General features: G+C 42.3%; 6 protein-coding genes and 3 pseudogenes across 10 annotated transcripts; 3 read left to right on the top strand and 6 right to left on the bottom strand.

Annotated features, from left to right (window-relative positions):
* Nucleotides 1–5,739: 5,739 nt before the first annotated feature.
* CCKBR (cholecystokinin B receptor) lies at nt 5,740–17,134 on the bottom strand. The gene is made up of 5 exons (XM_044753019.2): nt 16,792–17,134; nt 8,310–8,561; nt 7,876–8,125; nt 7,403–7,575; nt 5,740–7,233 (listed from the first exon to the last, which is right to left on the bottom strand). The coding sequence occupies exons 1-5, from the start codon at nt 16,940–16,942 to the stop codon at nt 6,695–6,697; spliced, it is 1,365 nt and encodes a 454-aa protein (XP_044608954.1). The 5' UTR covers nt 16,943–17,134; the 3' UTR covers nt 5,740–6,694.
* Nucleotides 17,135–30,434: 13,300 nt separating this feature from the next.
* On the bottom strand, nt 30,435–39,455 carry CNGA4 (cyclic nucleotide gated channel subunit alpha 4). Its single transcript, XM_070491558.1, has 7 exons — nt 38,581–39,455; nt 35,762–38,076; nt 35,527–35,628; nt 35,218–35,324; nt 34,269–34,914; nt 33,135–33,484; nt 30,435–31,396 (listed from the first exon to the last, which is right to left on the bottom strand). The coding sequence occupies exons 2-7, from the start codon at nt 35,821–35,823 to the stop codon at nt 30,936–30,938; spliced, it is 1,728 nt and encodes a 575-aa protein (XP_070347659.1). The 5' UTR covers nt 35,824–38,076; nt 38,581–39,455; the 3' UTR covers nt 30,435–30,935.
* Nucleotides 39,456–39,810: 355 nt separating this feature from the next.
* FHIP1B (FHF complex subunit HOOK interacting protein 1B) lies at nt 39,811–63,705 on the top strand. Of its 5 annotated transcripts, none has more exons than XM_014837826.3 (12): nt 39,811–39,970; nt 50,241–50,568; nt 50,686–51,324; nt 51,681–51,839; nt 52,033–52,119; nt 52,326–52,493; nt 56,062–56,141; nt 56,359–56,522; nt 56,962–57,159; nt 60,215–60,393; nt 60,554–60,716; nt 63,172–63,705. In XM_014837826.3, the coding sequence occupies exons 2-12, from the start codon at nt 50,431–50,433 to the stop codon at nt 63,531–63,533; spliced, it is 2,337 nt and encodes a 778-aa protein (XP_014693312.1). In that variant the 5' UTR covers nt 39,811–39,970; nt 50,241–50,430; the 3' UTR covers nt 63,534–63,705. The 5 variants fall into 5 exon arrangements, 4 of the variants coding, with proteins under 4 accessions (XP_014693312.1, XP_014693309.1, XP_070347022.1 ...); XM_014837823.3 differs by having other exon boundaries at nt 56,962–57,741; XR_011495845.1 differs by having other exon boundaries at nt 39,833–39,970; nt 56,962–57,741; nt 60,215–60,416.
* A 179-nt stretch (nt 63,706–63,884) lies between these two features.
* C20H11orf42 (chromosome 20 C11orf42 homolog) lies at nt 63,885–69,170 on the bottom strand. The gene is made up of 3 exons (XM_014837828.3): nt 68,959–69,170; nt 64,413–65,208; nt 63,885–64,152 (listed from the first exon to the last, which is right to left on the bottom strand). The coding sequence occupies exons 1-3, from the start codon at nt 69,028–69,030 to the stop codon at nt 64,022–64,024; spliced, it is 999 nt and encodes a 332-aa protein (XP_014693314.1). The 5' UTR covers nt 69,031–69,170; the 3' UTR covers nt 63,885–64,021.
* Nucleotides 69,171–74,086: 4,916 nt separating this feature from the next.
* On the bottom strand, nt 74,087–75,364 carry OR52W1 (olfactory receptor family 52 subfamily W member 1). The gene has a single exon (XM_044751740.2). The coding sequence runs from the start codon at nt 75,220–75,222 to the stop codon at nt 74,221–74,223; it is 1,002 nt and encodes a 333-aa protein (XP_044607675.1). The 5' UTR covers nt 75,223–75,364; the 3' UTR covers nt 74,087–74,220.
* Nucleotides 75,365–110,144: 34,780 nt separating this feature from the next.
* On the top strand, nt 110,145–111,113 carry OR52B2 (olfactory receptor family 52 subfamily B member 2). The gene has a single exon (XM_014837832.3). It carries the CDS (start codon nt 110,145–110,147, stop codon nt 111,111–111,113), a length of 969 nt encoding a protein of 322 aa, XP_014693318.3.
* A 10,272-nt stretch (nt 111,114–121,385) lies between these two features.
* LOC106828906 (olfactory receptor 52B2-like) lies at nt 121,386–122,149 on the top strand (annotated as a pseudogene).
* A 5,849-nt stretch (nt 122,150–127,998) lies between these two features.
* Nucleotides 127,999–128,954, bottom strand: LOC106828981 (olfactory receptor 56B4-like; annotated as a pseudogene).
* Nucleotides 128,955–140,618: 11,664 nt separating this feature from the next.
* Nucleotides 140,619–141,558, bottom strand: LOC106828907 (olfactory receptor 56B34-like; annotated as a pseudogene).
* Between the last annotated feature and the right edge of the window lie 1,290 nt (nt 141,559–142,848).

Below are 142,848 nucleotides of genomic sequence, written 5' to 3'. Positions count from 1 at the left end.
GGCTGGGATTAAGGGGAGGTGAATGAGGCCAAATATGCAAGCACAGGGTTGGAGCTCCTCTTCATTAAATATTTTGTGAGTTTGTTGGTCATACATGTCAGCCCTACTTAAAGTCGGTCATAGGGTCATGAATACAAAAAGGTGAGTATCATTGGGCATCACTTTGGAGCCTGGTTATCACATAACAAAAGTTATGTTATGATTTTGTTGGGCAGAAAGAGGGTGTAGGAGTGTATGTGTCTGGTGGGCTGGTGGGGGAAATGAGAGTTGTACCCTTGTCTTCCATGGTGGGTAGTCAATAGATAATGCTGCCAAACAGAAGGACCGAGAAGTAATAACAACATGCTATTAAAAGATATGGGGATAAATACTAAAGAAAAAAGATAAAAAATTTGAAAGTGATTTCTTCTGGGAAAAGAGAAATGAAGAAGAACAAGGCAGGGGGCTGAGGACTGCTATTTGTCTTAATGTATAGAACTAGTTGACTCTTTAAACTATGTGCATATATGACTAATAAAAAAATTGAAATAAGTAAATCAATGTTTGACATTTCAAATAAAAGTTTCTGAAGTACTCATCTTGGGAAAGTCAGAAGTTTATTGGACTTCATTATATGAATGTTATGATTCAGTATTATTTTTACTTTGAGTTACATATGGAGGTGGGTGCTAGAATTGTCTCAGTGGTAGGGCATCTAACAATCTTCCTGAGCTTGTACATTTTCCAGGGGAGAGAGATGCTCCATTTTATGGAACCCTCATAACTAGATAGCAAGGCATGAGATATTCCCAGGTGAGGGATATTGACAGATGAGGGAAACTGAGACTCAGAAAGGGAAAGTAACCAGTCAGAGCTAGTCACTCCATAGTTAGTAAATGGCATTGGGGTAGACTGGGTATCAGATCCTTCCAGTGAGACCAGTATTCGTATCAGCAACTGGTTTTAGCTCCCTCTACTGTCGCTGCATATTCGTCTCCTCTAGTCAGATCCCCACTTTTGCTGTCTAGTTCTGTTTGACCTGCATCACCATTCTAAATGGTGCGTGCAGTTGTTCCCTGACATATGTGAGGGCCCTCTATCTCTCTAGCTGCAGTTACTAAAAATTCTGTGCTTAAAGCCAGACTTTTCCTGCCTCAAACAGCCATTGCTCTTGCTCTTGCCTTTTCTAGGCTGAGCTGCAGGTCCGCACATCTAGGCAGCCTGGGGGCTGGCCTTCAAGTGCCCTGAAATGCTGTCTATTACTTCAGGGAGGGCTAATACTGATAAATTTAGAAGGATAAAGGAGTTATGCCTGGTTGGAGGCAAGAAAGGGATTTTTCCCTCTGCCCACAAACTGAGTTCCGCCTGGAAGGCTCTGCCCCTGTCTGAGTGGGGCCTTTGCACCTGCCCCTCCAAGACCACAGGCAGTGTTGTAGCCCTGTTTCTTGAAACATCCATGGGATCGTGTATCCTGGCTGGGAATATCTTGGGTTTCTGCCTTTCTCATGTTGCTCAAAGCCCACTTATTTGGCCCTGGGAAATTGGACAGCCTTAGCCCTCAAACCAGCCTTATCGTTCAAACGTACATTCCTCAAGAACTCTTCCATGTCTTATCTCTCAGTACGTATATGCCTAGTTAGATCTTTGGGACCCGAAAGTGTTTGATTAAGACAAAGTGCTACTTCAATGGGCCTACTTGGTTAACTATTTCCTTTCCTCAAGAAGAGGCTACATGGTTGGGCTAGAATTCTGTTTCCAAAAGACTGGACCCTACCAAGAGAGAGGTGCTGATCTGTGTGCATGGTGCCAGTGGTGGACCAAGTTTCTGGCTGATCAAGTACCCTTAAAGTTGGGTGAGAGTGAATAAGGCTCAGAGAACAAGAAAACAGCCAAAGGACCATGGCTAGAATCTGCAAGAAGGGCTGCCATTTCCAGGCATTATATCCCAGCATCAAATCTGTGACCTGAGATGGGGCCTGCTTTCCTTCCCTCATACCTCTCCTCTCCCAGAGATAACTCAAGGGATTAAGTGTTTCCATCAACATCCCTTGCTTCCCACTAGACCTGACTAATTAGAGTGTATGGGCATCCAAGACTCTGGCTTGAGTTGTCTGTGAGAGAGGCCACTTCTGGCCTAAGGTCCTCATCTTTGCATGCTCTTTGTGATACCTCCTATTCTCTAGTTTGTCCCCGTATCTGAGACTTAGCCAGGAAACCTGATTTCCTGGAAGGTTTGAGGCAGTGAGATTTCCATGATATCTGCCCTTCTCTTGTTTTGTGGAGATGACTTTCCAGGGGCCTTCCCTCCAGGGATGGGGATGCTAGATATGGGGCTTGCTGCAGGATCCAGGTCTGCAGAGCTATAGACTTACCTGTTTTTCTACTTCAAGCCCTGAAAAGAGTCCTGAGTGGTTCCAAATTGCTCTCAACTCCTCAGCCCTGAATGACCTCTCCGGGAGATCATAGTCTGGATGTGTAGTGAAAAGAGCATGGGCTTGAGTCAGGAAGACCTGGGTTCAAATTCTGACTCCACCACTTTTTCTTTTTTAAAGATTTTATTTTTTTCCTTTTTCTCTCCAAAGCCCCCTGGTACATAGTTGTATATTCTTAGTTGTGGGTCCTTCTAGTTGTGGCATGTGGGATGCCGCCTCAGCGTGGCTTGATGAGTGGTGCCATGTCCGTGCCCAGGATTCGAATTGACAAAACACTGGGCTGCCGCAGCGGAGTTCGCGAACTTAACCACTCGGCTGCAGGGCCAGCCCCTCCACCACTTTCTAATACCATCTCCTAGCAGGGTCCAAGTTTCCCCTTGGACCCAGAGTTCTGCCCTCCTCAGTTAGGGGTGGCTTTCTGTTTGCAGAGGGGCTTGTTTCCTGGTACTATTCCTTTATGTAAGTCTTGAAGCAATCTCAAGTCTGACCTTTCTTATGCTATGTCCTTGGTACAATGATAAGCCATGTTGAGCATTGTTTTACTTAATTTTCAAAATGGCAATGTGAATTATGGTTCTGACACCAATTACAGTGTGTGTTTTTTCCACACCACCAAGCAGTGCTCTGACACCAGCTGGGTGTTCTGCAATTCAACTCAATTCTGACACTATCTACCTGGAGATAGTATCAGATCTGACAGCTTAAGATCTCAGTCCTACAAGACTATCTCTCCCTCCCCTTCAGATGCCAATTTCAAGTCCAAGTTGTGGCTTGTGCTTCTGACTGACTGGCTATAAATCAGAGGTTCCAATGACCCCTTCCTTGGGTTCGATCCATTTGCTGCAGTGGCTCACAGAACTCTGAGAAGCAGTTTACTTACTAGATTTCCAGTTTACTGTAAAACAATGTAACTCAAGAACAGCTGGATAGAAAAGATGCATAGGGCAAGGTGTGGGGAAACAGCTCGGAGATCCCATGCTGTCTCCAGGCACACCATTCTCCCCCAAATCTCTGCTTGTTCATCAACCTGGCGGCTCTCCAAATCTTGTCCTTTGGGGTTCTTATGGAGACTTCATTTTATAGGCAAATTGATTAAATCATTGAGATTGGTGATTGGACTCAATCTCTGGCTCCTCTCCCCTCCTTGGAGGTCAGGGGTAGGACTGAAAGTTCTAACCCTATAATCACAGGGTTGGTTCCTGTGGCAACCAGCCCTCATCCTTAGGTGACCTAGGGGCATCCCAAAAGTCACCTCATTAACATAACAAAAGACACCTAAGGTCTCTCGTCACTGAGGAAATTCCGAAGGTTTTAGGAGCTCTGTGCCAGGAATGGGGACAAAGACTGAAAATATATTTCTTATTATAAATCATAATATCATAGAAGTTAATGTAATTATTCCCGTTTTATAGCTGAGACTGAGACTCACTGAGATAACTTGCACGAAATCACACGATTTAAAAAGGCAGGACCACTGGAACCCAGGTCTTCAAGGCTCGAAAGAAGCCAACACAGCGTAATAGAAAGAGGAAAAACTTTGGAGGCAGAGACCTGAGCTCCATTCTGTTCTTGCCTCCATTCTAGCTGCAGGACCTCGTGTAACTCCCTATGCTTTCTCAGCTTCACTTTCCTCTTCTGTCAAATGAAGAGAAATGTTCTGTAGAAGAGTTCTGAGAATGAAATGAATTGGTGTATATAAAACTCCTGTCACCTAGCACCGAGAAGCATTAGATTTCACTACCACCTCCGCCACCACCCCGCCTTCTCAGCCCAGGCTCACTTGTCTTTCCACTAAATCGTACTGTTCTCAGTCCAACATGGGAAATCAGGCAGGAACACAAATACCTATGATATAAGATAGAAAGCAGTAAGTACTGTAAGAGCAGACAAGCTTTGCTAGGATGACCAAGCAGGACTTCATGGAGACAGTGATATTGAATCTGGACCTGAAATGTTTTGTTGGATTTCAAGAGATGGAAAATAGATGGGAGGATCCCTGGATTCCACATCTGGTAACTAGATAGTGCATAGATAGGGGTGGTGGATGTGTAAATATTCTGTAGACTAAAGGGCTCACAGTGTGCAAAATGGCATTATTAAGGCCAAGCCTTGTGCCAGGTTCTAGGCTAGCCCTCCGCCACGGTACTTAAGCTCAAAATCCAGGCTGAGAGGCTGGACCAGCCCTCCCCCTCTGAGCTCCCCACTGCCATCTGGTGGTCATCAGGAGCCCAGGCCCCAGCTGGAGGGGCTGACAGTGGGGCAACCTCATCAAGGCTGTAACTCCTTCACAAGGGACAGTGGGGATGGTTGAGGGAAGTGCTGTGAAGCCTATGGGCGACCCTATTTCCACCCCCTGGAGAAGTTGGCACGAGAAAGAAAGGCCCAATATCTTGCCTTCAGCAACTCAGACCAGCTGGGATTCTATTTTTAACCAGCACTGTCATAGTTGACAGCTTGGAACGCCTTCTCCCTTCTTTTCTTCCTTCTTCTTGCCTCTTGCAGCCCAGAGCCTTGTAGAAAGGATGGATGGGAGCAGCCTTGGTGCTGGTAAACAGAAGATCATTCTCCTTTTTCACTGTACTCCACTCCATCCAGCCTTGGTCCAGCCAGTTAGTGGGTGAATTTTAGAGGTATTATTGGCTGTGAAGCTAATGAGGCTTAAATTTCAGGACTCCTCACTGGCACAAGCTTCTTCCGAGGCTAGGACACTTGTTTGTGTCCTAGTAATTCTGTACCTTTAATTTTTTTTTCTTAACAAAGGGCACCCAATTTTATAATCTCTAGGCCCCACAAAACTTGGGTCCGCCCTCTGATGGGTATGGTTTCTTTCCCATCTTCAGCTCAGTGTCTACTTCAACAGGATTATTTCTATCTTGCTTTAATTTATTGTATGACCTTGAGCAGCTTTTTTCTTGCTCTGGGTCTCAGTTTCCCCAACTGTTACAAGATGAAGTGTCAAGGAAGCCCTCTCCCAACATACCATGCCTCTGATCATCCATGTATGTCTCCTTGGTGAGGTCATCTATTCTTCCCTCTTTGTCATTGTGTGTGTGGAGGGGTGTACTTGCTGTCCCTGCCTTTCTCTGGCACCAGATCAGTCTTATAACCAAAAGGGAGGCTGCTCTGGAAGTCCTATTCAGGTCCAGTCCCCTCGCCCTGCCTCATTATTGCTGGCCAGTAAGGGTGCCTCCAACGGGCAGAAGCTTGGCCAGGTTCTGACACCAGAGAAGGGTGCATTAAAAAGGCCCTACTCTTTAATTTCTGTGCACCTGTTATGGTCTGACTCGTGGTGTTTCAAACACACATTGAATAAAATGAGTCTTACTATACAGTGCTTCCTCTTTTATCTTTTCATTAAAATTTTAATAAGCATCTATTAATATAGTACCTTAACAATGACACAACTTTAGGAGAATGTGCTCAAGAATCATGACGTGTCATGGATATCCCACCTCCCACCCCCATTCCCAGCTATTACATATAACACTGGAGTGTGGGTGAATCCAGGATGACAACCAGAGAGAATACACACAGCCTCATCTAGCCTCAGACAACGGGCTTTGTGGCAGGGGGTCATGCACAGGAGTGAGAAGCAGGGGGAGGGACCTGACAGGAAGGACTCCACAAAATCTGATGTCTCATCACCTGCCCCCAAAAAGTCCAGAAAGGAAGTTTAGGAGGAAGCCAAGTCATTTATTATCTTTTGAAGAGACTGGGTGAGGGAGGAGGGGGCAAAGTCACAGTATTTAACTTGAAAGGAATGACAGGACTTTTTAGTGCAAAACAGTCTGTTGGTTAGGGAAGTGTGAGAATAGGCCAGCTGGTGTTTCCAACACTGATTGGGGAAGGGCACTGTGAGGTCAAACTGGGGGCAGCCTGGAGCATCTCAGGAGTCAGTCCCATGCCAGGCTCCAGAGCCCTAGAAGAATCAATGCCATTGCCATATGTGTGTGTGAGAGGCAGGTCAGCCTCTGTCAGACTTCCTGCTGTGTAGGGATAGTCCACTGCTAGGGACCCTGTTTCTGTGTACGTCCAAGATCAGTGCCATGTTACTATGTGCCCAGCTCAGTCCCATATTAACAATGTGCCTCATTTCCCGTGTGGGGATCTGGTTTGTTTCCTTTGTGTCAGGTAAGCCATCTTTTCCTGTGCATTGGGGTTAGTCCATGCTGTTGTGTGTCAATCTCCTATGTCAGTTAGTCTGTGTCTCTTGTGTGTCTGGATGGGGCTGTGCTTGTAGGAATCAGTCTGTCCTGCCTTAGCCCCCACTCCCCCTCCACCCCTCAGCCAGGCCCCAGCGTGCTGATGGTGGTGTAGCTCAGCCTAGACAGCGAAGCAATGGAGGGGGTGGGAGGGTCCTCATCTGGAAGAGGCCTGGGGCGTGCTCGTGGAGGCCGGGGGCAGCAGCGGGCGCACGTGTCGAGGCAGGCCTGGCGAAAGCGACGGTGCATGAAGCAGTAGACCAGGGGGTTAACACAGGCCGAGGTATAGCTCAGCAAGTGGATGAAAGAGATGGGTGCACCCGAAAGTGCGCGGTGTGCACCAGGGCCGTCGAAGGCGCGCCACGTGTTGGCGCTGTACACTGGCAGCCAACACAGGAAAAAAAGGACGACAATCACCAGCAACATCCGCACCACGCGCTTCTTCGCTAGCAGTTTGGCCTGGGTGGGCCGGGGGCCGGATCCTGGCCCAGGAGTGGGCGCAGTCAGCGCGGACAGCTCCAGTGCAGGCCGGGAGCGCGGAAGCTGCACGTAACAGCCATCGCCGTCCTCACCAGCCAGCCCGAGCTCTGGCCGGCAACGTCCGTTCTGGTGGGCAGCGCCTGAGCACAGAACGTGGGTTGTCAGAGTAGTAGGCTGAGTGTCAATCTTCAGCCTAACCTTCACCTGACCCCCCCATTTACAGCCTCGCTGCCGACGCACTCCTTTCTGCCCCACCCCCTCTAGGCCCCGCCCCTTTCTAAAGCCCTGCCCATCCTGGATTTCACCCACCTGGTCCCGCCCCACCCGGCGGCCCTCCTTGGCTTCGGAGTCGGTTCTGGTTCTCGTTGTCACTGTCACCATCAAAGCGGAGCCCTAAGTAGAGCTCGCGGGAGATAAGCCCGTAGGCCACCGCCATAACCACACCCGGGACGAAGAACAAGAGTAGGAGCAGCAGCACGGACCTGGAGGCAGAGCACAGACTATAACGCGGGTCTCTGTCTAGCTACGATAACAGATGGAGGAAGAGCAAAGGATTTTCCAGGGCTGGCGGCCAAGCCCCAGAGGTAGATTTGGGAGTGCTCCTGCGAAGGGTTAGAGAACTGGGAGGGGCCTCAAATGGGAATCCCAGAGTGGTGAGTGCAGAAAGGGAACTGAAGCGGTAATTCTGGGAGCAGCTGGAGGAAGATTCTGGGGAAAGGTTGTAAACATCTAATGGAGATGGAGAAGGGAATTCCCAGAAATAGGTTAATGGGCTCTCTCACCAGGTTTGGCGAACTCGCGCACTGGGCCAGCGATGCACACACTGCAGCACACGGGGTCCCGCTGGCTGCAAGGTAGTGTACACGGGGTAGGGCACCATGAGCAGTCCGGACAGCATCCACGTGGCTACAATCACACGAGCTGCGTGGGAGCGCGTCTGCCACACGCGCGCCTGCAGTGGTCGGCAGATGGCGCTGTACCGCTCCAGGGCGATGGCCACGAGGCTTAGCGTGGACACACTCACAGATACCCCTAAGGAAGGGAAGAGGAAGTAGTCTCTAGGAAGCTTGCACTACATATTCACCAGTGGGACTTCCCCAACCTGCACTGGAAACATCCTGACATCCAGCAAGGACTTTAGGAGAGGAGAGAGGCAACAGGGTGGGGGGTGGGGGTGGGGGTGGGGGGTGTCGAGCAGGTTAGTTCTCTCACTTACCCATGAGATAGGAAACTGCCTTGCAGACGACTGTGCCAAAGATGAATCTACCCATGAGATTCGGCAGGAGGGTGAAGGGCATGCAGGCCACAGCCAGCAAGAGGTCGCTGACTGCCAATGATAGCAGGAAGGCGTTGGTGACTGTCCTCAGGCGGCGGCTCAGTCCCAGGACGACGATGATAAGCACATTTCCTCCAACACTCATCAGAAAAATCACTGCGTAAAGGGTGACCCTAATGGCCAGCTCCAATTCTGGGTAGGAAAAGGTAGAGATGGCAGTAGGGGTCTGGCCCCCACTCAGCGAAACCCTCCAATCTGACTTATCCCCAAACCCCAGTACACAGCCAGGCCCCTCTGCATCCCAAGACACCCTACCCACTACCCGATTGGACCCACTCAGTAAATGGTGAACTTGAATCCTTTACCCTTCTAACTCCTTGAGGCTTAGTTAAGTTGGCCTAACTCTACCCTTCCTTAAGAAAGCCCATCTCTTCTCAAGCTTTGCTCCAAATTCTTCCTTCTTTTTGCAGACAAACTTCTTGAAAGGATTATTTGCATCCCCTCATTCACTCTTCAGTCCATTACAATCCAGTGCCCTGTCCCCGCATCACTGTTTGGACACTTCTTCCCAAGGTCACTAAGCTTTAACTGCCTTAGTTAAAGGTCTCTTCGCAATCTGTTCTGCTTGACCTCCCCGTAGCATTTGACACTGTTGACCATGCACTACCTTTTGAAATACAGGTCAGATCATGTCCTTATATTGCCTAAAAACAACCCTTTACCTACTCTCTACTGTCTGCAACACTTGAGCATGTCATCCAGATTCTCTGAGAACTGCCCTCTCCCTCCCCCCACCTCCTCCCTGCAATGCACCCACTTAAGCCACTGGATGACTCAGTTTCTTGAAGGCATCATGCACACCCATGACTCCCTCCCTCCAGGCTCACATTGGTTTCTCAGCTTGCAATGCTCTTCTACCAACCCCCCACTAATACCCCTCCATCACAAACTTATTTTCTGTATCTGGTGAGTTCCTATTCACCATCATCCTTCAAGACTCAGGTCCACTGTCCCCTCTTCTGTAAGGCCTTTCTGGACACCTCATTTGGAGTTAATCTCTCCTTCCTCTGACCCATGCATGTTTCTTACACATCTGTTAGAACCCTTTTTACTTTCTTCCTTGTATTTTAATTATCTCCAAACATTCATTCTCACTCAACAGACATTTACAGAGGACTCCCTTTATGCCAGGCACTGGGGACAAAGAGGTGAACATGACAAATTCCCTGCCACTTGAGATCTCACAGTCTAGAGGGAAACTCAGACATATAAACAGATAATTGCCACACAGTGTAATAAAGAGTGAGGTTGAGGAAGATACAAAGTGCTGTGGGAGCTCAGAGGAGGGACACCAGTGTTGCTGGGCTAGACAGAGGGCTGACCCCATTCATTTGTGTTATTGTCTATTGGGAGATGGATTCATCTTTGGGCCTCCATGTCACAGCCAAGCAGACCCAGACAAAATTGAATTGAATTAAACTGGACCCAGTCACCCATGCCCATGGCCTCAGCACGAGAGAGACTGGAGCTTGAAGGGAGAGAGGGCAGGGGCAGAGCCTTCCGGGTTGGGAAGAGGGAAGGGCCTAGAGCTGCAGCTCCCTCTTCTGCAGCCCCATACTTTGGCTGCCTTTTGCCATAGCCTGCGAATTAATAAACTATTTTCTCATAACAATAACCAACTTATTCAGAAGCTATTGTAGGCATCGTCAGTAATATTTACAAGAAAGCCCCAACATTACTTGCTCAGAGTACATAGCAAGTAAGGGGCCAAATCAGAATAGAAGTCAAGTCTCCAGATCCCTAAAATGCTGCCTCCTACTACTCCCTAGCTCCTCTGTCATTCATCATGCTGCCTCCTTCTCCCAATCAAATCTCAATCTCCGTGCCTCATTCTCCCTCTGCACTCTCTCATGGTGTTTCTCACTGTATTATTATGTTTAATTCTCTATCTCCACCAATAGACTTTGAGCTTCTTGAGGACAGGGGCAATGTCCATCTTGGTCTTCAGCATATCCCTAACACTTGGCATAATGTCCTGCATGTAGGAGGTTTTAACACGTGCTTGTTAATGAATCTTGACTGAATCTCTGTCACTCTCCACACAAATGCATCTTCTTTGTCCTCCCTCACCCATCCTTCACCTCTGTGCCTCTAGATTCCAGCATACCCTCTCCTCTCTGCCTTTGTCTCTTTGGAGACACACTTGGAGGTTTCTTGGGGGGGGGGGGCGTGTCATTCACAGGCTGTGATTTTGTATATGTTACTTTTACTATTATATGCAAACCATCTGTGTCTCATTTAGAAGCTGGGCGCCTCTCTTCCATAGGCAGGGAAGGCTATGGAAGGCTTATGTGTGGTGAATTTGAGGGGGTGTGTGTGAGTGTACAGGGGGCAAAAAGGAAACTTTGGGAGAGAGATTTCTGTCAGAGAGGTCCTTGGACCCAGAAAAATAGAGCTGGTGATCTATCTTGCACTCTTTGTGTCTCCTCCCAGTCCACTGCCCTTCCCCCCTCTCCATATCACCCCTTAATCTCTCTAGTCCTATCATCTCTCTCAGATCCTCCTCTGGATGCCTCTTTTCAAGTAGTTCTTGATTCAATAATCACACCTCACTTTGGTTCAGCACTCTTAAGTATGAGAAGCACATTTCTCATTCATTCATCCAGTTCATGTGTCTCGTGTGTGTCAGAAAGATGAGAATATGCCCACCCTTATGAATTTCCCAATCTGCATGGGACTCCTAAAAACTAGAGGACAAAGTCCCAGTAAAAATGACCAGCAATTGTACAGCACTTTGCTGTTTTACTGGGCATTCTCAGCTATTACCTTATTTCTAGCCACCACTCTCTCTCCAAGTCTTTGCTATTAAACAGTTCGGAGATGTGAAAAAGACCAATTAAAAGCAATCTTAGAGCTAGGAGTCTGGGCAGAGGGAGGGATGAATAGGTGGAGCAAAGAGGACTTTTAAGGCAGTGAAACTGTTCTGCATGGTACTATAACGGGTGGGCAGATGTCATTATACATTTGTCAAAACCCATAGAACATACAACACAAAGAGTGAATCCTAATGTAAACTATGGAATTTAGTTAATAATGTATCGGTATTGGCTATCAACTGTAATAAATGTACCACACTAATGCAAGATGTTAAGATAAGAATAGGGGAAACTGTGTGGTGTGTGTGTGTGTGAATGGAAACTCCCTGTATGCCTGTTCAATTTTTCTGTAAACCTAAAACTGCTGTAAAAATAGTCTCTTAATTTTTAAAAAAGTCATAAAAGAAGCAATCAGAATGAAGACGTCTGTGTGTGTGTGCGTACATACATGTTTGTATGAATCCATGTGTGTTTGTGTGGTGGAATATGAGTGACTACAGTGGCTTCACAGCGACTAGGAACCTAAAGCATAGTGGAAGAATGGGAGATGGCACCTCTAAGGGTACAGCCACTAGTGCCTTGACAGTCTACCTGTGGGCATCATTCTGCTGGGGATGAGAGGAGAGCAGAAATCAGATCATGGCACTCAGAAGACTGGGACAGTTCAATTCTGTTTCTGGGGTCTAGAGGATCTGCATTTGTTCTGTCCAGATGATGGCAGAGAAGTATGGGCACAAAAATCCAGATAATGTGACACAAAACAAAAACCAGGCTTTTCTAAGAAATGACTCCACAGAATACTGAAGCTGCTGATGCCTCAAATCCTGCCTTCCATTGGTGTGTTGCATCTGGTCACTCATGTACACAGACATCAAAGTAACACCCATGTCTCTGTGGTGACTATGGATAGCATCCACCTGATTGTGAGTAACAGCTGGACAAATGGGGACATCCAAATGTCAATGAGTACTAACTGAGGGAGCAAAAGTAATATGCAAGGGTGTGTAGGTAATATCAGAGTAAGCATTGGGTAATACTTTAGTCTGTGAGATCATATCTGGGTGGGTGAAAGTAACACATATTTTTGTGGGCAATATCTGGAGAAGGGTAACAGCTACACGTCTATGGGTAATATCTGATTGAGTGTGGTTTACATGTAGGTTTAGGTAATATCTGAGTTAGTATTGTAAAATTTGTTCCAATTTTAGTATATGTGCTATTGAGGGAGCATTTGTTGTAACATTTGAATGAGCAGGGGTAATATCTGTAGATAGCATCTCATTTGTAGGTAACATCTTCAGGAAGCACGGGTTGCATTCAGAGGTCTGAATGTGAATGGAGGATTATCCAGTGATGATGGTAATAGCTAAGTGAGTAGAAGTAATATCCAAGTATGTGTGGACAATATTTAAGTGAGTATGGATGTGAGATGTTAACATTTTAAGATGTAGAGTGATATGTTAATCTGATTGATTAAAATAACTGAGCACCTGAGTGAACATAGCTACTCTGAGTTTTTGTGGGTAATAGCTTAATGTGTGAGAGGAATATCTGTGATTTTATGGGTAATATCTGGAGAAGAGTTACTTAAATGAGTATGGGTAATATCTGATTGTGTGTGGTTAATAAAATGAAAGTGAGTCTGTTTGATGGATGAGTAACATCTAAATGACTGTGGGCAATATTAAAACGACTATGGGTGACACCTACTTTTCTGTGGTTAGCATCTGAGTGAACATGGGTAACACTCTAGTCTGTGTGGATTATATCAGAATAATGTAGGTAACATCCAAATTCCTACTGGTGACACTGGAGTGAGCCTGGGTAATATGCCTCTGTGGAAGTAATATCTGAGTGAGTGTGGCTAACAGAGTCTGTGGGTAACTTCTGACTGCCTGTGTAACATCCGACTGTGTGTGGGTAACAACATCCAAATGGGTGAGGCCAATTCTTACACCTGATTCACTTCACATTCTGCTTTCTCAGCGTCCCTTGCTTTATTGACTATCCCTGCTATCTTCTGCACTTTCAACCTTCCTCTCTCTTGGATCATTGCCCATCAACATTTAAAAGATGCTCTTGTCTTAACTACACACACATAGCCACAAGACGAAACTAAACATGCACACACATACCCTTCCTCAACCCCATGCTATTTCTAGCACTATCTTGTTTTTTCTTTTGTCTCCCTCCCTGCCAAACGTCTTGAAAGTTTTGTCTACACACCCTGGTTCACTTCTCATAACTCCCTTCCCCACTGGCCCAAACTACAACATGCTGTAGTCAGGCCTGAAGACCCACAACTCCTCCTAAGTACTTTCTTGTTATTGAATCCAAAGGATGCTGTTCTGTTCTTATCCAACTTAAATCAGCAGCATTTGATATCACTTATCCCACCCTGCTTGAAATTTTCTTTTTCCTTGCCTTCATGTCTCTCTGATGGTTTCGTCTGGATCTCATTCATGGACTTTCCTTCCCTTGCCTGGCTTTTAAATATTGGTTTTCTTCAGGGTCTTGTCCCAGGACCTCTTTTCTTTTCATCCTACACAATCTTTGTATGATTTTATCTATTCCTATGGCTTCTGTTACCTCCCCTAGGAAGACCTTTCAAGTCTGTATTTCCAGCTTATACCTCTCCCCAATGTTCCAGCCCCCTGGATTTGACAGCTTACTGGGCAACCCCACCTGGATAGCTCACCAGTATGTAAACTCAGTGGGTTCCAAACTGAATTTATACTCTCCTCTTTCAAACCTGTCTCTGTCCCTTTGTTATCCTTCTCATTATATGGCACTAACATCCATCCAATTGTCCAAGCCAGAAACCTAGATGTCATCCCTTGACCTCTTCCTCCTCTCCATTTCTAATAAATCGCCAAGTTCTGTTGATTCCACTTCCTGAAGTGCCTCTCAAATCCATCCACTTCTCTCCATTCCCACTGCTAGTACCTTAGTCTAAGCCTGCATCATTTTTCACAGAGAGCAGTCTAATATAATAGCCTTTGGAAGTATCCCCCTGCCTCCCGTCTTTCATGTCTTGTCCTCCAATCCATGCTGTACACTACAGAACTAATCCTGACTGTACTACTGAACCTTTCAGTAGTTCTCAGTGCTTTCAAGATAAAATCGACATTACTCAGATAAGTCTATAAGGCTCTCCGTAAAACCTCTGGGCTGGTCTTCATCCTGGGGGTTCATTGTGCCTCTCTTATGGTACATGTCTCAGGCACTCAGAAACTACAACACACTGAACAAAAGTGCCATGGATTTAAACTTTGGGCGTTTATACATATTGTTCCTCTCCTTGGGTTGTTTTTTGCCCTTTCTGCCCCTTCACTTGGCTGGCTCTCCTTCAGGTTTTTATTTTCATTCAATTCATACTTCACCTCCCCAGGAGGCCAACTTTGATTCCCAAGGCTAGGCTAGGCTAGAGGTGCTCCTCTTCTGTGTCCCTACAGCCCTCTCAGGGCACTTTCCACTCCGCTACAATTCCCTGCTGACTTGTCTGTCTCCCCCACTAACCTGTGAGCTCCATGAAACAGGAGCTCTGTCAGTTTTGTTCTTCTCACATCTCTGGTGCCTAGCACAATCTCTGGTTCGATAAATATTTGTTGAAGGAAAGGATATGACAAATAGAAATGGCAAGCAATAGGATATATTGGAGTATATGAGGAAGCCATCTGGGGTAAGCCTAATTTGGCCTGACTTTGTTTTTTCCAAAAGGGCCTGACATGGCCATCAAGCATGCCTTGTATATCTGCCTTAAACATTTCCTGTGGCAAGAACAAATGCCCTTAAGATAAAGGTGCAACTCCCCCAGCCCATATTGGCCTTTCCTTAAGGATAAGCATCTTTCCTTAGGCTGGGAACTGATTGCTGCACTCACCTTTGACCACCCAGCTCCCCTATGACCATCCAACTCGAGACAACAGACCTGCCACCCTGCTGTGTCCACCGAGACAGCTGACCTACCTGCTGTGTCCATCGATGGCTGTGCCGACAGAGCAGTCTTGCGACTATTGTAAAAGGGACATTTCAATCATATGTGAAACATCCTGTTTGGGGGGATAGAACCACTCTGTGCTCCCCACTTCTTCAGTGCCCTTTCTTCTTTCAGGAGGAAAGGCCCTGGGCCACGGTCCTCACATTTTAGCTCAGAATAAACTCTCCCAAATTTTCATTAATAGATTGGTTATGGATTATTTTCGTCGACAGATCTAAGTGAGAGCGTTTAACAACTGGTCTGAGAAAGCATGCATTGTTTTGCGGGGTAAATTAATACTTGAATTACAATTTATTCCCACTTTCCCTTCTTGAGCTTGGAATAATTTCCTTCTGCTTAACACTGTTCCTTCTCCTAGAATCCTGCTTCTTCCTTTTCTGCCTACTGAACTTCAACTTCAAGACTCAGCTCCCAGGCTCCCTCTGTGAAGTTCTCAGACCTCATCTCCTTTGGGTGCCCACAATTCAGACCCTCTCGTGGGACTTCCCGTGCTGACTGTGACTTCTCCCTTGGTTTTCTCTGCCCTCTGTACTAACTATGGATAAGGGTCCAGATTGGATCTAGTATATCCCTGTGTCCCCAGCACCTCGCCCAGGGACTACAATAGCAGGTATCCAGTAAACATTTAAGGAAAGAAATGATGCAGGAAGGGGAAAAATATATTTTGAGCTGGGTCATCAAGAAAATGTGGATACTGGCAGATGGGAGGAGTGAAAGTCATTTTGGGGACTGGATGAATGGAAGCAGTCTGGGAGTGTGAGGAAAAGTTGGTGGCACAAAGGGATGGGGTGATGAATGGGGCAGTCAGGCTCCAGGAGGGTGAAACCTAAGGAAGGGCAGCTTGGAGGGACTTGGAAGGGACTTGGAGACATTACTCAGAGACAGAGAAAGGGAGAGGGTACAGAGCCTTCAGAAGAACTCCGACTTGGGAGGCATGGGGATTAGAGGATGAGTGAAATGGAGACAGGCAGCTCTAGGGAGCAGCCCCCAATACCCAGCCTAATTCAGGTTAGAAGATCTCTTTTAGGAAGCCTGGTGGGTTAAGCTGGGGGAGCACAGGAGATTCTAACTCTAACTTCCCATTCAGGCCTTCCAGAGCACTCCCTCCCCCAACCAGCACCCTTCTTTTTCCCAGTCTTGCCTTCCTTTCTTTCCTTCCCCGTTATGGCTTTGTAAACTGGGTGTAAAAGGAAAAGAGAGACCTGGAAATTTGGCAAGAGGAGGTCCTTGCCTCCCCACCATCTGCATCTAGGAGGGGGCTGTGTGTTGGGGAGGATGCTGTGTTTTGGGGGTGACCAGGAGCTCTGGGTGTGATCAGGGGACCAGGGTGTGAAGGGGCTCTGACTGGATAGTGTGAAGCTGTGATGGAGTTTTATGAGCTGTGGGGGACAAATGTGTCAGGAGGAGCTGTTTGGGGACTGAAGGAGTTCTATGAAGGGTGGTGTGGGCATCCGAGGAGGCAGTGTTGAGGCTGTGGGGGGCCTTGTTTTGTGCTGTTTGGTGCAGTGAGAAGGAGCTTGTGGAGGGGGCTTAGGGAGGCACCCACCTCGTGTCCCGGCTCCGCGGATGCGAGGGGGCTCGCAGCTGAGGTTGCCAGTACCGCTGCTGTTGAGGAGGGGGCCCCCTGGGCGGCACAAGGAAGCCCCCGGCCCGGGTCCGGATCCCTGCACGCTCTGGTTCAGCTTTAGCAGCTCCATGGCCCTGGCCCAGCCGCCGCCTCCCTCCGCTCGCCGGGCGGGCTCCCGCTGCGGCTCCACCTGCTCACGCTGCGATTCCGGCTGAGACTCCTGCCCCGCCTGGTCCCCGCCCCCAACCTTGGCCCCTGCCCCGCCACTCCTCCTCCCCTCGCCTCGCCTAGGCTCGCGGCCTTCCCAGGCTCGGGTCCGCTCTGTCCCACCAGGTGACTCTCCGCCCCCTCTCCTGCTCAGGGCTTACTCGCCCCCCTGTGTTACTGTCCTCCAGGCTCGCCCCTCCCTAGATCTCTCCGGTCTTCTCTTGGAGATTTTCTTCCCGCCCACTCTCCTTCACCACGGGTTCCGGGGATTCTCGAGCGTGTGTGTGTGTGTGTGTGTGTGTGTGTGTGTGTGTTGGCTGGGGTGGGGGCTGGGGGTTAGGGGCGGATGGAGAGGTTGCGAGGAAGGAGGTTGCGGGGGAGGTAAGGTAAGAGTGGTATGGTAGGGCGCGGCTGCGGTGGGGTCTAACATCTTTCCCTGGTGGGTCAGAGGACATGGAGGTGGCAACTGAGACAGGGGCGGCATGGGGGTCCCTAGCTGCGGCATAGATGCTTTAGCGCGCGACGAGCGCCGCGGTTACTGTACTGTGCGGCAGCGGCCACAGCGACCGCAACACTATCGCTCCCGTAGTTCCCTGCAGCTCCTCGTCCCGGGGCCGGAGTAGCCCATGTATCTGCCTCCGCACTCTCCATCTCCTACTTCAGGCCCAACACCCAGGCTTCCATCCAAAGCTCCCAAGGAACCTCCCGCAGCGGACGAGGATCGGGGGGCGGGGGGGGGGAGTCAGCATTTGTCCCTGGGGAGCCCTGGCAGGGGAAAGGGCTGCCTGAAGGAAGAGTCTGCTTCTTGTTGAGGTGGGCCGCGGTGGTGGGGAGAACTGCCTAAGATAAAGGGAGTGGGGAGGGGAGGGTGGGGTATGGTTCCAATCCTGGCCCAGCGCAGGCTTATGAGAGAGGAGGCAGCCGGCTTTCTCCGTGGTCTCCAGGCAGCGCCCACTCTCATCCAACACACTGACGCTCCCTGTTTGCTCTCAGCGCAGGTCGAGCAGCCTCTACAGGGCGTCAGGTTCCCACGGGAGGGGGCCAGGAGCCGGAAGGGGGCTGCATCACTGGGGTGCAGCGGGAACAAATCTGAAAAGGGCATGCGCAGGACCGAGGTGGGTTCAGCTCCCTGGGCAGGACTTGAGTCCTCTATCAGACCTGCTCACTATCCATTCTCCTCCATTCCAAAGAAACTCCAGTATGACCTGAAATTCTTCTCTGGCCCCCAGCAGTAGCTGTCAAAGACGGGAGCATTAGTCAAAGAGCAGATTAGACTGGGATGAGGTCTGAGTTGATGGGGAACTGAGAGCCCTATCCAATCAGTCTTTTGGAGATGATCTGGTCCAACCAGCACTGAGTTTATAGGCACTGGGGCATTGAAGGAAGATTTAAGCCTGAGCTATGTGGGGATGTTGTCACCTGCTTCCCCTCACCTGCCTCCTGGCATTGCCTGCCTTCCCCTTCAGAAAGCCCTGGACCAGAGTAGCCTCATTTGCTGTTTGTTCAGCTCCAGCACAGGTGGGGCCTCAGATAACCTGCTGGACTTTTCCCACATTGGATAACCGTAGGATGTGGGTACCGGGGAGCAAAGGAAATGTAGAGGAGAGAGGAGTGGAAAGAGGAGAAGTAGACGGGCATCCACTTGTTCAGCAAAGTATGTGCCAGGTAGCCAAATATAGGGCTGTGCACTAGCTGTCCCATACAGTTTGCGCCCAAGTAGCTCCCACTCTAGTGGGAGAAAATGACAGGTCAGCCAATGATTACACCAAGATGCACAAATCAGAAATTTAGGAATCATCCTGGATGCCTTACTCCCTTATGCTCCTTCATCCCTGTAGCGGAGACTATGACGAAAAGCCCAGACTAACGCTTCAAAAATGAAGGATTTATTCTCCAGCTGCTGAGAGTGCTGTTGGAAGACAGCCCTCAACTGTCAGCACCTTTGGCTCTTGCCTGAGCTGAAGAAAGCTCGCTTATCCAAGGTCATGGTTCTTTTCTGGGGCATCCTGCATCCAATGACTGATCCACATAGAGGCACAAAGGTTCAGCCCCCTGCCACAACTGAGGACGATTTTGAAAGACGTTCACAGCTCCTCATGGGGTTGACCCAGGCCTTTGTTGGGACTGAATTACTGCTCAGCTTCTCCCTTCACTCAAACCTACTTTCATCCTCTCTCTTACACAGGTGTTGACTCCAAGAGCACGCCTTAGTAAACATCCTCCACAATAATCCCTGTCTTAGAGTCTGCTTCCTGGGGAACATAGCTGCTTCAGTCTCGTATTCAATTAATCATGAAGTCCTGTTGATTTTAGCTACTCAGTGTTCCTTGAATTGGTCTGCTTGCATCTAAACTGCCATTGCCCTGCTGTTTCTTGTACTACTCTTCTAGCCTCCTAAATCGTCCACCACATTTTACTGATGCCTCTTTTCATTCATCTTCTACCTCAAAGCCAGAGTGATATGTTCAGCATACAGATCTGATTATGCTACTCTTCTGACCTTTGTTTAGGGATAGAGAAAACCTTTTAACAGAGTCTATGAAGCCTGTAAGGCTTGGGTTCTACTGACCTCTCTAACCACCTTATTTTAAGTCACTCTGTTTCTTGTTCTCTCCACTATAGACACATTGGCCTTTATTTAGTGCATTTTTTGCATATAAGTTCTCCAGTTATATGGCTTTTCACATGCTCTCTGGAAGCTTTCCTTCCTTATCTAATTAGCTCCTACTCATCTGTCTTATCTCAGCTCAAGATCTCAGCATTTCTCGCAGATATTTTTCCTGACTTCCTCTCTTGCAATAAGTAGAGTTATAAGAGGACCCCCCATGACTCTCACTCTAGTATAATCTCCTTCCCTTTAGTGTGGGTGGAAACCGTAAATATGATGAAATACTACTTCTATCGTTATATTATATGGCAAAAGGGATTTTGCAGATGTAATTAATGTTACTAATCAGTTGACCTCAAGATAGAGAGATTATCCAACTAGCCCTAACCAAATCACATGAGTCCTTTCAAAGCTGAAAGTTTTTTCTGGTTGGCAGCGGAAGAGGAAGTCAGAGAGATTTGAAGGAGGATTCAACACGCTGTTGCTGGTACTGTTGCAGGCTTGAAGATGGAGGGGGCCCTCAGGCAAGGAATGCAGGTGGCTGTGGTTGGCTTGAGGATGGAGGAGGGCACAGAGCAAGTACCTGAGAGTGGCCTCTAGTTGACAGCAGTCTCTGGCTGATAGCCAGCAAGACAATAGGGACTTCAGTCCTACCACTGTGAGTAACTGGATCCTGCTAATGACAGGAATGAGCTTGGAAGCAGATTCTTCCCCAGAACCTCCAGAAGAGAATTTAGTTTGTCTGACACTCTGACTTCAGCCTGGTGATACCCTGAGCAGAGAACCCAGCCATACTGTACCAGACTTCTAGCTGACATATCTGTGAGCTAATAAATGGATGTTGTTTTAAGCCACCAAATTCGTGATAATTTGTTACAGTAGCAGTAGAAAATAACACATCTCTCATCTCAGGTGATAGCAAACGCAGACCCTTACAAACCATGCAAAGAAGTGGGAGCATTGAATATTTGTTAAGATTTAGAAAGATTTGGAGAGACTGCAGTGGCAGCTGGTGTGGAGAGCAACTTGAGGGGTGGGACCAACTGAGAGTCCATGACAGTTATTCAGGTGACAGATAATAGTGGCATGAACTATAGTCGTGGGGGTAGCAGAGAAGATGGACCCAAGAGCTATTTAGGAGGTAGAGAGACAGAATTTAGAGACCATTTGCATGTGGAAGGTGAGGGAGAAGGATGAGATTAAAATGAACTAGGTTTCGGGTAACTTAGGATAGGAACTATTGAACAATCACCTCCTATGTTCCAAGCAAATCCTCGCAAAGAACTACAGATTTAGGTCCAAGATTATTGATGACTATTTTAGATGAAAAAAACTAGCTCAGAGAGAGTTTTAGTAACTTTCCCAAAGCCACAAAGCTGAAAAGGCCACAATTCAAAGCCAGGGATTTTGGAAATCAGAATTCATGTGCTCATACTACACTGTTTCCCAGAATGTGTATGTTTTACTGAATTTCTCTGATCACTTTCTTTCTTTCATTTTACATAATATTTTTTTCAAACTTTGTTGACTCATAAAATCTCTAATTTCATCACACACACACACACACACACCATCCTTCACTCACAATAAATAAGCCAGCCTCACACATGATAGAGAAAATGGAAACTATCAGACAGCAACTTCCACCAGTGAGTCTGTTCCATTTTGGACGCATTAAGTTTCAGATGCCTATTAAACACCTAAGTAGGAATTCCAGTAGGAAGCTGAATATACAGGTTGCATAGGAAGTACTATAAACCATAGAATTAATGAGAGTGTGTTGAATAAGAAGAAATGAGGAACCAGGTCAGAAATCTGGAAAAGACCATTATTTAAAGGCTGGGTAGAGAAAGACCAGCCTGCAAAAGGTGCTGAACTGAGCCAAATGCTCCTCCTGGATCAAAAAAAAAAAAAAAAAATGAGGACTGAAAACTGTGCTTTGAATTCAGTGACCTGGAGAGCCTCAGCATGCTTGGAAAGAGCCGTTTTGGTGAGGTCGTAGAGGCAGAAGACAGATCGGGTGTGCGGAAAACTGAATGTGATGGGAGAAAGAGCAGCGAGTAACTTTAGGCAAGGCTTTTAGAAGAATAGTTATTAAGGAAAGGAAAGTGGGTAGTAACAAGAGGGGGCTGTGGAATAAAAGATGTTTTTTAAGATGGAAGAACTAGAAGAATACATTTTTGCTGATGGAATTACCCCAACATATAGAAAAGACTGAAGATGGGGAGGGGCAGCAAAGTTAATTGTTAATGCAAAGAAAAAGAGAGGCAGGGAGAGGGGGTGAGAGAGAGAGAGAGAGAGAGAGAGAGAGAGAGAGAGAGAGAGAGAGACACGTCAGTTAATTACTAATGCAAGATTCCTGAGCAGGAAGGGAGGTATGGAACCCACAGCACGTGTGGAGTGTTCTAGCTTTTGATAGTAGAGACTCAATTGTATGAGGAAGTTATTAGAAGAGAATAATTATAGGTGAAAATAAGTCATGGCCCACCAGATAACAACTATATTTCACAGACTCTTTTGCAGCCAAATGAGGCTTTATGACTACATTCTGACAGTGGTTATGGGTAGAAGTGATAAGTGCAGCTCCCAGATCAAGCCCTTGAAAGAGAGGAGTGGACTCCCTTTTCCTCATTATCCTTTCCTGCAGGTTGAATATGGATGTAAAGGTAAGTCACTTTCATTTACACAGTGAGGGTAATACACTAGGGATGGCAGAGTGACAAGATGGAAGGAGCGTGGGTCTCCTATACTCTAAAGCCATTTTGCCCCCTCTGGTTCTCCTGTATGAAAAAGAAAGAAACTGCAATCTTAAGGCTCTACAGTTTTTTCTCTCACTTGTCACAGCAACTTGATCTGTATCTTACTGAAGACAGTAGATGTGTAGCTTTAATGGGGAGCTGCTGGCTGATAGTTCCTACTTTCTCTATGAATTTGGGGATCTGGTCACAGTAAGTGGTGTGAGTGTGTGTCTGTGTCTGAGTGTGTGTGTGTGCGTGGATAGGATTGAAATTTTAGGAGTCAAGATTGTTCAAGAAAACTGTATAGATTACGAAAGGGAAAGTGGAGACAAAAGGAATGTAGTAAGATAGTTACAAAAGAATTGAGGACTCATTTAAGAGTTAGTAATCAAGAATTTCTACTGGTATCAGTTTCTCCAGCAGAGCTCAGGTAGTTGGATGCAAGCAGGGAGAATGTAGACACTTTAGTTCATTCAAAGTTAAGATTTTATCAGATGGCTGGGATGGAAAAACAAAGGGTCAAGGGTGAAATAATGGGCCATGGAATCTCAGCTGGAGAAGACAGAACCATGAGGTAGGTGACAAAGTCTAAAGTGAGTAAAGTAGGCTCCAGAAGATTGGGAGTTGTCAGCAATGAAAAAGGGAAGACAGTAGCACAATGAATGTATGAGTGCCAAGGAGCAGGGGTTTATTGAGAATGGGGAAGAAGCATTGGTGAATGCAGAGGACCCCAAATCAAGTATGGGGGTTGTGAGAGAATGAGAAGTCACCCTTTTCTGCAGACGATGTACCATCCTTATGGGAGTGCTGGTTTTAGTTAACACAGGAGTTAGGAGAGTGTTCAAAGAAGTTTAGGATTTAAGAGTTTGCAGATGTTGGAAAGGAGTTACAGAGGACAAAACTCCTCTGAGAAGCTTTCCTTAACTCCACAAGTCTGGGTTAGGTGCCTCTCCTGTGGACTTCTGTAACTCCTTGTACTTCTCATAGCAGTTCTTACAGTTACATGTCTTGCAATTGCCCTTTGTCTATATTTCAAGGGTCTGGCTCCTGCCCTTTTCCTCAACAGTTTCTCAAACCACTCTTCACACTCCTTTTATTACTTATTTTTTAGCTTTTCTTTTTGCCCAGAGAACCTTGAATTTCTTATAGCTTCAGGGTGCATTCCACATTACTCATCACCCTTGTCCCTTGCTCATATTTTCTCCTCTGACTAAATATAGATGGGTGATGGGAGGTGAGGGCCAGGAGATTGTGGGCATAGATTGTTTCAAGGAGATGGTTTGTAAAGAGGAAAACACCAAGTGATAGGTGCAGTGGATAAGGGGGTGTGTACCACGAGCAGAGGAGGGGATGAAAATGCGGTGCTAAGACGGTCGAAGCTTATTTCTCAAAATCAGGAAATTCCATCTATGCCAGGGAGTAAGCCAGCATTTGGGAGGAATGGGATTGCTCAGAGCCAGGAAACAGGGGGACTTTAGATCAGAGCAAGGAGGAACTGGAAAGTCAGTGTGGGTAGCAAGAGGAAAGAGACCTGGACCCTTGTCCCAGAATAAACCAGAAACCTAAGAGGTCAAGGAAGCAAGGGTAAGGTGTCCCAAAGTAGGGCCAAGCTCAGTCCTGAGGGCAGCTGCCTTTCTGACTCAAAAAGGTTGTCAGGTTTTTGTTTTCTGTGTGTGTGTATTTGTGTGTGTGTGTGTGTGTGTGTGTTTTGAAGGAGGATGCAGGCCCACCCAGCTTGACTCTTGTAGCTCTAAAAATTTTCCCTTAGAGAAGTCTCAATCACCCAGCTACTGCCCCACAGGCCCAAATGTGGGCACATGATCCTTCTTTCAATATTCTATATCAGAGTTGAGATAAGAGGGGAAAGTTTAAACAACACTTCAGTAAATGTTCAGGGGAAACAACTAAGGGAGGAGAATGTAGTGCCTAATGCATAGCCAGACGACCTGCTGTATAAGGTAACACTTATTCTAGGTAGGTTGCAGGGCCACACCATGTCAGCACTTTACTCAGGACACACAGTGTTCACACACACAGTGGTATGAGGGTTGTGGAATAGGCTCTGCCTCCAGCACCCCTGGCTCTGACACACACATGCAGCTGGAATCCAGTCTAGGGGAGAAACTAGTCACAATTTAGTCTTTGGGGTGCCCACTTGCCCATTGGCTCAGCCCCTCCCTCTGTGTCTGATTAGGCTGCCTTCTTCCCACATCTCCCCACATCTTTCAAGGCCTTCTCTTCTCTGCATTTCTGCGATGTGCAGATATGCTTCTGTGCTGAGCTCCTGCCCACACACTCCCTGCCCACGTAGGAGGCCCTTCTCTTGGGACAATTAAACAAAGAGGGAGGGCACTGAGAAGACAGAAAGGCTGGAGCTGGAGCACCAGAGATGTTGCGCAGAGGAAAGAAACCAAGGAAAGGACTAGCTTTCCAGATCCTGGAGCTTGTGCTGGGGAGAGCAGAGGCACAAATCTTCGGGCTAGCTCCCAATGGGTGGTTATACATGACTTCAGATGTGGGCTCTCATGTCTGAGAGGTAGGTCAACAGGGGCCTGGATCCCCCAGGTCAGGGCATGACTTGAGGTCTAACAAAGCCACAGGAAGGCTCACGAGGGAAGTCACCCAGAGAGAAGGCTTCCATGAACACATCCAAGTTATCAGTCTCTGGGGACCTGTGGGACCTGCTGGTGAAGGGCAAGGGTGCGGACAACAGGCCAAGGTACTGAAACTGGAAAGGCAATGACAGACCTTAAGAGGGCCCATGCGTTCTGGGGTGAAAAGCACAAGGATTTTTCAAGGTGTTGGGGGAGACACTCCTGAATGTTTCCAGCCATTTGATGGCACTGCCCCCAACAGTGCTGTCTCTGATTTGGCACAACTTCCTCTGTAATGTCTCTCAGCATCATCACTGCTGCATTTTAGTCTTTGTTAAAAAATCTGAAGAAAGGTTTTCACAAATCAGTAGAGACCACAATTCTGTCCCTGAGATTCCATTTCTCCCTGGATGAGTCTCCCAGCTTTAAAAGGCAATGCCATCCTGAGGCCTGGGAGGGAGCCAGACAAGGGGAGGGACGGAGTGCCCTAGGCCCTCTGCTGGCCAGACCTGGTATTGCCAGCACAGCCCGGAGGCCCAGGGCCAAACAGAGCACCACAACCTGTGCTCCAGGGCCCTCAAAGGCACAACTGCTCCTAGAGAAATAGGAACAATGGTCATAGCTACCATTCATTATTAAGCAGGTACTGTCTGTCAGGCTCTAGTAGGCAGTTTGCACTCATTATCTCATTTACATTTTAATTCTCCAAGCATTTCTTTCAACAACCCTGAAAGATTTTGTAAGAGGCTGAGTCCCCCAGTTAGTAAGAGATGTTTCGGAACTAAAATCCTACTCCGATTGGCTCCAAGCATCTGACTGGCTCCAAGCTCTTTCCCCTCTCTTGTGCTTATAAGTCAGCCTAATACTTGCCCTGACTGGGCTGTGACTCTGACCCTGGCTCTAACCCAGCTAGATTATCCACTTTTGATCTGAGCCTCAAGCCAAACCCTCGCTTCAGCCTCAAACTAGAATCCACCCACCTTGCCTCCTGCTCCTGGCTCTTGATTCCTGGCTTCCAGTGTTTGCACTAGATCTTCCCTGGGGTTGGATGGCCCTTCTCCCTACCAATTTGATTTCCTTCCAAGCTCGATACTTTATTTCCATCTGTCTTCAGGGCTAGCAGCCAAATCCTCAGAAAGAAAAGGGTGAAGTGTGGAGGACCAAACAAGCTGTGAACACTGAGGAAGAGTGTATATCCCAAGTGTTAGCCGGGCGAGGTGTCCTGAGGTTAGTGACCCAAGGTGGGAAGTGGGTGAGGCCCTAGGTCCTGTGGGAGGGAAAAGAGCTAAGCCAGAGCAGCTGGGCTCTCAGCAGGAGGTCCCTTTGACATTCTTGACACCCATGTAGGAATCTAGCAGTGACTCCAAAACTCCTGCCCTCCTCTCACTGTATGTGTGCAGAAGGGAGAGCTGGAATTGGCAGCTCTTCTCCAGAGCAGTGGGTGGTCCCTTGTCTCTGGCTGCAGCCTTGAGATCACACTTCAGCACGATGGGCAGGCTTGCTGGTGACTGGCTCCTTCTCCCCTGATTACCAGTGTTACTGCTTGCAACAGTCATTCTCAAGAAAGGAAGGAACTTGCCTGGCCTCAGCCTCAAGCTGAGGTAATCTCTTTCCTTATCTCTCTAGAGAAGCAGTAAGACAGACCTAGGTTTTATGCCATCTGACTGAGGAGCGCTGTGATATTGGCCAAGTTATCTAACCTCCCAGAGCCTGGGTTTTCTCATTTCAAAATGGGGTAATAATAGAACTTTCACATTTGGTTGTAAGGGTTAATTGAGAGAATGCACTTAGCTCAAGGCCTGGCATGAAACAGCTTCTTAATAAATTGTATCTAATACTTTTAATTATTTATGGGCTTCAGTTTCCTGATCTGGAAAAATGAGCATAATAATAATAATTTAAACTTCTTAATGTTTTTCTAAGAACCCAATGAGATAATGGATATAGAGCAGTTATGAATGATTCCATAACAGTGTAAAAAATTGGATATTTCCTTGATTCTCTAAATCAGACAATTCTCAGCTAACCTTTTAACCACCTACCTTATGGAAAATTTTATCTCACTTGTGTTTTGTGGCTTTCTTTCCAATCTGTTTTCCCCTAGTTGAGCATCTTGCAAAAGTCTCTGGGGGTTTTATGTTGGACAGAATAACTGGAGGCGGGGAGGGCCTCGGCCTTCAGACCATGCCTGTTATGCTGGTGTGCACCTTGTTCAGGCCTGTCCTCCCCCTTGAGGGTGCTGCTTTGAGGCTTCAGTGCCAGCTTGGACATGGTGATCTTTCCTGTTTCCATTCAATTCTTAATGTTCTCTATTCTGGGCCCCCTGTGAAAGTGGGGTCCAGGCTACTTTTCTCCCCAGAAACATTGTGATACGTAGAATTTTGGCTCCCATTACCTTTGTCCTCTGGTGTTATTCCTGGGATTTTGGCAAAAGGGGCTGCAGATTTAATTAAGATTAATAATCATCTGACCTTAAAATAGATTATCCTGGATTATCTCAATGGACCTAATCTAATCATATGAGCTTAAAAAACAGAGATCTTCCTTAGCCTTGTAATAGAAGGGAAAGTAAGAGATTTGAGGAATGAGGAAGATTTAACTTGACTTTGTTGGCTCGAAGATGAAGGGCCCATATGTCAAGGAAATAAGGACCTCAGTCCTACAACCAAAAGGAATGGAATTCTTTCAATAACCTGAATGATCTTGGAATCAGATTCTTCCCCAGAGCTTCCAGAAAAGAGCCCTGTTGACACCTTGATTTTGGCCTTGGGAGGCCCTGAACAGAGGGCCCAGTTGAGCCACACTGTGCCTGGATTTCTGACTCACAGAACTGTAAGATAATAACGGGGTACTGTTTTAAGCTGTTAAATTTGTGGTAATATGTTACAGCAGCAAAAGAACACTAATACAGTGCTCAAGAATCCCATTCCTTTTCTTAGTCTTGGGGACTCTCCTCTCCTCAGGTCCTGAAGATTCTGTTTCTTCAACTCTAAGCCCTCACAGACGGTTGGGCACAATTCACCCCCTAGGTGAAGTGTTTGTAAAAGTCTAGGAGCCTTGCTTTTCACAAACAAAACCTAGGGCAGAGAGTTTCTGAAAATTTCTATTTTTGATGCTGCTATTTAAAAAGGTTTAAGTCTAGGGGATACAAAGATTTATGTAGTTTCTTATGATGGGAGGAGGGACAAAATGAACAAATTGGAAATGAACATCTCAATAAAAGTTCCTGACACGTATATAAGTACCCAGCCTAGTACTTAACATACAGTAACGAATATGCTTTGGAATTAAAAAAATTTGGATTTTTGTTGTTCCAGGAATTTAAAATTTGGGTTGCCTTCTGCCTATCCTGACCTAACTCTATCCAGTTTTACCCAAAATTATTAAAACATTATCTTCTGTGCCATGATGAAAAGCACTCCACAACTAAAGGACCCCAGCATGTGGAATTGCTGATCTTCAAGGTGACTTCAGGTGTGGTGGCTCCACCATAAGGAATTTGATCTCTTCATCCTGGAACATCAGAAGCTGAGCAAGATGCACAGCTGACCCCAGAAGAGTTTTGTTTCTGCATCCAAGATGAGCCAGATGGCCACTTATCACCCTCCTTGTGCTGTAGACCAGGATTCTATGGAGTGGCAGGGATCACCTGTTCTAAGAGACCTTTCTCTTGGGACAGGTGTGCATACTGTATTGTGTCAATGAAAAGCATATTCTCACCTCTCTAAATCCATCAGGTACTACTAAGATGGCCTTCATAACATACCCACCCATTCTAGCTCAACCTGATTTGAGGGCAGATATGGTAGGAAAACCTCTTGAGAAGCTGAACATATCTTCCTCCAACTTTAGGCCTCTATCTGCTTCAACTCTCATCTCTTTGGTTGCCAAATATATATTTGAGTACCTGCTATGTGCCAGGTAAAGTTTTGGCCCTGAGGATACAGTGATGAACAAGACAGACTTTGGGCCAGCCCTATGGATCCCATATTTTGTAAGAAAGATAATCACAAAATAATCACATACTTTTAAGTGATTTAACATGCAATGACTCTGATAGTCTCTCCTGACACCTTGACTCCAGCCACAGCCTTAGTTTCTCTTAAAGAAAGTTTTGTTCCAAGTCCTTAATGTCTGAATGCATCTATGTCTCCTGCACCTACCATATGCAAAAGGTTGGTCAGCTTTGAGGAACCAACAGTTCTAGGGGAATGTCTCCATGACCACACATCAGCCGATGCTCCCACACATCCCGCCCTCACAGCACTGAGGGCCCTACCCTACATTCTCTCATACCACCTATAATAGTCATTTTTGATATTCTATAATTGCTGATTTGGCATCCTGAATTTATGGGCCAAGCTGATGACCAGAGTTGTTTACATCACCCCTGTGGTCTGGCTTTTGAAGGTGCTTGAAAATGATATTATGTACCTTCTAACCATAAGCTCCTAAAATGGTTTCACTTCCTGCCCAATAGGGGACATCCCCACCTAAAAACTTCCCACCACTATAGTAATAAAGGCTTTTTGTCCATGTTTTCCCCTTGCGTCTTCTGCCTCCTGATTAACCCTGGTGCGTTCCCATGTGGCCCTGTGTGGCGCAGTATGCCCCTCCTCTTGGGGACTATAAGTAATAAATTATTCTTTCAGTGGCATTGACCTGTGTCTTCACTCAGTCCTATTGATAAAGGAAATCCCAGGTACATTTTAAAACACCACCTGGCACAGCTCAGACCCAAGACTGGCTAGGCCCTGGAGGAGCTAACTTTGTGATCAAGGTGAATATGATTCAGAGATGACATCAGACTCCTCCCCACAGACCCCACAACACCTTCCCTGCCCCAGACCTGCAGACCTCTTTCCAAGTATGCCAAAGTTACTCCAAAACTCCACAAATACTAATCTTCAGTTCTCTTTAACCATGATATTCCACTCCACCCAATCTCTATTCTTTGGAATACCATATAGAGAAGGAGGGCTGGATTTCTGCTAGCATCAAGGCCAGCTTAAACAACTGGCATGGTAGGACAGGATCAGGTCAGTGGTTCTGGGAACTATTCTCCCCTTGGAATCAGTACTGAATGTGGCATAGCCCTGGTCCCAGGCTCCAGGGCTGGGCCAGAGGAAGGAAAAAGGAGTAGAGGTATCTGCTCTGGCTCACTAAGCTAGATCAAACCCCTCAGAGCTCACGAAGTTGGGGACACACACTTTGGTATGAGATGCAGTGGTCAGTGTGTGTACGTAAATAAGTCTATAAAAGCAGGTGCCCAATTACAGCAGTATGATGCATAAGCCTGTTTTGCCTTTGCTAAGTACTGATCCTCGATTCATCACGTACCCCATCCTCTTTGAATCCTACCCACCAGCTACTACACAGCCCATGCCCCTTGCCCGTGTGACCCAGAATTCAGACAGAATTCATCCTGGTCCACCAGGGCTTTGCCTTTTCCCATCAGGCCAATAAATGCTTAGTGAGGAGGCAAATACTTTATTGAAGTGCAACTTGCAGGGTATACTTGTGGACCTCCCATACGAGGGGCATTTAAAGATTGTCTTGGAAGAAGAGGGCTCTGGGTGTGGTTTTGTGTGTTCACAAGTGTGTGCAAACCTGTGGAGGGCATCTGTGTGTCTATTGGTGTATGATGCTCAGAATGTGTGTATTTATGAGGTGCACGACTGAATGTGTATATGTTACGAGGGTATAAGACATATCTATGTGTGTGAGAAAGCAAGTGTGCTCTGAGGAGAACTCCACAGCATTTTATATGGAATGCACAGTCTTGGGGCCAGAGTGTGTATGCTGGTGAGTGGGGAATGAATGTGTGCTATCCTCCTACACCCCTACGTGGGCAACTACAGACACAGTTTACTCCCATGTCTGTAACAGCAGACATGATGGCAGAGTTTCTGCAGGCAGGATTTCCTCTAACTCTGGATTTACTTGTAGGTGGGGGGCCTGAGGATAGAGATGGGGTCACTCTGGGCCTGGGGGACCCTCCTGGCCAGCCCTGCCCTCTCTACTCTTGGACGTTCCCTCCTCAGTTTCACCCTCGTCATCAGCCTCGGCCAGTTCCTCAGGCATTGGCCACTCTCGAGTCTGCCACTCCAGCCGTTCGATGCGATAAGCAATCTTGAGTGCGCTGGACTCCAGCTCAGCCAGGAGGCGTGCAAACTTGGTCTGCAGATCATCCAGTTGCTGGTCGAGGCCTTGCAGACGGGACTCTGTGGCCTCCTGTAGGGCAATTTCAGCTGCTTCGGCATTTACGTCCAACTTGTTCATTTTGAGCAGGATCTCACGGCCCTTTTCCTCCATGACGGTCTGGGCCTGTGGATACTCGCTCAGTACTTCCCGCAGGTCCTCCTTGCTCAGGCAAAACAGGTCTGAATAACCTAGACTCTTGATGTTGGCTGTGCGGCGGTTCCCAGACATGTTCCCTGTGGCATATAGGCAGACATGTGAGAAGAATAATTAGTCAGGTTGGGTGTGAGGGGGCATTTCACTCCTGAACCAGGACCCCCACCTTCATATTTGCCCTTCTGAGTCTCTTTTTCTGCTTCATTAACTCTTTCATTCAGTAAAGAACTGGGGACTAGGCCATGTGCTGGGTGGATATCTGACTTGCCTCTAAGAATTCACAGTCTAGAGGAGGTAGACATTTAATCGGATAGTTACATAACAATATAGCTGGTGCAGTATAGACATATGCATCCGGTACTGTGGGAAGATAGGCAAAGAGCCCCTAACAAGCTGCAGGGTAGAGAATTTAGGGAAGCCTGGAGGAAGTGATGCCTGACTGAGTAGGAGGTAACTAGGGGAATAGAGGGAGGGAGGGAGGTATCTAGGCAGAGGGAGGAGCATGAGCAGAGGGATGGAGGTAGGAAAGTTAGGTGGATGCAGATAATAGTAAGTAGTCCAGAGTGGCTGAAGTGCAGGGTGTGAGGAGCGTGGAAAGAGGAGGAGAGAACCAAATCATGCCGAGTCTCATAAGGCATGGTAAAGAGTTCAGACCTTATGCTGAGGGCAGTGAGAAACTACTGAAATATTTTAATCAGGGGAGCTGTATGGTATCATTTGCATTTTAGAAAGATACTGGTGGGGGGTGGATGGGAAGAGAGGTTAGGCCAAATGCTGCAAAGTCTCATAGCTAGAAGGACCTTAGAAGGGGCAAGGGAGCCACTGTTTGTTGAACGCTTGCTGTGCACCAGGCACTGTGCTGGGTGCCTCACCCATACAGCTTATTTAATCCTCACAAATAACTCTTTGGGTTTTTAATATCAGCCCCATTGGATAGGTGAGGAAATGGAGGCCTAAAAAAGGGAAGTGACTTGTCTGAAGTCAGGTAGACAGTGGCCAACTCCATATAGGATGTGGAGCCTGAGGAGTCCTTAGGGGACAGATGTGAGGCCTTTAGAACAACTAGACAGTGGGATTCCCAGGCTGAGAGTGTATCCAGCCTCAGTCAGTGACAGTGCACTCACCCCCTTTCATCTCCTGTAGCATCGGTTGAACAACTCCTACTGCACAGGGCTGATGAGAGGAAAAAATGAGCCAGTGTAGAGTACCTGGCCTGACCTAGCCTGGAGTTGATGGAGTACCTGGGGATTCCTTCCTTTCCACTTGGCTGTGAGAAAGTTGTTCCTTGTACTGACCCCAAGTGTGTGTACTTATTACCCATATGACCTAATTACCTGTGGACAAGTTCCCAAACTTCTCTGTGCTCCAATTTCCTTACCTTTAAAGTGCAGATAATAGTACGTACCTTATAGAGTTGCTGTGGGAATTTAATGATTTGGTACATGTGAAGCACTTTGAACAGGGCAGGTACTAAGCACACAATAAATATTAGCTGCTATTATTATTATTATTATTATTATTATTATTATTATCTCTGCTACCTTCCACCGGTCTGTTGGTGCTTCAGGTTGACACCTACAGAGCATGTGTCCTCTCTCTTCCAAGGACCCACCCTCCTCACTGACCTTGGATCAGCTTCTTCTCAGGGAAAAGACCCTCCATGTCCTGCCTTTCTCCTGAGCCCTCTGGTGACTCAGGCAAGTGCCAAGTTTCCTTAATCTGTAGGCCCTGATGTACCATCTGGTCTCAGTACTGGGGTCTGCTGTCCCCATACACCTCCCCTGGCCCTGTTCCCAGAACAAATGCTGGGGTACCCACCTTTGATGTTGATGATGCTGATCTCCCCAAAGTAGAGCCCTGCACCAAGCACAGCGTACTGTGTGATTCCATCATCTGCCACCACGGCAAGTTGACCTTCGCGGATGATGTACATCTCTCGGCCAATGTCCCCCTTGCGGCAGACATATTCACCTGGTGAGTAGGTCTGGGGCTGCAGCTTCAGCACCAGCTCCTCTAACAGGCTGGCCTCACAGTTCTGGAATATCTGCACCCGGCTCAGAGTAGACAGGTGTACAGACACGGCCACTTCTGCCCGCAACCGCTCGGGCAAGTGCTGTAAGATAGCTACCTCATTGGTCATCTTCTTGTTGATCTGCAGGTGCTGGTACCTGGGGGCAAGGGCAGCACCAGTTCCTCACCAGCCCCCTACATGCCTGCCTCCACACCTTCCATCAGTGCTCAAGTTAGTTTCAACCAAGAGCCCAACCACACTGAGATCTCACAGGGGCATGAGAATACTTGACAGTTGGCTGATGAATACTTTCAGTCCGCAATTTCCTTTGCTGGTCACAGATAGGTTTTGACCTTTTCTTCCTCAGCCAGGGCCTGGAAGCCTCTACCAGCTGACAATGAATAAGATACTCTTTACCTCCTGTCAGGCTCTCCCCACCCACCAGTGAGTGATGTTTTGTGCCATCCCACTGACACCTACTTCAATCACCAAGCCCTGTCTTCTCTAGAGGCCCTCTGCTCTAGTCCCCAACTTGGTGTCGCTTCCTATTGTTCAGCCTACAGTATGGACTACCATAACATAGTCAACCATTTTGTTGTTGGCCATCCCCAGGGTGGGGAGGGATTGCCCTTCCCTGTTTACTGCTTCCAGGCCCTCTGAGCCCTACAGGCAGTGCCAGTTCCCATTCCCTGGTCTCCAGGTTATCCTTTCTCATGCATGAGTTCCTCTTCCTGTCAGTCTCTTACCCAACCCCTCCCTCTAAGGCCAGATCCAATTAGTGGAGGACATTCTTTTTCAAGCCTCACCCAGTGAACCCCCCAATGAATGCAACATCCTGACTGCCCTGCCTGGCCCCTCAGACAATAAGAAACCAGCCATCTTCCTCAGATTCTATCACATACACCTCTCCCTGTCCTGGGCTGGATCCCCAGCATCCTCACCAGTCAATAACTCGCCGCTCCAACCGGCGGTTGACATGCTGCAGCTTCATGTACTTCTTCACAAGTGCATGGTCTGGGTAGAAAGCTGCATCTGCAGTGTTCATGTTGTAGATGACAGAGCTCATGCTACCCATGATGGTGGCAAAACCCATGACGGCCAGCAGGAAGTCTCCCACCATGAAGAGGTACTCCTCCTCCCGGGCTGGCAGCGGCGTATCGCCCACGGTGGTTAGGATCAGTGTGGAGAAGTAAAAGCTGTAGAGGTACTGGCGCCGCAGGCGCTCAAAGCCAGGCTGTGCGGGATCAGGGTACACCCAGGAGTCACGCCCGAAGCCCAGGTACCTGGACAGGGCAAAGTACAGGCAGCTGTTCCAATGGATGACAACAAAAATGTAAAGCATCAGCTTGGCAATGCGAAAGGCGTTTGGGTAAGCTGTGCGGGTCTCTGTGCGGTCAAAGGCCTCAAAGAGGCGGGGTGCCCTCAGAAAGCGGTTCAGCCTCAGTGTGGGTGTGTGCAGGCCCAGCTGCAAGTAGGCCACGTCTGTGGGCACTAGGGAAGCCAGGTCCACGAGGAAGCTCCAGGTGCGAGCATAGCGACTGGCGATCCTACTCTTGTCCACCACAAGGATGCCCTGTTCCAAGAAGCCTGGGGAGGAAGAGGGGAGGTCAGGCTGGGGTCAGCTGTAAGATGGAGTCAGGTATGTGGCTCAGTCAGGGTGCCTGCCTACTCCTGTAATAAGGGTGAGGGTGGGCAGGCCAGGCTGGGACAGAGGGACAGTCACGGGGACAGGGTAGTGGTGGGCATAACCTGTTCTAGGGTTTCTGTGGTGAGCATAAGGGTGTTGACAAGCATAGAGGCATGTGAAAGTGCCGTCAGGGAGGGGGTCACTTTCTTGTTACTAAGAGGAAGGGAAGACAGAACAAAGGGTCAGTCCTGGGACTCACTGACCTGTGTGGAAGCGCACCACGATGTCCAGTAGGTACAGCAGGTCACTTATGTAGTCCAGCACTAACCAGGCTACCAGATAACCATGCTGCAAGTCAGGAAAGCAGGCTCTGCGTGGTGGGGAGAGAACGGATTTGTTTAAGGGCACTCTCCGAGTGTGAGGTCATCTGCCCAAGCCACACAGCACTCTGCCCTGGGCCCTCGCATAGGCCCTGCCCCTCCCCGGGGTCCCACCCAAAGGCCCGCCCTTCTCCTGGGTCTCAGTTTTTAGCTCTTGTCTCTGCTTAAGGCCCTCCCGTGGCCCCACCAAACCTGCTGACGATGATGAGGAGGTTATACATTACTGGGAAGACCATTGTGTTCAGCCACCAGTAGTAGTAATCCCCAGATGGGTCCAGGACAGGCAGCGACTTCCTGGGGACAACAGAGGAAGTCTGTTTCATTTATTCACCAGACATTCAATGTTGAGGGTCTGGGGGCACCAAGAGGAATTAGGCTTTATCTAGTGCAGTGGACAGATCTGACACCAGGGACCAGGATCTCTCACCTGGCCTTGGACGGAGCAGGGGGCCTGGACTCTGTTGTCTTCACTTTGCTGTCCTGGTTCATGGTTCTGTGACCTGGTGCCTGGGTGTGAGATATCCAGGGCCTCTGCCTGTAGGTGGCTTCAGAAGGTGGGGGCTAGCGTCTGCCTGCCTGGAGGAGGCTGCCTTTGGTCTCCAGCTGCGACTTCTCTGTCTTTGGTGTCTGAAGCTCTTAGCAACACAACCAGGGCAAGCTGGTACTGAGGGGGTGGAGGCAGTGTGGCTCCAGCTCCCTGCCCTGTCTCCCAGGGCCTAGGCTTACACCTGCCCAGCTAAACATCACTAATGAGGTCCCTGGAGAAGGTGAGGGTGCATGCCTCAGGGGTAAGCCTGGGCAGTGTGTCACCTTCCCTGCCAACAAGGTGTAGTACATAGGGGCCCTCTAGGTCAGGAGATCTGGGTGCCAGTGTAGGCTCAGTCATTCATTCAGTTTTACATTGTGCAAGTTCCCTGCTTGGGCCTTATTCTTTATTCACTTAACAACTATTTACTGAATGGGTCTTTTGTGTCAGGTGCTGAACTAGTCTCTGGGGACGAAGAATGCGTGTCACATCAGATGTGAACTCTGCTTTTATTATATGCACCCTTATCTACATCCACATTAACCTTGCCTCTTTCCTGCTGGATGAGTGTGACAGGGGCCATCCTGTGGGGTTTTGCCCCTATTCCTTCCTGTTACCTCTAGGGCCTGATCCCACCAGCTATTCCACATGTTTCCTAGATCCTCAACCTCTTTCAATTTCCCTTTCTGTGAACATGCCTAAATCTCTCCCATACTAAAACAAACAAAAAATCTAAAAATTCTCCCTCAGCTTGATGTCCCTTTAACTACTATCATCTTTCTCAGTCAACAAGTCATAATCAGAACACCTGCTATGTGCCAGGTCAATATTGTGCTAAGCACTGGGGATAAAAGAAGAATGAAAAACATTCCCTGCCCTCCAGAAACTCACAGTCCTGTAGGGGAAATAGTCAGGTGTGCAGGCAATTACACGCCAGACTGGTGGGTACTCCTTTAGGTGGATACACAGAGGGCTATGACAGTACACAGGAAGGGAAAGGAAGGGTCCCAACTGAGCCTGGATTCTGTAGGAAGAATAGGAGTTAGTCAGGTATAGAGATGAGATGGTGAAGAGCACTAGAGGCAACATGCGTAGAATGTGCAAAGGAATAAAGATTTCCAAAAGCATGGGTGACAGGGGGAACATTAAGTGGTTTTTGTAGAGAACCTGAGGGGCCAGTGGTGAGAGATGAAGCTGAATGTTGGACAGACACCAGCTCAGGGAGAGTTTTGTCAGCCATGTTATAAATCTTGGATTTTATCTAAAGGCAATGGACAACTTGTGAAGTGTTTTGCACAGTTAAGTGATATGGTCAGATTTGTGTTTTTGGAGAGTTTCTTGGAAGAAACGTCTATAGTCCCCAACATTTTATCGAAATCCCCTTTTGCCATGGTTTCTGTGATACCATAATTTCTTGGTTTTCTGTTTATTTTTTCTTAGTGTCTTTCATAAGCTCCTCTGCCCATCCCTTCCATGCTGATGTTTTTTAGGACTCTGTCCTAGGCCTTTTCTTTCCATCCTCCCAACTCTCTCTGGCCAATCTCAGTCACCCACAGGATTTCCTTTCCCATCTAATGACTCCCAAGAACTCTTTCTGAGCTGCAGACCTTTGTATACCACTAATTTCTCACTGGATGTCCCCACTTGGATACCCCACAGTCACCTTCAGCCCATTGGGTCTATAACTGAGCTCATTATCTTCCCCCATCTGCTCTTTCTTTTATAATATCTATCTTTGGCATTTCAGCCAAAATACCCAACACCAGTATTTATTATTATCGCTATCATTATTATTATTGTATGACATTTTGGCGGTTTTTAAAAATGGTCACAAATTCTTTGACGCTCCTCCCTTATGACTATTTCAACTAATAGAGTACAGCAGGAGTGATGTTGTGTGACTTCTGAGGCTAGATCATAGAAGGCCATGCAGCTTCCTTCTGGTTCTCTTGGAATGCCAGTTGTTTGGAAGCTCCCTCTCAGGATGCTCCCTCTTGGAATCTAGCTGCCACATTGTGAGAAGCCATAGCCACAAGCAGCAGTTGTGTGTCTGTACTCTGTTTGACAGCCCCACCTGAGCTCAGCCTTTGAGTTGTCCCAGCTCAGGCATCAGACATGTGAGTGAAGAAGCTTTCAGATGATTCCAGTCATCAGCCTCAAGTCACCCCCAGGTGTTCGAGCTTCTCAGATGAGTGTCTTGCTTGAATTTGCAGAATCTGTGAGCATAATAAAATGGCCATTGTTTTATACCACTAAGTTTGGGATGGTTTGTTACACAGCATAATAACCAGAACAAACATACATATAGAAAAGTGCACATTTTCTTAGTATACAGCTTGATAAATTTCACAGAGTGAACACACCTATGTAACCAGCACTCATGTAGAGAACCCCACTTTGCCTGCTTCCAGTCAATGCTTTTCCAAGGGTAATCACTCTCCTGACTTCTAATAGCATAGTTTAGTTTTGCCTGTGTTTGAACTTATATAAGCTAAGCATCAGTTTTTAGTCCTTCCTCTTTTTTCCCTCTTATATTCATCCAGTCATCAAGCCCAGTGACCTACCTTCTAATGTTCACATATCTATTTCTCTGCATCCGTACTACTCTAATTTTGGCCCTATCAATCTGGCCATGTATAAAATTCTTTATAGTTCCCTATTATCCCAAGGATAAAATCTAAACTCTTTAACTTGACCTACAAAGCTCTCTAGTGTCTCACCTCTGTCCTTGTCTTCAGCCTTATCTCAGAATGTTTCCTCTGCATGTTCCCTAGGGTCCAGACATGCTGTACTGATTGTTGTTCCCAGCGCACCCCCTAGGAGTTGTCCATTCTTCCTTGCCTTGGTATGTGCTGATCCTTTGGGCCGAAACTTCTATTTCTTTTTCTTTCTAAATACTTTTTGTTTTGAACTAATTTTAGGCTTACAGAAAAGTGGCAAAAATAGTACAGAAAGTTCTTGTAAATTCCTTACCCATGTTCCCCTGTTATCATCTTATAGAACCAGAGTACAATGATCAAAACCAGGGGATTAACATTGGTACAACACTTCCAACTAAACTACAGACCTTATCTGAAACTTCCATTTCTCTTAGTGTATCTTACTCTTGTTTGTTTCTTAAGACTCTGCTCAGACATCATCTCCTCCTGGAATGCTTCCCTAAGCCCCTTCCCTCTCTTTCCCCTCACCCTCTGAACACACGTATGTTAAATCCTGCTCCTTAATGGTCCTGGAGGGCAGAGACCGGTTCTAATTCACCTGGAATCCCGCCTGACAAGGAGGCATTTATTCCGTGATCATTGAGTGACTGAATAAGACAGTATCCAAGAGATCACGGGGCAGCAGGTGTTGGGGGAAGGAAAGGGGGCAATCATCGCCCGGGTACTATGCAAGCTGTGCGGGCTGAGAAGGCAAAAATGAATTAGACTGTTGTCAATCAGCCCTCGCTAGAGCGCTTTTCCCCAGGCCCCGCCCACCTACTGACTCCGCCCTCAGGCCTACAGTTTCGTACTAGCCACGCCCCTTCCACGCCCAGTCTTCCACTCTAAGCACCTCCCAGGGTCCGTGGTCTCGTCTCTTCCCCTCTTGTCTCTTGCAGGCCCATCTTTCCCTAAGCCCCGCCCTCTAGTCTTTCCCTGTATCTTAATATCGCATCCCTCCTTAGAGCCCTCCTTCTGCCCTCTGGTTCGACCTTTCCTCTCCAGGCTCCGCCCCCCGCCCCGCGGGCCTCCGCCTCCCCAGAGGTCTTCCCCTATGACTCGCCTGAGTTCTTCTGGGGGGCGGGGTTTACAGCACGAAGGGGCGGAACCTTGGGAAGAGGCGGTACTCCGTGCTCCGAATACCGTCGGTGACACCGCCCCTGCGCCCGGCCGTTGCCAGGAAACAAGCATCGACGCTCCGTCTTTGGCCGGGCCCAGCCAATGAGCTGGCACGCTAGTGCCCAGTCGTGCGTCGCTGGGCGGTTACGTGTGGTGCGCGGGGGCGCGGGTTGCGTGTGGCGCGGGGAGGGGCGCGGCTGGTGCGCCTGAGGAGCGATGGCGGCGGCCTGAACTCACCTAGCCCGGCAGCAGTGTTCAGGCCTCGTCAGGGTCGGGGTCCTGGGAGTGAACAGTAAGCTTGGGTCGGAGGGCCCGGAAAGGCGCGTGAGGGGATGAGGACAGGGGAATGACGGCACCGGTTTTGGTGACTGTACTGGATGTGAGGGGACAGGGTGAGGGGCTGGCGTGTGGTGAGGGGCCGAGTGTGAGTGTCTCAGGTGGCGGAGCGGAGTGAGAGCCTGGGGTGAGTGAGCAAGTAAGGAGCTGGGTTGTATGAGGGGCCGGGGCGCCTTCTGAGGGGCCAGGTGGAAGGGACTTGTGAACGCGATTTACTGAGGGGCTGGGGCTCCTGAGGGCAGGGCTGAGGAGCAGCCCTGGGACCAGACTGAGGGGGGAAGGCCTGTGCGGGGAGGGGGAGAGTGAAGGGCGAAGGCGGGAGCCTGCGGGCCGGTGGTGAATTGGTGAGGGAGTTGAGGGCAGAGCAGGGGAGGAAGGGATGAGGGTTATGAGACTGGGATAAGAGTGAGAGTTGCTCCTGAAGCCTCTTTCAGTGGACTGTCCTGCCCAGTGAGAGCAATAGTTCTAGACTGAGTAGGACAGCTTGGGTGGGAATGTCGTGCACTTGGCTCTTCTGCTCCCTTGGGCTCTACATATTTTGGAAGACAGAAAAATGAAGGCGTCATGAGAAATAGTAACTATGATAATGAAAATTATTTTCGAGGCTTAGTCTTCAACAGAATAGTCACTGGGACCTCTGTTCCCTCAAGTTCCTCCTTGGGACCGCAAACTCGAAGGTAGTCTCTCTCATGGAGGTTTTCTGGCTATGATTGCCTTTGCTTGTTTGCTCTCTGCCAGCTTCTGGGTAACCTTTCTCTGCTGCTGCTCCTCACCTGTGCTGAGCTGTGGGCCTTTGATGGTTGTCACCTAGTTGCTAATTCTACTTTCATGGAAGTCACATGGTTTGTTACATACAACGCTATATTTAGGCTCCCAAACAGGATGGGTTTGCTCTCATTTTCTTACAGTTAAGCCTTTTCAAAAACTACTTTATTGAGGTAAATTTGTGTACAATAAACTCATATTTAAAATGTACATTTGATTAATTTTGCCATGTTTACATCTCTGAAACCATCACCACTTCCAAGATACTGAACATTTCTACCTCCCTCAAAAGTTTTACCCATCCCTTTGTAATTTATTCCTTCCTCTATGACATGTTGTTGGGTTCACTTTATCAGTATTATGGAGGTGCCCTTTTCCCTGCCAACCCATATGCACATGAAAATTTTGAAAGTTCTGGAAAGCTGGGTTGGCACTCAGTGATAATGGCCACTTTCACACCACTAAATTTTCCTCTGTACTAACAGTCTGCCACAGAGCCTAGATAACTTCCCCAACCTCAGGAAAAGTTAGGCCTTTCCTATCTGGACCATTCTCTGAGAATTAGGGGCAGCTCAAGTCCCCATTCTGTTCCAGAGTCTAAGCCTTAGAATCAACTATTCTATCCCATGGTATTTTCTCTTTGCTTCTCTCTGGGGGCCAAACAGGTTTCCATCCTGATGGAACCCTTGGCAACCTGCCCAGATTATCAGAACTCCATAGAACTTAGATGTATAATAACACAGTTTAGAGCAGTGATTCCTAAACACTGGGGTGAGGACCGTGTCAGTGCATGATAGTTTTCATTCATCCAAGGTGGAAGGAGAGAAAGACAACATATGAAACAAGAGTTTTCATAAAGATAAATTTATTCTAAGATCATCATTCCTATTCATTTTTTTGGCTGAGGAAGGTTCACCCTGAGCAACATCTGTGCCAGTCTTCCTTTATTTTACATGTGGGTTGCCCCCACAGCATGGCTGATGAGTGGTGTAGGTCTGTGCCCGAGATCTGAACCCGTGAACGTGGGACACTGAAGGGGAGTGCGTTAAACCCAATCACTATGCTATGGGGCAGGCCCCATCATTCCTATTCTTTTGGTGTTACAGTGCTCTCTCAGCGATGAAATAATGGTGATGGTAGATGATGGGTTTTAAAAAAACGGTTTATTTGCAAAAATAAAAAGTAATAATCCTTTTTTTTAATTTTTAAGAAATTATTTGTACTGGTTCATGAAATCCTGAAATTTAGAGTGATGGTGGTGTGGCTGCTGTATTATCTTGAGAAAGCATGCATTTGTACAGTAATTCTATATAATTTCTGACATCTGAACAGCATTCATGCATTACATAGCAATTTCAAATTCTACTGGATTTACAAGGATACCTTGTGAAGTAGGCAAGAGCAAGAATTCTTATTTTATAGATGAAGAATCAAATTCAGAAGCCAGGGGTCACATGATAACGTGGCAAAACTGGACCCAAAATTTGGTCTCCTGAGAGTGAGAGTGACTTGGGAAAAGAAAGTTTGTAATAGAGAGTGAAGGTGATGTAGAGTAAAAAGCATATGATGTGTGGGAAGGGTTGTGATGACATGGAGGACATCATACTGGCAAAAAGCATCTTTTACGATTTGTAATTGTTATATTTCCAAAAGAGAATAAAGAGACTTTCAGGGGCCGGCCCCGTGGCTGAGTGGTTAAGTTCGCGTGCTCCGCTGTGGCGGCCCAGGGTCTTGCTGGTTTGGATCCTGGGCGCAGACATGGCACCACTCATCAGGCCACATTGAGGTGGCATCCCATGTGCCACAACTAGAAGGACCCACAACTAAAAAAAGTATATACAACTACATACTTGGGGGATTTGGGAAGAAAAAGCAGAAAGAAAAGAAAAAAAATGATTTGCAACAGTTGCTAAAAAAAAAAAAGAGACTTTCAGAGTGACAGGGATAAGGGTTCTGTTTAATAATGTGGCAATGACATAGGAACAGGTATACATAATACCTGGGTCACATTGTGTTAGTGATAGGATGAGTCAAGTCATCAGAGGATTCTTAGGGACTGTCCAGTTCTTGGTTATTCTGGAGAAAGCACTGGGTTTGGTAAGCTTCATGTTGCTGTATTGAACACTTTGTTGAAATAGTAGTACATTAAATGTAATGGATTTTGACTTATGACTTATAGCTGAGTGGTAGATCTGAGAAGATGAAACATAGATGAGGATGATGATGTAGAGATGGAAACATGTTTGGGTTGCTGTGTGTTTATTTTTTCCATATCTGCCATGCGCCAGGCACTCTGCTAAGAGCTGGGAGAACAAATTCATTCATTCATTTATTAATTAATTTATTTATTCAGCAAATACTTCTTTAGCATATAGTCTGTGCTTGTGATGCTCACATTTTATGAGATAACAAGATAAATAAGACATGGTCCTCTGAGGTCTCAAGGAATTCTCAGTCTGATTGGGAGAGAGAGACACACATGAAAAGATAATTTTAATTTAGTGAAATAATATAAAATATAAAAATATATCATAAGAGGTGATTACTTTTCTAGTCTCACTCTCTTCCTATGTTCCAATCATGTATAGTGTTCAGTGATCTACTATATATCACTAGCAGTATCTCAAAATTAGCCAGTCCTGGTGGGCTAGTGGTTAAGATTTCGTGCTGTCACTACTGCAGCCCGGGTTTGTTTCCTGGTCAGGGAACCATACCACCCATCTGTCGGTTGTTATACTGTGGTAGCTACATGTTACCATGATGCTGAAAGCTATGCCACCTGTATTTCAAATACCAGTAGGGACACCCATGGTTGGCAGGTTTCACACAGCTTCCAGACTAGACGCTAGGAAGAAGGACCTGGTCCCCCACTTCTGAAAAAACTGGCAATGGAGACCCTGTGAATAGCAGCGGAGCATTGTGTGATATAGCACTGGACAGTGAGAGGATGGTGAAAAAAGACTGCTTAGGGTTCAGCTCTTCTGTATATGGTTCCGACTCATTGCACTAACAACAAATCTCAAAATTAACATGTCCAAAACGGAACTCATTGTCCTTGCTCTGAAAGCCTGCTTTTGCACCATATGCTGTATCTTAATCCAGGCAAGGATTTCAGTTTCATCTTCCATTCTTTTCATTTCTTCACCTCCTGCTTTTAACCAGTCACTAAAATCTTAATACATTTCCCTCTCTATTGTCTCTCTTCTCTTCATCTCTACTGCTACATCTTCTCTGTTAAAGCTTTAGTTTACTTCCTCCTCATCTCTCATCTGGATTTTTTTTTCCCGACAGTCTTCTGCCTTCAAACTTACTCTTTTCTAGTCTGTCCCTAGAATGATTTTTCTAAAAATACAAATCTGGTCATGGAACTCCTCTGCTTAAATACTCTTGGCTCTTTGTGTTCCGTAGGACAACATCCAAATTCCTTAATATAGCATCGTTTGGCCTCAACTCACCTCTCCAACCTCATCTCCTGCCCTGCCACTCCCTATTCTGTATTCTAGCTTGGATAAATCGGTCAGTTCCCTAACAAACATGTTACTTTTTTGAGCCTTGAAATCTTTGTAGTAGCTGCTTCCTCTTCCAGGAATACCTTTTGTTCTCTGTCCTGTGAACTTTCCTCATCCTTTAGAATCTAGTTCATTCTCACTTTTTCTTTGACATTTTCTTTGTCACCTTCACCCAACGGGTTGAGATAACCATGTGTGACAGGGGGATTCACTGTTGTAAAGGGGAGTCACCATGTGATTGAGGTTCATGTTGTGAATTATAAGGGCTCTGCTGGAGTTAAGTGAGGAGCTCTCTGAAAGAAACAGAGGTGGTGCTGGGGGGAGAGGAGGGAGTGAGTTGAGACCATACACTGATATCCCACTTATCTTATACTTAGAGGCTGAGGAATAGATAAGCGGGGAGGATATGCGTAAGCTGAACTCTAGATTCATAGGCTCCTATGAGGTGGTTTTTCTTTTTTTTCCCTTTTGTATTCCTTTGAGGTTTTAATCAGATCTTTTTACTTTCAGTATTTAGGATAACAGTCCACCCATACATGTTAGTAATCAGGCATCTTGTCTAGGTAGAGCCATTGTAGGGAGAGAGAAGCCTCAGGACTTTACTAACCAGTTCTTGGAAGGTCATTTTGCTGTCTCCCTGTCTGCTGTAGGTCTTGCAGGTGTATCCCTGCCCCCAGCTCCCTCCCTATCTTTGCCTCTCCTAGGGCAAAGGTTCATAAGGAGGCTGAGTCACTTCCTGCCCTGTGCCTGCTGTTCTGAGGTTAGTGGACACCCTTGCTGAGTGTACCTATAAGGTGTATTTTGGGCCCTAAGGTGAGTGCCTGAGCTTGGGCTTTAGAGGGTCTGAAAGATCAGCTCCTTCTTCCCCATTTTGCCCTGTAGCTGAGCCTGAAGTTAAATCTGGGAAGAGGAGTCTGCTTTTTTCTAGACTTTGCTATGGGAGGAAAGGGCAGAGTAATAGTGTGGTGATTCCATTCTCTTTGTCTTGTTCTGAACTCTGCAGGGTTAACAGGAAATGGGGGAGTCTAAGGTGAAAGGAACACCAAATTATAGCCACCTTTTATGTTTTTGCAGTATCTGAAGAGGTCCCAGGTTAAGTCTTGGCTTTTGAGTTCTGAGACACTGATTCCAATGTGGCCCTTGTCTTTGAGGTCTTTGAAAAGAGATGGGGTGGGTGTGAAGAAAGGCCCTGGAGGCCAGTCCCCTCTTGGGTCTGTGAGCAGGGCTGGTTGTTGGTCAAGCAGTGGAGCAGAAGTGGGCACTCCAGGTATATTGCAAGGTAAGAGCTGTTTGTTAATCTTTGGAATTGAGTTTTAGAAGCTGGAGGCAGTTTAGTTTTGGATATGTTAAGGCTTTGCTTTGCTGAGACTGTATGTTTGGCCCTTCAGCTCACCGGGGTATGTATGTGAGTTGGTAAAAATGGACATGTCAGAGCAGGTTAGATGTCTCCTCAGCAAGGGGTGAGGGCGCCTTGGTCAAACAGGATCAGGAGAGGGAAGGGGGAAAGGAAAATGTCATTTACAGAGCACCTGCTTTATGCTTGGAGTGCTACATAGGTTATCTTATTTAGTTCTTAAAACAGTAACAGTAGTTATTTTGTCAGGAATTTCTAGATGAGGAAACTGAGGCTCTGACGTGTGAAGTGATTTTTTTAAGGTCAGATCGCTGGAAGAAAATGGTGGACTGAGATTCAAACCTTTGTTTGAGGGACTGCAGAGCTCATGCTTTACCAACTGCTTTGTGTTACTCTTGCTTGACCTTAGGCCTCTGTTTGTTTTCAGTCCTCAAATAAGATATGATTGAGAATGTGTCTATAATCAGTAAGACTCTTGTATCATTCAGGGTCCTTGCAGGTAGCAGATGGCACAAATTAGGTTTGGGAAGAATTTGATAAAGGGACTGCATGCACAAAGGTATGGGCAGAGTTTAAGCAAACCAGCAAGGGATGATGCAGTATCCCAGGGCCAATAACAGTGAGAGGGGCTAGTAACAGGGAAGACTTCTTACCAGTATTCTCAGCTGTTGGCTTTGTCTTCCTGAGCCCATGCCTACTTGGGACCATAAGTACTTGGGCAGACAGGTAAGTAGCTTTTCCAATGCATCCTTGCTGCTGATAGCTATTAGTTTGTGTGACTGTGTTTGATGGTTTATAGGAAACTGTATGAAAGACTCAGCATCCATTCTGTGGCTCTAGCACCTTGTCATCTCCACACCTACTCTCTTGGGCGAGTGAGGGAGGGAAGGTTGAGTGGGGATGGGGTGGTAGATATGAACTTCCCTCTTTCAGATTTACCTGAAGAGGCACCCATCCTTTATCTATTACTGTTTTCCTCCTTTCTCAGAGAAAATGGTATACCTCTTTTTCTGAGACTGATCTTATACCTGATTTTTCTGTCAGTTATCCCCATCTTTTTATCCGTAATATTACTTTCTTTAGACTTCTTTTCATCACTTGACAAACACCCTTGAAGCTCCGCATCTTAAAACTAACCCAAACAATAAAAACTTTCTCTTGACTATGCTGTCCCCATAGTTCTTTAAGCTATTGCCCTATTTTCATCCTTCCCCTTATTACTGAATTTCTTGAAAGTCTTAGACTTCTTTGGTTTCTAGTCATTCTTTAACAAGTGACTTCCTAAGTTTATCTAAAACTTAATTGCTAAAACTGACTGATCATTTTCAGTCTTCATTCTACTTAATCTCTCTGTAGACTATACACAATGAGCAACGTCCAGTTTCTTGAAACTAACTTTCCTTGGTTTCTTGATTATCATTATTCATTGGATTTCTTCTTCCATTTCTGGCTACCTTCACAGTCTTTAAAGACGCCTCCTCCTTTGCTTTTCTACATCCTGGTTTTCCTCAGGATGTCACCCTTGGCTCCTTTCATGATCTGCTGATCTCTTTGGTTAATTCCATCTACTTCCATAGCTTTATCTACCACCTATAAACTGGTGACTCCTGGATTTATATCTCTAGTCATGATTTTTCTCTTGAGCTCAAGTATAATATTTCTACTTGCTTTCTGGACATCATGGATATCCTATAGGTGTCTGAAGACTTAACATTTCCCAAACTGTTCTCATCCTCTTTTCTAAAACACCATTCCTTTTGTTTTGTGTTCCTAGTCAGTCTGTTAATGGCATTATCTTTTACTGAGTCTCCTATACTTCATATCTGGGTCTTCTCTTATCCTCCTTTCATTTGCCAGGTCTTGTTGCTTCTACTTTGCAATTAAGGTAAATCTAGAGATAGATTATCTGTGTTTGCAATCCAGTCCTGCCACTTACTAGTTGGCTAACTTTAGCAGTTTATTTAACCTTTCTAGGTTTTGATTTGCTCATGTGTAAAATGGAGATAATAGTACAGGTAGGGTTTTTATGAGATTTAAATGAGCTAGTACGTGAAGTTCTTAGAGCCCGGGCACATAGTAAGTGCTCAAGATATGTTAGCTGTTGTAATTATTTTAAATTGAGCATTCAGTTCCAAAAGCATTCTTTAATGCTGGGCAATATGTTGGCACTGGGATTTCAAAGAAGATTGAATGATATGGTCCCTTTTGTTAAGGAGCTTGCTGTTATTGGCAGAGATATCACAGGTATAAGTAATTCCAATATCATATGGGACATGCTAAGATAGAGGTGAATCTCAGATTGATCTTTTCTAATCCGGCTCTTACCTCCTTAGTTCACGCCATCTTTTTTTTTTTAAATGGACTGTTGAAGTAGATTCTTATAAATTGTCTACTGCTGTCTGTCTCTCTGCTCCACCTTGTACTGTTATCTGACCTATATTTGAAGATAAGTTTGATCTTGCCATTTCCTTGTTTAAAAACCTCCTTTGTCTCCAGTATGTCAATGGATAAAATCCAAACTCCTTACCGTGATAGTCAGTGATGTTTATAACCTTCACCCGTATTTACCCTTCAACTCAGTATCATATCCCTCTTCTCTAAATAGTCTGTGATTAAGCCACACTGAACTTGCAACTTCTTCAAATTTGTCATGCTCTTTTACAGTGCCATATTTTTGTACATACTGTGTTTAATATGAAAAAGGCCTTTCCCTCTGCTCTCTACGTGGCCAGTATCTCATTGTTAAAGATTTAAGTCAGATATCACCTCCTTTCTGGAATTCTCTTAGAGTCTACCAGGCAGAAAGTTACTTTCCTTTGTGCCCCTGTGACACTTTTGTGAAGACCTCTGTTTATATGTTTATTGGAGTTTTTGTTTATGCTCCCCCCTCCCAACTGTTTTTATCCATCTTCATATTTCCAATGCTTACTTAGCCCAATACTTTATTAGTATGGATGTACATTGAGTTAATCATTGACTGAGCCCTGCCTGCTCTTTAGGACTGGCCCCATGCTGTATAAGATTGTCTCCTGTTCTACAGAAGATTTCCTTAAGCATAGTTGCTATCTTTCTTTAGCTGTGAACTGGTAATGGTGAGAGAGATTATCTGGGTGGAAGGGGGTGGTGGTTAATATAACCCGAGGGCAAAGTGTGGGACTGTTGCCAGGTCTCTGGGTTCCTTTAGCCCTTGTTGAGAATAAAGAGGAAGGACAACTGAACCACACCTTTCCTCTGAAATTTTGACACTCGTGATAGACAATACTGCTGAGTGGGTGGTGTGTGTGTTGGAGAAGGAACTGTGAGCCATGGCCTACCTAGGCCAACAGCTATTTTGGTACTTTTTCCCTTTCTTTAGTGAGGGTGTCATGTCATGTCCCTGGGGGTGAGTGTTGGATGTATCTGATAGGAGTGGAGTATATGTGTGTTATATGGGAGTGTGTCTAGGTGTTCTTTGCTAGAAGGAAAATTGATCTGCTTTTTTGGTTGGCTCTGGATTTCCACCTCTTAAGAGTGTTTATCCAGTTAAAAGTCTCTTAGCTCATTTCTTACTGGGTGGGCTCCTGGGGAGGGACCTGTGATAGGTAGAAAAAAAATTCTTCCTCAATAGTCCCAGAGGTCTGGAGTCAGATCAAGACTTGGTTTCTTATTTGTTTTTTTGTTTGATCATTCATTCTTTCATTCACTTAAGCATTCACACATTCAGCAAATATTTATTGAGTCCCTAGGCACTGTTCTGGGTACTAGGGATACAACAGTAAATAAAACAGACAAACCCTGCCCTCAATGAGCTTACATTCTAGTGAGGAAGATAGACAAATAATTTCATGTAGTGACTGCTAAGAAGAAAGTAGGATTAGGAAGCTAGAGAGTGAAGGTGGGAAGATGTGCTATTTAGATAGAATGTTAAGTAAGGCCTCTGAGGCGATGGCATTTGAGGAGAACTGAGTGATGCAAGCAATGTGAAGATCAGGAGAAGAGCGTTATAGGCAGAGGGAACCGAAAGTATTCAAGAAGGCCTGTGTGAGTAAAGTGTGAATGAGAAGGGGGATGGTAGGAGGTTTTATAGATTACATTATATGGGCCATATAGGCCAAAGTAAGGGATTTGGATTATTGCTGTGATGGGAAATCATTGCAGGGTATTCAGCAGAGGAGAGCTGTAATATAATTTGGGTTTTAAAAATATCACTCTGGGTGTTGTGTGGAGAATAGACTCTCGGGGGCAAGACTAGAAACATGGAGATTAGATTGAAAGCTATTGCGATAGCAAGACATGTTTTGAGGGTAGAGGTGATAGAGTTTGCTAATGAACTGGATATTAGAAATAAGGAAAGAAGAAACAAGGATGTTGCCCAGGTTTTTGGCTTGAGCACGTAGGTGAATGTTATATCATTTATTGAGATGGAGAAGTCTGAGGGAGTAACAGGTTTGATGGTAGAAATGAGTTCTGTTTTAGACGTGTTAGGTTTAAGATGCTGACTCTGTGTGTGCTTGTGTATGTGGAATTTTCAGTGGAGTGGTGTTTCTGAGTTCTTCTTGCTGGGGAGTGGAGAGAGGCAAACTTTTGTTGATCTTTTCCATTCTCTCTCTTTGAATTAGATTGCAAATCTGGACTGAACAGTGACCTCTGGGCTTGCTATTCCAGCCTGGTGTATCTTCTGGCTCCATGGCCAGCTACTGGCTCCTACAGACCAGATGAAGCAGACTAGAGACACAAGTGGAGAAAGCCTCCAGCTGGCAAATTCTCAGAGTTTGGCCCTTTGGCCGCTGGCTCTGCCCAGCATTCCTCATGGAGAGGATGAACTGGCTGAGCAGACTGGCCTCCCGGGGCCCTGGGCACCGTGTACCTCAAGGGGCCAGTCCTCAGACCCCTGTCATGGCTGACCCTGAGACCTGCCTCATGGTCTTCAAGAATCACTGGTCCCAGGTAGAAGGCCTAGTCTACTGGCTGCCCAAGTCCTCCTAACTTTCTGTGTTCTCTCACCATCCTATTTAGTCACCTTATCATCTTAGATTATTTCTGTCTTTTGTCTTATTTCCCTAGGTTGTGCGAATCCTGGAGCGGCAAGGCCCTCGGGCAGCTCCTGGGGGTGCTGATGATCTCAGTGCTGTGCGCAACCACACTTACCAGATGTTGACATTGCTGGCAGAGGACCGTGCAGTCCCCTCAGCCCCCACAGCCCCTGGGCCTCTGCTGGAGTTTGCTCTGCGCGAGGATCTGCTAACCCGTGTGTTGGCATGGCAGCTTCAGTGGGATGAGCTTGGGGATGGGGTTGAGGAAAGGCGGGCTGAGCAACTGAAACTATTTGAGATGCTAGTGAGTGAAGCTCGTCAGCCACTGTTGCGGCATGGTCCAGTTCGTGAGGCTCTGCTGACCTTGCTGGATGCCTGTGGCCGTCGTGTGCCCAGTAGCCCAGCACTGGATGAAGGCCTGGTGCTACTTCTCAGCCAGCTGTGTGTGTGTCTGGCCCGGGAGCCTTCATTGCTCGAATTCTTCCTGCAGCCACCTCCTGAGCCTGGAGCTGCCCCCCGTCTTCTCCTCTTTTCTCGCCTTGTCCCCTTCGTCCATCGAGAGGGTGCTCTGGGCCAGCAGGCCCGTGATGCCCTACTCCTGCTCATGGCTCTGTCAGCGGGGAGCCCCACTGTGGGCCGCTACATCGCAGATCACTCTTATTTCTGCCCGGTCAGCACCTCCTGGGGTGGGGGGTAGGGTGTGGTGTGTAGGTACTGGACGACATTTTCTATCCAAGAGATGTGGAAGGGCTGTGTAATAGGGCCCTCTCCTTCAGGAAGTAGTGTGCTGGGTTTGAAAGCGGCACCTTGAGTTGTATGGGGACAAAACATAGGCTTAGCTGGATAGAGCAGGTACTAAGGCTCTTCATGGGCCAGTGTTCCACCATCACACTGGCTAACTAAATGCCTGCTCTGGTAATAGCTCTTCCCCCTACTCCCATCAAAACTCTGGGTTAATAACTCCCCTGTTCCCCCTTTTTATATTGTCTGAGCTTTTGGTAACCTATCCTTGGGGATGGCCCCTAGGTGCTGGCCACAGGGCTGAGTGCCCTGTACTCCTCACTGCCCCGAAAGATTGAGGTTCCAGGGGATGATTGGCACTGCCTGCGACGAGAGGACTGGCTGGGAGTGCCAGCCCTTGCGCTCTTCATGAGTTCCCTAGAGTTCTGCAATGCAGTCATTCAGGTGGGACTGGAGTTCCCAGGAGGCCTGGCCCTTGGTCATTCCGGGGACATGGGGTGGGAAGGGGTGCATTCCCTGGAGTTCTGCTATTGTGCCATCTTGGGGGTAGTGTGCCTACTTATATTCTACCATTGTATTCCCTTCTAGACAGTGGTCCCCCTCACAATCCACCTTCCTCTTTCTTATGCCCCTACAGGTGGCGCACCCTCTGGTGCAGAAGCAGCTGGTTGATTATATCCATAATGGATTCCTGGTGCCTGTCATGGGCCCTGCCCTGCACAAGGTGAGAGTTATGGGTGGCAAGACAGATTAGGGGCTAGGCTGAGGGGTGCTAATCTCAATGCCAGGACCAATGTGGGAGGCAGTGGACTGGGTACTCCTCCCTTCTTCCCTGTCTGCTCCTGGTTCCTCCTTAGAACTCAGGGAAAATGATGCAGTGTATGTACAGGGAAGCCCTAAATTTCCAAACTTTCCCTTCCCTTCGTCCAGACCTCTGTGGAGGAGATGATCGCCAGTACCGCCTATCTGGAACTTTTCCTACGGAGTATCTCAGAGCCTGCCTTGCTCCGTACCTTCCTGAGATTCCTGCTGTTACACCGGCATGACACCCACACCATCCTTGACACCCTCGTTGCCCGTATTGGCAGCAACTCCCGGGTATGGCCCCTATGTCTGTCCTGGCTTACCTGGGTGAGCCATCTTCTCTCTCTGACCTTTGTTCTGGGAGGGTGTTTCTGCCCTCCTTTAGTCTTTGTCTCCAGCAATCACTTAAAGTTAGGTTGCATTTACTTTCTAGCGTTAAATTTTTAACCACTTTGCATTTTAATCTATTCCCCTGCTTTGTAATATATGAATCTGGAGCATAGTTACCTTTTCTGGATGACGTTGGGTGTTCATGATGACTATAGGTTTTGCTATTGTGCTATACTCGTAATGTCGCATAGGCTTGAGGTTCTCTTCAACTGTATATCGCTCTGTGGCCTGCCTTGGATGACTCGAGATCACTTCTTCAGGTTTTGTGTATGCTTTGATAGGTGATCCAGCTGCTATGGGTGTGCTTATCTTTTCTGCCCTTTGGATTTGCCACATTTGAACTGCTATAACTTGGGGCACCCATTTTCCCATCTGCCTACTTTCATTCCTTCCTCCTGAACATTTTATTGAATGTTTACTCTGTGCCGTACTTTTTTCTTGTAACTGGGTATATACTGGTAAACAAGATAGACATGGTTGCTGACTTCATGGAGCTTCCTTTATAGAGGAGGTAGACAAGCACACACATTAATAAAAATTGAAAATTGTGGTTATTTTTATGAAAACCCAAACAGAGTGCTTAGACAATAATAGGGTGGTTGCAGAAACCTCTCTGAGGAGGTGACATTGAGCTGCGACCTAAAGGTCTTGAGGTTAGCCTATTGAAGAGCAAGTGAAAGAACAGTCTAGGCAGAGGGAGCAACATGCAGAGGATATCAGATGGGGAAGAGCTTAGTGTTTTGAGGTGGTGAAAGACCAGTGTAACTGAAGGTGTAGTGAGCAAGAGGGAGAAGGGAATGAGATGAAAGTAGAGAGGTAGGTAAGATTCAGCTCATGCATGGCCTTGTAGACCATAGTAAGAAGGGTGGATTTTAACAGCAGAAATGAAATAGGAGTAAGTAGTCTCCAAGTAATAAAGACCTGAAGACTTTCTAGGGGAGTAAAGCATTAGTTTAGCCATGGACTTTATGGCATTTATTTTGGCTCTGGAACCATTTTTGTTTCCTTCTTTTATTACAAATACGTGAAGTTCCCTGGGTCCTTGTGTTTAAAATAGAAGTTCTTGAATCACTAAGTGTTGTGGAAAACTATTCTAGATCATTGAGGTGCCCGGTGGTAGGGTTCAAGGTAGGTGAGATTCTAGATAGTTATGTTTTGTATAGGTGAGCTTTCTGAATAGCTAAGTTAGGGTATATTCCAGACTGACTCTGATTAGACCAGTGTTTCTGAACCAGGTGTACACTTGAGAATTTGAAAATGAAAACAAGTACAACAGATTCTAAGCTCTGCATTAGATCTCTTGAGTTAACAATCATTGGGAGTAGGCCTAGGGCATGTGTATTTTTACTGTGTTCTAAAAAGTAATTATGATACATGCCCTGGGTTAAGAATTATTGATGTAAACCAATAGGTAATAGATGTCAAAGCTTTAATTTTACAAAGATATTAAAAAAGTTTTATTTCTCCTTATGCTGAAGTTAGACCATGGTCTTATGTCTGTTTCACCTCTTGGAATGCCCTGCTAATGTTTTGGGACACTTGATTTCCTTCTTGAGGTTGATTTTTTCCAGTGCTGGGCTCTATCCATCTTGCTTTTGTCTTAATCTTATCCTAACTTCTTTGATTCTCCCTCATTGTTGTTAGCATTTATTTCTATTAGTCTCTCATTTGGTCCTCTGGTGTCAGGAGCCTTTTGTGTTCTTGGGGTATTTCTTCTTGGTTCCTGGTTCTTGGAGAAACCAGATTTCTTCTGATTCCAGGATGCTTGTGTTAAACTTGCAGATGCTTTCCTTTACACTGTCTGGCCCTTTGAAGCTTGATTCTGTTGGCCTGACTTTGTAACTTCTGTAGCCTGTCTTTTGTGGCTTAAAGTGAATCATGCTGGCTAGCTAGTCTGTCTGCCTGTCTGTCTGTATTAGTTTCCTGTTGCTGTCATAACAAATTACCACATACATACTGGCTTAAAACAACATAAATTTATTATCTTATAGTTCTGTACGTCTTATGTCTGATGTAGATCTCACCAGGCTAAAATCAAAGTGTCAGCAGGCCTGTGTTCCTTTCTCAAGGCTAGGAGAACATCATTTCCTTGCTTTTGGGTTATTGGTAGAATTTATTTCGTTGCAGTTACAGGACTGAGATTTCCATTTTCTTGCTGGCTGTTGGCTGAGGATCATTCCCAGCTTCTAGAGGCCAACCAAATCCTTGGCTTGTGGCCTCCTTCTTCCGTCTTCAAAGCCATTGTTGGTGGATTGAGTCCCTCTCATGCTTCGCATCGCTTTTCCTTCTTTTTGACCCAGCTGGAAAAGGTTCTCCACTTTTAAGAACTAGTGTGATTTGATTGGGCCCACCTGCATAATTCAGGATACTTTTCTCATCTCAAATTCCTTAACCTTAATCATATCTGCAAAGTCCTTTCTGCCATATAAGGTAAAATGTTCATAGGTTCTGGAGATGAGGACCTAGACATCTTTGCAGGGACCAGTTTTCTACCTACCATACGACCTTTCAGTGAATCTGAATTTTTTCATTGCCATTTAAAATGGTCATTTAGGGTAAACCTGCTGAACATTTCATGTTGTCTTAACTGTGAACTGCTGTCTCAGCTCTTTCTCACTATGGGAAATTCTTCCACAATCATGTAGCAAATGATGAGCACCTGGACTGTGCAGGCAGTACCATAGACTAAGACCCACTAGTTGCCTTCAGGGAGTTCAGGGTATACTTGCCATAAGGGAAGTATAGAGAAAGTGCATGGGGATTTAGAGGCATGAGGAAGAGCTTACGTGTGTCTGTTCTCTTGGCTTAGCTAGGGACAAACCACCCTTCTTCCTTTTCTAAAACAAGAGGTTTCCCCTGTTCTGGACCCACATACTTTTTCCTTTTCCTGTCAGCTGTCCTTGAGTTTTTCTTTATCTTGCCTTCTGAGAGATACAGTGATGTTGGAGAGGTGACTCAGATGCCATATTCATAGCCCTACCCATTTCCCCTCTGGGATTCTTCCAGGTTCCCTCTGGTTTCTTGTTGATAGGCATTCAGTTACTGTGCTGCTACAGTCTCTGCTGATGGCCTTTCACTTAGTTATCCCATTGCTGTTGTCTCCTGTTAGTCATTCACCCAGTCCCAGTATTTTCTAGGGTCTCTTTTTGTGGATATTCATTCCATTTTAGCATTGCTGGAATCTCTGCTAACAGGTATATGTAGCCAAAGAGTCTTCTGACATGTATATGGTCTGTAGAAATACACTGAATCTGACACATGGTTCATTCCTGTCTGAATAGTGAAGTCTTGCCCACAAAGATCATGTGATCATTCATTTAATACTTGAATGACAATTATGTGCCAAGTCCTGTGCACATTGTTCCTCTAGGAATGGTTGGTTGGGTCTGGGGCTGGGGGGTTCCCATTTGGTAAACATCTTGGAGGTAGAGAGCTCTTATGGTGACTCCCTCCCTCCTCCCCCACCCCCCAGCTCTGCATGGTCTCTCTGAGTCTCTTCAGGACCCTACTGAACCTCAGCTGTGAGGATGTCCTGCTGCAGCTGGTTCTCAGGTACCTGTGGGGGCAGGGCTGAGGGATGGCTGATCCTGAACCATCAGGGCCCTCTGGGCCTTGTGCATTGCTGGGGAGATGGGTAGTGTTGGGATTACTCATGTGTTTTCCTCTTGGAGCATGGCTTAGCCATATAGTTCCATTGGCCTGATGTTCTTGCACGCCCTGTCCTTCCTTCCTGATCTATCATGTATCCCTTTTCTGCTGTCATTCTCAGGTATCTTGTCCCGTGTAACCATGTGATGCTGAGCCAGAAGCCAGCTGTGCGTGATGTGGACCTGTACGGACGAGCAGCTGACAAATTTCTCTCCTTAATCCCACGCTGTTGTCGGCACCATGCCCCCAGCCCACCCCATGCAGAGCATGCCTCGTGGGCACGAGGTGGGCCTAGCAGAGAGGCAGGGAGAAGGGAGGACACCACGAGTATGGCCTGGGTTTTCAGGGAGCCTAGCAAGAAAGTGGGGCTAGGGTGAGGGGATGGGGGTGGCTGTAAATGGCATTCTCTCTTTGGGGAGGTTGATGAGGGGTCTTATGAGGTGGATCCTTTACTCCACCAAAGAAATTTGGCTTCTGAGCCAAGCTGTCTTCTTCACTCTAGTCCCATACTCTTCCTGTTTCCGTTGTTTCTTTGATGGTGGTGGTAGTGAGAGAGGGTGGTGAATGAAGAAAAGTTTAATTTGGAGGGTGGAGAGTCAGCTGTCTGAATAGGTCCCGTGTTTCTTCTGCTTCATTGTCTTCTCTCTTAGTCTCCCGAGATGTCTTGTCCCTCCTTCTGGACCTCTGTCTCTTTGATTCCTCTTATTTTTTTCCCCCTTTACAGGCCCCGGAAGCCCAAGTGTTGACTCCTCTTCTGTGGTGACAGTGCCCCGGCCCTCCACACCATCTCGTCTGGCCCTCTTCCTGCGACAGCAGAGCATGAGTGGCTCCGAGGCGCCAGCCCCAGCCCCTCACTCACCAGGGCTTGCTGCATCCCCAGCCTCCAGCCCTGGGCGACGGCCCAGCCCTGCAGAGGAGCCTGGTGAGCTGGAAGACAATTACCTGGAGTATCTGCGTGAGGCGCGCCGTGGTGTGGACCGCTGTGTCCGAGCCTGCCGTACCTGGTCTGCCCCCTATGATGGCGAGCGGCCCCCTCCTGAGCCCAGTCCTATTGGCTCCCGGACTAAGAAACGCAGTCTACTGCCTGAGGAGGGCAGGGACAATGTGGGGGATGGGGAGGAGGAAGAGCTGGGGAGTGAGGGGCTGGCTGGGGGTGCAGGGGAGGGCCCTGGCCACCTGTCCCCTCCCCAGCTCAATGGGGTACCAGGACCATGGCCTGAGGGGGCCAAGAAGGTTCGTCGGGTGCCGCAGGAGGGAGCTGGGGAACTGCTAGAGTGCACCTCCGAGGGCATGGCAGGACTAGAGGGCTTTGGGCAGGAGCTCCGGGAGCTGGAGGTGGCATTGAGCAATGGGGGAGCTGGCTCAGGGCCCCCCCTAGAGCCTCCACTACCTCTTGAGGAGGAGGAGGCCTACGAGAGCTTCACCTGTCCCCCTGAGCCCCCTGGCCCCTTCCTCAGCAGCCCTTTGCGGACTCTCAACCAGCTGCCAAGCCAACCCTTCACTGGTAAGCTACTTAGCCTAGGCCATCTCCTTTGTGTCCTCTTTGCATGTTCTCGACATGTTTGTGCTGGTTTCTGAGACTTCTTGGCTATGTCATTTCTGTGTACTTGCCTAGCTTCTCATCCGTTTTGCTTGGGTCCCTTCCAGGTACATATAATGTCATACTTGTGTCTGTCCGTCTGTATGTCTTTCATGCTTGTGCTGGTTTGAGTGTTGACTTATGTCTGAGCCTTGTGTGTTTATCCTATGTGCATGTTCCTCCTCTTCCCCAGTCTGGCCATTTCCTGGGATTTGTGATCAAGATATTTTGTGTTTGGTGTTCCATGGTGAATCACAGCAATATATCTGAAACATGGAAGACATATGTGCTATCCTGTACGTGAGGCACCTGTAAACCATGCTGTTCTATGTTGTTTCCACCAGTATAACTGTCTAGGTATTGGGTCTCCTGTCGACTGTTTTGTGGCCCAGGATCAGCTCTTCTGGTGTTCTTCCCCTACTCAGCCCTGGCCTCCTTTTTCCTAGCCTCTTCAGAGAAGGACTCAGTTTCGAGTTTCTCCTGTTCCTTGTCCTTGTTGGTTGCTGTGGCTGCCCAGTAAGACTTTCTTAAGGATTTATAGTTAGTGATAAGGACTGGAGACAGAGTGAAGTACCTCTTTCAGGGCAAATGACAAAGCATGGTCCTGAGCTCCTCAGTTGGGTTCTTTTGGTCTCTTCAAAAGACCCTGGAGCTGGACCTGACCCGAACTGCTGGGCTTTAACTCTTCTTTGTTTTTGTTTGAGAGCCACCTCTACCTATTCCAGCCCTCATCTCGCTCTTATTCTTACTCCATACCCTGCTCTAGGGGGCAAAAAACAAAAAAAAACACTTCTGGGAAGCAGTATAGTGTTTTGAGTTAGACGTACCTTGAGTTAGCCTACCATCTCTGTCATTGACGCGTGTAAATTACTTACTATGCTGCTGGTACCTTGTGAGAACTCAGCATGTGGTAGCTTTTTACTAGGATTATTATCTCTTGGGTACATGGCAGATATAAGTTGACTAAGGCAACCACCCGTCTTCCAATTGTTTGTAGTCAAGTTATCATGCCTTGATCAGTACATGTCCTAACTGGGCCTGGGATATGCTGCCATCCTGTTTTGCACAGCATCAGGATTTCTGCCCTGGAGTCATGACAACTCCCTCTTGCAGACTACAGAAAATATCTTCCCATTTATTTAGCCTTTGCTGTGTTCCTTCCTGCTCAGTACCACTAGAAGGTGGTGTACAGGTTTTACCACATGCTTAAAGCATTAATTAAAGCTCTGTCCTTTTTCTTCTTTGTAAACTCATCTGAGCTTTTTGAATTTTCTCTTGCAAGAAAGTCCCAGAAAATGAAGGGAACAGAGGACAAAGTTGTGGGGTATCTTAGGACCCTGTTAAGCTAGAGTTGTTTTGGAGCTAAGGATAGTCATGTCCATCTAGAATGGAGAATGTTCTAAGATTTTTTTCAGGATTCATTGCCCCTTGCCCTTCGTTGTTCTCCTGTCTCAATTCATAGTGCACATCTTAGGTACACTCCCTTTCCCCCACAAATCCCTGATCTCCCTGATTAGACAGACTGTAATGGTTCTAGAGTCTTAGTGCTGGTGATCTGGCTCAGTTGAGGCCAATTCTCCCAGTAGACCATTCAAATCCCTTCTGTTGCCTTCTCCCCTCATCAAAGAATCTGCCCCGAATCAGTTTTCTCTGGCCCTGAATTAAAAACTCTTTTTTTCCAATAGATTCTATTCTACCTTCCTGGTTCCCATCTCCTAAATAGAGCTGATTTCTTCTTTGGTTCTCCAAAGATTTCTCTCCTAACTTAAATTGGCCCATATAGTCACCTTCTTTACTTTCGCTATGCTTTCTTTCTGACCTGGGTCTAGTATTATCCTCTGTCTTGGGTGTAACCTGATTCTTCTTTTGGTCCTAATCACTTTCTTATTTGTTCTTTCTTCTGTTGTGCCTCTTGGGTGAAACTTTTTAAAAAACTGAGAAATATTATGTAGCTTATAGTTGTTATTGAATAATTTGCTAGATCTGCGGCTAAATGCTTTATATCAATATCTCTTTGATTCTCTTAATAACCTCATGAGGTAGGTATATTTCTTATTTTATCAAGTAGGAAATTATGCCTGAGAGTTTTGATTTACCTAGTAACTTAACTAGTAAAGGGTAAAGCTGAAATATGAAACTAGGTCTGTCCGACTCCAGAGCCTACAGTCTGACTCTTCAGCTTGAGCATGTGTGAAACTGGCATCTGAACTCTTGTGGGTCCGTGTGGTGTCTGCCATTTTATCTCCTGTAGAATAGGTGATCACAAGATATTTAAATATACTCAGAGACTGACATACAAATAATTGTCATCTAGTGGGGGAGGGCATCTCTTGTTTGGGGAGGAATGCGTGTGATGTGCATTGTGTTCAGGCCTTGTATCCTTGTGCCCAACCCCCAGGCCCCTTCATGGCTGTGCTCTTTGCCAAACTTGAGAACATGCTGCAGAACTCCGTCTATGTCAACTTCCTGCTGACGGGGCTGGTGGCCCAGCTGGCCTGTCACCCCCAGCCCCTGCTCCGCTCTTTCCTGCTCAACACCAACATGGTCTTCCAGCCCAGTGTCAAGTCCCTGCTGCAGGTGTGCGATGCATGCATGCATGGGTGCGTCCAGGCTCCATGGTGGGCCAGGCCCGCAGTTGGAGCGGCCCTTGAGGGTGCTGGGAACAGGCCCAGTGGGACTAGAAAGGACTTTGGCAGTCTAGAGCCACCCAGAAATGTCATGATGTTGTGCTTCATAGGTGCTGGGCTCTGTGAAGAATAAGATTGAGAGCTTTGCGGCCTCCCAGGAGGACTTCCCAGCACTGCTATCCAAAGCCAAGAAGTACCTCATTGCCCGTGGCAAGTTGGACTGGGCTGAGGGCCCTGCAGCAGGACCTGCCCCCCGCCGCTCTGATCCCCTAGGTGAGGCCTACCCCACCACTCCTCTCCCTACCCTCCTTAGACAGCTAGTTAACCCAAGTTAATTGAGCTCTTACTAAGGGTGAAGCCTTGTGCTGGGAACTGAGGAGTACAGAAAATTGAGTCTTGGTGTTTGTCCTCCAGCTTCTGGTCAGAGGATAAAACATAGTTCTGTCCATGTATAAGAGCCAAATTAGCAGTACCCACAAAAATTGCTCTAGGAGTTGGGGATAGGCAAGGGGACAGAGTAGTCTCTAGGTTGAGATATTGTTACAGCTTGGTTAAGGACATGGCGTTTGGCATGGGCCTTGAGAAATAGGTAGGAATTGGGTAGGACAAAGGAGTGGGATGGCTTTATTCTTTTGTTTAGGGGCCAGCATGAATTATTTAGTTGGAGCAGGGGATTTGGAAGGTGGTGGAACAGTTGGCAGGAAGGCTGGAAAGGTCTGGCCAGAGCAGAAGGTTCTCAAAGTAGAAGTTGTGCCTTTTTTTCGGCAGTGAGAAACCATTGGTGGTTCTTAGATCTGGGAGTGGAGAGATTAGTGTGTTAATTCATGTGCTAGGTGAATTGGAACTAGGAGAACATGGAATCACAAAGAGCAGTCAGGAGGCTTCTGCCCTAATGCAGATGTGACCTGTAAGGCTTGAATTAGAATAGTGGAAATAGGAAGAATATGATAAGGTGGAAATGGAAAGGAAGTATTGGCAGAATTTGGCAAGTGGTTGTGGAGTATAAAGAAGAAGGAAGAGTTAAATATGACCATGAAGTTTTAAATTTAAGCTTTCATCAACCAGTATCTGAGCACTTGCCATATATGCTAGGCATTGTCTTTGGTATAGGGGACTCAGGGAAGTACAGATGTGTGGATCTCAGATTTCAAAGAGCTGGCAGTCTAGAGCGTGACTAGAGGAATGTTATAACCAAAGTGCAAGGTCCCAGAGGTGGTGGAAGTAGTGGGATCCAGAACACCAGGAAGGGATTAACTTTGGACAGGAAGAGGTTGTTTCTTCCCCTTTTGAGGCAAGTGAGATATCAAGGGAGGAAATGATATGTATCAATGGGGTTGTGAGGTGTGGAGGGGAAGGTTAGGGAATTGAAGTCATCTTTTATTTGCTAATCAAAGTAGGAGGCAAAATAATATGCTGAGAGCAAGACAGCAGAGGTGAGATGGGGACTTAAGGAGAAAGTGTATGGTTTGGGAAGAGAGGACTGGAAGGGTTATTATACAGCTGTGAAGACCCACCTGGAGTTCTTAGCATGATTTCCTCATGATCCAGTACTGCGAATATTTGTTGCTTCCACAGTCCTAGTACTGTGTTCACTATGGAGGGCCCAGGGATACAAAGGTAAATAATCAGAGTCTGAGCCCTTAAGCTCTCAGATTAGTATATGAGGTAGAAGACATGTAAACAAGTTATTAAAATACAATGTGATAGGGTGGTAAAATGGGAAGTCAGTGGAGGGCAAATCAGAAGTTTCTCGGAGAGGTAGGGATGGTGAAATTAGGCCAAGGATGAAAACAGTGGGAAGAGCAAAATTAAGGCAGAACGGGTGTGGAAAGAGCCTGGAGGGTTCCAGGAAGAGCAGAGAGGTGTGGATGCAAAAGCAGGGTAGGGTGGTGGGAATTTTGAGAAGAGTTTAGAGGAGGTAAGTCTGGTTGTGAAGCGTTCTGAATGTCAAATTTAATAGATATGTCTAGTATCTCTCTGAAGCAAATATTGGAGGTAGAGAATGGCAACCGTATCATGATCTAGAGACTAGATCCCTAGAGTCTAGGCCCTAGATATTGGACTGAGGTCTATAGGCAGGAATCTTGAAGAAAATTAGAGAGAGGGCAATATTTTAACTGGTTCATTTGAGTCTAAGCTGACATGAAGTTGTCTGGCCACAACCAGTTGGAGTGTAACTTCGGTGGGTATAGAAAGGGGACTGGTGGAAAGTGAAGTGGTAGCACAGGAGAGCAGATCTTGGAGGGATAGTGGGGTATGAGAGAAATGATAAAGTCACTGAAATGTGATTGCATATATAGCCCCTATGGGTATTGTGGGTGAGGTGTTATAGATAGGTAGGGGGAACGTAGAAGTGATTGACTCTTAATTCAAGAGGGTGATGGAAAGCAAGAAATAAGGACATGTTTTGGACTGAGGAGAATTAGCTAGGTGATGGTAGAATGGAAAGGAAGGAGTAGTGAGAGAATTCCTTAGGCTGAAGGGGCATGGAGAAGGAAGGGATCTTGTATGGGAATGAAGTGGCTGAAGTGTTGACTGACTGAAAAGACTGAGGATAATAGTTGGCTGGCTGGGGAGACTGGATAGAGGGAAGAAGGCTGGGCAGGCAGCATTTTGGTGTTAGAGTCCTAGTGGAGAAGTCCATGAACCTAGGAGGTGGGGAAATCTCTCCCAGACAAGGGAGTTTGCTCGACCCCAGCCCCTTCATAATACCCCTGTTTGTTCCCAGTGAAGAGCCGGAGGCCATCCTTGGGGGAGTTGCTCCTGCGGCACGCACACAGTCCAACCAGGGTCCGGCAGGCGGCACAGTCGGTTCTTCAGCCTGGGAGAGACGGCGCAGGACTTGGCCTAGATGGGGGCTCCCCTGGGGCTTCAACTCCGGTTCTACCCCCCCGGGGTGGGGCCCCTGAGCGCCAAGGTGAGGCTCTACGAGTCAAGAATGCTGTCTACTGTGCAGTCATTTTCCCTGAGTTTCTCAAAGAGTTGGCTGCCATCTCCCAGGCCCATGCTGTCACTTCACCTTTCTTGTTGGATACTGCAGAGGAGGGATCTGTCCCTCCCGTCTCAGGCTTTGGGCCCCTCAATCCTTAACTTTCTTCCATGGACAATCAGAGCCTTGAGTGGCCTGGGCTGGGGCCAGGGTGCAGGCTCCTTTTTATGTTTGGAGGCAGTGGCAAGAGGACTTTTTAATTTATTTCCGATGAATGTTTTGTGGAGAACTTGTTGCAATATGTATAAAAGGGAAATCTCTATTCTGTGCTCATTCTTCTTTCCCACCCTTTTTTATGGGACTGGGGCCCCAAGAAGGTTGTATGTAGATGGGGAGGTGGTCAGGGGTATTTTCTCTCTGGTGAAGACATTGATGCAAAGGTTTCAAGGTGCTTCTTATCCCCTTAGAGAGTGAGGAGACATGAAGCCTAGGGAAAAAAGTAGGGACACTCCCCTTTCTCCAGACCCCAGAAGGAAGAAGCAGCATGGGCCCAGGATAGTTTGGGGGAACAGCAGCTCATGTTTATTGGGGACCAGTATCCCTATGCCAGATCTTAGGGGTCTCACCCCCTGCATCTCTCGCTTCAGCTTCAGTCGTCGCTGTCGAACTCCGAGGACAGACCCTGCAGCAGGGGCAGGGACATGGAGTGCCGGTCGGGGTCCCCGGGGCCCCCACCCTGGACTCCTGGTGGAGGGCTGCGGGGGCTGAAGAGCCAGTTCTCTGCCAGGGTTGGGGATAGTCACAGCTTGACTCATGCCCTGGGCTTTCTGCCTCCCTAGTCCCTCCCTCTGGTACTCTACGCTCTGCCCACCCCCTCACCAGGACCATCTCATCCTCCCCTGGCTAACTCCATCCTCCTCACCAGGGTCCAGTGTGGAGTTATAGGTGCCCCACATAGCCTGCATTCCTGGGCTATACTCCCCATGCTCTTTCCCTCCACCGTGTTCCATCCCTGTCATCTTCATTTCTCCTAGCAGTACCTGACAGCATCTGGGGTCCCCTTCGGAATGGGTTTCGGCCCTTGTAGGAGCATCTGGTGGGTCTGCCCTCTGGCCCTTCCTGGGGAGGTGGTGTAGGTGGGGCTGGGACAGGTAGAGGCACATCAGCAGCTTCGAGGGTATCGGTAGGGGCTGATGGGGCCAGAGATGGCATGATGCTGAGGTTGGGTCTGACCCATTTGGCCCCATGGGGCAGTGGGTCTTTGGTCAGGGGCTTTTGTGGTCCTAGCACCCCCTTGGGCTTCAGTGAAAACTTGAGGCAGGAGAAGGCAACAGGCAGTGACCGTTGTAACCGGAGTAGCTGGGTCTCATGGGCTGTAGGCAACACCCCTAGCTGCAGCCAGGAACAGCAGAAGACCTGGTAGATGACATAGATGCTGTGGGTGCTTCGGAGCCAGGGGAGAGTCTGCTGTAGGCTCACCTGCCCTGGTGGCAGCAGCAGGAAGGCCACCCTCTTGCGCAGGCCGCCCATATGTAGGCGGATCCGGCAGGGCTGCCCATCCAACAGTCGCATTTCTTCATAGGCTATCTCTGCTCGACCGTTTGGTGAGTATTCCCGAGTGCAGTGGGCAAAGGCACCCTCAGACCCTGCCTGCTCCAGGAGATTTGGTAGAGGCCCCACTGGTTGTAGTGCCCGCCGTCCCTGCCGACCTGGCAAAGCCAGGCGGGAGTGGGCTGGGCGGGACTGCTTCACTAGCACACCCAATAGGTCATAGCAGGCTGCATCCGACAGGAAAGGTACTGCCACTACATTGGACCCGAAGCGTTCTTCGATAACCTGCAGGTAGCCAATTTATAGGTCAGAGACTGAGTTAGGGTCAGGAGTTACCTGGTAGCCTGCTCTAGATTGACCCTCCCACTGTTTGATTACATCTCCACAATGTGCTCAGACTGTTACACAGTCATGCGTCGCTTAACAACAGAAATACACTCTGCAAAATGCATCATTAGGCAGCTTTGTTGTGTCAACATCATAGAGTATACTTACGCAAACCTAGATGGTATAGCCTACTGCACATCTAGGCTATATGGTACTAGTCCTTAGGGGACCACCATCACATATGCAGTCTGTCGTTGACTGAAATGTCATTATGTGGCGCATGACTGTACTTAATACTTATCTTCCAGTTCTCTCCTGTAGCAAAATCTTGAATGTCTACTATGTCCCAGAGTCTGCTAGATACTGGGAATACATGAAGGAGTGAACCTTTATCTTTTTCCTTATGTAGCTCAGTCTAATGGAGGAGACAAAAACGTAAACAGTAGTCAGCCAAGTAAAATAATAGAAAGCAAGCTGTGGAGGAGATGAGAAGTGATTTAACAGCCTTTGTCTTTGATAGAAGAGGATCTAAGAAGGTTTCTAGGTGGTAATACTTGAGGTCTCAAGGAATTAACCAGGTAGGAGAATGGTCGGTCCAGGCAGAGTGAACAGCCACTGAAAAACCTGAACTTTACAAACTAAGAGGGGCATATTCATGAACACGTAATTTTGTGTTTCTCAAATGTAGGGTGTGAAGAGGAACAGGCACATAGGAACTTGACTATGAAAGGCCTTGTATATGTGTTAAGTGATGGGAATTTTATCTTGAGGACAACAGGAAGCCGTTTGAACAACTCTGGTTAGGAGGGGCAGGATCTGATAGACATTTTAGAAAGCTAGTTTTGAGTAGGAAGGCATAAGATAAGGAGAAAGAGAAAAATCAGTTAACAGTATTGTAATACTCCAGGCAAGACACGGTGAGGCTCTGAACTAAAATAATGGGGGAAGATATTTAGGTTATAGAATTAGTAGAACTTGGTCACTTAAGGGGTGTGGGAAAAGGAATCTCCAAGGATTATTCTTAGGTGATTGGTTAGATGGGTTTCGTTATTCATTCATTCATTCATTAACCAAGAATGGGCACACAGAAATAGGTTTGAAATGTCCCTTCTTACACTGTCTGTAACGCCTTAGTATACACCTTCAGCCCTAATTTCAGGGGATAGTTCCTTAAGGGACTTGAGGCCGCATCTCTGTAAAGCTAGTTCCAATATGCTTTTAGGGATTCCAGTTCCTCTTGGTTTTGTCCTTCTTGTGTCTTGGCCTTTTTGGGCTTGGTAACCTCGTTCCGCAAAGTTTAATTTCATGATCAGCTGGGAAACCCTGTAAGATCCTCTCTAGTAATTCCACTTAGACCTGATCCTGACTCATCCAAGATATTGTTGGCTGAGACTTCTGGCTCTGCATTCTGCTAAGTAGCACACAAAATTCCCTCTTTGGGCCCCATTCACGTTAAGAGCCCTATTCTTAAAATGCTGTGTACTCTGCTCTCCCCCAACCCCCTAGTCCCACATGTCTGTGCACCTACTGATGGCATTGCTCACTTTGCTGGCCTTCTGGTAGAATTCACCAGTGGTGCCTTAAGGCTGATCTGCTTTTTGCTACATAAAGCTATTTTGGAAGTGCTGCCCCCTGCCATAAGAGGAGGGTAGCTAACTGATGGAGTTATGTCTGCACTTTGGATAAGTGGAGGTAGCTTGAAGATTACTCTCTTTTGTCACTCAGCCAGGGAAATAACTGGTGCTCTTTCTTGATCTGTGTGGAAGAATTTCCCATCATTCTTTCTCCTTTGCTTCCTTCAGACTTGGAACACTTACATTTGAGTGGGGCATCAGGCTGAGAAACAGAGTTCCAAGAAGGGCCAATTGGGTTTCCAGGGGTGAGAGCAGAGCACCGGTGGGTTGGCTTTTATTTTTAAAGAATGCTCTGCCCCATGACAATGAAAGCATAGTCACCAAGCATAACTTCAGAATCCTACCGTAGCTGTTCCTTTGGTGCCTAGGATCCTATACAAATAAGACAAATGGGAGTATCTCCAGGAGAGGTCCCTCTAACAGGAGTGTGACATTTAAAATAGCTGGTTCTTATCGTCCAAGTTTCTGCTAAAAGGTGAATTCCTGATTTAGGTGGAGAGTCTTTCCCAGAATATTGATATGAATTTACCATGGAGGTTTATTACGTCCTCTTCCTTACCCTTGAGGGCCCTAGTGATTATCCTAAAATAGGAAAAATAAGGTACTCAGTTCTTTGCTAGGGTGACTATGTTTTTGGTAGAGTTGCTGTTTGAGACCACTACCTGTTCCCACTGCACTTTTACTTCCCGGTGGAAGTTCTGTGAAATTTAGAGGCCTGCAAATTTAGCTATCCTAGGGGCAGCCCAGAAAGGTGATGGTGGAACTTCTTGGATCTACCTTGGCTGGTTTGAATTCTGAATAGGGAGCTCTTGAGCTACATTCTATTTAGCCAAATGTTCTACAAAGTGTCCAATAAACTGTCAGCAGTTCTGGAGAGAGGAAAACAGGTCACTCAAAGGTGTCCTACTCCTTGAATTTGCCACATACTGCCAGTGATTTAGCTTGTGTGTGTCTCTCCCCTGATTTTCCTGACAATTTTCCATTTAAATAGCATAGGGTGTTTTTCTGATCCTCAGAGATAGTGTAGCTTTCTAATAGTTGAAGATCCCATTTACTTTCACTCTAATTCTGATTGGTCTAGTACAGGACCAGCCTTTTACATGCTGAAACTAGTTATTCTAATTGTTGGGACAACCTTAGCTCTTCTGTCTTTGCTTCCCTGGGAAGCTGACTTGTGGTGAGCAGCCGCTTCGTTTTGAATGGGAGCTATGTGCCGTTAAGGCTGCTTTGAGTTTGGTAGGCGCTACTTCAGGATGGTTCTTTTAAACTTGGTGGGCTGCCTTCTTCTGTAAGTGCTTTAAATTCACTCTCCTTCAGATCCATAACCAGAGCCTGATCCCTAAATTCTCTAACTTCAGAAATTTTTGGCCATCTAGATTTGGTGGGATTTGTCAGATACCAGCAACTCAGATAAAGCTGACATCTGCCTGGTCCTTGAAATCTACATATTTGGCTAAAAACGGAAATTTCTCATTCTGTGGAAGTTGAAGCTTTAGAAAGCTTAAAAGGCCTTTCATGATCAGTCCCTATACCTCTTTGACCTCATTTTCACCACTACTACTTTGAAGCCTGCCCTAGAAGACTATTTGTAGTTCACAAATACATATTTTTCTTTTTCCTCTCCTGACTTTTGCATATTCTTTACCTTTAATTAGTATGCTGTTCACTCACCCACCCACCTGCTCATTAACTCATTTAGGTGTTTATTAAGCACTGTTTATGTGCCAGGTATTCCTCTTCCCTCTGTGTGAATAACTCCTACTTGCCTCGCTAGAATGTCACTCTCTCCAGGAAGCCTTCCTGACCTAAGTCCTACCCCTGACTTTAGCACTTCTCTCTGCTCTCATAAGTCCTTATATGTTGCCTTTCAAGGAACCTTTCTGTTTTTGCACTTGTGATTAAATTGGACAGTTTGTGCAAAGCACTTAGTGCAGTGCCTGGTACATAAACAAGCACTGAGTAAATGTTAGTTATTATTGTTTTCAGGCTTTCCACTCCATCCTACTGATAAGCTGCTCAGACCCATCTAGGTTACACTTTGTTACTTCCTGTTTAACCTTCTTACTTTACCTACCTTATCCTTGATGAGGGTCCAGGTGGCATCAGCTTCATCCAGTGTCAGCAGGTGGGGGGTACCAACCAACATGGTGGGGTGTGGGAGTCGTTAGGCAGGGCAGTGGCTGCTGGAGGAACCCCAAGCTGCCCAGGAAGGGGAGGACCCAGGCCTTAGGCACTGACCTACTATAGCATGAGGTCATAAAGCTCCTGCTGGGTGATGGGGCCTTGGGCAGGGAGAGGGCAGTCACTTTCCTAGCCTCACTATACCCATAGCCTGAGTTCATACTCTTGAGTGACCTATCCATTCTGATTTAGGGGAGGAAAATGCAGGTATCTGTTAGGGTGTGTTTGTATATATATGTGTGTGTGTGTGTAGTTCTTGGTCTGAGTTCTTGTAAGGAAACAGGATCAGGCCTCTCCTCCCTTCAGCAGCCTCCTGGAAGCAATTTGCTCTGCTGTTTGTCACCTGTAGATAAGTCCTTTGTGAGGTTGGATCAGAGTCCTGAAGGACATGGGAGAAGTATAGATCAGGACTTAAACCAAGAAAAAGTGGTGGTTCTCCACCTTGGATGTACTTTGAGTTTACCTGGGATCTTCAAAAATTACTGATGCCTGGATCCTACTTCCAGAGATTCTGATTCAGTTGGTCTGTAGTATGCCTGGGCATCAGAATTTCTAAAAGCTCCTGAGGCAATTCTAATGTGCATCCTAGGTTGAAACCCATTATTAATGAGTGGGTTACAATCGCAATGAAAACCACATGTGTGTGTAGGAGGGTATCATGCTGAGCAGTGACAATGTGGAGAATAGTCTAATTGGGATAATGTTACCTTAGTAACTGGAAAGAACTTTCAGGAAGCTAGAATTACCCAGGTAAATTTGAGGAAATTTTTCTTCATCCTCTACCCCCTATCCTAGGCAAATCTGTGTCTAGTGGGTCCTCTCCTTTTACAACCCTGATCTATGTGTGATTTCTTCTTGTGTCTCTGTAAGGGATCGCAACCTGATGTTTTGCTGGAGAAGAAGAGTGGTTTTTCCCTGGAGAAGAACCACTCTAGAGAGCCTTTCTACTCTCCCACTGTGACCCTTATCTGTCCAAATAGTCCTCTCTCAAGTCCCTCTGGAGAGTCTCCTGTGTGCCTAATGACCTCTTTGTGTATGGGGCGCACCTTCCCCCATCCCAGCCCAGGATGTAGAGGTATCCCACAAAGTTGGCCATCGCCTGAGCTGGCTGAGGTGGCATGAATATGGGGCACGGGGAGTGGTCCTACAGTGGTGGGAGAGAGTGTTGCCAAGAAAAGTTCCCAAAGGAGATATCACTGGGCTCAGGGGAGGGCAGGTCTCCTTAGACAGAGCTAAGGGTGTGGGTGCCAGGTCTTTGAGCAAAGTTTTGACAGTGGGCATGGACCTCTGCTCTAGGAGAGGAAATAATATCAAATATTTATTGAACTCTTATGTGTTAGGGGCTGTGCCAAACACTTGAATGCATTATCTTAGTTAATCCTTTTAGTAACATCTAAAGTAGGTATAGTCGGCCCTCTGTATCCACAGTTAAATGGAGGGCCAACTGTAATCATTGTACTACACCATTCTATATAGGGGACTTAAGCATTCTTGTATTTTCCTATCTGCTGGGGTTCCTGGATCCAATACCCCACGGATACTAAGAGATGATTGTACTATTATTTCCCCATTTTACAAGTGAATCAACAGGCTCAGAGAGGTTAAATGAATTAATGTGAGTTATACAGTTAGTTAATGGAGGATCTGGGATTCAAATCCACGTCTGCCTGAATCCATCTTTAAACATTAAACAGCAGTTCCTTCTGATGAAGGGAGAAACCAATATGTTCTTTCTGCTCGCCTGAGTGTGTGGTGCAGGGGGTGCATGCTAGATGGAAGTGCAAAGTGTTGTAATGAGAAAGTGGGCAGGATGAGAGGAGAGCTGCAATCGACCAAATCAGAAACCCCAAGTTGCTTGTTAAGACAAGTGAAACCAAGTCTTTTCCTCCTAATGCCCATTTAGCACATTTTTTTATTATGGTTAACAAGGAGAGGTCACCTGGTATAGTATAGTTAGCACCTCTTCTCCCTCCAGAAAGGAATTCTGGGTGAGGTAGGCAAAGGTAGAGAGAGAGAGACATACACAAGGACAAGAGATACAGACATAGGGCAAAGCTGATGGTGCAAGGAGACAGAGATGCAGAGGTACAGAGACAACGAGAGTTATTGATAAACAGAGGCAGAGAATGATGCATGTTCATATCCTAAGGGGGGGTCCAGAATGAAAAAGGGGTGGCTGAGGTAGGTGTGGAGATGGGACTTTGGTGAAACTTGATGAGGATCTCTTTTGGATTTTTCATAGAGGGGGCTCACAGGGGAAGTTGAATACCCATGAACTCCTCTGCCAGAAGCCCATACCTTCTCTTTTCTCTCTTTTGCTGTCTGATTACCACGATTCTCTGGGCTCCCTAAATTTCACACTACCCTACCCTGACATTAAGTAAGTCTGTCTCTCCTTTTGGCTCATAGAGTCAGACTAAAAGTTGCTGAAGGAAAACAGATGACGACTGAGTTCTGGGTGGAGTTGATGAGCCCAAGGGCTGGGCTGTTTGGGCCATATCCTGCTTGTTAGTTTGCCTCCAGTGTGGCATGTTCTGGGATCTCCATGGGGAGGGAGGTGCAGATTTCCTGCAGCATATCTGAGGGGTGAAGAGAGTGGAGAGCATGAGGGGAATAAACAGGTGGGGGCTGATTATCCAGAGAACATGAGGTTCTCTTCAAGAACCTCTAGGGCAATATAGAATAGTGTTGATAACAAAGAGTTTAAAGTAATGAAGAGCCCCAACAAGTCTCTTCACTTCTTTCAGGCTGCAGGGACAATCGTCCAAGTCCCTAATCCCTTATTTGACACCTTTAGGGACAGATGTATTTTGGAATTCAGAACTTTTCAGATTTTAGAAAGGGAAAATAGTGCCTTTATCATATATAAAGGAATACCCTAGTGAGATTCAGGGCAGTGCCTATAATCAAACATCAATATTTCTGCAGCTAACTCTATGAATATTCACACTAAGTGAAATAAATAAATACAAGAAATACAATTGTGATGGTTCAGGTCAGGTTTTGGGCCATAGTTATGAAAAAACTATTGTTTCATCTGAGATTTTTTATTTTGGAATTGTAGATAAGGGATTATGGGTTTATAATTGTTCTCAGGTGGTTGTGAGGAGTAAGAGTGCCAGTAAAGCCTTCTAAACACACCACATGGTAGGTATGAATGCAGTCTCATTCCAAAGCAAAATACAAATGTCCAAGCGGGTGGATCTTTGGCTTGAAGGAAGAAAGTTCTTAGAATGAACAATGTATAAGTATGAATCAGCTGCCTTGGGGAGTTGTGCACAGCCAGGTAGTGAAGGTGCCTTAGAAGAGAGGCTTCCTGTGGTGGGAGGGTGACAGAATTCATTGCTTATGAACATTGGCTGCACATGATTTCTTATTTCATGTACCACAGGGGAAAGGCAAAAACTGGTGGCGCGTGTATGTGGGACACAGGACTGTCACACATATAAATTCTTTATAATATATTTCTTTATAATAATGTTATAATAAATATCTTACTGCATACATCTTTGTTCACATCTCTATTTTGTTGGGATGGATTTATTGAAGAGGAATCCCTGAGAGAAGGGTATGGACATCTTAAAGACTTGTGACCTGTTAGGATTAGAATTTTGTCACAGTTATCCACAAAATCATTGCCTGGAGGGCTTTTTAACTCAGAATGTCATGAAAAAGATTAGTCTTGAGAATGACTGAGCTCATACTCAAGGAAAACTGTAGATTTCCTCCTTGTCCACTTGGCTTTAGTGTGACAACACCTCTGAAAACCACGCAGAGCTTCTGGGCTATCTCTTCAGTTCCTTATTAATGAAGACCATGTGGCCCTGGAGAAGGCATCACCAGCTTTTTCAGATCTGCAGCCTCTTCTGTGTGGTATCCCATGGTGCTTGGTCCAGCTATCTCTGCTAAGTGGTCAGCATTACACCTGGCTTCAGGTCTTCATGGCTAACTCTAATATCTGCAGTTATGATAATTTTCCCAGAGAACTTGTGTCTGCCTGTGCAGCATGCAGCTTTCTCTGACCTCGTAACAGTGTTTCTCTGCCTTTTCTCTGAGATTATACTCCTTCTGGACTCTTTACTGGTGTGAAAGATCTTTTGTGCAATGTCCCTTTCTGTGTGGAATCTTAGCTGAAAGTGCATCCCATGTTGGGCAACATCCTGACACTTTCTCTTTAATATCTTTGTTCTCTGGAAGCCACAGCAGTGTGAAATATTCCTATTTCATCATATTGCACCAACATCATATGCTTTTAGTGATTTTGGCCAGGACAAATAGGGGTGCTGATGAGGATTTTATTTTTGGGAATTCTACCTTCTTGGCTGAGGATGCACAAAAGGGCAGATGGGTAAGAGACCACAGTGACTTGGGACCTCAGGCAAGCACGTGAAGTGGTTATTTTCTGGGATATCAAAATTTCTTTCAGTTGGACGCCTGACCCCTGAAGCTGCAGGCTCAGGGAAAGAAGTTCTAGCCATTAATTCTTAAGACTGGCAGGAGAGTGGGGGTTGGAGGATAGCAATTACATATGAGACCAAGAGGGTTCTCTGAAGTGGCAGTGTCTTAAAGTTCAGTACCCTGGCCAAATTGGGACCCAGGGCACATTATCCAGATTCTCAGAAGGTGGGGGATATGCCTGTATAACTCCTTCCATAAGGACAGGCTGAAAACAGAATCTGGCTCCAGGAATAGAGAGGGCTGTGATCCCAGGCAAGTACCTAACTAAGCATTTGCCTCCAGAGGCAGTGTCACTCTTCCCAGACCCCCAGGTCCAGGATCTGTAGAGGAGCTTTTGTATGGGAACATGGGAAGACTTAGGTTAAAATGATGGTGGGAGGGAGCAGGTTTCTTTAAGTTAAATCTTGTGTACCATGATTCCCTGATAATTCCCTGATCTCTTCTTATTTTCCCCACATGGTAGCATGTAGTCCCCTGCTTCCTGCCTCATCCCAAGCAGGATACATGGCTAGACCAAAGTCTACAACTGCCAGTGGTACACGTAGTAGAAGCTTCACAGCAAATATCTATTGAGTGGTTATCACAGTCATATGCAGATAATGGGACAAAGATGACATAATCCATACCTCTAGACCCCAGACTCTCCTTTGAATGTCCCCTCACCTCCACCCCCAGCCTCCATTGTTTTCACTGCCTGTTAGAACTGGCCTTTTCTGAATGTGAAAGTTTCCAGTAGCCGGTCCCTGATCTGCTTGGTGCGGGCCCCATAGATGAGAGGGTTGAGGGCAGGTGGCAGCAGCAAATAGATGTTAGAGAGAAGGATATGCACGGGCTTTGGGACAGTGTGACGACCAAAGCGGTGTGTGAGGTAGGAGAAAAGACCAGGCACATAGAAGGCCAGAATGACACAGATGTGGGAACTACATGTACCAAATGCCTTGGCACGGGCCTCTCGGGTAGGCAGCCGCAGCACAGCATGAGCAATGAGCCCATAGGAGCCACTGATGCCCAGAATATCTACACCTGACACGGCCAGGGAAAGTGCCAGCCCGTACAAGTTGTTGGCCCATGTGTTACCTACTACAAGCTCCGCCACTGCCATGTGTGCACAGTAGGCGTGGTCTATGGTCTTGGCTCGGAAGTGCTCAAATCGTGCCACCAGCAGAGGGAAAGGCACAACAATAGCCACAGCTTTCAGTGCCAGTACCAGGACTGCATAGCCCACACGGGCTTTGGTGACTAGAATAGGATAATGCAGTGGACGCCCTACTGCTACAGCACGATCACAAGCCATGGCCAGCAGTACACCAGATTCCACGGCAGTCAGCGCATGAACAAAGAACATCTGCACAAGGCAGGCAGCATATGGCACAGGCTGGGGCCCAAGCCACAGCACGGCCAGCAACCCTGGGGCTATAGATGTGGCTAAGCTCAGGTCTGTGGCTGCCAGCGTGGCCAGGAGTAGAAACATGGGCTGGTGTAGTGTGGAGTCTATCTGCACCACTGCCAGCACTGCTCCATTGCCCAGCAAGGCCAGCAGATACATGGGCCCGAAGACCAGTGTCATCCAGGCCTGGGCATCCCCTAGCCCTGGAATGCCAGCCATTATGAAGAAGCTTGGGCGTGGGAAGGTGGAGTTGGGCTGTGGAGCTTCTGCCATCCTGTGGTGGGGGCAAAGCTTTAGGGCTCGTGGAGGCATGGCTCCTGATAGGGGAAGAACAAAGGGAGAGATTTTGGGTAGTGCAGGGCTGGGAGGATCACAGGGTTATAAGATTTGGTTGGGGTTTGGATGGATAATTAAGGTCACAACCCTAGCTAGGATGACAGAATCCTTTGTACCTGAAAGCCCGTGAGTGTTGTAGGGGGGAAATGGGGAGACAGTGGTAGTGAGGAAGTGGGGGCTTAATGCTGCAGTGGCTGGTACAGCCAGAAGCCCTCCAGTTGGAGGTCAGCTGAGTGGAGCTGAGATGAATGTTTTTCTTCCTCAGAGTCCAAGTAGAGTCCAGTCTCAGTCTCAGTAGATGGGGAGAAAGCCAGTGCTGGGTGGGATCAGGCCTCAGGCTGGTCCTGTTCCTGACTACATGTCCTTAGGCACAACTTCGGGCCTCAGCTTCAGCTCTGCAGTGAGGATGGGCACAATGATCTTAAGTGTTGCCCAGCTTTAACATTTTGGGCACCAACCCTCCAAGAAGAAAGGAAGAGAGTAGAGAGAAAGGGAGAAACAGGAGGGAGAGGCACATGGGACCTAGTGTGAAGCTGGAAGTCTGATGTGACAGGAGAAAACCTGGTGGGTCTTTGAGGGTGGGATGCTTACGTTATTCTTAACTTGATGCTGAAGTAGTGAACTTGAACGCTGGCTGGAGAATTAAAGTTGGGCCGGGGAACCATCGGAGAAGGAGAGATGGCAGCAGAAAAAGGAACTTGTCTGTCTCTTTTCCTTCTTCACGACTCAGAAGGGGGTCCCACTAGAGTCTCATTCCTGGGTGCCAGAGAAAATGGAGGTGACAGACGGGGAGGAATGCCATTTAACCCAGAGTAGCAGCTATATGAGGAAGAAACATCTCTGATGTTGGAGGATGCAGGGAGAATAGGACCGATGCCTCCCAGAATCTCGCCCATGACAGAAGCTTAATAAATGTTGAATGGATAAATGAAGGAGGAAGAAAGCACCAGCAGAAGACTTGGCTGGGGAAAGATCCTGAGCACTGTGTGTTGAACATGCAGCTTCTCTTCCCTTGACCAGTGCCTGTGGGGCCCTTTATGTGGCTGTTCTACCTTCTTCCCTCAGGGCCCTTCCCCTTCCCACCTGTGCCACATTAACTCTTCCCTGTTCTGCCTCTTTACTCAGCGATGATAGGCTCATTAACTCAGGGAGTAGAGTAAGGCAGAGATGCGGGCAACAAGGAAAGAGACTGACTTATGGGAGTGGAGAGACCTGGGAAAGAGCAACACTTCCTCTGTGAGGTCTTTACTGACTCTGAAGTCTGGAGAAAAGACCTCACTTTCTTTATTCTTTAATAGCTTTATTCCTTCTCTGTTGTAATTACTTGTCCCTCTCTCCCCAGCTAGACTGAAAGAGTTACAGGGAGTGCTTCTTATTAGCCACAGTATCTCCACTGCTCATCACAATGTCTGGCAGGTAGTTGTCTATGAATGAATATTTGTGGCTTTTAATTGTGGGACACTGCTGGCCCAAATAGCATTTGCTGACTAACAGGGTCTCCTACAGCTTCAGGACTGTTAGGTATCCATGGAAATCAGAAAGAGTCACCATCCACCACAAGTCCACTGAGTATGATTCTGCTACAAGAAGATATATCCTGAAAATCACTATACTATGCAAGATAATACAACAAAACCAGAGGGCCTATGGGAAAAATGGGAGTAGGGCACAACGTTAAGAACTTCATCAATGACACATTTGAAAAAGGATAGGAACCTAATAAAAATGGTAGCACAGTTTTACACATGTTAAATAGAAAGTATATGGATGCACCAATAAAAATGACACTTTACCTTGAAAAAGATCTGGAATTTTTCTTGTGGAAGTGAGTGTTGGAAGCAGCTTGGGAATTACTGTGAAGTAGTAGAAGGAAAGATTACTCTGAAATTGGGTGGAATATTGTAACACCAGATGTGGATGGTGTGGCTCATAATAGAAGTGGTGAACTGATGCAGCTGATAGATGTTTGCATGTGTGCATGTGTTCATGCTGGGTTTTCCTACGAGGCTCAGTTCAGCTGAGTACAGTTTTCTGCATTCGCCTTGTTTCTCGCAGATGGAATCACACATGAGCAAAAACAAAATTCACATTGTGCTCATTCCCTCATACATATGTTGGTTGGAACAAATTTGCATTTGAAAACCAACTTTGTAGCAGAACTGATTTAAATCTCCTTTGCGCCTGACCCTGTGGTGAGGATACAAAGACAATATAAGACCCTTGCTGCCATCAAGGAGCTCACTGTCTGGTGGACACTGTGATCCAAACATTTTTTGGAAGGCTATTAAAGTCACTGCATTGACTCAGGTCAGTACCAGATATGGTGGGATCACAGAGGAAGGGGCCTCTCTCTCTTCCTGGGGGAGTCAGGGAAGTCTCTGAATGATAGTGATGGCTAACAGTCCCATGGGGTTTCCTATGTGATGGCACTGTGCTAAGCCCAGTCTCACAACATGCATTTGCAGTAGGCACAATTATTTCCCCCATTTTACAGACAAAGAGCTAAGGAGAATATCATTGATTTTGTCTCTAGAAAAGTTCCTTTGTTCGTCTCCCAGGCCCCAGTCCAACATTATAGGAGCTCTCTGAACACATGGAGGGTCACCTGGCTGGTGTTTCCCTGTGACATTGGTCATTAGAGGAGGGGATCTGACAATAAACCTGCGACCTGTGGGGCTATATGCCAGAACCTGCTCTCCAGAGGTGGATGCCAGCCCTCTGTGGGGAGTAGGGGTAGAGTGGGAGGAGGAAGAGAGGCTCATTGGACCTCTCAGTTGCTTCTGGACTGGCATAGAAAATAGGATAGGAGGACTCTGGAAATTGACCCTGATATTCTCACTTCTTTGACTAATGCAGCTACCACCAATACCTGCTATAGAATAGGGTTCCCAGAGATTAGCTTGTGTCTTTGTGGGCCTGTTCTATAGTTTTCTGCTTACAATAACCAGTGAGCAACAACATGTAAGAGCAGATTATTCATTTACACATTAGATTACAGATCAGAAAATCTTGGGTCCTAGTGTTGCCACTCAAGGGTGAATCCTCTTCTAGAACGCTCCTAAGGCAAACTCTGTTGTCAACTCTAAATCCCCAGGTCAGTATGAGACCCCTCTGTGACTAGTAGAACCCCAGTAAAACTCTGGGGCACTAGAAGTCCCCAGTCCATAGGACGGTGGATGTTCTGGCACTGAGGTGGTAGATTTGGGAGAGGAACTGTTGTTCCTCTCTATTATAGAAGTCATGTTCTAGTAGGGATATGGAATTGGTCAGATCTAGTTTTTAATGAACTCTACCATAATGTCTGCTCTCCTTAGCCATTTTCCTTTCCTTTGCAACTGGGTCAGTCCTTTGGGTTGATTTGTTTTTGACCACATATGGCAGTGACTGTAGTCTTCTGCATGCTGAGGTCATAGTTCCCATCCTTGTCTCCCAGGCAACACTGTAAGACAGTAAGATTGGGTTAGGATCTTGAAACCCCCCCCTTAACTTATTCAATCATTCTTTTCCTTCAATGTAAGACATGGAAGAGGCAGTTTTTGACTAAGAATCTCTGGCTAAGGAGAGCATTGCTGAGATGGTCTGCCAAAGACTTTCCCTGCAGAAGATGAATAGTTCCCTCTAAAGGTTTTCTAGCATTTAGAAGAAACTTCTGAATTAACTACTTTGTTGGGGCCACCTTTGAAGAAATTAATTCTTTGAAGTTCTTTTCTGAGATAATAGGTAGTGCCTTTTATCTTTTCCCATCATTACCTCCCTTCCTCTAAGCTCACATTTCATGGATGACTTATAACTGGGAAAAGTGCTAATGTCATCCACAGGATTCAGCAAACATTAAGAACTCATTACATGCCAAGCACAGTATTATGGATGAGGAAACAGCTTCTCTTATCATTACATTCAAGCAGCCGTGGGAGCCCATCTTCTTAAGAGCTCATGTATCTGTCTCCTTCTGTCCCCACTGGAGTATATCCTATTTTATAACACACAACCTTATCTTAGAATATTGCAGCAGCCTCATAACTGATGCCCTTGTCTCTTATATACTTCTTCGTATTTTCTTTTTTGTTATACTTTTTGAGTAGTGGCTAATATATATAAAAATACAAAGAATAAGAACAAATGTACATATATCAACTCATCCAGAATTGACAGTTACTAACATTATGTCCCACTTGCTTTTAATTCCTTTTTAATAAAGGCAATAAAAATTACAGATAATAGGAAAGTCTCTTATCTCCTATAGTGTTCCATTCTATAGAAGATGACAATTATTGTGAATTTAGTGTAGCTTTCTAATTCAGTTTTTAATGCATTTGCTAGTTGGTACTTTTAAATATTTACATAAATTATTTCCTACTGTTTACAGGAAATTATGTTTTGTTTTATTTATGCAGGTATACAGATCTTTATCATCCTAATTTTAAATTGCTACATAGTTTTATAGCATGTGATTATGCCAAATATCATTTATTTATTTATTCATGGACTTAAAATTGTTTCTGGTTATTTTGCTATTTGTACTGCTATTAACATCTTTATACACGCCTGCATTTTTGCACGTATGAAAGCTTCTATAGAGTATGCATCTAGAAGTGGAATTGCAGAGTCATAGGATATGCACATCTTGAGCAGATATCGTCAAATTGCTCTTCAAAATAGTTGTTTGTATTCCCACTAGCAGTATATGAGAGATCCTTTTTTTTAACATCTTTGACAACACTTTATATTATCAGACTCATACATTTTTGTGAATCTGATTAATAAGAAATATTAGCTCATTTTAATTTACATTTTTCGTATATTTGTTGTTCACTTAGATTTCCTCTTCTATAAATTGCCTCATCATTTTCTTTGCCCATTTTTCTATTCAGTTGTCTTTTTTCCTCCTGTATTTTTTTGTAGACCTTTTCTATATATTCTAGATACCAACCCTTTGTTTTGTGTTAGAAATATAATCTTCTAGTCTGTTAATTATCTTTTAATTTTGTTTATGATGTCACTTGTCCTCCAGAAAGTTTGAATTTTAGTTGAAAAACACACCTAGGCCATGTGGTTTTGTGTATTTTTTAATAAATCTTTTCCTATCCTGAGATTGTAAAGATATTATTATATGTTTTATAGCGTATAGACATTTTTACTTTTAATTCTTTTAATCCATTTGAAATTTATTTTTGTGTGCATGACATGAGACTAATATCTAATTTTATTTATTTATTTTTCTTTTAAGGAAACTCAGTTGTCACAGTACCTTTATCCACTGATACGCAATTGTTATACACTAAGTTCCCATATATAATAGATTTGATCTAGTCTCTGTTCTTTATTGCATTAACATATTTGCTAATTTCTCACCAATATTAATTAGTGTAATTGTCTTTGTACCTGGCAGGCAAGTAACCCTTTCTTATTCTTGTCTTTGTATATATATACATTTACATGTATGTATACATCTTTTTTTCCCCAGAGACATCTTGGCTCTATTTGTACCTTTTTTCTTCCACGTGGTCATTAGAATCACTTTTTTAAGTTCCATGAAAAATCCTATGGGCTCTTAACTGGGAATTAAGTTAGTTTTATAGATTAATTGAGGAGCATTAATATCCTTCCAATATTGAATCTTTCCATTCATAGCTTTTATCAATAAAGTTTAAAGATTTCTCCATGAAGATAATGTACATCTTTTGTAAATAAATTCAAGGTTCCTTATAGTTTTAAAAATCAGTTTTATTGAGGTAAATGCATCCATATTAAATGTATAATCTGATAAGTTTAGACAAATGTATACACTTGTATAAGCACCATCCCAATAAAGAAATAAAACATTTTCATTATCCCAAAATGTTCCCTTGTTAGTCTTTGCAGTTAATTCCCTGTACTCCTGACCCCAGCCCCATCCTCAGGCAGCTAATGATCTACTTTCTGTCCCTATAGTTTAGTTTTACTTTTTCTAGGATTTTGTATAAATGAAGTCATGTAGTATGTACTATTTTGTGTGTGGCTTCTTTCAACATGTTTTGGAGATTTATCCATTTTGTTGTAGGTATCGGTAGTTCATTCCTTGTTACAGCTGAACAGTATTCCATTGTATGACTCTTTCACAACTGTTCCTCCATTAACCTTTTCATAGACATTTGGATTGTTTTCAATTTTTTTTTACTATTATGAATAAAGCTGTAGTGAACATTCACATACAAAGCTTTGTGTAGAAATACGTTTTAAATTTCTCTTGGGTAAATACCTAGCGATGGGATTGCTGTATCACATGGTAAATGTATGTTTAACTTTATAAGAAGCTAACAAATGCTTTTCCAAAGTACTTGTACCACTTTGCATTCCCGACAACATTGTATGAGATTTCTAGTTAGTCCACAATCTTGTCAACACTTAGAATTGTGTCCCAAGTTGTGATTTATTGAACACTTAACTGTGAGTCAGGCGCTGGACTAAGCACTCTACATATATCATCTCATTCAATATTACATTCCTATGAGGTAGGTACTATCATTACTTCCATTTTACAGATAAAATAACAAACCATGGGCATGATAGCTAACTTCTGATCACAAAACTTCTAATGAGTCTGGATTTGAATCCAGATCAGTGTGAGTCCAAAATGGATTCTCTTAATGACTATATAGTATCAGGGTTATGTTGGCTTCATTCAACTAAATCAGGATGGTTTCCGTCATCTTATCCTGAGTAATTTCATTTCTTCTTAGCCTGCATTTCCCCTTCCTTCCCTAGGCCAATGCACCAATTCAGGGTTGAAAGAGCAGCCACATTGCTTTGCCTGGAATCTGTAGGCAAATAAGATGGCTTTTCTCCTGACGTCCAAATTTACTTGAATATTCTTACATTCGCCCCAAACAATGTCTTCTTTGTATTTTCCATTATAGTTTCTGTAGATGATGCATCTAGGACTTTTCTGCCTCTCCTCTGCAGTTGCTACTGTGAATTTTATATCACATGACTCTCCACTCCCATACACCGACAACTGTGACTTCCAGCTTCCCTAAAGACACACAGTGTTCCGTAATTCCCTGACCATCATCTCTTCTCCTCTCCCTCCCCTTGTACACTGAAAGCAATTTGAAATACCCTGTGGAAGTTCCTACACTGTAAAATTTGTCACTGACCCAGGCTGAGGATGTGCTGCAAATGTTGGTTTTGTCTCAGTTTTCACATTACTCAAATCTTCCTCCTCTGCAGTGTGAACAGTGCCAATGCCACTTTCTGTGTTGGCCAATCACTTCTGTGTATGTGTTCCTAGCCAATTTTTCTTCCTCTTTGTTTGGAGGGAGCAATGTCGTAGAGTTGTCTGATAGTCTAAAGAGATTAGGCATGGACTGTCTCTTGAGTCTGGACAACATGTTGTCACAGCATTATTTACCTCATTCTGATGTTTGATTTTGTACTTAGTCTGTTGTCACTGAACCTCTCAGCTTCTCTCCTTGGGGTTTCAGCAATTTCTTTGCAGATAAAAACTGCATTTGCCTCATTTTTCAAACTTTGTACCATTTGAATATTGCTGTGCTAAAAGAATCCTATAGTCATATTAGTACTGCTCAATTCTTTGACTCTCATCTTATTAGGTTGTTTGCCTTTTCCCAAATCTAAAAATATTTAAAAAATCTTTTATTATTATCTCTTCTAAAAATACAAATTTCACAAGTGTTTACTGTAACCAAAATTAAAAAGATGTATAAAGAAAAAATTTAATAATTTTTCTTCGTCTTGTCCTCTTTCTAACCCCTGCTCCACTCCTCAGATAATTTTTAACATCCTGCATTCTTTACACCTTTCTCCATGCTCATATGCACTTATTCAAACACATAGACTTTTTGTTTTTTATTTTTATAATTTTGAGATCAAATAGTAATATATTTTTTTTTTTTTAAAGATTTTATTTTTTCCTTTTTCTCCCCAAAGCCCCCCGGTAAATAGTAATATATTTTATGCAATCTTCTTTTATTCACTTGACAAACATTTAATGGAGCATCTACTTTATACCAGGTACTACACTTAGGTGCTTAACATTAATATATTGTATATTCTTCAGGTCAATAGATAGAGTACTAATGTATTCTGTTTAAGTTGCTATCTATACACTTACACACACACATACACCACACATACATTTTTGATTTTGAGGTAATTATATATTCATAAGCAGTTGTAAGAAACTATACTGAGAAATCCTGTGTAGCATTCCTGCAGTTTCCCTCAGTAGTAACAAATTGCAGAGCGATAGTGCAATATCACACCCAGGATATTGCCATTGATACAGTCAAGATACAGAGCAATTCCATCACCACAAGGATTCCTCTTTTTGTCCTTATATAGACACACACTGCTCCTTCCCTCCCTCTGAAACTCCTGCTCATAAATCCTAGAAACCAATCACTTCTCCATTTCTAAGCTTTTGTCATCTCAAGAATGTTATATAAATTGAATCAAACAGTATATAACATTTTGGGATTTTTTTTGACTCAGCATAAATCCTTTGAGATTCATCCAAGTTGTTGTGTGTATTAATAGTTCATTCCTTTTTATTGTTGAGTGATATTTCATGGTGTGGATGTACCACAGTTTGTTGAGCCATTCATCTGTTGAAGGACATCTAGGGTGTTTCCAGTTTTTGGCTATTACTAATAAAGTTTCTATTAACAATCATGTATGAGTTTTTGTGAGAACGTTTTCACTTTTCCGCAATAAATGCTCAAGAGTACAATTGCTGGGTCATATGGTAGTTGCATGTTTAGTTTTATAAGAAACTGCCAAACTGTTTTCTAGAGAGAATATACCACTTACATTCCTAACAACAATTTATAAGTGATTCAGTTTCTCACATTCCTGTCAGTGTTTGGTGTTGTCACTATTTTTTATTTTTGGCTGTTCTGAGAGGTGGGTATTGATATCTCATCATAGTCTTAATTTGTATCTTTCATGGCTGGTCATGTTAAACATCTTTCAGGTGCTTATTTGCCATCTGTATGTCCTTTTCAGTGAAATGTTTTTTCAAGTCTTTTGTAAATTTGTAATTGGATTGTTATTTCTACTGTTGAGTTTTGAGAGTTCTTTATATATTCTAGATACTAGTGTTTGTCGAACATGTCGTTGCAAATATTTTCTCCCAGTTTGTACCTTGTCTTTTCATCCTTTTCACAGGATCTTTTGCGGACTGTTTTAAATTTTGACAAGTCCAACTTACCATTTTTTCCCCTTTTTGTCGACTGACCTTTTGGTGTCAAGTCTAAGAACTCTTTGCCTAGACCTAGATCTCAAAGATTTTCTCCCATTTTTTTCCTAAAAATTCTATAGTTTTATGTTTTTCCCTTGTCTGTGATCCATTTTGATTTAAATTTTGTATAAAGTATAAGGTTTAAGTTGAGGTACATTGTTTTGCATATGGATGTCCAATTACTCCAGCATCATTTGTTGAAAAGGCTATCCTTCAGTGAGTTGCTTTTGCATCTTTGTAAAACATCAGTTAGGGGGCCAACCCTGTCGTGTAGTGGTTAAGTTTGTGAGCTCTGTTTCAGCATCCTGGGGTTCGCAGGTTTGGATCCAGGGCATGGACCTAGCACCACTAGTCAAGCCATGCTGTGGTGGCATCCCACATGAAATAGAGGAAGACTGGCACAGGTGTTAGCTCCGTGGCAGTCTTCCTCAAGCAAAAAGGGGAAGCTTGGCAACAGATGTTAGCTCAGAGCCAATCTTCCTCATACACATACACAAAATCTGTTGGGCATATATGTGTGGGTCTTTTTCTGGGTTCTCTATTCTGGTCTATTGATCTTTGTGTCTATCCCTTTGCTAATAGCATAATGTTTTGATTACTTAGCTATATAGTAAGCCTTAATATCAGCTAGTTATTCTTCCTGGCTTTTCTTCCCTTTTTCTCAAGATTGTTTTAGCTATTCTAGATTCTGTGTCTTTCCATGTGAATTTTAGAATAAGCTTTTTATGTCTACAAAGAAATTCTTGCTGGAATTTTGGTATAAATTGCATTAAACTTATAGATCAATTTGAGAGAATTGTCATCTTTAATGTATTGTATCTTCCAGTCTATGACCATGGTATGTCTTTCCATTTATTTAGGTCTACTTTGATTTCTTTCACCAGTGTTTTGTAATATTCAGCATATAGATTCTATACATGTTTTAAGTTTACCTAAGTATTTCATTTTCTTTGTAGCGATTGTAAATTGTATTGTATTTATTGAGGTATTATTGACATATAAAAAAAGTATACATTATTGTACTTATTTAATGTATACAACTCAGTGAGTTTGGGTATAAATAGATGCCTGTGAAACCATCCCCACTATCAAGGCCGTAAACATGTTAATTTCTTACCAAAATTTTTCCCTTCCCCCTTTATTATTATTGTTGTCATTATTTTTGTGTGTGGTAAGACAGTTAACATGTGATCCATTCTCTTAGCAAATTTCAAGTACACAAGATAGCGTTGTTAGCTGTAGGCACTATACTGTATAGTAGATCTCCAGAAATTATTGATCTTGCATAACTGAAACTTTGGATCCTTTGACCATCACCTCCCCTTTCCCCAGTTCCCAGCCATTGGCAACCGCCATTCTACACTCTGCTTCTACGAGTTTGACTATTTTAGATTTCACTTGTAAGTGAGGTCATACAGTTTGTCTTTCTGTGTCTGGCTTATTTCACTTAGCATAACGTCTAATCATTTTGTTGCAAATGGTAGAATTTCCTTCTTTTTTAAGGCTCAATAATATTCCATTGTGTGTATATGCCACATTTTTTTCATCCATTCAATGGGCATTTAGGTTTTTTACACATCTTGGCTATTATCAATAATGCTGCAATAAACATACGAGTGCAGATATCTCTTTGAGATCCTGATTTCAATTTCTTTGGGTAAATACCCAGAAGTGGGATTACTGGATCATATGGTGTTCTACTTTTAATGTTATAAGGAAACTCCGTACACTTTTCATAATTGCTGTGCCGATTTACATTACTACCAACAGTGTACCAGGGTTCCTTTTTTTTCACATGGTTGTCAACACTCGTTTTTAAAATAATAGCCATCTTAACGAGTATAAGGTGATATCTCATTGTGGTTTTGATTTGCATTTCCCTGATGATTAGTGTTGAGCACCTATTATGTATCATTTGTATGGCTTCTTTGGAGCAATCTCTACTCAGATCCTTTGCCCATTTTTAATCAAGTTGATTCTTTTTTTGCTATTGAGTTGTATGAGTTCCTTAAGTATTTTGGATATTAACCTCTTATCAGGTATATGGTTTGCAAATATTTTCTCCCATTCCATAGGTTCCCTTTTCATTGTGTTGATTGTTTCCTTTGCTGTGCAGAAGCTTTTTAGTTTGACATAATTCAAAACTTGTTAATTTTGCATTTGGTGCCTGTGCTTTTGGTGTCATGTCCAAAAAATCATTGCCAAGACCAATGTCAAGGACATTTTCCCCTATGTTGTCTTCTGAGAGTTTGTGGTTTCAGGCCTTACATTTAAGTTTTTAATCCACTTTAAATTGACTTTGTGTATTGTGTAAGATAAGGGTCCAGTTTCATTTTTTTAAGTAATTTTATTGGGATTATAATGATTTATAACGTGTAATTTTGAGTGTACATTATTATCAATTCCTGAATACACTTTATTGTGCTCACCCCCAGTAGTCTAATTTTTATCCATCACTGTACATATGTACCCCTTTGTCCTTTCGCCAACCCCCTAATCCCCTTCCCCTCTGGTAACCACTAACCTCTTCTCTTTATCCGTGTATTTGTTATCTTCCACATATGAGTGAAATCATGCAGTATTTGTCTTTCTCTCTCTGGCTTATTTCGCTTAACATCACACCCTCCAGGTCCATCCATGTTTTTGCAAATGGGACAATTTTGTCCTTTTTATGGCTGAGTAGTATTCCATTATATATATATACCACATCTTCTTTATCCATTCATCTGTAGAAGGGCACTTGGATTGTTTCCACATCCTGTCTATTGTGAATTGTGCTGCAGTGAACATAGGGGTGCATAAGTCTCTTTGGATCATTGATTTCAGGTTCTTTGGATAAATACCCAGTAGTAGGATATCTGGATCATATGGCATTTATATTTTTAATTTTTTGAGGAATCTCCATACTGTTCTCCATAGTGGCTGCACCAGTTTGCATTCCCACCAGCGGTGTATGAGTGTTCCCTTTTCTCCACATCCTCTCCAACGTTTGTTGTTTTCTGTCCAGCTTCATTCTTTTGCATGTGGATATCCAGTTTTCCCAACATCATTTATCAAAGATGCTATTTTTTCTCAATTTGGATTCTCGGCACCCTTTTTGAATATTAGTTGACTGCATGGATCACACTGTATGCATGGGTTTATTTCTGGACGATCTATTCATTCCATTGTTATTTGTGTTTGATTACTATACTGTACTGTTTGATTACTATAGCTATATAATATAATTTGAAATCAGGAAGTGTGATGCCTCTAGCTTTGTTCTTCTTGCTCAAAATTTCTTTGGCTATTCAGAGTCTTATGGTTCCATGTGAGTTTTGGGATTGTTTTTTCTATTTCTGTGAAAAATGCCATTGAAATTTTGATAGGGATTGCATTGTATCTGTAGATTGTTTTCAGTAGTATGGACATTTTAATAATATTAATTCTTCCAATCCATAACCATGGGATATCTTTCCATATATTTGTGTCTTCTTAAGTTTTTTTCATCAATGTTTGATAGTTGTCAGTGTATAGATTTTTCACTTCCTTGGTTAAATTTATTACTAAGTAGCTAATTCATTTAGCTGTAAATGGGATTTTTTAAAAAAATTCTTTTTCAGATTGTTTTTAGTGTATAGAAATGCAACTGATTTTTGTATGTAGTTTTGTATCCTGTGACTTTATTGAATTCATATATTAGTTGTAACAGTTTTTTGGTGGAGTCTTCAGGATTTTCTACATATAATATCATGTCATCTGCAAACAGAAGCAATTTTACTTCTGATTTTCTGATTTGGATGACTTTTATTTCTTTATCTTGCCTGATTACTCTGGTGAGGACTTTTAGTACTATGTTGATTAGAAGCGGTCAGAGTGGGCACCTTACTTTTTTTCCTGATCTTAAAGGAAAAGCTTTTAACTTTTCCCTGTTGGGTATGATGTTAGCTGTGGCCTCATCATTTATGGCCTTTATTATGTTGAAGTACATTCCTTCTATACTTAATTTGTTGAGAGGTTTTTTTTTTTTTTTTTATCATGAATGGATATTGAATTTTGTCAAATGCTTTTTCTGCGTCTATTGAGATGGTCATATGATTTTTATCCTTTATCTTGCCCATGTGGTGTATCACATTTATTGATTTGCATATATTGAACCATCCTTGCATCCTAGAGATAAATCCTACTTGATCATGATGTATGATCCTTTTAATGTGCTTTTGAAATCGGTTTGCTAGCATTTTGTTGAGGTTTTTTGCATCTATGTTCATCAGGGATATTGGTCTGTAGTTTTCTTTTCTTGTAGTGTCCTTGTTTGGTTTTGGTATCGGGGTAATGCCAGTCTTGTAAAGTGAGTGTGGAAGTATTCTCTCCTCTTCAATTTTTTGGAAGAGTTTGAGAGGTTTGGTGTTAATGCTTTTTTAAATGTTTGGTAGAATTCACCAGTGAAGCCATCTGGTCCTGAGCTTTTCTTCATTGGGAAGTTTTTGATTACTGATTCAATCTCCTTATTCATTATTGGTCTGTTCAGATTTTCTATTTCTTCCTGATTCAGTCTTGGTAGGTTGTGTGTTTCTAGGAATTTATCAATTTATTCTAGGTTATCCAATTTGTTGTCAAAATTGTTCATAGTACTCTCTTATAATTCTTTGTATTTCTCTGACATCAGTTGTAATGAATCCTCTTTCATTTCTGATTTTATTTGAGTATTCTCTCTTTTTTTCTTGGTGTAGCTAAAGGTTTGTCAATTTATCTTTTCAAAAATGATCTCTTAGTTTTGTTGATCTTCCCTAGTTTTCTAGTTTCTATTTCATTAATTTCTGCTCTAATCATTATTATTTCAATTAATTTGGGCTTAGTTCTTTTTCTTGTTCTTTTAGATGTAAATTTAGGTTATTTATTTGAGGTCTTTTTTCTTTTTTTCTTAGTGTGGATGTTTATTGCCATAAACCTCCCTCTTAAAACTGCTTTTGTGCATCCCATAAGTTTTGATATGTTGTGTTTTCATTTTCATTTGTCTCAAGATATTTTTTGATTTTCCTTTTGATTTCTTCTTTGACTCATTGATTCTTAAGGAGTGTGTTGTTTAATTTCTACATATTTTTGAATTTTTCCTTTTTCCTTCTGTTATTGATTTCTAGTTTCATAGCATTGTGGTCAGTAAAAGTATTTGATATGATTCAATCTTCTTAAATTTGTTAAGACTTGATTGTGACCTAATATATGACTATCCTGGAAAATGTTCCATGTGTGCTTGAGAAGAATGTGTATCCTGCTGCTATTGGGAAGAATGTTCTGTTTATATCCGTTAGGTGCTTTTGATCTAAAGTGTTCTTCAAGTCTGCTGTTTCCTTGTTAATTTTATGTCTGAATGTCTATCCATTGATAGAAATGGGATATTGAAGTCCCCTACTATTATTGTGTTATCATCTGTTTCTCCCTTCAATTCTCTTAATATTTGCTTTATATATTTAGGTGCTCTGATATTGGGTTTGTATATATTTACAATTGTTAAATCCTTTTCATGAATTGATCCCTTTATCATTGTATAATGACCTTCTTTGTCTCTTCTGACAGTTTTTGACTTAAAGTCTATTTCGTCTGATATAAATATAGCCACCACTGCTCTTTTTTGGTTACATTTGCATGGAATATCTTTTTCCATCCCTGCACTTTAAAGATAAAGTGAGTCTCTTGTAGGCACTGTACAGTAGGCTCTTTTTTTTTTAAAATCCATTCAGCCACTCTTTGTCTTTTGATTGGAAAATTTAATTCATTTACATTTAAAGTAATTATTGATAGGTAAGGACTTTCTGTTGTTATTTTATTAGTAGTTTTCTGTTTTGTAGTTCCTTTTCTTTCTTCCTTCCTTTCTACCCTCCTTTGGGATTTGGTGATCTTCTGTAGTAGTATGCTTTGATTGCTTTCTCTTTTGTTTGTCTGCTACATGGTTTTTCTTTGTGATTAACATATGGCTTACAGAAAATATCTTATCGTTATTACAATCTATTTTAAACTTATAACAACTTAAGTTCAATCATATATGAAAACTCCGTACTTTTACTTCTCTCCTCTACTATTTGTGTAATTGATATTACAGTTTATATCTTTTTATATTGTGTGTCTATTAACAAATTATTGTAGCTATAGTTATTTTTAAAACATTTGTCTTTAAACTTTTATGTCAGATTTAAAAGTGATTTATATATCACCATTACTATATTAGAGTATTATGAATTTGGCTATCTACTTCCCTTTACCAATGAGTTTTATACTTTCATATGTTCTCATGTTGCTAATTAGTGTCCTTTTGTTTCAACTTGAAGAGCACACTTCAGCATTTCTTGTAAGGCGAGTCTAGTGCTGATGAACTCCCTCAGTTTTGATTTGTCTGGAAAAGTCTTTATCTCTCCTTCATTTCTTAAGGACCACTTTGCCTGGTATAGTATTGTTGATTGGCAAGTGTTTTTCTTCAGCACTTTGAATATCATCCCACTCTCTTCTGACCTGCAAGGTATCTTCTGAGAAATCTGCTGATAGCCTTATGTGGATTCCCTTGTACGTGATGAGTCATTTTTCTCTTGCTATTTCTGAATTTCTCCCTTTGTCTTTGACCTCTGAAAATTTGATTATAATGTGCCTCAATGAAGACCTCTTTATGTTTTATCTATTTAGAGTTTTTTGGGCTTCATGGATCTGGATGTCCATTTCCCTCCCCAGATTTGGTAAGTGTTCTGTCATTATTTCTTTAAGCAAGCTTTTTGCCTCTTTCTTGTACTCTGCTCTTTCTGGGAGTCACATAATACATATATTGATTCACTTGATGGTCTCCCATAGGTCTTGTAGGGCTTCTTCCCTCCTTTTCATTCTTTTTTCTTTTTGTTCCTCTGACTAGATAATTTCCTCTTTAAGGCATACATTCTTGTATCTGTCTTCGAGTTCTTTGATTTTTTCTTCTGCTTGATTTTGTCTGCTGTTGAAGCTACTTATTGAATTTTACAGTTCAGTCATTGCATTCTTCAGCTCTAGGATTTCTGTTTGGTCCTTTTTCATGATTTCTCTCCTTCTGTTGAACTTCTTATTTTGATCGGGTATTTTTTTCCTGGTTTCATTTAGTCATATATCTGTGTTCTCATGTAACTCACTGAGCTTCTTTAACACCGTTATTTTGAATTTTTTATCAGGCAATTTGTAGATCTCCATTTCTTTGGGGTCAGACTCTGGAGATTTATTTTGTTACTTTGGTGAGGACATGTTTCCTTGATTTTTCATGTTCCTTCAAGACTTTCATTGCTGTCTTCACATTTGAAGAAGCGGTCACTTCTTCCAGTTTTTGCTGACTGGCTTTGGGAAAGAAAGACCTTTACCAACCTATAGATTCTGGAGGTCTCTGAAATCTTTTCTATGGACATGCCTGCTCCACTCTTCTTGGTCCTTCTTGAGAGGAAAGTCTTAGGATTGTATGCTTTCTCTTGATACTGTAAAGTCAGGCTGGGTGCTGAGAGTCTGCCATTTATTTTCCTTAGGGAAGTACTGTGAAGTGTTGTACACCTTCTCTCATACCAGTAGAATCAAGCCAACTGCTGATATCTGTGTGCTGTCTGTAGGAGCTCATACATACCATCTGTGGAGGTTCACATGCACCATCTGCAGGGGAGTGCAGGGTGCTGGTTATTGGTGGTGGTAGTACTCATGAAGTGCTGGGGATGCAGTGGCTACTTAGGGTGGTCTACAGGTGAGGTGTCCTATAGGCTTCATGGAAAGGCTCTTGGTAGAGATTGTGAGCCAGATAGTAGAATTTGTGGCTGTATGCCAATTATTGAGAGCTCGTCTCCCTGTTCCTTGCTCCTAGCTGTCCCTAGATTATTAGGCCATGCTGGTCTGGGTGTTCTGGGTGGGACAAGACAGTTGGGTCTCTTGGGCAGTCTCCTACAAGCCTGGGGAAGCTGAGCACTCACTTCACTCTCATTTTCCCTGTGGGAGAAATTGTGAGCTGAGGAGGTCTCTGTTGGCACTGAGCTGTGCTGCTTTGAGGAAGGAATGATGAAGATAAACTGAGACTATTCTTCTTACCATCTTTAATGAATCTATTCTTACATATTTTGCCCCAATGGTGTGCTGGAACCTCTCAGCTTGATTCCTGGGCTCCCATAAGGGTAATTTTTGTCTGTGAATGATTGTTAAAATTAGTATTTTTGTGGGGGTTTAAGGGCTTAAACTTACTATTCCACCATCTTGTTGATGTCACTCAATAGTATTGTATTTTTTATTTTGTTTTTCACATGTTTGTTGATAGTATATAGAAATGTGATTTATTTTTGTTTGTTGATCTTGTATTTTATGACTTTGTTGAATTCACTTATTAGTTTTAGGACTATATTACTATTGTTATTATTTTTCAGCTTCATTGGGATTTTATATCTAGGTAGTCATGCCATCTGAAATAGACACAGTTTTATTTTTTCCTTTCCCATTGGTGTGCCCATTATTTCTTTCTCCTGTCTTATTTATTAAAGTGGTTGGAACATCTGTATGATGTTGAATAAAATTGGTGAGAGTGGATATCTTTGCTATGTTCCTGACCTTGCAGGAAACGCATTTAGTCTTTCAGCATTGATATGATGTTAGTTGTAGTTTTTTTGTAGATGCCCCTTATCAAGTTGAGGCTCTTTCTCTCTATTCATAAGTTGCTAAGAGTTTTTATTATAAATGGGTATTGGATTTTACCGAAAAATTTTTCCTGCTTCAATTGCTATTATTATATTAGCCTGTTGATATGATGAATTACACATATTGACTGCTGAATGCTGAACCAACCTTGTGTACCTGGAGGAAATCTCACTTAGTTGTGGCATGTAATTTTTAAAATATATTATTGGATTTGACTCGCTAATATTTTATTGAGGAATTTTGACAGATATTGCTCTATAGTTTTCTTTTTTGTACTGTATTCATCTAGTCTTGATTCAGGGTAATACTGGCCTCATAAAGTGAGTTAGGATATGTTCCCTCCATTTTTATTTTCTAGAAGGGATTTGTAAAAATTGGTGTTAATTCTTCTTTAAAGTTGGTATAATTTTCCAGTGAAACCATCTGAGCTTGGAGATTTCTTTTTCAGAATATTTTTAATTAAATATTCAAATTTTAAAATGATTATAGGATAATTAAAATTATCCGTTTCATCTTGAATTTTAGAACTTTATCGTTATCAATGGAATTAGTCCATTTCCTTGAAATAGTCAAATTTATGAGCATAAAGTTGTTCCTTATTATCTGTGGTGGTAATAGAATTTATAGTGATATATCTTCATTTCATTCCTGATATTGGTGATTTGCATCTTCTCTTTTTTTATCTTTGTTAGTCTTGTTAGAGGTTTATTAATATTATTGATTTTTTTGAAGAACTAGCTTTTTATTTCATTGATTTTTCTCATTTTCAATTTCATTAATTTGTGCTCTAAACATTGTTATTTCCTTCATTCTTCTTGATTTGGGTTTATTTTTTTTTCTCCTCTAGTTTCTTAAGGTAGAAACTTAGATTCTTGATTTGAGACCTTTATTTCTAATGTAGGCATTTAATGCTTTAAAAGTTCCTCTTGTTTATTGATGAAAGAATGAATAAAGATCTGATTGCACACACAATGGAATATTATTCAGCCATAAAAAGAAGGAAATCCTGCCATTTTCAACAATATGGTTGAACCTTTAGAGCATTATGCTAGTGAAATAAGTCAGACAGAGAAAGACAAATACTATATCACTGATATGTGGAATCTAAAAAAACAAAGAACTCATAGATACAGAAAACTGATGATTGTCAGAGGTGGGAGGTGGGGGATGGGCAAAATGGGTGAAGGTGGTCAAAACGTACAAACTTCCAGTTATAAAATAAATTAAGTCCTGGGGATGTAATGTACATCATGAACTGTGCGTATATTTGAAAGTTGATAAGGGATCTTAAAAGTTCTCATCACAAGAAAAAATTGTAACTATGTGTGACAATGGATGTTAATTGGACTCATTGTGGTGATCATTTCATAATATATACATATATCAAATCATTGCACACTCAAAACTAATATAATATTATATGTCGATTATATCTCAATAAGAAGTCCTGCTCAGCACTGCTTTAGCCACATCCCACAAATTTTTAATATTTTATACTTTCATTTCCATTCAATTCTATGTTTTTTGAAAGTTTTTTTGATGACTTCCTCTTTGACTCATGGTTTATTTAGAAGTGTGTTTAATTTTAATGTGTTTAGAGATTTTCCTGTTCTCTCTCTTACTGATTTCCAGTTTGATTCCATTAAGCTCAGAGAACATAATATTTGTGACTTGAATTCTTTTAATTTTGATAAGGTTTGGCCCTAGTTTGTCTTAATTTAATCTGACTTCATTTTCTCCCTCTACTCATGCTTATGATGTGTAAGGTGAATATCTCCTTATTCAGGGAGTATGTCATATTCTTTAATGCCTCCCTTGCACATTTTTCTTCCTTTGTCTGATATTTATCTTGAACTCCTATTCTCCTTTCAAACACTTCACTACTCAGTTCAGATGTCTCTTATTCTGATATATAATTCCCTAACTCCCTGGGAAGTAATGGGTGTTCCCTACCCTATTTTCCCATAGAATATTATACTTATTTATTAAATATTTACCAGAGTTTTACTATTTTGCTTGTGAATTATAGTGCTCCAGTATTGTAAGGTATTCCAAAACAAGGACTACACATTATCCAAATTCTATAATCAACCACATATGTAATCCATGGTAGCAGTTGTGTGTGTGTTTAATTGTTTGTTTGAGTGAGTAAATAAATGTCATATATTAGAATTCTTCTAAGAAACAGAATTAATAGGATCTCTCTCTCTCTTTCTCTATCATCTATCTACCATCTATCAATCTAAGAGGATATTTATTATAGGAATTGGCTCACATGATTATGGAGGCTGAGTAGTCCCACAACCTGTCATCTGCAAGCTGGGAAACCAGGAAAGCCAGTTGTGTAATTCAGTCTGAGTCTGAAGGTCTGAGAATTGAGAGGCTGATGATGTAAGTAAGTCCTGAGTTGCTTTGGAAAGCCTGAGAACCAGGAATGCTGATGTCTGAGTGCAGAGGAAGATGGATATCTCAGTTCAAGCGGAGGAAGATAATTCACCCTACCTCTGTCTTTTTGTTCTATTCAGGCGTTTAACTGGATTGGATGATGTCCACCTGCATTGGTGAGGGTGAGCTGTTTTACTCACCTACCAATTCAAATTTTTATCTCTTCTGGAGACACCCTCCCAGACACACCCAGAAATAATATTTTACCAGCTATCTGGACATCTCTTAGCCCAGTCACATTGACATATAAAGTTCAACAACACACTTTTTAAGAATTTTTTCAAATTATCTTAGAAACATGTATTTTAACTTTTAAAAGGAATGCTTAGAAATAAAGGAAAAATTGAATACAATGAAAATAGAACCACCATAATCTCAACAAAAGAAGTACCAATCATTATTAACTTATAGTGTTTTATCTCCCTCACATTTCCTGTGTAAACCAATAAATTCCAATGATGTCAGAAAAGTTCTTTTTGGCATTCACGCATGATAATGTTCCTATTAAGTGGTGGCTAATTAAAAAAATATATTAGTGGCATTGCAGCAAGTCCATTTTCCTTAAAAAATAAAATTGAGAGTGGTGTCAGTATCATGGCGGAGTGAACTTGCCTGGGACTCTCTCCCCTCCAACATACAACAAAAAGGGGCAACCATACTCCAACAGAAGATATCCTAACAACACAAAAACCTTGGAGAGACACACAGCCACATGACAGAGGGTGGAGAGGCTGGAGCCCTCCTTGGAAGAGCTGGAATGGGGTAAGAGAGAACTTCGCTCCCTCTCCTAAAGACTGCGATTGCTGTGGTGGATCTGTGAGGGAAGGAGTCGGGGGGGGGGTTGCTTGTTCACAAGATTACCCAGGACTCCCTAGAGCCTAGAGGGAAGCCCTCGAATGGGGAAAATGCTTTTGTGTGGGGTGACCTAATCAAGCCAAGACCCCAGGAGACCAGATAGCCAGAGCTGATTGAGAAATCCCCTCTCCCCGACCTGCCTTGTGCTATCTTGGCTGAAGGCAGAGGCCTCAGAATATGTGGCTCTCAACCCCCACCCAGTGGCAATAGGCTGTAACTGCAACCAAATAATATGAGAGTGAGAAAGAGCCGACCTTCCAACATCAAACACTACATCAAACCTCTTGACCACAGAGAAAATGACAAGCACCCAGAACTCAGTCCTGAGGACACAGAAATATGTAAGCTAAATGACAATGAATTCAAAATAGCTATCATCAAAAAACTGAACAAGGTAAAAGAGAATATAGAGAAACAATTCAATGAGTTCAGGAGCTACTTCACAAAAGAGATTGAAACTATAAAGAAGAATCAATCAGAAATATTAGAGGTGAAAGACACAATGGAAGAGATAAAACACAAATATGGATTCCCTGAATGCTCAAGTGGACATCATAGAGGAGCAAATCAGCATAATTGAAGATAGACATGTTGAAATGCTCCAGACACAGGAGGAGAGGGAACTAAGACTAAAAAGAAATGAAGAAAGTCTCTGAGAAATATTTGACTCAATGAGGAAATGCAACATAAGAATTATAGGTATTACATAAGGTGAAGAGAAGGAAAATGGAGCAGAAAGTGTGTTTAAGGAAATAATAGCAGAGAACTTCCCAAATCTAGGGAAAGAGAGGAAAATATGTGTGGAAGAAGCTTCCAGATCTCCTAGATTTGTCAATGTAAAAAGACCTACTGCAAGGCATATAGTAGTAAAACTGGCAAAAATGAACCACAAAGAAAGAATACTCAGGGCAGCAACGCAGAAGAAAATAACTTACAAAGGATCCCCTATCAGGCTTTCAGCAGATTTCTCTGCAGAAACCTTACAAGATAGGAGAGAATAGAATGACATATTCAAAACTTTAAAAGACAAGAATCTTCAGCCAAGAATACTCTATCCAGCAAAAATGTGAAGGATGTGAGGGAGAAATTAAATTTTTCCCAGACAAACAAAAGCTAAGTGAGTTCATAGGCATAAGATGCCCCCCTACAAGAAATCCTCAAGAAGGCCCTCATATCTGAAAAAAGGAGAAAAAGGAGAAAGGGGTCACAAAACACAGAGTAAGAAGATATATAGGTAGACTAAATCAGAATAGGATAGCAAATATTCAACTATAGCATTAGGCTAAAGGGAAGGAAAACACCAAAAGCAAAGACAATCTTGTCACTTTAATCACGTACTCACAACACAAGTTGAAATAAGATATGAGAAAAACAACTTAGCAGGGGAGGAGGAAAGGAAGTGAATCGGTTTAGACTAAGGAAATTAGAGGCCATCAGAAAATGGACTATCTTATACACGAGATTCTGAATACAAACTTAAGGGTAGCCACTAAACTAAAAAGCAAAACAGAGACACAATATATAAGGAAAAAACAAAGAAACACATCATAAAAAACTACATAATTCAATGGGTAGACCAAAACACACAGGATGAGAAACACAAGAAATGCAGGAAAATCAGAAAACGAGGGATATAATGACAGCATTAAGCCCTCTTACATCAATAATCACCCTAAACATAAATGCATTGAATTCTGCAATAAAAATACATGAAGTGGCAAGATGGATTAAAGAACAAGATCCAACAATTTGCTGCCTCCAGGAAACACACCTCAGCTCCAATGACAAACACAGGCTCAGCGTGAAGGGGTGGAAGACAATACTCCATGCTAATGGCAAACAAAAGAAAGCAGGTGTCACAATACTTATATCAGACAAAGTAGACTTCAAGATGAGGCAGGTAAAGAGAGACAAAGAGGGGAAGTATATAGTGATCAAAGGGACCCTCCATCAAGAAGAAATAATGCTTATAAATATCTATGCACCCAAACACAGGAGCACCAAAGTCCATAAAGAAACTATTAACAAACCTTAGAGAGGATATTAAAAATAACACAACAATAGTAGGGGACCTCAACCCCCCACTCACATCAATGGATAGATCATCCAGACCAGAAAATCAACAAGGAAACAGTGGAATTAAACAAAAAGCTAAACCAGTTGGACTTAATAGACATATATAGAACACTCCACCCAAAACCAGCAGAATACACAGTCTTCTCAAGTGCACATGGAACATTTTCAAGGATAGAGCACAAGGCAAGCCTCTCTAAATTAAAAAAAATTGAAATAATAACAAGCATCTTTTTCTGATCATAATGCTCTAAAGCTAGAAATTAATTACAAGAAAAAAGCTGAGAAAGGGACAAAGGTGTGGAGACTAAACAACATGGTACTGAACAAGCAATGGATCATTGAAGAAGTTAAAGGAGAAATAAAAAAGTATCTGGAGACAAATGAAAATGATAACGTACCATGCCAACTCATATGGGATGCAGGAAAAGCTGTATTAAGAGGGAAATTCATTGCAATACAGGCACGCCTTAACAAACAAGAAAAATCTCAAATTACACCTAAATGAATTAGAAAAAGAACAAACAAAGCCCAAAGTCAGCAGAAGGAGAGAAATAATAAAAATCAGAGCAGAAATAAATGCTATTGAAACAAAAAAGGCAGTAGAAAGGATCAATGAAACAAAGAGCTGGTTCTTCAAGAAGATAAATAAAATTGACAAACCCCTAGCCAGACTTACAAAGAAAAAAAGAGAGAAAGCTCAAATAAACAAAATCAGAAATGAAAGAGGAGAGATAACAACAGACTCCACAGAAATACAATGGATTATAAGAGAATACTATGAAAACCTATATGCCAACAAAATGGATAACCTAGAGGAAATGGATAAATTCTTAGACTCTTACAACCTCCTAAAGAGAAGTCAAGAAGAAACAGACAATCTCAATAGACCAATCACAAGGAAAGAGATTGAAACAGCAATCAAAAGCATCCCAAAGAATAAAACCCCAGGGCCAGATGGCTTTCCTGGGGAATTTTATTAAACTTTCAGAGAGGATTTAATATCTATTCTTCTCAAGCTATTCCAAAAAATTAGGGAAGATGGAACACTTCCTAACACATTCTATGAGGCCAACATCACTCTGATACCAAAGCCTGAAAAGGACATCACAAAAAAGAACTACAGGCCAATATCACTGATGAATATAGGTGCAAAAACCCCCCCCCCCCCAAAATTTTGGCAACCTGAGTTCAGCAATACATCAACAGGATCATACATCATGATCAAGTGGGATTCACACCAGGGACACAGGGATGGTTCAACATCTGCAAATCAATCAACGTGATACACTACGTCAACAAATTGAGGAATAAAAACCACATGATCATCTCAGTAGATGCAGAGAAAGCATTTGACAAGATCCAACAGCCATTTATGATAAAAACTTTGAACAAAATGGGGATAGAAGGAAATTACCTCAACATAATAAAGGCCATATATGACAAACCCACAGCAAACATCATACTCAATGGGCAAAAACTGAGCACCACCCCCCTGAGAACGGGAACTAGACAAGGATGCCCACTATCACCACTCTTATTCAACATAGTACTGGAGGTTTTGGCCAGAGCAATTAGGCAAGAGAAAGGAATAAAAGGAATCCAAATAGGGAGGGAAGAAGTGAAACTCTCACTGTTTGCAGACGACATGATCTTATATACATAAAACTCCAAAACATCCATCAGAAAATTAATAGAAATAATTAACAACTATAGTAAAGTTGCAGGGTACAGAATCAACTTACAAAAATCAGTTGCTTTTCTATACTCCAATAACAAACTTACAGAAAGAGAACTCAAGAATACAATTCCACTTGCAATCGCAACTAAAAGAATAAAGTGACTAGGAATAAATTTAACCAAGGAGGTGAAGGACTTATACAATGAAAACTGTAAGACGTTACTGAGAGAAATTGATAATGATGTAAAGAGATGGAAAGAGATTCCTTGCCCATGGATTGGAAGAATAAACATAGTTAAAATGTCCATACTACCGAAAGCAATCTACAGATTCAATGCAATCCCTGTCAGAATCCCAATGACATTCTTCATGGAAATAGAGCAAAGAACACTAAAATTCATATGGGACAATCAAAGACCCCGAATTGCTAAGGAAATCCTGAGAAAAAAGAACAAGTCTGGAGGTATCACAATCCCTATCTTCAAAATGTACTACAAAACCATAGTGATCAAAACGTCTTTGTACTGGTACAAAAACAGGCACACAGATCAATGGAACAGAACTGAAAGGCCAGAAATAAAACCACACATCTATGGACAGCTAATCTTTGACAAAGGTGCCAAGAAAATGCAGTGGAGAAAAGATAGTCTCTTCAATAAATGGTGTTGGGAAAACTAGACAGCCACATGCAAAAGAATGAAGTTAGACCACTATCTCACGCCATACACAAAAATAAACTCAAAATGGATCAAAGACTTGAAGATACATCCTGAAACTATAAAACTGGAAGATAATATTGGTAGTACACTCTTTAACATCGAACTAAAAAGGATCTTTTCAAATACCATGTCCTCTCAGACAAAAGGAAACAAAAGAAAAAATAAACAAGCGGACTTCGTCAGACTAAAGAGCTTCTGCAAGGCAAAAGAAACTAGAATCAAAACAGAGACAACCCACCAATTGGGAGAAAATTTTTGCAAATCACATATCTGACAAGGGGTTAATCTCTGTAATACATAAGGAACTCACACAACTGAACAAGAAAAAAACAAACAACCCGATCAAAAAATGGGCAGAGATGAACAGACATTTTTCCAAAGAAGATATACAGATGACCAATAAACACATGAAAAGATGTTCAACATCACCAATCATCAGGGAAATGCAAATCAAAACTACACTAAGATACCACCTTATGCCTGTTAAAATGGCTATAATCACTAAGACTAAAAATAGCAAATGTTGGAGAGGGTGTGGAGAGAAGGGAACCCTCATACACTGCGGGTGGGAATGCAAACTGGTGCAGCCACTATGGAAAACAGTATGGAGATTCCTCAAAAAATAAAAATAGAAATACCACATGACCCAGCTATCCCACTACTGGGTATCTACCCACACAATTTGAAGTCAACAATCCAAAGTAACATATACACCCCTGTGTTCATTGCAGCCTTATTCACAATAGCCAAGACATGGAAACAACCCAAGTGCCCATCGACTGATGATTGGATAAAGAAGATGTGGTATATATGGACAATGGAATACTACTCAGCCAGAGAAAAAGACAAATTCATCCTATTTGCAATAACATGGAAGGACCTAGAGGGAATTATGCTAAGCGAAATAAGCCAGTCTGAGAAAGACAAATACCAGATGATTTCACTCATATGTGGAATATAAACAAGAACATGGACAAAGAAAACAGTTCAGTGATTACCAGGGGAAAGGGGGTGGGGGTGGGCACAGGGGGTGAAGGGGAGCACCTATGTGTGACAGTCAAGAAATAATGTACAGGGGCCGGCCCTATGGCCAAGTGGTTAAGTTTGTGTGCTCCACTGCGGTGGCCCAGGGTTTCGCCAGTTGGGATCCTCGGCGCGTACATGGCACTGCTCATCAGGCCGCATTGAGAAGGCATCCCACATGCCACAACTGGAAGGACCCACAACTAAGATATACAACTATGTGCTGGGAGGCAGGAAAAAAAAAAGATTGGCAACAGTTTTTTTAAAAAAAAAGAAATAATGTACAACTGAAATCTCACATTGATGTAAAGTATTATGAACTCAATAAAAAAATAAATAAAATTGAGTCCTCCAAAATGCAAGATGCCTTTAAATTTTTATACTTAATATTTTTTGTATTTGTGACCCAGGGAACATTTTCTAGTTTCCACAATAAATAACAATATTAAGTGGGAAAGGTACCCATTTCAATCACATAGTATTATAAAGTAATGAAAGTGACTCAAATAATGTGAACAAATGAATAGCCAATATTACTATTCTATCATACTTCCTTTGACTTAACAAATGGTTTACCATACACATTAAAGAGGATGGGAAAAAAATAGCCTGTATTAACAATGAAGTTCACTTGAATACATATGTGATTCTAAAACATAAACTTCAAGATTTTTATAATACAACTAAAGTACTCTTGTGGAAAAATTAGAATGTAGAAATAAAAAGGAAAAATAAACAACAATCCTGATCGCACTTCTTAGAGAACCTACTTATTGTTAATATTTTGGTATGCATATTCCCATGTTTCTACCATATGTTAGCTATATATATAAAAGATCAAATTGTACCCTTTGTTTTTTCAAGCATTTGTCCTAACTATATATGCATAATTGTATGTGTATCTTAAATGAGATATATTAAACCTCTGACTTTAAAAAATTTGCTGAGGTTTGTCTTATGGCTCAGGATAAAGGCTATCTTGGTAAATGTGCATGGGTGTTTGAAAAAAATGTATATCCTGCTGTTGTTGGGCGGACCCTTCTATAAATGTCAACCAGATCCTGTTGGTTGATTGTGTTTTTCAGTTCTCCTATATCCTTGATATTCTGTCTAGTACTTCTATCAGTTGCTGAAATAAAACTTCAACACTGAGGGGGCTGTTGAGGTCATAAATTATAATTGTGATGTGTCTATTTTTCCTTTTAGTTCTTTGAATTTTTGCTTCATTGTGTTTTGAGGCTTTGTTGTGTGGTGTGTACATACTCAGGATCATTATATCTTCCTAGTGAATTGATCTCTTTGTCACTATGTAATATGTCTCTTTGTTACTAGTATTTTTTTTTGCTTTGAAATCTACTTTATCTGATATTAATATAGCTACTCCTGCTTTTTTTGATGAATATTTGTGTATTTTTTCCATGCTTTTGTTTTCAACCTACCTATGTCATTGAATTTGAAGTGAATTTCTTGTAAACAGCATATATTTGGGTTGTATTTTTAAAAAAATTCAATCTGTTTTTTAATTGGTGTATTTAGACCTTTACACTTAAGGTAATTAATAATATGTTAGAGCTTAAGTCTACCATTTTATTATTTGTTTTATGTTTGTTTCTTCTGGATCTCATTCCTCTGTTTTTGTTTTTTTGCCTTTCTGTGGGTTATTTGAACACTTTTAGGATACTTTCTTGATTTGTTTATAGAGTTTTTGAGTGTATGGATTTGTATAGTTTTCTTTGTGGTTGTTCTATTAAAATATATAAATATGACCTATAGTCCACTGGTATCAACATTTTACCACTTTTAGTAAAGTGTAGAAAAGTTAGTTCCGTTCAGTGCCTTTTACTATTCTCAGTTTTAGATAGCGTTACGTCAAGTATCAGATGGTGTTATAATTTTTGTTTTAATAATTGCATGTGATATAAAAATTTCATAAGAAGACTTTACCTATATTACTGTTCCTTTCATTGCTCATTATTCCTTCCTGATGCTCCAAAAAATCCTTCTGTTGACAAACGCAGACACCCATGTAACTCACACTCCTCTCAATGTGTAGAATATGTTCATCAAAGAAACTCCTTTCTGCTTCCTCCCACCTCACAGGCAATCACTGTTCTGATTTCTATCATCACAGATGAGTTTTTGTCTGTTGTAGAACCTCATATGAATGGAATCATACAGTATATAGCCTTTTGTATCTGACTTCTTTCACACAGCATGACGATCTTGAGTTTAATCTGTATTGTTGCGTTTTAGTAGCTCATTGATTTTAATTGCCAAATAGTATTCCATTGTATGAATATATCACAATTTGTTTATCTGTTCTTCTTTGTTTTTTTTTTTTTTTGAGGAAGATTAGCTCTGACCTAACTACTGCCAATGCTCCTCTTATTTTACTGAGGAAGACTGGCCCTGAGCTAACATCCATGCCCATCTTCCTCTACTTTATACATGGGACGCCTACCACAGCATGGCTTTTTGCCAAGTGGTGCCATGTCCACACCCGGGGTCCAAACCAGTGAACCCTGGGCTGCTGAGAAGCGGAACGTGCAAACTTAACAGCTGCACCACCGGGCCAGCCCCTATCCATTCTTCTTTTGATGGACATTTGGGTTATTTCCAGTTTTTGGTTACTATGAATAAATCTGTTATGAACATTTGTGTTCAAGGCTTTTATGGACTTATGTTTTCATTTTTCCTGGTTAAATACCTAAGAGTGGGATTGCTGGGTTGATGTCTTTTTTATTTTTCTTTTTGCCTTATTAGTTTCCTAACAACTTCTTTGCTCCAAAAGTTACAAGATGAGTTGGGAAGTGTTACTGTCCTCCCAATAATCTTAGAGTACTTTAATTAAGTGCTCACACAAAGTAAAATTTACTTTTAATGGTGGAAAAATTTTAATCAGCATTTCATTTATTCTGTCTCCTTTTTTCTTGAATTTATATTGAATGATTGACCTTGCAGGGTTGCTTCAAAATTATACATCTCACCTCCCTTATTCAGTGTTTCTGGACTCAGTCTGAACACTCTGACATGTCGTCTTCTCTCCTTATCAGTTACTTAGTCTCTCTAATCCTCTGTTTTCTTGTTTGCCAAATGGATATAATAATGGAGCCTTATCTCATTGGGTTGTTTTGAGAATTAAATGAGATAATTTATGTTAAACCATAACACAATGACAAGGATGTCTTAAGAGATTGACAGCTGTTAGCTATTATTATGTTATTATTTTGTTGCTGAGATTTCTGCCACTGTTCTTATGCTGTGTCTTCAAATACTTTATGTTTATTTTGTCCGGAGCCGTTATCCCTAGAGTTACTGCTCCCTCTTGGCATTAGGGGAAGAGTTTTCATTTCTCCCTTGGTTCATTGACCCCACGCTCAGTGATCCCAGGGGTGACTCTGACATCTGCCTCCAGAAGAAGGAAGCGTGTGTCTTCTCAGTCTCTAAATATAAGCACCCTGTACAGGGCAGGAATAGTGACACCCTCATGGCAACATGATCAGTCTCTAGCCTTCTTTTTCTCATTACTCTTCTCTAAGAACAAGCAAAGTTTTTAGCTGTTCTCTACCACTCTGTCAATCCTTCAGCTGATCCTGTGATGTAGTAGGTGAGTTTAAGAGCATTGATGGTGGCAGGAGGAGGGATTGACAGGTGTGTGTGTGAGTGTGTGTTTGTGTGTGTGTGTGTGTGTGTGTGTATTGAGAAGTACCTGTAAAGGACAAAGACTGGGAGCTGGGAGAGAGGAAATTGATCTGTGGGAGAAGGACAAGGGGTCAGTGAGACAAAGGATTGCAGCAAGAGAGACCACAGGGTGGGGAGTATGGGCATTGGGGCATATGTCGGTGAGACTAGGAGGGGGACACTGGTTAGAGATAGAAGTGGGAATGCAGAGGGGCACCAGGAGAATGTGAGGGAAGAGAGAATTCTTGATAAAACGTTTGAGTGCAGTTTATAGAACAGTCAGAATAAAACTGTACGAGGGCTGGGGCTATCAGTGGGGCTGTTCCTGAAAATGGCTTGGGTTTTGATCACCACCTTTGCACAACAAACAAAGCTACTGGTAAAAGATTAATTCACCAATTCCATGGTTCATTTGTTCAAATATTCTCTAAGTACTTAAACTATGCCAGACTCTGTGCTTAGTGTTGTGAACTCCCCAGTATCAAAGAAGGACTCTTGAGGAAAATTTCTTTCGGTAATCTGTGTGTCAGGCATGTCTAAACTGGAAAAATCATCTTCATTCTGTCTCTCATACTGCATTTTGCAGAACAGGTATAGAGATTGGGAGAAGAAGAGGATGTACCTTGGAGCTTTTTGCCATCACGTCACAAGAATATGTCAGATGGTATTTACACATGATATAGCACCACATTGCTACTCAAATTTTGACAAAATCTCCAAAATGTTTATAGGGAGTAATACAAATGGGTAGGTGGAAACTTTTCTTGAGATGTTTATTTATTAAAAAATGTGAGTCACTATTAAGGGTTTCTCAGTCCCTCTGCAGCATAGATGACACTGGCTTTAGATTATGAAAACATTTTACATGCTGGCTTTAAGTACATATGAGCAAGAGTAAAGTTATTAGGGATAGAAACCTGAATTTGCTCCAATTTATTAAAATCATTTGTAAATCATTTACAAATTTTGGTACCTTAAATAGTATTAGAAACAAATTTCTTGTGACACATTTTACAACTGATCCTTCTATATTATACTGCAAACAGAGCCCACCCTGATAACCTGGGGAGCAGTGCAGGCTGTTTTATTTATTAGGGACATAGCTTCAGTGAGTGGAACCTGTGCATTTTAAAGAATCTAAGAGTGGTGAAAAGGATGATATTTGAAGCACATGTACAAGAAGAATGGCAAAATGAAATGAATATTTGTTTAAATAAATGTCTAATTAATACAACTAGGCAAAAAATTAACTGAATTGACTCTTGTATAGCTATCTAACAGTTTTCCAGCTGTGGTTTGTGGGTACATTTTAATATATTGTTGTGATGTTAGGAGAGTCTTCCAAAATTAAGATTGCATTAAGACATGAAAGGCCTTTATATAACTCCCTAAAGAGGGAATGGGCATAACCAAAAACTAGGAGCTAGATGGAACTCACAGGAAGAAAAAGAGAGAGCAGAGACTGGTCAGGGGCTTCAGGGAAGTGGCTCCATTTCTTAGTCTGGACTGAATCTTCCTTGTGATGCTAGAGGTGAACTCTCCTTGGTTCTAGAGCTGAAGCTATGACTCCCACCACTCTGCTATGTGCCTGAGGAGTCTGTAAATGATGGAGATGGTCTCTCTTTGTTTCCGCTGAGACAGATGGGTGTTTTTCAGAGCATTTGAGGGAAGCCTGTCAGGTAGTTCTGATCCAAGCTAAGTCCATCACTGGTGGACCTGCCTGGTGCACCACTCAAAGCCCTCAGGCCTTGGTTCTCAATTGCCAGGTCAATCTGAGTGATCTGTTCTCAGGCTGTTCTTTTCTCCTTAGGCATTTCTCTTATCCCTTTCCTTCTTCTTTACTCCTGGAAAAGGAATTGCTTTTGGTCATATTTGGATGAAGAGTAAGACTTTAAATGTTGCTGAATGTTCGTTAAGGTGCTTTGCCTATTGGAAAAAAAAAACAATAGGATAATAACCAAAAAGATTGATAAAAATAATAATAACAACAATAATGATAACCTGCTCTTCTGAGTACTTTATATGAATTGACTCATTTAATCCTCCTAATTATCTCATAGAGTTTATTGTTATCCACATCTTACAAATTGAAGGACGGAGGTGTGCAGAAGTAAAGTAACTGCCCATGACCATCCAGCCAACCAGGGAAGGACTGGGAAATTAATCCAGGAAATCTGGCTCCAGAACTCAGTGTGTTTCTCCTACTGCACTGTGTCCTCTCCCACTCAGCATGGCTCCTTTCCCCTTCACTATTGTTCCAGCTCTTTTTTTCATGCTTTTTTTTCTGAAGACGTACTGGGGAGGTACCCTTTTTCTGGGGAGGTACTTTCCATGAGACTTTGAGTGTGCCTCTTTGTGCCTGTGACTTTCTTCTCTTCTCACCTCTGACTCTTTCCTAAATGAGCCTAGAACTCTCCTGCTGAGAACCCTCAGGAGGGCTGAGATGGAGCACTTAGAAGCCACTGAATGAAATGAAAGCCCTTCTTCACACAGATGGTGACCTCCTTTCCAGAACCTCATTAACAGCCATTTAGGTCTTGCTGTCCTCCCCACTCTGTGTTTGGTATCTCACTATTGAGATTATAAAACATCATTGGAATTATAAGCAGAGAGCCAGAGTTATTTTTAGGAGAATTTATGTCAGATATCTTTTATTTTTTTTTGAGGAAGATTAGCCCTGAGCTAACTGCTGCCAATCCTCCTCTTTTTGCTGGGGAAGACTGGCCCTGAGCTAATATCTGTGCCCATCTTCCTCTACTTCATACGTGGGATGCCTGCCACAGCATGACTTGCCGAGGGGTGCCATGTCTGTACCTGGGATCCGAAGTGGCTAACCCCTGACCGCCGGAGCGGAACGTGCACACTTAACCGCTGCACCACCGGCCGGCCCTATGTCAGATATCTTTTATTGAAAAGGGGTATCTTAATAATTAATGGGGTTGGGAGAAGTGGTGAGAAAAATTTTCAGCAAATATCCTTCTAAGGAAAATGAATTATTTTTTCTGGTGGGTCTTTTGTTTAAATAAATTTGGGGCTAATGTTTTAGAATAGAAGCAAAGCAATGCTACCTGTGGCCCTTCTTCTCTGCTTATCCCTGCAAAGTTCAGCCTCTCCCCTAAGTAAAAGTTGAATGAATATTTAAAATATACTAGCTCAAAAGGTGACAAATTATTAGCCCAAGTAGGGCCCTTGATGTCTGAATCTGGCCCTGTTCCCACGTGGAGACCCACTGCTCGCTCCCCACAGTGAAGTGTCTTCTGGCAAGTGCATCTGCATAGAGACAGCAGGATGGATTCATAAACTGGGGCTTTCATTCGTTGGGATGCCTTCCTCCCTGGGGCCCTCTGAATACCATTATCAGTAGATCCATCTAGTATTTATCTGATGCCTTTATACTCTCGATTCTCTCCATGCTCCCTTTTCTCCATGTTCCATTCCAGATTCTTAATCACTCAACCTTTCCCTAGTCCTAATAGCTGACTATTAAGATAGTCCGGAGCTTCAGAAGGAAACAGATCTTACCCAAGTGATGGAAAGTGCTAAGGCAAGAAGGGCTCTATGCTTTACCATTCTTATCTGCAGCCAAACCTGAATCTTTTTGAGGGTTAAAGAACAAGTTGAGTGAGAAAGGGTCATATTAATGGAGACAGAGGGGAGTGTATTGGTTCCCTGTATTTGGAGTAGTTTTTCAGGGGGCTGTTAAGGATGAGGACATCTAGACACAACCAAAGGCCATTTATATGGGACTGTTTGAGGAGGAGCATGAGAAGTTCATGAGGAACAGGTGATGAACACAGCCCCTCTCCATTTTATTGGCTGCCCCCCTCCTCGCTGCCTTTAGGGAGATTTGAATCTGAGTCAGAGTGGAGAAATATATCCCTTAGGCTCTTTCTGGATTTCCACTTGGTCCTTTACTTCCAGGCACAGGAAGCCACAAGTGCTATTAGGCAAGTCTCATATGAGATATTCAAGGCAATAGCTGGATAAATTTAATATGTTAAATATAGTCAAGTTAAAGCATAGTTTAGCTACTAGATATTCAGGAAGGAGATATATTGTTATGATCATGGGCCATTACAAAGTGGTGTGTCCTAAGGAGGTATTTTAAGGTTAAAATTTGAGTAAGCAGAAGTGGAATTGAAGGGAAATTCAGGTAAACACAGAAGGAGCAAAATCTTGGGGGAAGAAAAAAGTACAGCACAGGTAAAGGGGCAAATTCTGGCAATGGTAGAATGAGATCAGAAAAGTAAGGTGGGCTAGGTGATCGGAGGCAAGTTAAAGCCTCTCTTGGTCCTTGAAGCGTGATTGCCACAGAAACTCTACATGCAAATGAGGTGCCAAAGGCCAGAAGTCATTCCTACACCCAAATGTACGTTCTCTGAAAGAACTTTCCCCTGGAGAGTCTGACAATTTAGAAATCCATGCTGTCTTTTGTGATCTCTGCACGCACTCAGAGATGCTTTCTGTTCCTATCACTTTCAGCAGACTCATCAACTTCTAAGTCATGATAGGGAGGACGCTAAAGTGCATCATGACTCATGCCAACCTCACCGTCTTCCACCCTGCAGTTTTTGCTCTACTTGGCATCCCTGGGTTGGAGGCTCATCACATTTGGCTGTCAATACCCCTCTGCCTCATGTATATTACTGCAGTCCTAGGCAACAGCATCCTGATAATGGTCATCATCACAGAACGTAACCTTCATGAGCCCATGTACTTCTTCCTCTCCATGCTGGCCATCACAGACATCCTGCTGTCCACCACTACCGTACCCAAGGCCCTAGCTATCTTTTGGCTTCATGCCCATGACATTGCCTTTGATGCCTGTGTCACCCAAGTTTTCTTTGTCCACATGATGTTTGTGGGGGAGTCAGCCATCCTATTAGCCATGGCCTTTGACCGCTTTGTGGCCATCTGTGCCCCCTTGCATTATACAACAGTGCTAACATGGCCTATTGTGGGAAGGATTGCTCTGGCTATTGTTACTCGAAGCTTCTGCATCATCTTTCCAGTCATCTTCCTGCTGAAGCGGCTGCCCTTCTGCCGGACCAACATCATTCGCCATTCCTACTGTGAGCATATTGGAGTGGCCCGCTTAGCCTGTTCTGACATCACCATTAACATCTGGTATGGGTTCTCAGTGCCCATTGTCATGGTCATCTTGGATGTGATCCTCATCACTGTGTCTTACTCACTGATCCTCCGAGCCGTCTTTCATTTGCCCTCTCAGGATGCCCGGCACAAGGCCCTCAGCACTTGTGGCTCTCACCTTTGTGTCATCCTCATGTTTTATGTTCCATCCTTCTTTACATTACTGACCCACCGCTTTGGACATAACATTCCTCGACATGTCCATATCCTGCTGGCTAATCTTTATGTGGTGGTGCCACCAATGCTCAACCCCATCGTCTATGGTGTGAAGACAAGGCAGATCCGGGAAGGTGTAGCCCACCGGTTCTTTGACATCAAGGCTTGGTGTTGTGCTTCCCTTCCAGGCTGATGGCTCCTCATTAATCCCTACTCCAAGCTTTATCCAAAAAACTAAGTGTGAAATACAGAGATATCCTGGACTGAGATGGCATTTTCTTCTCTTCCTCTTTTCCTTCTTCTTCATCCTCCTCCTCCCACTTTTCTTTTTTTCTCTTCTGGTTCTTCCTCTTTACCTCCTTTTGCTGTTTCTTTGTTTCCTCTATTCTCTTCTTGTCTCACATGCCTTCCCCACAGCCCAGAAATAATAGCTAAGGGTACATGCCCCTGACATGAGCGTTTAGTCTTCTCAGTATACTAGATGCATTCCAGAAACACAGGGAGCTGATCACCACGTAAAATGAGTTATGAACAAATGGATAAAAGTAATTTTGTATTTAACATCTGAAGAGGCTCCAGTTTTTTAAAAAAACTGTTGACCAGCAACAGCCCAAATCCACTCTGTGTCCATTTGTTAGCCAGAAATATGGGGTCATTAGCAGATGCAATTTGTATAGTCTGCTGCAGGTAGGACATAGTTACATTACCCACCCTTTTTGGTTCCTGAGTCAGTGATCTCTGGAGACTGGTCCTGCTGGGGTCTGCTTTTGTCTAATTAAACCAGATGCTCCCTAAAGACCTAGTAGGGTGGAAGCTCTGTCCTCACCCAAGGGATTCCTGCTGATGAGGTACAAATACTGTCCTATTTCACTCCAGAATCTGCATCTGGTAGCTTCTTACACATGTTAAGGAAGAACTTTCTTTAGAACTGGGGTAAGTTTCTGGGGAGGGAATAAATGTTTGGTTCCTGGGATTTTTAGGTTTTTCTGTTCTGATAAACTGTTGATTCAGAAAAGATCTTCTTGAGACCTCTGGATAATATAGTATAACACACACTGTCTGTGTATACAACTTGATATCTTGATAGCTGCAGATGTTTTTTGTTATGCAGGGCTGGGACTAGGGTTAACTTTTTTCCAGAATATTAAAGTGGTTTAAAATATATTGAAACATTGAAAAGTAGGTATATTAAAACTCATGACATTAGTTTAAATTTAAATATATTATTTATGGGAAAATTAGAATTTATTATAATTTGCTGGCTTTAATGGAAGAAACTCATAAATAATATTTCAAAATAAAATTATGGAAAAATTTAACCATTAAAAACATGTGCATAGGGACTCTCATTTTTCCTTTTGCCTTGGGCTCCAATATGGTTCAGTACAGTATAGTCAATCCTCTCTTTATTTAAAATTTGATTCATTGTGGATATTTTGCATTAATTTTGATATAAAAAGATTATATTAAAATATTATTAATCTTATTTACTGAGCTTTTTGGTACACACTTACGTGTTGTACCTGAGATAAGTGCCTGACTCATCTTAGCTGAGGCCTAGCCTGAGGAGATTCAACACCTGGCAGGTAGAGCTGAGAGTAAAAAGGAAATGGAGCACCCCTGTGGGTGTTGAGATGGTGGCATAGGCAGGCTCTGAACTCACTTCCTCCCACAAACACAACAAATTACAACTTTTCTTGGAATGACTGCCTTTGAAAGAGAACTGAAAACTGGGTAAAAAAGAAACCCAGCAATAATGGACAGTCGTGATTGAAGCAGAAGAGTCAGAAATTCCTGTCTGGAGAGAAAAAAGCCACCTTTGAGAGCCATAGAGCTGCACAGCCAACCAGGTTGGAGAAACCCTGGGGTACGCAGCCTTCCCTGGAGGAGTGGGAGACCTGAGCAGGGGAATGTTGGTGCTATAAGCATCCTTCAGACTCAGCACAACTGAGATGAGTCTCATAATATTTGGCTTTGCTGGATATTAGCTACAACAGGGAATACCCCTAGAAAACCTATCAGATATGAGCAGAATAAAGCCAACTCTTAAAGGTCCCACACACAGCTTCACTTGCTTTGGAAAGAAACTTAAAACCACCAGAAAGAAAGTTGCACAGTCCTTTGGTGAAAAGAGACTCACCTGATAGGCTCTGGGTGCATCTTGGTGAGAGGTGAGACCTCTCCAGGGACTGAGACATTGGTGGCAGCCATTATTCTGAGCTAGTGCTTGCAGGCTGACACAAACATGGGAAGACACCATTGGAGTTCTTCCCCTAGCCTGTTATCCCAGTGTCTGCCCCTCCTACTAGAGGTCAATTTAATCCAGCTCAGCCAGGGCAGGCAGCAGCCCTAGGAAGTGGTTCCACCCAAGAGCAAGCCCTCGGGTAACTCTTTGGCCTGTATAGACTGGGTACCTGGATCATCTGCAGGCAGGCAAGTGGGTCCACTCCTCTGGGGCAAGGTGGAGTGTGTGGGGCATTGGTGGGGCATTTGCAGTGGGGTGACCACTAGGTCTGCTCCAGAGAGTCAGGATGTGTGCACAGGCCAGGACTGTGTTGATGGTATGTGTGGACCTGTTGGTCATGGGTCTTATCAGTAGCAGAAGACCTGTGCTTCTCAAATAGCCAGGAGATTGGCCCTACCTTCCAAAGCCTGAAACAATTGGGTGCTCCCATGACTGGGGCCAGCCCCACTTAGCTGAAATCCTGAGAGAGCTGACAACAGCCTCACAGGCGTGAGGCCTACAGCAATTGTAAGCCCCTGAGCCTAGCAACCAGTCACACTGGTGGGCTACTCACTTAACAGAAAAGCTGCAACAGGAATGTGCTATTAGACCTTGCAGCCAACTGCACTGGGGCTCCCAAAACTTGATAAAGTGACTGAAGGGTCCACAGCAGCCCCCTGTAGCTGAGCATTACAACCAGCAGGCCAGGAGGACAGCCTAGACTCCCTGGGCACCTGCAGCAAGAGCAGCCCTGCCACAACAGAAGGACACATGTAGCCTACATAGGTGTCACTCCTGGTACACTTGGAACTGGTGACAGGAGGGAAGCACACTGCTAGGGCTCAAAAGGCATCTCTTACATAAGATCAGGAGACATAGCTGACCCACCTAATAAGTAGACATAAGCAGAGAGAAAGAGTCAAAATAAAGCAGCAAAGGAATATGTTCCAAGCAAGGGAGCAGGGTAAAACTCCAGGAAAAGAACTAAATGAAACAGAAATAAGCAATCTACCCAACAAAAAGTTCAAGCAAAAGTCATAAAGATGCTCACTGATCTTGGGAGAAGAATGGATGAACAAAGTGAGTATGTCAACCAAGAATTGGAAAATATAAAAATGAACTAATCAGAAATGAAGAATACAATACTGGATATGAAAAACTCACTAGAGGGACTCAATAGTGGAGTAGATGATACAAAAGAACAGATCAGCAAGCTGGACAAAAGACTAGAGGAAATCACTGAAGTTGAACAAAAAAAGAAAAAGAATTAAAAAGAATGAGAACAGTCTAAGGAATTCTGGGACAGCATCAAGTGCACTAACATTTGTATTATAGGAATCCCAGAAGGAGAAGAGGGAGACAAAGGAGCAGAGAATCTATCTGAAGAAATAATAGCTGAAAACTTTCCTAACCTAAGGAACGAAACAGACATCCAGGTACAGGAAGCACAGAGAACTCCAAACAAGATAAACCCAAAGAGGCCCACATCAAGACACATTATAATTAAAATGTTAAGAATTAAAGATAAAGAGAGAATCCTAAAAGCCACAAGAGAAAGGCAACAAGTGACATGCAAAGGAAACTCCACAAGGCTAACAGTTGACTTCTCAGCTGAAACCTTATAGGTTAGAAGGGAATGGCATGATATATTTAAAGTGCTGAAAGGAAAAAACCTACAGCTAAGAATACTCTACCTGGCAAGGTTATCTATTCAGAATGGAAGGGGAGATAAGGAGTTTTCCAGATAAGCAAAAGTTAAAGGAGTTTATCACCAAGAAACCAGTTTTATAAGAAATGCTAAAGGGACTTATTTAAGTGGGAAAGAGAAGACCACAAATAGGTATAAGAAAATTATCAAAGAAAAAAGGCAATAAAATCACTGGTAAAGGCAAAAATACAATAAGGGTAGCAGATAAACCACCTATGAAGATAATATGAAGGTCAAACGACAAACGTACTAAAATTACCTAATTCAATGATAAGAGGGTAATGGACACACACACACAAAATAAAAGGTTAGATACGATATAAAAATATAAAATGTGGGAGGAGGAGAGTAAAAGAATGGAGCTGTTAAAAAAAGGTCAAACTAAAGAGACCATCAATTCAATATAGATTGCTACATATGTAGATTATTATATATGAACCTCATGGTAATCACAAACCAGAAACCTATAATAAATACAGAAATAATTAAAATAAAGGAACCCAAACATAATACTAAAGAAAGCCATCAAACCACAAGGGAAGAGAGCAAGAGAAGAAGAAAGGAAAAGAGAAGAGCTACTAAAACACCCAGAAAAAAATATCAAAATAGCAATAAGTAGATACTTATCAATAGCTACTTTAAATGTCAATGGAGTAATGCTCCAATCAAAAGGCATAGGGTAAGGGCCAGCCCTGTGGCCAAGTGGTTAAGTTTGCGCACTCCACTTTGGTGTCCTGGGGTTTTGCCAGTTTTGATCCTGGGCGTGGACATGGCACTGCTCATCAGGCCATACTGAGGCAGGGTCTCACATAGCACAACCAGAAGGACCTACAACTATAATATACAACTATGTACTGGGGGACTTTGGGGAGAAGAAGAAGAAAAAATTAAAAAAGAAGACTGGGAATAGATGTTAGCTCAGGTGCCAATCTTAAAAAAAATCTGGCTCCTTTAAAAAACCAAAAAGGCGTAGGATGGCTGATTGGATAAAAAAACAAGACCCATATAGATGCTTCATACAAGAGACACACCTCAGAACTAAAGACACTCACAAACTGAAAGTAAAAGGATGGAAAAAGATACTCCATGCAAATGGCAAAGAATACACATTCTTTTCAAATGCACATGGAACCTTCTACAAGACTGATCATATATTAGGCCACAAATCAAGTCTCAATAAATAAGAAGATTGAAATAATACCAAGTATCTTATCTAACCACAAAGGTATGAAACTAGAGATCAACTACTGGAAGAAAATCAGAAAACCCTCTATTATGTGGAGATTAAACAAAATACTACTGAACAATGATTGGGTTAATGAAGAAATCAAAGGAGAAATAAAAAAATTACCTGGAGACAAATGAAAATGAAAATACAACATGGCAAAATCTATGGGATACAGCAAAAGTGGTCCTAAGAGGGAAGTTTACAGCAAGTGGGGCCTACATTAACAAACAAGAAAAATCCCAAGTAAATAATCTACCAGTGCACCTAAAAGAACTGGAAAAAGAAGAACAAACAAAGCCCAAAATCAGTAGAAGGAAAGAAATAATAAAAATCAGAGCAGAAATAAATGAAATAGAGACTTAAAAACAATAGAAAAAAAAATCAATGAAACCAAGAGCTTGTGCTTTGAAAAGAGAAACAAAATTGATAAACCTTTAGCTAGACTCACCAAGAAAAAAAAGGGGAAGCTCAAATAAATAAAATCAGAAATGTCAGAGGAGAACTTACAATGGACACCTCAGAAATACAAATGATCCTAAGAGAATACTATGAAAAGATATACACCAACATATTGGATCATCTAGAAGAAATGGATAAATTCTTAGAATCACACAGCCTGCCAAAACTGAATCAGGAAGAAATAAAATTTGAATAGACCAATCACCAGTAAGGAGATCAAAACAGTAATCAAAAACCTCCCCAAAATAAAAGTCCAGGACCAGATGGCTTCCTTGGTGAGTTCTGCCAAACATTCAAAGAAGAATTAATACCTATCCTTCTCAAACTCTTCCAAAAAATTGAAGAGGAGGGGAAGCTTCCTAACTCCTTCTACAAAGCCAACATTACCCTGATCCCAAAACCAGACAAGGACACAAAGAAGGAAAATTACAGGCCAATACCACTGATGGACATCGATGCAAAAATCTTCAACAAAATACTAGTGAATCAAATACAACAATACATTAAAAAGATCATACACCATGATCAAGTGGGATTTATTCCAGAGATGCAGTGATGATTCAACATCTGCAAATCAATCAACATGATACACCACCTTAACAAAATGAAGAATAAAAATCACATGATCATCTCAGTAGATGCAGAGAAAGCATTCGACAAGATACAGCATCCGTTTATGATAAAAACTCTGAATAAAGGGGAAGAGAAGGAAAATGCCTCCACATAATAAAGGCCATATATGACAAACCCACAGTGAATATCATTCTCAATGGAGAAAAACTGAAAGCTTTCCCTCTAAGAACAAGAGCCAGACAAGGATGCCCACTTTCACCACTCTTATTTAACATAGTATTGGAAGTCTTAGAGCAATCAGGCAAGAAAAAGAAATAAAACGGATCCAAATTGGAAAGGAAGAAGTGAAACTGTCATTTCTGCAGATGACATGATTTTATATATAGAAAACCTGCAAGCTGGCAGGATACAAAATCAACGTACAAAAATCAGTTGTGTTTCTATACACTAACAATGAAGTAGAAGAAAGAGAAATTAAGAATATAATCATATTTACAAATGAAAGAAAAAGAATAAAATATCTTGGAATAAAATCAACCACAGAGGTGAGAGATCTGTACATTGAAAACTATAAAACATTGTTGAAAGAAATTGAAGACACAAAGAAATGGAAAGATATTTTGTGCTCTTGGATTGGAAGGATTAACGTAGTTAAATTGTTCACACTTCCTAAGGCAATCTACAGATTCAATGCAATCCCTATCAAAGTCCCAACAACATTTTTCACAGAAATAGAAGAAAGAATCCTAAAATTTGTACGGAACAACAAAAGATCCCGAATAGCCAAAGGAATCTTGAGAAAAAAGAACAAAGCTGGAGGTATCCCATTCCCTGATTTCAAAATATACTACAGAGCTATAGTAACAAAAACAGCATGGTACTGGCACAAAAACAGACACATAGATCAATGGAACAGAATTAAGAGACCAGAAATAAACCCACACATCTATGGACAGCTAATTTTCGACAAGGGAGCCAAGAAGATACAACGAAGAAAGGAAAGTCTCTTCAATAAATGGTGTTGGGAGAACTGGACAGCCACATGGAAAAGAATGAAGGTAGACCATTATCTTACACTATACACAAAAGTTAACTCAAAATGTATTAAAGACTTGAATATAAGACCTGGAACCATTAAACTTCTAGAGGAAAACATAGGCAGTACACTCTTTGACGTTGGTCTTAGCAGCATATTTCCAAGCACCATGTCTGACCGGGCAAAGGAAACAAAAGGACACTACATCGAACTAAAAAGCTTCTGCAAGGCAAAGGAAACCATCAACAAAATGTAAAGACAGCCTAAGAATTGGGAGAAGATATTTGCAAACCATATATCAGATAAGGGGTTAATATCTAAAACATACAAATAACTCATACATCTCAACAACCAAAAACCTAACAACCCAATTAAAAAATGGGCAAAAGATCTGAACAGATATTTCTCCAAGAAGATATAATGATGGCCAACAGGCACATAAAAAGATGTTAAACATCATTAACTATGAGGGAGATGCAAATCAAGACTACAATGAAATATCACCTCACTCTTGTCAGAATGGCTAATTAACAAGACAGGAAACAATAATTGTTGGAGAGGATGTGAAGAGAAGAGAACACTCATACACTGCTAGTGGGAGTGCAAACTGATGCAGCCACTATGGAAAACAGTATGGAGATTCCTCAAAAAATTAAGAATAGATCTACCATATGATCCAGCTATTCCACTGCTGGGTATTTATCCAAAGAACATGAAAACACGAACGTCTAAAGATAAATGCACCTCTATGTTCATTGCAGCCTTATTCACAATAGCCAAGACTTGGAAGCAACCTAGGTGCCCATCAGGGGACGAATGGATAAAGAAGATGTGGTATATATATACAATGGAGTACTACTCAGCCATAAGAAACAATGAAATCTGGCCATTTCTGACAACATGGATGGACCTTGAGTGTATTGTGCTAAGTGAAATCAGTCAGAGGGAGAAAGTCAAATACCATATGATCTCACTCATAAGTAGAGGATAAAATCAACGACAAACAAACAGAGAAACAGAGATTGGATTGGTGGTTACCAGAGGGGAAGGGAGGAAGGGGAAAGGGATTATTAGGCACATGTGTGTGGCGATGGATTGTAATTAGTCTTTGGGTGGTAAACATGATGTAATCCACACAGAGGACGAAATATATAACAATGTACACCTGAAATTTGTATAATGTTGTAGACCAATGCTACTGCAATAAAAAAGAGATTAAAAAGATAAAGAATAAATAAATGAGATGATGTAAAACAAACAAACAAACAAACAAAAAAGAAATGGAACCCCTAATGATTTCTTGAATCTTTAGATAAACCTTATACTAGAAACACTTTTCAGGAACTAAGACATTTCCCTGTGTACTCAAGCCAGAATGGGTTGAATTTTCTGTTACTTATAATATAAAGTGTCCTGACTGATATACAGAGAGAAAAAAAAAAGAATTACCTTAATGCATTTTAATCTTCAGTTTGCTTTTTCACTTAACTGTATGCCATGGTGAATACTTCTTTTTAAAAAATGGAAGCAAAAAATTCCATTGTACTATATATACTGTAATTTATTTATTGTTCTGTTGATGAATTTGGAAGTTGTAATGTACATTTCTTTTACTATTGCAACAGTATAGCAATGAATATCCTTATAAATATATCTATATGTTATAATGCTGTGCCACCAGCACTGGAGGCTAATTGTTTTTCTTATGTTTCCCAATTTGATAGGAAAACAACAATATTTTAATATGATACTGATTTTTATTTCTTTAAATTTTTAGCATCTTTTCATACATATATATGGACCATTTTTCTTGTGCTGTCAATTGTCTATTTTGATTCTTTGTACATTTTCTAATTTTTCCTTATTTATTTATACCAACTTTTAGTATTTAAGGATCTTAACCATTAGTCCATTACATGCTTTGTAAGTTTTCCTCCTGGGATTTTTATTTATCTTTGACTGAATTTTTGCTTAATTACATCGTTCAATTGTTACTGTCTGTGAAATATGGTTTCCTTGTTTTAGGAAGATCTTTCCAACTCCCCAAATATTTTCCTATGTTTTCTCCTAAGACCTTTATTTTAATTTTTAATATTTTTGTAGTTTCATTTTTTAAATGTACATCTTTAGCTTATCTGGAATTTCTATTTGTTTACCGAGTGAGATGGGAACTAATTTTATTCTCTAACAAAAATAACATAGTCCAATATCCCAATGCCATTAATTGAGTAGGCCTTCCTTTTCCCCACTAAATTGAAATGCTACTTTATTACATTTTAAATTCCAAATATGTTAGTTTCTGGGCTCTTTATTAAGTTGTACTGATCCACTGAATAATAATAACTAGCAGTTATTTAGTGTTTCTATGCCAGCCACTATACTAGGCAGTTTACAGAAAGTATTTAATTAAATCCTTTCAAGATAAGTATGAATAGTTTATTTTCACAGATAAGGCTAAATTTTTGAGATGTGAAAAATTAGCTTTTTGTCAATAATCAGACAGTTGGAAACCCAGAATTTGAACCTGGGAAAGTCTTCCCAGATGATAAATATTTAAACTGTGAACTGGAAGATCAACAGGAGTTTAACAAACACCAAAGGTAGAAAAGTATGTTCCAGATTAAGAGAAAACCTTGAGCAAAGTCATGAAGGTTGGAAAACTCAGATTTTGTGTGGAGAATGGATCATAGTCTAATTTAGCTTTATTAGAGTGCCTAAAGGGGATTGACGCTAGAGAAGGGAGTAACAGCAGGATTGTGGAAGGTTTGGCATGTTGAGAAGTTAGGGCTTTTATCTTGTAATCAATAAATCGCTATGTAAGAATTGTAAGAGAAAACACAATAAGATTTTTGTTTTCAGCATACCAACAAGGCTGCAACATAGCTGATGCATGTGGAGGGGTTGAGGATGGGAAGTTGGGAGACAGGGAGACCATATTAGTGAGGATGCTACTGCAGAAGAACAGGTGAGGGGTGACCAAAGCCTGAGTAGGAGTATGTAAGTGAGAATGGCGAGGTATGTATGGATTCTAGGCATTGCTGAGTTGTGGGAACCTATGTTTGTATTTATGTTTGCAACGATAATGTAGGAAGTGAAAGCATAATGTTATATACTTTAAGTCAAGGCATTAGTGACCGATTTCATTATCTAATGTTCAACTTTTAGTGAAACTTACAGCTGGTTCTGCCCACTCACTCTCACTTTCTGTAGTCTTCGCAGACAGACGTCAAAGCAGGTATGTCTGGTGCTATCCTCACCACCTTTCACCCCACTGTGTTCATCTTACATGGCATCCAAGGACTGGAGAACTACCACACCTGGCTTTCCATCCCCTTCTTCCTCATGTACATTACTGCAGTCTTGGGAAATGGAGTCCTCATCCTTGTTGTCCTCAATGAACACACACTCCATGGACCCATGTATGTCTTCCTATCCATGCTGGATGGCACGGACATCCTGCTGTCCACCACCACTGTGCCCAAGGCCCTGGCTATCTTGTGGTTCCGTGCTTGAGAGATTGCCTTTGATGTGTACATCACTCAGATGTTTTTCATCCATGTTGTCTTTGTGGCTGAGTCAGGAATCCTTCTGGCCATGGCATTTGACGACTATGTGGCCATTTGTACTCCCTTGAGATACACAATCACGTACAACTTCTACAGAAATTGTAAAAATGAGCCCCTGCAATCTGGGGATGAAGCATTGGGACCATTTTCCCTTTCATATTCCTGTTGAAGAGGCTGCCATACTGTCGGATGAATATCATCCCACCCTTGTACTGTGAACACATTGGAGTGGCCAGATTTGCCTGTGCTGACATCACTGTCAACGTCTGGTATGGCTTCTCAGTGCCAATGGCATCAGTTTTGGTAGATGTTGCACTCATTGGTATTTCTTAGACTTTGATCCTCCAAACTGTGTTTAGACTTCCTTCAACACCTGTGATTCTCACATTGGAGTCATTCTTCTCTTCTTCATCCCATCCTTTTTCACTTTCCTGACCCACTGCTTTGGCAAGAACATCCCTCACCATGTCTACATTCTTCTTGAAAATCTCTATTCCCCCAATGCTTAATCCCATCATTTATGGACTCAAGACCAAGCAAATCAGGGACAGTATGGCTCACATGATATCTATTGTAGGACATCTTGAGAAAGCCCATGGTTCCTTCATAGTTTTCTCTTACTAGCAAGAGAAAAGAGAACTTACCAATCAAGTTCCCAAGTGTAGGTGTTGTAGCGTATTGCAGCAGAAAGCACTTGGGCTTTGAAACAAAATGCATCTGAATTCATATCCTAGCTCCCTTACTTTCTGATTTTTGACAGTTGGCAAATTCCTACCTTTTAGAAATTTAGTCTTAACCTATAAAGTGGAACCACTTGTACCTATGCTCAAAGGTCTTTGTAAGGATTAAATTAAATATGTAAACTACTTGGTATAATGCTCTGCATTTAGTGAGCTCTCAGTGTTAGCTATAATTCTAATTTGAAGTTTGTTGCCTGAGGAGGATGTTTTAGATTTGATATAAATGAGTTTTCCAATATTTCCAGAGGCTCCTCTGCCTTCTCTTGCTTACCTTCCAAGACTGTATGTGACCATCACCACCTGAAACACTGTTGCCATCATAACCATAAGTTTGTTGTGTGAATGAAATTAGGTAATGAATATAAAAGAATGCTTTTTAAAAAGTATTAAGCTGTTGAGACAGACTAAGGTTGATATTGATTACATTTTATATTTAAGGAATTATCACAATTATTATATTAAAAAAATCTCTTTACTCATGCAGAAAATGGGTAGATTGACACAGGCACAGGCATTGCCCATAAAGAGCCAGTTGCTCGAGCTAGACACGTGAACAAAGAACAAGGCATGGGGGTCACATTGGTAATAGAAAATATGATATATCACACAAATATTCAGATGTTAAAAAGATGAAACAGGGTAATACTCTATGATTCTATGTTAGCTTCCATATCTATACTTTTTTTCCTAATTAGAGACAGTCGTATGGCTTTAAAATACCATTTCTAAATTAGGATGACTTCCAAATTGATATCTCCAGCCTAGACTTTTCCCTTGAGATCCACATTCATATAATCAACTGTTTCTTGACATATCTGGTTGTATGTCTAGTAGACATCTCAAAATAAACATGTCTGTATTAGGATAGCTTAAATTTTGCTTAATTTCAGTGAATTAGCAAAACAAAGTTAATTCCTTTCTCATTTAAAGTGCAGTGTGTGTCAACAGGATCTGTTCTCCATTTAGTGACTCAGGAATCCTGGATCCCTCCATTCTGTGAAACTGTCATGTCAACATGCGTTTTTCAGAGCTGCCAAAGCAGGGAAAGAGAGGGAAGCTGAGGCACTCCAATTATTAACTGCCTTGGTCTTGAAGAGATTCATCACTTTTGTTCACGTTTTCATTGCTGAATGTATTGTCTTAAAATGGTCCCAACTCAACTGCAAGGGAAGGAGGGAAATGTGAGAGTGCTCCTGGATTTGCAATGAGTGCTAATTGTTCTGCCACCATCTGTGCTTTTGGTCACTTACTATGTTTTTTTCCCTTCTTCCCATGTATACTACTTGCACAAATCCTCTCCACAGGAGAGACCCAGAAGCCCCAGGCACTTTACTCAGCTCAAAGTGTAGGATCTTCAGATGATATACAAGAACGTCTCTATGAGATTTGGTTGGGGCTCTTCTTGGTCTAGAGACCTATGACTTAAAAAACATTTATCTGCTTACTCTTCACCCTCCTATTAAAAATATAGTAGTGTAACAGGGATGTTTAACAACAATAGCTTCTCCCACTTGGAAAAATGAAGAACATGAGACATTCAACATTCATTAATTCATAACAATTTTGCAATCTCCATTGGGCAGACATTGGGAAGTTTTGGAGAATTTTCTTGATTAGACTCTCTCAGAAACTCTCTTGTCCATTTCTCTCTGTGACCCATGAAAGCTTTTCTGAAAGCTGCTTCTTATTCCTTTATCTTCTTGGGCCTATATCTAAAATGGGCTTTGGAGAATATGTCCTTCTTGGGGACAGTATAGCTTTCTCAGTCCACTTCCTGGTGCTGAAAGGTTAGGTACCAAGACTTACGTTAACTCTTGAATAGTCAAGAGTTAGCTGAGCTCTTGGTTTCTTTGTGATATATGTTGAAAAAACTCGTGTTCTTCTCATTTATTTGGTTCCACTTATGTACCGGTAAATACGCTCCTAAATCTTTGAAAGACATAATACTTAAATTTTGTTTATTTTTCCCTTTGTCATTTCCATGTACATCTCTGTGAACAAAATGGAAGCTAATTTGGGACTATGATGCTTTAGTGGGAAGGTACCTGCTTTAATTTGAGCTTTGTCCTCAGTTGCTTTATCCATCTGAGGTGTTTCCTAGACAGCACACCCAAAACATGATCTTCATCTTTAGGTGCTTTAATTAACTGAGAAATGTACTGCAATATGAGAGAGAAAGAGAGAGGAGAGAGAGGATAAGGAGATATCTTGTTGAAGATACTTTATTGTTTTCTTTTTCAAATTATTATTTCATGAGAATTTTCCCCTATAATTACAAAGTTTTATAGACATACTTTTTATGAACTTCATTTTATTTTTTGAGTAATGATGCAATGAACATTTTTCTAAATAAAATTTTGCTTCTTTAACAGATTATTTACTTTAAATATTTAGTGTAAATTACTGGTTTTCTTTATTTTTTTTGTTTTCTATTTCATTAATTTTGGTTCTGTTTTTATTAGTTTCTCTGCTTGCATTGGTTTTAATTCTTCTATTTCTTAAAATAGCTTAGATTATGGATTTGAGATTTTTCTTCTTTTCTAATACAGGTATTTAAAGCTATAATTTTCCATCTCTGCACTGCTTCAGATGTATTCCATAAATTTTGATATGTTGCATTTAGATTCTCATTTAGTTTAAAATATTTTCTAATTTCCCTTATAATTTCTTCTTTACCCATGGTTTATTTAGAAGTGTTTTGTTTTATTTCTAAACATTAAACATTTGGGGACTTTTCAAATTTCTTCTTGTTGTGAATTTCTAATTTAATTTTGTTGAGATCAGAACACATATTTTGTATGATTTTAATCTTTTAAAATTTGTTGAGACTTGTTTTTATCATATCGTATATGATCTATCCAGGAGAAATATCCAAGTGTACTTGAAAAGATATGTATTCTGCTGTCATTGGGTCAAGTGTTCTATAAATGTCAATTAGATCAAACTGGTTGATAGTGTGTTCAAGCCTTCTATATTCTTGCTGTTATTCTGTCTAGTTATTCTATCAGTTATTGAGAGTGGCATATTAAAATCCCCACTCTTATTGTTGAGCTCTTCCTTCTCTCAATTATGTCAGATTTTACTTCATACATTTTGGAGCTGTATTGATAGCTGCCTATACATTTATAGTTGTTACATCTTTCTAATGTATTGACCCTTTTAGCATTATTAAATGACTAGAAATATCTCATGTCTTAAAGTTGATTTTATCTGATATTAATATAGTCACTCCAGCACTCTTATATTTTTGTTTGCATAGCTTATATATTTTAGCTTTCATCTTTCAAACTATTTGTACTTTTCAAAGTACTGTCTTTTTTTTAAAGATTGGCACCTGCGCTAACATCTGTTGCCAATCTTTTTTTTTTTCTTTTCCCTAAAGCCTCCCAGTACATAATTGTATATTCTAGTTGTGAGTGCCTCTGGTTGTGCTATATGGGATGCCTCCTCAACATGACGTGATCAGCGGTGCCATGTCCGCCCAGGATCTGAACCAGCGAAACCCTGGGCCGCCAAAGTGGAGCGTGTGAAGTTAACCACTTGGCCACAGGGCCGGTTCCTTGAAGTACTTTTGATTGGAGTGTTTAGTCCATGCACTTTTGATGTTATTGTTTATATGTTTGGATTTATACCTGCCAGTTTGGTTTTTGCTTTCTGTATGTCTGTTCCTCGGTGTTTTGTTTCTCTGTTACTACTATTTTACTTATCTTGCATGAAATAAATATTTTTAGTGTACTATTTTAAGCCTTCTGTTGATTTTTAAACTATGTTTTAGTTATTTTCTTAGATATTGCTTTATGGGTGCACCTCTTTTTTTAAAATCATTATTTACTTTAGATGAATACAAACTTAATTCTGATAAGATATAAGATCTTGGTTCCAAAGTATCTACCTTTCCTCCTTCTTTGCTATTACTGTCGAATAAATATATTATATCTATATGTGTTATAAACCCACCAATGCAGTGTTTCTATATAATCCTATGCCTTTTAAAGAAATTTTAAAAGAAAAAGAGAAAGCTATATCTATATATAGTCTTTTATATTTAACATTTTTAGTGCTCTTCATTTCTTCCTATGGTTTCAATGTGCTGTCTCGTGTTATTTCCCTCCCTCCAGAATGATTTTCTTTAGTACACTCATGCACCACATAATGATGTTCTGGTTAATGACAGGCCACATATACAATAGTGGTCCCTTAAGATTAGTACCATATAGCTTAGGTGTGTAGTAGGCTATACCATTTGGTTTGCAGAAGTACACTCTATGAAGTTTGCACAATGACAAGATCACCTAACACTGCATTTTATCAGAACATATCTTCATTGTTAAGCAACATATGACTGTATTTCTTGTAAGGCAAGTCTGCTGGCAATGAATTTCCTGTGTTCTTTTTCTCTGTCTACAATTGCTTTTATTTTGTCTTCATTTTGAGAGATAATTTTGTTGGATTTAGAATTCTTGATTGACACCAAGAACTTCTAGAACTTGGAATATGTCATTCTATTCCCTCTGGCCTGCGTTATTTCTGATGAGAAGTCATTATTAATTGTAATGTGTGTTTATTGTGAGTTTTTTCTTTTATTTCTTTAAAGATCTTTTTCTTTGTTTTTGTCTTTAGTAGACTGCCTCCTCTATATGTAGATGTAGATCTCTGTTTTTATCCTAGTTGGGACTCTTTGAACTTCTTTGATATGTAGATTGATGTTTTTATCTTCAAATACTTTGACCAACATTTCTTCAAAATATTTTTCTACTCTTTTCTTGCTCTCTCTTCTTCTGAGAGTTTAATTACACATATGTTGGTATTTTTGATGTTGTATCACAGGTCTCTGAATCTCTGTTCATTTTTCCTTTATCTTTTTTTTTTTAAAGATTGGCACCTGAGCTAACATCTGTTGCTGATCTTCTTCTTTTTCTTTTTCTTTTTCTTCTTCTTCTCCCCAAATCCCCCAGTACATAGTTGTATATTCTAGTTGTAGGTCCCTCTGGCTGTGCTATGTGGGATGCCACCTCAACATGGCTTGATAAGCGGTGCCATGTTTGCACCCAGGATCCGAACTGGTGAAACCCTGGGCCACTGAAGGAGAGCTTGTGAACATAACCACTCAGCCATGGGGCCAGCCCCTCCTTTATCTTTAAGGATTGTATACTTTCTATTTATTTATTCTCGAGCTCACCGATTCTTTCCTCTGCCACCTCAGACCTGCTGTTGAACCTCTCTGGTGACTTTTTTTGTTATCATACTTTTCAACCTCAGAATTTCCATTTGGTTCTTTTATACAGTTTCTGTCTCAATAGATTCTCTGCTTGTGGAGTCATTTTCCTCATATTTTTCTTTAATTTTTTAAGCATGGTACTCTTTAATTCTTTGAGTATCTTTACAATAGTTGCTCTGAAGTCAGTGTTTGATAAACCCAACATCTGAATCTAACAAATTATATTTAGCTAATGAAAGATGGAAATCAGATTCCAACCTCAGTCTGTTGGGTTTCAAAACCTGTGGTCTTTTGTAGTACTTCATAACTCATTCTTTAAGTTTGTGTCACTTCCGGGACATATTCCCATCTAAACCAAGCACCCTCTGGAAGCCCACTCTGAGCTCCTGGTCTCTAAGAGCATATATCATGGGGTAAAGGGCTAGAGGGATGACAATATTAAGTACATTAAGAAGGGAAGACAGGAGGTACTTTTCCTGCCAGGGGGGCTATAGATACTTCAATAATAGTTGCACAGAAGAAGATGATGATGAGATGAGAACTGCAGGTGCTCAGAGCCTTGACTATTGCCTCAGCAGAGTTGTCTCAGCACAGCGCAAAAAATCAGAACATAGGAAATAAGGATTGGAGCCATGTCACTTCCATGAAGGACCCATGTCAAAGCCAACTGATAAAAACCTATCAATGGTGATGTCATCATAGGCAAGCCAGTGACCTCTGGGTTAGAGCACATGCAGTGCTCAATTTTATTTTTGGGGCAGCAGTGTCTCCGGGCAGCCAGTACAGGCACTCGGATGGTCAATAGGACATTCTTAAGTACCATGAATACTATGGCTTTAACCACAAAAGCTTCAGTAACTATGGAGGTGTGTTGAAGTGGGGGGCAGATGACTACATATCTATCCACAATCAAGCAGAGGAAGATGCCTGACTCCATGCTAATAAAACAGTGAACAGCATATGTTTGAGCATAGCACTCAGGGAGGCTGATGGCCTTGTCATCAAACCAAAAGACAGCCAGAATCTTGGGCATGATGGTAGTAGCCAAGCCAATGTCCACTACAGCCAGGATACTAAGGAACTAATTGATGGGCTTGTGCAGGTTAAACTCATGGTGAATGGTGATCATGATGAGGAGATCGGCATCAAGAGCTAAGACACAGATCAGAGCCAGGGGCAAGAAGAGCTAGTGTTGCCACTCCTGAATGCCTGGGAATCCCCTCAGGATGAACTTAGACACTTGAAGTCTTGAGCTATTGGTTATACTCTGGGAGATATTCATAACTTGGAGCATCTTAATCCTTAGTGTCTGTAGATAAAGGAAAACAAGAAGGAAGCTTGGTTAAGTGTTCAGCTGAGATTCAGATTTAATTTAAAGATATGATTCACTCATATTCCCTTTGATTGTGATAGTCCTCCATGTCTCTTTTGTACCTGGAAAATGTTCTTAAAAAGTAACTGAGGTGGCCAAAATAAGCCCTAAAACGAAGATTACAGCAGGAAAAAAATAGACTCAGAGGGGAATCAGTTACTGGCTCCATGTCACTCAATGGTGTTTTTTTTACATGGAGCAAGAGGACGTGGACAAAAAGCAGGAGACACAATCATTATGAATAGCCTGATTTCTCAGAAGGGAAACACTAAGGACAGAATAGATATAGCCTTTCTTGGAGGTCTTCTAGGGAATAAAAAGAGTCAAAACAAGAATTATCATGATGGTTTTGTTTTGTATAGGGTTTAGATGTTCTCACAAAAATACCTTTGAAAGGGCTTTTTTGAATTTGAGGAAATTAAGGCTCATAGAAGTTAAATGATTTATCTGAGTTTAGAATTTTAAATGATAGATGATCAGGGACTAAAATTTTAGTATTCCATATTTAGTTGTTATGCGCTTTCCATTAAACTATTTCTGATGGCTTGATACAAATGGTTCTTTTAAGGTATAACCTCTTTTCCCCTTCTGATCACAAAAGTTAAATTGAAAACATATTAAAACCCATAGTTTTCAATTTACTGATTTTTTAAAATACTGAAATATGCAAGATGATTAAATTAGCAGTAACTTTCCTAACACTTCTAAATTTGAATGGGATTTTCCCAAGGGCATTATTTTAAAAATGCACAATACCATATTTTTTTTTCTTAAGGGGATTTTAACATGTACTAGATTTAGTTGCCATAATTGCCACAGTTTTACATTTAAATATTTTCACATTTATACATAAGTGAAATCAATGTTCATCGTATATCTTTTCATAACAGTATTTCTCCATTTGTGAGGTCTTTATTTTGATTCAAATCTTGCATGGCTGTAGAACATTTTCAAGTTATCTTATCAGAAAGGGAAAATGACAACATACCTTGAATGGATTAGAAAATCATCAACTCATAATTTTGATTACTATTCATTTCTCATTACTTTTTTTCTGTTTTTAATGGTTCATTACAAAAATGTAACTTATTTATCTTGAGTAGATTTTGGTCTACAGTGAAAAGAATATATTTGTATTATTTTATTTTTCTCCAAATATAAAACAATAATTTTAGTTTCTTTTTCCATTAACTGTTGATGCCTCCTTTTGCATCCAGTAAGTTCTTACATGTGTTGGGTCTAATTTATTCTGCTCCATTTTTCTATTTGTGCCTTGTGATGAGAACGCTATAGTGACTAATACATTTCTAGATTTATAAGAGATTTAAATTACAATAGATCTTCTTGTAAATTAAGGTATAGTGCACATACAATATTATATTAGTTGCAGGTGTAACAATAGATATTTTTCCACTTAAAATTTTAAATTTTAAAGCTCTTTTTAGTGTTTAGACTCCCAGGAATATTTTAAATTCTTTTGTTGATTTACAAAATGTTTAAATTTAATTGAGATCCTATGAAATATAAAAATTAATTTGTAAAATCTTAAAAATATTTTTCATTCTTATTCAGAAACTTGATGTATCTCTTCCTTTACTTAAATTTTCTTTTACATCTGTCACTAAAAGGCATTATTTATATGTCTCAACACTTCACACCATTTTTTTTTTACAATATGTGAAGTTTTTTGAGTGGCATTTTTTTTTCTAGGGAATATTTTCTAATTAATTGTTACTGGTACATAGGAAGCCTGCTGATTTCTGTTATTTTGCCTGGATTCACTTTACTATTTTACTTTTAGTTGAAAACTTTTTTCAGTTCATTTTTCTCTCTTTGATTTTCTAGTAAGATCTCACAAATATTATACAAGTGAAAATTTGAGACTCTCTTTTCCAAATATTCTACCTCTTATCTACGTTTTCCTGTTTTATTTTAATCAGAGCAATGTGAAACAATAGTGAAACAGCAAGTCTCATTTCCCCTCTTTGGTTTATTTGGTAAAAGTCTATTAAATTTTTCATTGAGAATGGTGTTGGCTTCTGTATTTTACAAATAAAACAAGATAACAGTGTATTTTATATACTGTAAGAGTTCTAGATCATGAGAGAATTGGGCCTTGTGATTCATAAAATCCTCTTATTTTGAGAATCTTTGCCTTATAATTTATTATTCAAGAATCACTTAGTTTGGTTATTTACGCACCAACTTTTTACTGAGAGCCTCCTGTGTGCATGACACTGTGACAGACAGGAGATCTTTTCATATTCCTCTGGCTAGAGAGCCCCATTGGCTCCAACAGGGCCATTTCAGAGCTCAGCCTCATCACTTCGGCCTCATTCCCAGATATAGCTCCTAACCTTTGCACAAGTGAAGAACCTGATGGAAGGTAAAGAAAGGCACATTGAAAAATCCAAGGATGGTGAGCCAGATACATAGACCAGGACAGAACCCAAGAGAGGTTGCCTCCATTGATTCCCCTCTCAGAGTCCATGACATTGGCTGGTTGACTTACTACTGCAGGAGGAACCATGAAGATGCCTTCAGGCTGGTATCTACTTCTGGGCTGCTTCCCCTCTCCTGGCTGTTGCTGCCTGTCTTTGGCATTTTTTTTGCTCAGAGCAGATCTATTCCTCTCCATACCACTCCTGGAATTTGGGTTATAAATCACAGCCATGAAATGACCTGGTCTTGGTATAACTCTCCCTGGGCTCATTTCATGGCACTCCTCAGTCACATCTAACTACTCCCAGGGCAAGTTGTTGTCTCACTCCAGCAGGAAGGGTCCCCAGTGACTTTGGAGGCTTGTCTTGATCACTTCAGGGAACACTCCTACTCAAACGTGGTCCCAGGTGGCAGGCCCACCAGATAGACGGCTCTGCCAGCTTGGATTGTTGGAAGAAGGTGTGTTCTCTCTTCTGTCTAGGCTTGGTTTCCTCCCCACTCACTCTAGAAAGTACAGTCAGCTCTTAAAAATCACTGTGCTATGCAAAATCCCACAAGAAAAACCACAAGATTTATGGAAAAATGGCATTAGGAGCACAGCACTCAAAAATGTCATCAGTGACATAAAAAAGAAAACTAATACAAATAGTCGCAGTCTTACACATGTTAAATGGTTAAGAAAAACACAAATCCTACAATGAATATAGCACTTTGAAAAAGACATGAAATTTGCTTGTGGAAATGGGTGGAAGGGTTGCAGCTTGTGAGTTACTGTGAAGTGGTAGAAGGAGCTTTATCTGAAATCAGATGGAAAGTTGTGAAGTGAATGAAGGTAGCTCACAGATGTTAGGGATGTGTGTGTGTGTGTGTGTGTGTGTCTTGTGTATTCCCATGCAGTTTGTCTTCACCTTGATGCAGTTTTTTTCATTCAGCCAGTGTTTGTAGGGGACAAATTGCACAAAGGCAAATGCGAAATTCCATCATGCCCAAATTGTTTTGTAATATATCATTGGTGCTGGAACGTGTTTGTACTTTCAGGCCAAGTGACATAGAGAACTGCCTGTGACTCCTTTTGTTTTGTCAACAGTCTTCCTCTCTTCCATATCATGCACTTCAATATGTGAAGATTCCAAGGACTGCCAACTTCAAAAATATCTCTATTCCATGTACTTCTGCCTAGGTCTTCCCAGGGCTTCTCATATCACTCCTGTGTCCTCAGGGTCTGCCTTTCATTGATCTAACCTCTTGTAAGAGCCGTCTTTGTATATTGCCTTCAAATCCTCACCTTTTTAATTGACGGCCATCTAAAATGTGTCCTATCACGACATTGAAACTGCTTTTGGTAATAACTTCTACACTGCTTAACTGAATGAATGAGCATTGTAGTAGATGGAATCCCAGTAGGGAAAAGACAGCCCACTCTAACTAGAATAATTAAAAAAAAATGTTTTTTATTGAGGTATAATTGACACATAACATTATATTAGCTTCAGGTGTACAACATAATGATCCAACATTTGTATATATTGTGACATGATGCGTCTAGTTAACATCTGTCACCATCCATAGTTACAAAATGTTTTTTCTTGTGATGAGGACTTTTAAGAGTTACTCTCTCTCAGCAAGTTTCAAATATGTAATCGAGTGTTATTAACTATCCCCACCATATTGTGTATGGTGTATATTGCTATATATTACATCCTCATGACATTATTTTTTTTATTTTTATTTTTTAAAAGATTTTATTTTTTCCTTTTTCTCCCCAAAGCCGCCCGGTACATAGTTGTGTGTTCTTCGTTGTGGGTTCTTCTACTTGTGGCATGTGGGACGCTGCCTCAGCGTGGTCTGATGAGCAGTGCCATGTCCGCGCCCAGGATTCGAACTAACGAAACACTGGGGCCGCCTGCAGTGGAGCGCGCGAACTTAACCACTCGGCCACGGGGCCAGCCCCCTCATGACATTATTTTTTAATTTTTATTTATTTATTCTTTTGAGGAAGATTAACCCTGAGCTAACATATGCTGCCAATCCTCCTCTTTTTGCTGAGGAAGACTGGCCCTAAGCTAACATCCATGCCCATCTTCCTCTACTTTATATGTGAGATGCCTACCACAGTATGGCTTGCCAAGCAATGCCGTGTCCACACCCGGGATCTGAACTGGCAAACCCTGGGCCGCCAAGGAGGAATGTGCACACTTAACTGCTGCATCACTGGGCCAACCCCCCATGACTTAGTTATTTTGTAAGTGGAAGTTTGTACCTTTTGACCCCCTTCACTCATTTCATACCACCCTGCCCTCCCCACCCCCCCCCCCCAGCCACCACCAATCTGTTCTCTGTATCTGTAAGCTTGGTTTTGTTTTTGAATTCCACATATAAGTGAGATCATATGGTATTTATCTTTCTCTGTCTGACTTATTTTACTTAGCATAATACCCTCAAGTCCATCCATGTTGTGGCAAATGACAAGATTTCATTCTTTTTTATGGCTGAATAGTATTCCGTTGTATATAACACATCTTCTTTATCCATTCATCCATTGATAAACATTTATGTTGTTTCCATAACCTGGCTATTGTAAATAATGCTGCAATGAACATGGTGGTGCATATATCTTTTTGAATTAGTGTTTTGTTTTCTTCAGATAAATACCCAGAAGTGAAATTGCTGGATCATACAGTAGTTCTATTTTTAATTTTTTGAAGAACCTCCATACTGTTTCCATAGTGGCTGCACCAATTTACATTCCCACTGACAGTTCACAAGAATTCCCTTTTCTTCACACCCTTGCCAACGTTTGCTATTTCTCAAACTAGAATAATTTGAGATGAGATTACTTCCAAAGGGACTATTGATAAGGGTGTCATCAGTAAGAGATGCTAAGTTATAGTGCAGTTACCTAAGGCTAATAACAGCGCTTGTCACCACCCCTACACATGAAGGGATGAGGGACTGGCATCCTGAAGTAGAGAACTGGCATAGAGAAAGTTACCTTATGAGGAGCCTTTTTGGTTGATTCTGAATTTGTTCTCTCTCTTCAGATGTGGGTAGTGCTTATTAACTTTAATGCTACTCTTTCATATTGATTTTGCTCAAATAGACGGCTGTATTTGGTGTTAAAGAAAAACTGTACTGGGGCTGGCCAAGTAGCCTAGTGGTTAAGTTCACATGCTCACTTCAGTGGCCTGGTATTTGTGGGATTCCAGGTGTGGACCTACATACTGCTCATCAAGTCACACTGTGACAGCGTCCACATACAAGATAGAGGAAGATTGGCACAGATGTTAGCTCAGGGGCAATCTTCCTCATCAAAAAAAAGAAAAACCCTGGACAAGATGAACAAATGAAAGTTGATTTCATTCTGATCCTATTACCAGCAATGGGGAAGAGTGAACAGCCCAAGTCTGGATACTCAGTTCTGCAAAAGAAAAGGCAGGGTTCAGCTGGGGTAAGGTGTCAGGTGGAATGCATTTAAGCCCTGGATTGAGCTAGTGGAAAAGTACTGGAGGACTTTAGGGGGAGATTGATCAACAGGATGTGTCAAGCACATCGAATTATTCCTGAGAGATTGCAAATATTTTTGTCTGTGATTAGGACATCTGTGTTTGCTAATTGGCGCTCTTAGAATTAGGCTCCTACTTTTCACAGAGACTAGGAGGTGGAGTGCTATCTCCTTTGATATTTACATTTTAAGAGATAGTTCCCAGGTCCTTGAGAGAGACATCTCCTAGGTTGTAAAACTGGCAAGACGTTAGGAGAAGATTTATATATATTGCAAAGGGGCAGAGAAAAAATTCACAATTACAAGTTTTCTCAAGCAAATTCCCCAAGAAAAGGGAGACCAGAGGGTTATAGTCAGGAAGAAACCTGTCTAAAGTTTGGACCAAGCCATCTTGGTCTCTGGTTGGTTGTTTTCCTTTCTAGTAGGCAATCTCAGAATGCTGCCATATTTGTTTGATGCAACTTGTTGTAGGAGAGAGGTGGGGTGTGCTAATAGATTGATTTATCTTTGAGCTTTCTCCCCATGCCTCATGAGACATGGTGTTCATAGTCATGTGAGTCACTGTCTTGTTTTCTGACCCAATCTCCAATACTCTGGAACACCACCACTGTTGCTTGACTGTTAGCCCACTTCTTGGTCCAAGAGTGTATGTGCAGAAAGATAGACCTGTCTGGCTGTTCTTACTGCACCAGCCATTAATCACCAGGTTGGTTTTCTTACGGCCCTCTGCCTCTGTTAGTATCAGACATCTCTCAGGCTGATTCTACATTATTTTTGTAGCAATCCTTTCCTGTGCACCTTTTTGGCTTCTATTCTTCCATAACCCCATCACAGTTGCCTTTTGTCTTTGGAGTTACCTCATTTTTTCTGTTCGTCAGTGGTTCTCCATTTGTTTTGTATCATATTATGGATTGATTACTATTGAATATCTTGTAGTATTGCTAGGTTTTAGAATCCAAAGAGAAAGCTGCAGTGAGTGCTGATTTCGTTATGTTGATTCAGAGACCTTTGGAGCTTGTTTACTCTTTGGAAGTTTTGAGACTTTCTTCATGGCCCAATATTTTATCAATTTCTGAAAATAATGCATGAAAAGAACATGATGTGTATTGTCTGTTTTTACTGAGAATTAATTCACTCAGTACCCACTCAAATCCACCTTTGCATAACTTTCCACTATCACAAAGACTGGGAAGCTAAAAGTCTTAACTTTTTAGTCTTCCTTGCAACTAGAGATGAACCTCAGACTCATTTCTGACCAATGAGATATATGCAAAAGTCTGTTGAGACTCCCTTTTAAATTTCTTCCTTCTTCTTGTCTGGAATATGGAGTTGAATGTGGAGTACAGTAGCTGTAGTTTAGAGTGACAGAGTAGTAACTAAAAAGAGCTTGGTCCCTTGATGGTACAAGAGCTGCCTTAACAACTGAACTGCCTGATTTTGTGTGTGTGTGTGTGGCATGAAATAAACTCCAATTTGGTTAACTACTATAATCTAGGGTCTCTCATACACAGCTAAACACAATACTAATTGATAGTTTGTTTACTAACATTAAGGAGGCACACTTTTCCTCCTCTTGATGTTTTGGGTCATGTGCTGGCCAGTCCATTGTCATAACACTTCTGGCTTCTGTTCAATCTTCACTTACTCTCCAGAGTAGGATGAGTGTCTTAATCTTCCTGATTAATGTGGAAAAAATGGTCTAGTAGAGTTCAGTCCCTTTCTCTCTTTTAATCTCTGGAGCATGTGTCTCTATGGCTCTCAGCCATAGGGTAACTCCAGGTGTAAAGGTCCTCTGTCTGCAGGGAAATCTGCAGTTTTGGAAAGTCAGTTTGATTCAAGAAATTTTTAACATTTGGTTAATTTACAGAGAATACTGAGGAAGAGGATATAAAAAATCTGTAATTTGGGTATTTGAAATATATATATATATATATATATATATTTTGTTTTACCTTCTTACTTGCAGCCAAGGAAGGCATTTGGAAAGAAGTCACTATGCACTTAAGAAGTCAAGAATTATGGCTTACCTACTTGAGGGTGGCGTATCTATAAAATTATTTGGAATTTTTCTGCATGGGAGGTTTGTATATTCTCCCGTATGTATTTATTTATTGCATCACTTATTTTATCACTATGGACTCATGGATATTTATCTTGTACTTTAATTATAATCCAATACTAGAACTTCTGACATGTAAACAACTTTGAAATGTCACTCCTGTCCTTACAACCAAAAAAGGTGAAAAAAAGAAAATTCAATGACTTTTCTTGGACACATTAGAGAATTGACATTGCAGGGCAATTGATACCCCAAAATTTGGAGAGGCAGGTGAATCCAGAGAATCTGGCTAATTGGAGCAGAAGCTACTGGAGTCACAAACTGGTAGGAAGACTTCAAAGGTAATTTTGACAAATTGCTGGAGGATGAGTGTGGTCTAGATTGAGAATGAGAAACACTTGGGGGCTGCAGTCTTAGGAAGCCCCACACTTTATATCCAGGAACCCCAGCAGATTCTTGTAGTAAACATCCAAGGATGGTCCACTGGCTCTGGCAGGGGGAGGGGAAAAGTTAATGTTATGAAATAAACTCAGAGCATTTTCTGTAGAGAGGGCTCATCTCCAGGAAAAAAGAAAATATTAGAGTCATATCCCACCTCGATGAAGGGTATTTCTCTCCCTCCAGGATGGCAGTTAGCCCAGTGGCCTCAGTTCTCTGACAGGTCCAAGAAAAGCGATTGATTTTTAGTTTGTCCAGCCTTTTCTTGATGTAAGGATGGGAGTGACAACTTCTAAACTCTCTTTACTTGTTGGAGCTGAAAAGCAGTCTCTAAGTTTTCTGTGACACTCAGGTCTTAGCCACGTAATTTTTACTAATTTGTTACTTTCCAATCTCTCTATACCCATTTAAAGATGTTTTGTCTATCATTTCTACTTAGTCGCACTGGAAGGCTTTGTCTGAATTGTCCTATGAGCCATTAGCAGAAGTGGAAATCCAATCTCTTGGATGGTCAGATTAGAAGAAATTTCAGTACCTTTCTTTTGAGACTTATTTTTTCTTCCTGAAATGTTAAAGGATCTCAGGGACTTAGTCCAAATACTGCGTGGAAAGAGAAACAGGCAATTTGACCCATCCATTAGTGCATTACTGTTTGTCAGCTGTCAATGCTTCTGTTTTTGGTATATGGATCACTATTTAAAACAGATGAAAGCACGTGGTCCAATTCTGCCTTGTTGATAGATATAGTAATGCCCTTGCTGTCTAAGTCATTCTGTCAAAGGAAAGATGATTCAATCCTTGAGTTTCAATGGCCTACAGTTCTCACACTTTGGCTTCCAAGTTTACTGGCACAAGTTGGTCTTTTTTCCCCAAAATCTGCCATAATGCCATGTGATTGGGTCAAAAGAATCTTCCAGCCATATCCATGGGTCATCCTAGAACCATTATTTCACCCTGATCTATGCCCTAGTGTTGAAATAAATAATTTCTTTTTACTTACTTTCTCTTCTTCCTGTCCTGAAACATATTATTTCTCTTATGGGGAAAGTTCCACTTTAGAGGACTTTGGGGTCCTTTATACTGCCAATGAACCCTAGGACTTCAGTTGGACTTTCTTAATTCATTAGAGAAGCTCAATGTAACATTGAGTGTTAAAAAAAGTGACTGACTATACATCTATGGACAGCTAACATTTGACAAAGAAGCCGAGAACATACAATAGAGAAAGGAAAGTCTCTTCAATAAATGGTGTTGTGAAAACTGGACAGCTAGCCAAGTGCAAAAGAATGAAAGCAGACCATTATCTTACAGCATACACAAAAATTAACTCAAAATGGATTAAAGACTTGAAGGTAATACCTGAAACCATAAAAACTTCCAGAAGAAAACATAGGCCATACACTCTTTGACATCGGTCTTAACAGTATCTTTTTGAATACCATGTCTACTCAGGCAAGAGAAACAAAAGAAAAAATAAACAAATAGGACTACATCAGACTAAAAAGCTTATGCAAGGCAAAGGAAACCATCAACAAAATGAAAAGACAACCCACTAACTGGGAGAAAATATTTGAAAATCATATATCTGACAACGGGTTAATTTCCAAAATACATAAAGAACTCATACAACTCAACAACAAAAAAACAAACAACCCCATCAAAAAATGGGCAGAGGATATAAACAGACATTTTTCCAAGGAAAATATACAGATGGCCAACAGGCACATGAAAAGATGTTCAACATTGCTAATTGTTAGGGAAATGCAAATCAAAACTAAAATGAGATATCACTTTACACCCATCAGAATAGCTATAATTAACAAGACAAGAAAAAACAACTGTTGGAGAGGATGTGGAGAAAAGGGAACCCTCCTACACTGCTCGTGGGCAAACTCGTGCAGCCACTATGGGAAACAGTATGGAGATTTCTCAAAATATTAAAAATAGAAATATCATATGATCCAGCTATCCCACTATTGGGTATTTTTCCAAAGAACATGAATTCAACACTTCAAATTGATTTGTGCATCCCTATGTTCATTGCAGCGTTATTCACAATAGCCACGATATGGAGCAACCCCAGATGAAGGGGTAAAGAAGATGTGGTATATATATATATATATAAAATGGAATGGAATACTATTCAGCCATAAAAAAGACAAAAGTGTCATTTGTGACAACATGGATGCACCTTGAGGTTATTATGCTGAGAGAAATAAGCCAGACAGAGGAAGGCAAACACTATATGATTTCACTCATACATGGAAGATAAACAAACATATGGATAAGGAGAACAGATTAGTGGTTACCAGAGGGGAAGGAGGTAGGGGGAGGTCAAAAGGGGTAAAGGGATACATATGTCTGGTGAAGGATAAAACTAGACTTTTGATGGTGAACGTCATGCAGTCTATAAAGAAACTGAAGTATAATAATGTACACCTGAAATGTACACAATGTTATAAGCCAATATAACCTCAAAAAAAAAGTGAAATATTCCTCTTAATGTTTTATGTAAATGAACTCGAGGTGGCAAAGAGTTTATAACGTGACAAAATAATTCCTGTCAAATTCGTCACTTATTTAGGAGAGTTCTCTACAGTGACTCTTTCGAGATGATTTAAGACCTACTATATTTACCATTAGAAAGAAAAATTGCTGCCAACTTTTAAATGGAATTTTCTTTTATTAACAGCTAAGTGATATATAATTTCACTTAGTTAAATATCATTCTTTTTAATGTCATCTTAATTACAGTTTTAAAAATTAGTGCTGAGGTTTAATAGAGAGAAAAGATTCAGAGCAGGGACTCTGGAGCCTGACATCTTGGGTTCTAATTTCACTCTGCAACCAGAAACTGAGTCAGTTTCTCAACTTTCTCGCCTCATCTGCAAAATGTATAAAAACAATTGTGCTTGCTTCATAGGGTTGTTATTGCAATTAAGTGACTTAATATTTGTGAAATGTTTAGAACAGTGCCTTGCACATAGCATGTAATATATAAATAGGCAAATTGATTTGAATTGATGTTCCTAGCAATTAGTGTATGTGGAATTTTAACCCAGGACTGTTGTACTTTCAAAGCCTGTGTTCTTTCTGTAATACCAACTATAAAATTCTATCGTTTAAAGCTGGCTCACTTCCTGGCCACGTTTTCACCCAAATCAAGCACCCTCTGGAAGCCCGCTCTCAGCTCCTGGGTCCAAAGTGCATACACCATGGGGTTAAGGGCTTGGGGCATGACATTGTGCAGCATATCAAGGAGAAAAGTAGTGAAGGGAACCTTTCTTCCTGCCAGATGGTTGACAGATATTAATATAAGGGCTGTGTAGAAAAAGAGAATGAGTATGAGATGGGAGCTGCACGTATTCAGGGCTTTAGATCTTGCTTCAGCAGAGTTCAGCTTCAGCACTGAGCAAATAAAGCATAGGAAGCAAAGACCAGACCCATGTCACTCCCAACCATAACCCAGGCCAAGGCCAAGTGGTCATCACAAGCCAGACTAGTGATGTCATCACAAGCCTGACTAGTGACTCCCAAGTTCAAGCATAGGGCAGTGGTCAATCTCATTTTTAGAGCAATAATCTTGCTGGGCAGCCAGTACAGGCACTGGGATGGTCAACAGACAATTCCTGAGTACCATGGACAGTGTGGCTTTGATCACAAAAAGCCTCAGTGACTATGGAGGTGTAATGAAAGGGATAGCAAATGGCTATATCTATCCACAGCCATGCAGAGGAAAATGCCCATAAAAGAGTTGATGACATAGATCTGAGCAAAACACTCAGGGAGGCTGATGGCTTTGGCATCAAATCAGAAAATGGCCAGGCAGTAGCCAGGCCAATGTCCACCACAGCCAAGATACCAAGGAAGAGATGCACAGGTTGGTGCAGGGAAAGCTCATGTTGGATGGTGATAAAGATGAGGAGATTGGTACCAAGAGCTAAGAGGTAGAGCAGAGCCAGGGGCAAGGAGAGCAAGTGTTGCCACTCATGAATGCCTGGGAGCCCCATCAGGATGAACTCACATTCTTGAAACCCTGAGCTATTGATTACCCAGGACAGTATCCATATCATGTGATGTCTTCTTCTCAGCATCTACCTGTGAATTAGGGGGAAACAAGAATAGGCTGTGGTTAGCTGAGCTGAGGGTTAAAATTTGTGTAGAGGTGTAAGATTCACCCATGATATCTCAGTCCTTTTTAACATAACATATCCTCAACCCACTTAAGACTCTTGGAAAAAGTTCAGATAAGAACAGTAGAAGAGCCAAAATAGATTTTAAGATAAAGATGTTTAGTGAAAAAGTGAAGATTTACTGGCTTTGTTTTCCTGAAATTCTGAGTAGATTTTTTTATATGTGGGGAGTATGGACTCAAAGCATAAGATGCATACATTATGAAGAACCCAAAATTTCAGGTCAAGTTATAAGGTAGAGGTGTTGTCTCCATTCTTGGGGATTTTTCCAGAAGAGAATAAGTAACCACAAGGAGAACCCTGACCAGGCTTTTCTTTTAAACAGTTCATGTGGTTGACAAATGGGTTCTGACAAAAAGCATCTCATTTAATCTTCACCAAACAGATGTTATTATTCACATATGAGGATACAGAGGGTGAATGATTTGTATAGATAAGAATCATATATTGAAAACACTAATAAGTGAGAAAGACTTCAGCAAAATTTTAATCTTCTGCACTTAATTCCACCGCTCTTCGCATCAAATCATACCCAAAATGTCAGTACCATTTGGGAATATCATTTGTTCCCCCTTCTGAATATGAAAATAATGTTAAAGACATGCCTAAAGCTATATTTTAAAATCATCAATTTTATTAATAAAATATATAAGGAGGGAAAATTAACAACAAACTTCCAACCACTTCCAGATTTTTGTTTAGTATTTTGGAAATACAGCAGGAACTTAATGCATACATTTAGACCCTTTCGTTTAAGTAATTTTATGGCTCATTCTTGGTCCTTTAATACTTGGTCCTCTTCATTCTTATATTCCTGATTTTGTTCATTCTTGATTGTTGTAGAATATTTTTAAGTATTTGTTTCAAAAAGTGTACATGGGAATTATGCTTTTGTAATCTTTCCATATCTGAGAAATCTTTTTGTTGCCTTTACCTGTGAATAATATCTTGCCTTGTCAAATATTTAGGTATCAATTTTTCCTTTTCAAAGCTCTGCCTTTGCTTCATTTGTTGGCATTAAGTGTAAGATAAAGTCTCCACCTCTCAACACCTCTGTGAAGAATGCATGACCATGCCATTTATAGATTATAACAAATATTTATTACTCATGAAATGAAGAAAGAAAAATAATACAACAGCACTTTTAGAATCTAAAAAATGTCAAGAAAA

The sequence above is a fragment of the Equus asinus genome, chromosome 20, assembly GCF_041296235.1.
Source record: "Equus asinus isolate D_3611 breed Donkey chromosome 20, EquAss-T2T_v2, whole genome shotgun sequence".
NCBI classification, from domain to species: domain Eukaryota; kingdom Metazoa; phylum Chordata; class Mammalia; order Perissodactyla; family Equidae; genus Equus; species Equus asinus.
The sequence above is the reverse complement of the archived record's forward strand: the minus strand, read 5'-3'. Positions and strand labels throughout refer to the sequence as shown.

What these genes read in the sequence shown, in the direction of transcription:
- CCKBR (XM_044753019.2), bottom strand. Translation starts at nt 16,942, where the DNA reads ATGGAGCTGCTAAAGCTGAACCAGAGCGTGCAGGGATCCGGACCCGGG. An exon ending in GCGCGAGTTCGCCAAACCTG is followed by an intron (nt 7,576 to 7,875) that starts GTGAGAGAGCCC and finishes CTCTGCCTCCAG; the next exon opens with GTCCGTGCTGCTGCTCCTAC. An exon ending in GCCGGGTGGGGCGGGACCAG is followed by an intron (nt 7,234 to 7,402) that starts GTGGGTGAAATC and finishes TTCTGTGCTCAG; the next exon opens with GCGCTGCCCACCAGAACGGA.
- CNGA4 (XM_070491558.1), bottom strand. Translation starts at nt 35,823, where the DNA reads ATGAACCAGGACAGCAAAGTGAAGACAACAGAGTCCAGGCCCCCTGCT. An exon ending in CCTGCTCCGTCCAAGGCCAG is followed by an intron (nt 35,629 to 35,761) that starts GTGAGAGATCCT and finishes TGTTGTCCCCAG; the next exon opens with GAAGTCGCTGCCTGTCCTGG. An exon ending in CAGCATCATCAACATCAAAG is followed by an intron (nt 31,397 to 33,134) that starts GTGGGTACCCCA and finishes TATATGCCACAG; the next exon opens with GGAACATGTCTGGGAACCGC.
- FHIP1B (XM_014837823.3), top strand. Translation starts at nt 50,431, where the DNA reads ATGGAGAGGATGAACTGGCTGAGCAGACTGGCCTCCCGGGGCCCTGGG. An exon ending in GCATGCCTCGTGGGCACGAG is followed by an intron (nt 56,523 to 56,961) that starts GTGGGCCTAGCA and finishes CCCCCTTTACAG; the next exon opens with GCCCCGGAAGCCCAAGTGTT. An exon ending in GTGTCAAGTCCCTGCTGCAG is followed by an intron (nt 60,394 to 60,553) that starts GTGTGCGATGCA and finishes TGTGCTTCATAG; the next exon opens with GTGCTGGGCTCTGTGAAGAA.
- C20H11orf42 (XM_014837828.3), bottom strand. Translation starts at nt 69,030, where the DNA reads ATGTTGGTTGGTACCCCCCACCTGCTGACACTGGATGAAGCTGATGCC. An exon ending in GGACCCTCATCAAGGATAAG is followed by an intron (nt 65,209 to 68,958) that starts GTAGGTAAAGTA and finishes GGCTACCTGCAG; the next exon opens with GTTATCGAAGAACGCTTCGG. An exon ending in GGGACCCCAGATGCTGTCAG is followed by an intron (nt 64,153 to 64,412) that starts GTACTGCTAGGA and finishes CAACCCTGGCAG; the next exon opens with AGAACTGGCTCTTCAGCCCC.
- OR52W1 (XM_044751740.2), bottom strand. Translation starts at nt 75,222, where the DNA reads ATGCCTCCACGAGCCCTAAAGCTTTGCCCCCACCACAGGATGGCAGAA.
- OR52B2 (XM_014837832.3), top strand. Translation starts at nt 110,145, where the DNA reads ATGACTCATGCCAACCTCACCGTCTTCCACCCTGCAGTTTTTGCTCTA.